The 102,630-nt window shown below is 41.2% G+C and overlaps 1 protein-coding gene across 7 annotated transcripts; it reads right to left on the reverse strand.

The window, feature by feature from the left end:
* Positions 1-1,290: 1,290 nt before the first annotated feature.
* Positions 1,291-91,803, reverse strand: SPAST (spastin). 7 transcript variants are annotated; one of them, XM_074012022.1, is made up of 17 exons: positions 91,131-91,803; positions 67,424-67,507; positions 65,398-65,481; positions 56,292-56,382; positions 41,745-41,932; positions 40,750-40,883; positions 40,380-40,473; positions 29,128-29,202; positions 27,339-27,410; positions 18,729-18,804; positions 18,402-18,493; positions 18,178-18,257; positions 13,438-13,480; positions 11,977-12,056; positions 10,350-10,420; positions 8,138-8,178; positions 1,291-4,541 (listed from the first exon to the last, which is right to left on the reverse strand). In XM_074012022.1, exons 4-17 carry the CDS (start codon positions 56,380-56,382, stop codon positions 4,419-4,421), a joined length of 1,260 nt encoding a protein of 419 aa, XP_073868123.1. In that variant the 5' UTR covers positions 65,398-65,481; positions 67,424-67,507; positions 91,131-91,803; the 3' UTR covers positions 1,291-4,418. The 7 variants fall into 7 exon arrangements, with proteins under 7 accessions (XP_073868123.1, XP_015289311.1, XP_073868122.1 ...); XM_015433825.3 differs by having other exon boundaries at positions 56,292-56,387; XM_074012021.1 differs by having other exon boundaries at positions 67,424-67,510.
* Positions 91,804-102,630: the final 10,827 nt, after the last annotated feature.

The raw sequence follows: 102,630 nt of genomic DNA on the forward strand, positions 1-102,630 counted from the left end.
GCTTCATTACAGTGAGTTTCTTTCCATTTTGGCCTTAGTGCTAAAGCACAGCCTTTAGTTCTGGGATGCTGTCATTCTTCCTTAAGGCATGGCATTTTGGGGGTTCAATGGGAAATACCAAGTATTTACTCAGTCCTTCTTAGTGGAATTTGAATTTCAAACTCTCTGTCCTTGGGCAGCTGCAATTCTGCTGAGTTCTTTAGACTTTAACATGCTTTCTGCTGGGTTCCTTTAAATGATCACACTGCACAAGCACAATTTTGGAATCCACCAAGGATTTGAAAGGAATATGTAGGCAGATTTCAGGGCTTACTTTCTGAGGCACTCTCCTTCCCAAAATTTGTCTTCTAATTTTCAGGTGTTCTAGAAGTCCCAAATGACTCCTCAGCCCATCAAGACTGCCACATTCTACTTGAATTCTATACCCGTGAACTGCACAAACTGGAAATTGCCCTATGGGTAAAAGCTGGTTAAGGTGAATCTCTTGTTTACTTTTTTTGAGACAGGGTCTCTGTAACCTGGGCTGGAGTGCAGTGGTGTGATCTTGGCTCACTGCAACCTCCTGCCAGGCTCAAGCAATCTTCTAACCTCAGCCTCTTGAGTAACTGGGACTACAAGTGTGGGCCACCAAACCTGGCTAATTTTTAGTTTGTTTTTTATTTTATTTTTATTTTTTTTTTGCAGAAACGGCGTCTCCCTATATTCCCCAGGCGGGTCTTGAATTCCTGGGCATAAGCGATTCTCTCATATTGGCCTCCCAAACAGGCATGAGCCACTGCACCCAGCCTGAATCTTCCAATATAGGACTTTGCAGTTTCTACCTTGTTTTGATTGCTCTGCAGAGCCGCCCAATCATTGTTTTTTTTTTTTTTTTTTTTTTGAGACGGAGTCTCGCTGTGTCGCCCAGTCTGGAATGCAGTGGCCGGATCTCAGCTCACTGCAAGCTCCGCCTCCCGGGTTTACGCCATTCTCCTGCCTCAGCCTCCCAAGTAGCTGGGACTACAGGCGCCCGCCACCTCGCCCGGCTAATTTTTTTGTATTTTTTAGTAGAGACGGGGTTTCACTGTGTTAGCCAGGATCGTCTCGATCTCCTGACCTCGTGATCTGCCCGTCTCTGCCTCCCAAAGTGCTGGGATTACAGGCTTGAGCCACCGCGCCCGGCCTGCTTTCTAAATTTTGTTAAGAATTTATAATTGTTACTAACAGAATCCAATACACACAACTCCTTCATTATCAGACTGCAACCCCTAAAATATCAAAAAGTTTTAAAGTAAAAAAGTAAAGGCAAAATAAAGTTTATCATTTATTTCCAATACATTAGGATAAAAACCCACTTTATGCAACTGTACCCTTTAATTCATTTCTTCTGAAGAAAAGTACAAAAGACCAGACTAAAATTGAGACAAGCATTTAAAGGAAAATCCTTTGACTCAGAGTCCAAAACCGAACTGTAAATGGTTCATTTTTACCAAAAGAATTAGTTTTTGTACAAAATATAAAGAATTCTACACTATAAACAAAGACCGCTGTGTATGTACTTAAATTAGAATTCTAGTATCTGCTTTTCCTCTAATTCTTCTGGAGTACAAACATATTTGCAAGTCAGAAATCTAATATTCTCAATGGACAGACTATCTTAGAATAAGCTTTTACCCTTAAGATACCTGGAAAGATAGTACTCATTCTTCCCTTGGCTCAAAGTCCAATATATCAGTAAGTTTTAATTTAGTTTACAAAACTCTGCCATATTAACATGAAGAGCACACCAATGCTTAATGTTTAAGCATTATCTTTTAGGAAGTAATATAACACAGAGCTCAACACCCAATCTAAAAGGTCACAATCTAAGTCATTATTAATTCAGAAAACTTCAACAACTTCTATCTTTATTGAAAAAAGACCACACCAATCCCTTATCTCCTACTATATCATTACTCTATTTTCATGGCCCTTCTATCAAAGAAATAGCTTAAAATAAAACTTGGTTAGAGTTAAGTCATAGAAAATAATTCTCTAGCACTAGCTGAAGTTCAGACTTGATCAGGAAAGCAATTTCTGTACAGCAATGATTTTCTGACTCAATGTTTAAGACTTTTATCTCTTTTAACATTTGAAATCTTTGTTACCTAAAAGTCTTTCCCAATAGAATTATAATCATGATAATTTTAAAGGAGATAATATATTAAAAGTTGAGCTGGAACCACATAGTCCTTTAATATGATTTGCCAGTTATCCAAGTATCAATAACGTTAATCCCCTTTTAAATGAAAACAATGAAATTTTATGAGCTTAACTGAAATGTCTTAATTTAGAACTTCTCAATTCTTTTAATCACATATATTTCATTACTACCTTTCATTATCAATATTTTGTAATTGATGTTGTAATGTTTGAGACCTTAAGAGGATACTATGCATCACCTAAAATACGCATAGCTCTGGCTTAAAACAAATTTTTTGCCCCTATTTATCTCAGCTCTCATTTTTATTATTCAGGGAGTTCCAAAATCATGATTAGAAGAGACATGATTTACTTTATGGCTACGAGCAGCATATGATCCTAAAAAATCATGCCTCTTCTGGCCGGGCATGGTGGCTCATGCCTGTAATCCCAGCACTTTGGGAGGCCAAGGTGGGCGGATCACCTGAGGTCAGGAGTGCAAGACCAGCCTGACCAACATGGAGAAACCCCGTCTCTACTAAAAATACAAAATTAGCTGGGGTGGTGGCACATGCCTGTAATTCCAGCTACTTGGGAGGCTGAGGCAGGAGAATTGCTTGAACCCGGGAGGCGGAGGTTGCTGTTAGTTGAGATTGCGCCATTACACTCCAGCCTGGGCAACAAGAGCAAAACTCCGTCTCAAAAAAGAAAAACCAGATTCATGCATCTTCTATATTCAAACAAATCTTTAACAAGAGCAAGAGTAAATTTAAGAAGAATATGTCTTCATTATAAAGTTCTTACCTAGTAGGGGCAAGTTTTTTATCTTAACGTATTATTTCAAAAGCTAAGAAATCTTTCCTAAATGAAAAATTTTTGTTACTATTACAAATATTCTTTCCACCCATGACATTTTACATAGCATCATTTAAGCACCAGAGAAAAGTTCTGTAAACAAACTTTTAACCAGTAAACTAAGGGCAAATATCTATTTGCCTTTATTACAATATTTAAAAGGCCATGATATGAGTCTCTACTCCCTACAATGACATTTTTATAATGAAAATCCAGGCATATTTATACAAACAAGAAACAGAATTACTGTACATTTTGGGAGAACAAAAGGCAGATCAACAGACTAGAACTAGAACTTTTCAGTTAATAAAGCAAGCAGAAGGAACCTAGAAAAATGTATGCCATGTATAAAAATTCAGTTTTTTTAAAGTTTCATTGAAGGGATTTTTATTATTAAGAATAAAAGATGGTAGTTCCACTTGCTTATAATTATCCTGTAAACATTAAGAAAGTAATAAGCAATAAATTAGAAATGTCTTATAAGTTCCTAGTATTTCCCTTCTCTTGCACTGGAAACATTTTCACAGCAGTTAAAATTGGCTCTCTTAAATATCAGAATAATTCTTGCAGAAAATAAATTCCATTAGGAAGAAGTTAACAGTCTACAATAGATTTCTGACAAATACATTAGGAAAAAAAAATACTGCAGGTCACATGAGGACTGATCTACATGTTATATGACAGAGTAACTCAAACCTTCAAACCTTCTCTGTTCTACCAGATTTGCTTTGTTGCTATTATATTGCTATCTAAACTGTTTGGTAGCAAGGTAATAGAAAAATAAAAGGTAAAAAGAACACAACAATTGTTTAACGTCTGTAGATTTATGAAGAAGAAACTCTCAAAATAAACTTTTTGCTATTACAGTTACTTAAGAAAAAGGTTTAATTTGGCACACTGAATTTATAAAAAGAAAAAAGAAAAAAAAGAGTGTTTGGCATTCCAATCACCCGTAGTTAAGACAACAGTAGGAAAGAAAAGTAAGAGAAATTACTATTTTAAGAAAAAACATCAGAAGACAACCAACCACATGTTCTTGTGTCTTCTACCATTCACTGTCTCTGGAATACTTTCATCTGCAACACAATATACAAATTATTATTTACATGATGATTATATTGGTAAAGAAGACCAGAATCAGTTTTTGTTGTGCTCTTACAGTGTCCATTGGGATAACTGTGACCATCAAGGCAAGGCCTTAAACAACAAAAAATTCTATTTGCATTGTATATTTTGTTTAAGTTTGTTTTCTGGTTCATCTTCAAGTTTGGTGCACAAATATGTAAGACTCTAAAAAGTCCTGTAAACTTAGGCTGTTTCTGTAGCTGATGACTGTTCATTGAAGATCTTGTGTTTCCTCTTTTGTTAAGTACAATGTTCTGCAGGTTTACAAAGGTATTTCCTTAAACGGTGGTATCTCCGAAGTCCTTGTTCCAACGAATGTACGCTTCTAAAGTTTGAGGGCTGACACTGCGTTTTATTTTTTTCAAGGATTCAGTGAAGTCAGATAATCGAATATTTCTCATCTAGATTTTTAAAAAGCACATGACAATACATATGATGAACAGGTATATAGTGGTAAACGAAATGATGGATTAAAGTAATGATGCTGCTGTTTATTAATGTTATAAAAAATAAAAGTATGTATTCTTAGAAAATCATGTCAGCCATTTAAATATATTTTCTATGTACAAGAAACCTTAATAAATGCTATACTAATATATTTATTACTTGTGTTTAGTTTCATAGGATTAACATTTGAAAGCATAATATTTTTCCAATATAAAAACACTCATTATAGAAAAGTTCACAAAATATAGACAAAGATAAAAAAAGAATCACAATTTCACCACTCAGATGTGCAACCTCTGCCTCCCACGTTCCAGCAATTCTTCTGTCTCAGCCTCCCGAATAGCTGGGATTACAGGTGCATGCCACCATGCCCAGCTAATTTTTGTATTTACTAGTAGAGACAGGGTTTTGCCATGGTGGCCAGGTTGGTCCTGAACTCCTAACCTCAGGTGAGCTGCCCGCCTTGGCCTCCAAAAGTGCTGGGATTACAGATGTGAGCCACTGTGCCCAGCCTAAAGTATGCATTTTTATATGAATTTGGTCTTATTTTCTGATCTTTTAAATTGCCTTTGGAAATACAGATTAAAACAATGAGTTAATGAATATCTATATTTACACCTAAGTATTTTTAAAAGGCAAAATGGATAGGTTCACAGAGTCCAGGTAATAGAAAAATAAATAAAAATTTCGGCCAAGCATGGTGGCTCACACCTGTAATCCCAGCACTTTGGGAGGCCGAGGCGGGTGGATCATTTGAGGTCAGGAGTTCGAGACCAGCCTGGCCAACATGGTGAAACCCTGTCTCCATTAAACATACAAAAATTAGCCAGGCGGGTGCCTGTAATCCCAGCTGCTTGGCTGAGCAGGAGGATTGCTTGAGCCCAGAAGCTGGAAGGTGCAGTGAGCCATGATTGCACCACTGCACTCCAGCCTGGGCAACCAAGCAAGACACTGTCCCAAAAAATAAAATGAAAATAAAAATAAAAATAAATGAAATAAAATAAAATAAGTTAGAAAGCCAAAAGCTTTCAGCTGGGCGTGGTGGCTCATGCCTGTAATCCCTAGCACTTTGGGAGGCTGAGGTGGGTGGATCCCGAGGTCAAGAGATTGAGACCATCCTGGCCAACATGGTGAAACTCCATCTCTACTAAAAATACAAAAAAAAAAAAAAAAATTAGGTGGGCGTGGTGGCACACACCTGTAGTCCCAGCTACTCGGGAGGCTGAGGCAGGAGAGTCACTTGAACCCAGTAGGCAGAGGTTGCAGTGAGCCAAGATCCCACCACTGCCTTCCACTCCAGCCTGGCGACAGAGCAAGACTCCGTCTCACCAAAAAAAAAAAAAAAAACCAAAAAAAAACTAAAAGCTTTCTTAAAAAAAAAAAAAAAATCCAGTATGATGCCTCATCTGACAGGTGACTAAAAGCCTGAAAAAAAAAAAAAACCTCCAAAATGTACTCCCGAATACACTCATTATCTATGTTAAGTTCACTGTCCCCTCAACAGTTGCTAAAATCAGGGAAATAAAAAAATAAGTTACAAATATACAGCTGTCCCTTGGTATCTCTGGGAAATTGGTTCCCCCATAGACAGCAAAATCTGCAAACACTTAAAGTCCCTTATATAAAATGGTGCAGTATTTGCATACAACCTACGCAATCCTCCTGTATACTTTAAATCATCTCTAGATTACTTGTAACATTTAATACAATGTAAATGCAATATAAATAGCTTTTGTACTATATTGTTAAGGGAATAATAACAAGAATAAAAGTGTACATGTTCAACACAGATGCTTTTTTTCCCCCAAATATTTTTGATCTGCAGTTGGTTGAATCCATGAATGCAGAATCCATGGATAGAAAAGGCTGACTGTAATTAAAGCCTGATTTCAAAAGTCTGCTCACATAGTTATGACCATTCTGTATACCCAGTTTTATATTTTACATGCAACTTTTTTCAAATGAAATGCTTCAGTGTCTCATAAGGGGGTCTTCCATATTAAGAAACGGTAATAAACTGGCCAGGCACGGTGGCTCACGTCTGTATCACCTGAGGTCAGGAGTTCAAGACCCACCTGGCCAACATGGTGAAACCCCATCTCTACTAAAAATACCAAAAAAAAAAAAAAAAAAAAAAAAAATTAGCCGAGCGTGGTGGCCCATGCCTGTAATCCCAGCTGTGCAGGAAGGAGGCTGAGGCAGGAAAATCGCTTGAACCTGGGAGGTGGAGGCTGCAGTGAGCCAAGATCGTGCCACTGCGCTCCAGCCTGGGCGACAGAGCAAGAGTCCTTCTCAAAAAAAAAGAAATTAATTAAAAAAAAAAAGACTGAAAAACAAAATAGAACGTTATTAAAGGATTAACCTATAGTTACAGGTTATTTTTATAATGTATAAAACCCCACAAGCTTCATATAATTTGTTTTTTCCTTTTTTTTTTTTTTTTTTGAGACAGGGTCTCACTCTGTCACCCAGGCTAGAGTGCAATGGTGCAATCTTGGCTCACTGCAACCTCTGCCTCCCAAGTTCAAGTGATTCTCCTGCCTCAGCCTCCCAAGTAGCCAGGACCATAGGCACGTGCCACCATGCCCAGCTAATTTTTTTCTGTTTTTGATAGAGACAGGGTTTTGCCACGTTGGCCAGGCTGGTCTTGAACTCCTGACCTCAAGTGATCTGCCCACCTCAGCCTCCCAAAGTGATGGGATTACAGGCATGAGCCACCACACTTGTCCCATTGTTTTCTTCTGTTTGGTCTTTACATAATATGATTTGATAGAAAATGACTTAATGACTATGTATATATGTTTTGTCCATTACCAAAAAAAATTTGACTGAGACTATTTCATAGGTTCCATATTTTGAAATGAAGCAAAGTTCATTTTTTCTAGCTTCTAATCAACTAGAAAAATCCATTAAAAAAAATTAGTCCCAAGCACTCTGAGAGGCTGAGGCAGGAGGATTACTTGAGGCCAAGAGTCTGAGGCCACCCTGGGCAACAGGGAAAGACCCCATCTCTACAGGAAATTTAAAAATTAGTGGGGTGTTGTGGCACTTGCCTGTAGTCCCAGCTACCAACAAGTTTGAGACAAGAGGACTGCTTGAGATCAAGAGGTGAAGGCTACAGTCAGCCATGATTGCACCACCGCACTCCAGCCTGGGAACAGAGCAAGACCCTGTGTCTCAAAAAACAAAAAAAACAAAAACAGCCAGATGCAGCGGCTCAAGCCTGTAATCCTAGCACTTTGGGAGGCCGAGTTGGCTGGATCACTTGAGGTCAGGAGTTTGAGACCAGACTGGCCAACATGGTGAAATGCCCTCTCTACTAAAAACACAAAAATTAGATGGGCTTGGTGGTACATGCCTGTAGCTACTTGGGAGGCTGAGGCAGGAGAATCGCTTGAATCCAGGAGGTGGAGGTTGCAGTGAGCCGATACTGTGCCAGACAGTCTCAAAAAAAAAAAAAGAAAAAAAAAAATACACACCCACACACTCATATGTATATGTCCTACAATACAGAGGACCAAAACAAAGAAAATATTGTAAAATACTATACCTCACTGGCAGACATATTCTTCACCTGTTCTGGTTTTAGTTCTGTAAAATATAAAAGTCAGGCACTTAAAAATATATAGATTTTGCAGTTTAAATTGTTGAAGGGCAAAACCAGGTACAATGATCTAAATGTATCTATTCAGTACAAATCATTATATTAAAAGAAAGAGACACATGTTAACTTTGAGAGCACATACAATTTATAAATGCTTAGAGAATATTCCTTCTTAGGAATAACTGGAAAGTGTTCAATTTCTTGCATATTGCCAAAAACAATAGTTTACAAATCTGAAAGGGAACTTAAAAGAATGCAACTTGTTCTTTACAAAATGCATTAGTCTTTTTTGTTTTTACTCTATACTTTATGTACTTTTCTTTTCTTTTTTTTTTTTTTTGAGACAGAGTCTTGCCTTGTTGCCCAGGCTGCAGTGCTCGGCTTAATGCAACCTTGCCTCCCAGATTCAAGAGATTCTCCTGCCTCAGCCTCCTGAGTAGCTGGGATTACAGGCACGCACAACCACACCTGGCTAATTTTTGTACTTTCAGTAGAGATGTGGTTTCACCATATTGGCCAAGCCTGATCTCGAACTCCTGACCTCATGATCCACCCATCTTGGCCTCCCAAAGTGCTGGGATTACAGGTGTGAGCCACCGTGCCTGGACTATTTATTTACTGTTTAAGACAGCACCTCACTCTGCTACCCACCCAGGCTGGAGTGCAGCGGCATGACCATGATTTACTGCTGCCTGGACCTTCCAGGCTCAAGTGGTCCTCCTACTTCAGCCTTCCGAGTAGCTGGGATTACAGGCACATGCCAACAGGCCTGGTTAACTTACTATATTTTTTTGTAGAGACAGGATCTCCCTATGTTGCCCAGTCTAGTCTCAAACTATTAGGCCCATGCAATCCTCCCACCTTGGCCTCCCAAAGTGCTGGGATTATAGGCGTGAGCCACTGCACTCGGCCATTTTCTGTACTTTAATGGATGCGAATCTTTTGTAAACCCAAATTTTGTCTACCTTAGAATAGCCAAAATGTTCTAAGAAAATACAACTGATTTATGCATTAGCTACTGTTTCTGAATCCACTATTTGAACAAGATTTAAGCTCCGGCAGCAAGAAAATTTGTTTATCCAGAGTTTCAAAATACTCTCAAGGCTACATTTTTTATTTTGCAAAGTAGCAGTTCTTAATCAGTACCCTATTTCACTACGGGAGGTGTTACTGGTAATTTTTAACCAGTAAAACAAAAAGGTTTTGTATAATGTAGGCTTTTAATGCAAATTACAGTGGACACTATGATAACATCTTTCTCATACAACTACATTCAATTGTACTTTCTTGAATGAGAGAAAAGGGATGGAGCTATTATGATTATTTTATCATCACAGCTAATAATCTGAGAGCATCAACCATTCACTACCCATGCTGGCTGTGGAAATGTAGCTGAAAATATCTATGTGAGTTTATCCTAACCTAACCTAAAAAGAATCAGTCGTGGTATTTTGGCATCAACCAAGAAAGTTGAATAAAAACACAGCAATAAATATTTTGCTGTAATTCCTCAAAAGACATAAACTTCTCTTATATAATTTCTTTTAGACACATTAATTTCAAATGATGTCACAATATGAAAAGAGCCAGAAAACAGGTAACAACATTTTCCTTACATTATTCTTTTTTGTTTAAAGTTTTCTTTTTGAGTTTTCTGCTGCTTACTTACTATCAAGAAGTGAAACCTCTTGCCTAGAACAGGGGTCATAGTCCACTAGCTCACAGACTGTTTTTGAATGATCTGTGAGCTAAGAATGGTTTTAATTTTAAGGCAGGGCATGGTGGCTCACGCCTGTAATCCCAGCACTTTGGGAGGCCAAGGCAGGCTGCTCACTTGAGCCCAGGAGTTCAAGACCAGCTTGGGCAAGTGAAACCCTGTCTCTACAAAGAAAAAAAAATAAAATAATGATCCAGGCATGATGGTGCATGCCTGCAGTCCCAGCTACTGGGAAGGCTGGGTGGGAGAATCACCTGAGCCTGGGGGGTTCAAGGCTGCAGTGAACCACGATTGTGTCACTGCACTACCGCCTGGGCAACAGAGTGAGACCCTTTCTCCAAAAGAAAAAAAAAAAACTCTTGGCAGAGTTTTTTGGACTTCTTAAACTTCTAAGGTGGTGTAATAAATAGTTCTAAATGTTTCAAGCTCTTGTATACCTACCTCGGATAGGACCCAGTGCTGCATCTTTTGCCAAAGCTGTTAGGTCACTTCCTGAGTATCCATCAGTCATTCTGAGGAAGGGAAGGAAGAAACAGCAAATTATTTCCCTTTTTTTTTTTTGAGACGGAGTTTTGCTCTTGTTGCCCAGGCTGGAGTGCAATGGCATGATCTTGGCTCACCGCAACCTCCACCTCCTGGGTTCAAGTGATTCTCCTGCCTCAACCTCCCAGGTAGCTGGGATTATAGGCATGCGCCACCACACCTGGCTAATTTTTTTTTTTTTGGTATTTAGTATAGATGGCGTTTCACCATGTTGGTCAGGCTGGTCTCGAACTCCTGACCTCAGGTGATCCACCCGCCACAGCCTCCCCAAGTACTGGGATTACAGGCGTGAGCCACCTCACCTGGCCAAACAGCAAATTATGTTCATCTCTGCAGATTTAAATCTCCATATAATAAGAAGGTAAAAAACTAGTTTCCCTTTGTCAGCAGACCCATAGTTAGGAGGTTTGATTTTAAGGGAACAGAAAGGCCCATTTGCTGAAAATAAACAAAATAGTATACTGCTGTTTCCCTGTAATGCCTCAAATTTTAATCATTAGAACCATTCCTTTAGATTAAGGCATACTATCTCCAGAGGCTTCATTAAATTGTAAACATGTCACCTGGAAAGGTAACATCTATAAACTACTGTGGCCAACTGACACATAAACACAATTACTTCTCTAATTAGTGTTTATCTTGGCAAAGAATACTCTCTTGATGGGGTAAGGGACAATCAATGTACATTTCTTTAAATATGGGGATAGACAGAAAGGTCTGGAGTAGAAGGTATTTCCAAGTAATTTGTTCTTTGGTTATAGGTATCTGGGAACTCAGAGTTCTTGTTAAAATCATTCAATACTCACATACTCGTTGAATACTTTAAATTACTTTATGACATTTTTCAGGGAATAAAATTCATGAGCGCATCTCCTATACTCAGTTTCTACTTCACACTGTTCATAAAGTTTAAGATTATTCAAATAGCTGAAATTAAAATTATTAAAATTATCAAATAATTAAAATTATTGAAATAGCTGAAAACTATTCAGCATAATGCAAAGAACAAGTTTATATAAAAAATCCGTGTTAGTGTGAGCAATATGAAATGTTAAAAGTTTTTTTTGAACAGGGTCTCACTCTGTCACTCAACCTCCACCGCCTGGGCTGAAGCGATCCTCCCACCTCAACCTCCCAAGTAGCTGGGACTACAGGTGTGTACCACCATTCCTGACTCATTTTATTTTTTATAGAGATGGGGTTTCACCATGTTGCCCAGGGTGTAAATGTTTAAATTACTTTAATACCACTTACAGGTTTAAATAAATTTATAAAAAGAATATACTATCATCATTAGATATTTAGGTCATATCTTGCAGAGGACACAGTAAGTGAAATTTAGATTCCACATATATATAAGAATAAGACGTAAGAAAAAGGCAAAGGAGGTAGAGGATGAGACAAAAAGTCTTCTGTAAATGAATTACTCATTTCATACTTAAGATTACTTTAAATAACTAAAAAAATAATTATTTACAAAAAAATAAATAAAAGCTGTGAGATAAACCAAATCCAAATTACTCACCTAGCAAGTTGTGCTAGTTCTTTTTGGGTCAATGGACTTCCTTGTTTACATAACAGATTTTTAAGCAAAAGTAGTCTTGTCTGCAAAATATTAAAAAATGATCATTCAGTCTAATTTAATATCAGAATTAATGATTCTTTTTTTATTTTGAGATAGGGTCTTGTTCTGTTACCCAGGCTGCAATGCAGGGCACAATCATAGCTCACTATAGCCTCAACATCCTGGGTTTGAGCAATCCTCCCATCTCAGTCTCCCGAGTAAGTGGGATCAAAGGCACGTGCCACCATGCCCGGTTAATTTCTAAAAAAGTATTTGTAGAGACAGGGTCTCCCTATGCCACCCAGGCTGGTCTTGAATTCCTGGCTCAAGCGATCCTCTCACCTCAACCTCCCAAAATGCTGGCATTATGGGCGTGAGCCACCACACCTGGATAAAAACATAGCAATAAATATTCTGCTGCAAAAAAAAAACCAGTTTTACAGAGGTATGAATTCATCTACTATGAATTTCACCCATTTTAAGTGTATAATTCAATTAGTTTTAATACATTTATATAATTGTTTAATCATCACCACAATCCAGTTTTAGAACACTTTTTAGTTCACTCATACCTGTTTGCAGTTAATCCTCATTCCCAACTCTCACCCTGACAACCCACTGATCTGCTTTATGTTTCTAGAAATTTGCACTTTCTGGCCGGGCGCGGTGACTCACGCCTGTAATCCCAGCACTTTGGGAGGCTGAGGCAGGCGGATCACAAGGTCAGGAGATCAAGACCATCCTGGCTAACACAGTGAAACCCATCTCTACTAAAAATACAAAAAATTAGCCAGGCACATGCCTGTAGTCCCAGCTACTCAGGAGGCTGAGGCAGGAGAATCACTTGAACCCGGGAGGTGAAGGCTGCAGTGAGCCAAGATCACGCCACTGCACTCCAGCCTAAACAACAGAGCAAGACTCTGTCTCAAAAAAAATAAATAAATAAAAATAAATAAATAAATTTACCTTTTCTGCATATAAACAGAATCATATGATATGCGACATATATCATCTTGCTTCTTTCATTTACAATGTTTTGGAGTTTCATTCATAAAACTTAATATATGAAGTGAGTATGCAGCATGTATGATGGATAACAGTATCCATTAAATGAATATACCACATTTGTTTATTCACCAAAAGGAACATTTTAGATCATTTGTAGTGCTGGCTATTATTGATACTGCTGCTATAAAAATTCTTGTACAAGTCTTTGTGTAGACATACATTTTTGTTTCTCTTGGGTAAATTCCTAGGAGTGAAATTGCTGGGTCTGACAGTAAGCTTATGTATATCTTTTTAAGAAACCACTAAACTGTTTTCCAAACTAGCTGTACCATGGATTGGAAGACTTAATATTGTCAAGATGGCAGTTCTTGTTTCTGCTTTAAAACAAAAAAAAATTCAAACACAGATACATACCTCCTCATTTGGTAAAGACACATATACCCGTTTGATGAAACGCCTAAAAAAAAAAACCCAGCACTTTTAGAAATATAATTTTGAATTTAAAGCTGAAGCAGCAAATGACAGGAAAAAGCTTTTAAAATATAATATTCAAGGCATTGGAATGCATTTTGGTAGTTATCAATGCAAAAATATTTTTGTTACTCTTTTAAAACTCTAGTTAATGTTTAAAAATCCTTAATTTGGTATTGTTAGAATTAATCATTTATGTATGTATATGTTTTTAATAGCAGTAATGCTTTAAAACAAACAAAATATCTGATATAAGTAGATCTCCTATCTTCTTGAATCTGAAAAAAACTAAAATCAGCAAGGATAATAGAAACAGAAACGTACACTTCATCAACAAACTAGGTAATATTTGCGGAACTAAAATACATAAAGGTGAACTGCCTAGGGCAGTGAAAATTACACTGACAAAGGAAGACACACAAAGGATCTGCTGCTGAAGATCATGGACATGACTGTCAGAATACAGTTTTCCTCCCCAAAAGAGATAGCACACCCTAAAGGGTTATAATAAAGCCAATCCCTCCACATTTAAACAAGCATATAGGCCTGGCTCTGCAGACCATGTAAACCCTAACTGATAGCATAGGAATGGCAAGGAAGGTGAGACTGAACAAAGAAACTCTAAGACGAATTATCTTTATAAGAAGGCATCTAACAGTCTGGTGGGAAGGCAATGTCTTGCAGTGACCAATATTTTTTAGTAGAAGAATAAATCAACCCTATCTCTTATTTACACACACATATACTTCATTATTAGGTAGGGCTTCACTGTAAGTGAGGGAGGCTGCATGTTAGTTTAGAGTATACATGGACTACTCAAGATACCTATCCCTTCCCCTACAATATCCTTCCAAAACTAGGTTTTCCAAGAAAACTCTTTTATTCAAAGAAAAATAATAAGCAAAAAGAAAAAACCAGGACAGAGCTCATTAAACAAACAAAAAAAAAACCTGCCCCCAAAAAGAGCAAACAAAACACAACAAACATAAACTAGATAAAATGAAGAACATGCATGAGAAGATTTTGCCATAGAGCAAATTAAAATTATGACCAAATATCTTTCCATGAAATAAAATAATTTTAAAAGAATTTTTATTTTTTTATCCTTAAGTTTTTTTTATAGATATGGAGTTTTGCCATGTTGGTGAGGCTGGTCTGGAATTCCTGGCCTCAAGTGATCTGGCCTCCCGAAGTGCTGGGATTCCAGGTGTGACCCACCATGATGCCCAACCAAAGAACCGTTTTCTTTTTTTTTTTTTTTTTTTTGAGACAGAGCCTTGCTCTGTCCCCCAGGCTGGAGTAAAGTGCCCCAGTCTTGGCTCACTGCAACCTCTGCCTCCCGGGTTCAAGCGATTCTTAGCCTCCTGAGTAGCTGAGATTACAGGTGTGTGTAACCACACCCAGCTAATGTTTTATATTTTTAGCAGAGACAGTGTTGTGCTATGTTGGCCAGGCTGGTCTCGAACTCCTGGCCTCAAGTGATCCACCCTCCCCAAAAAATTGTTTTCTATGAAACAAGAGCCCAGTGAAATGTAAGAGCTTACGGAAATAACGTATAGATGCTCAAAGAAATAAAACAGAAGATGAAAAGTAGAATAACAGAGGTCAGGAAAGTAATGAATAAAAAACCACCAAGGAAAGAAGAGTTAGAAAAGATACAGCACAAAGGAGATTAGATACTAACCCAGTAAGAAATAAAGGCAACAGGCTTGGGAAAACAGAACAAAACAAAAAGACCTAAGAGTTTAAAAGGATTAACAAGAAAATTGCAAAAAGACCTAAGAGTTTAAAAGGATTAAGAAGAAAATTACAGATAGGGAAAACAAAAGGATGCAACATAACACATAATTTATGTGCAAAAGAAAACAGAAAAATGAACTAGGAAAAAAAATTAAGATACCATTTAAAATAAATTTCCCATTTTAACGATATTTATTCTTCCAATCCATGAGCATGGAGTGTTTTTCCATTTATTTGTGTCATCTCTGATTTATTTTAGCAGTGCTTTACAGTTCTCCTTGTACACGTTCTTTCACCTCTGTCATCAGCTGTATTCCTAGGTATTTCATTCTTTTTTTATTATTATTATTTTTTTAATTTTGGAAATGGATTCTTGCTCTGTCGCATCCAGGCTGCAGTGCAGTGGCATGATCTCGGCTCACTGCAACCTGTGCCTCCTGGTTTCAAGCGATTCTCCTTCCTCAGCCTCCTGAGTAGCTGGGATTACAGGCACCCACCACCATGCCTGGCTAATTTTTTGTATTTTTAGTAGAGACAGGGTTTCACCATGTTGGTCAGGCTGGTCTTGAACTCCCGACCTCAGGAGATCCACCTGCCTCAGCCTCCCAAAGTACTGGGATTACAGGCGTGAGCCACCGTGCCCGGCCGGTATTTCATTTTCTTTGTGGCTATTGTAAATGGGATTGTGTTCTTGATTTGATTCTTAGCCTGGACATTATTACCGTATAGAAATGGTACTAACTTTTTGTACACCAATTTTGTATCCTGAACCTTGGGGTAAAATCATTTATCAGTTCTAGTAGCCTTTTGATGGAATTTTTAGGGTTTTCAAAGTATAGAATCATATTGCCAGTGAAGAGAGAATGATGACTTCTTTTCCTATTTGGATGCCTTTTGTTTCCTTTTCTTGCCTGATTTCTCTGGTCGTAAAACGACCATACTGCCCAAAGCAATTTACAGATTCAATGCTATTTCTATCAAACTATCAATGTTATTTTTCACAAAATTAGAAAAAAATTATTCTAAAATTCATATAGAACCACAAGTCCAAATAGACAAAGAAATCCTAAGCAAAAAGAACAAAGCTGTAAGTATCACATTACCTGACTTTAAACTAAACTATACAGCAGCCCAAACAGCATAATTCTGGTATAAGACCCACAGGCCAAAGGAACAGGATAGAAAATTGAGAAATAAAGCCACACACCTGTAACCATCTGATCTTTGATAAAGCTGACAAAAACAAGCAATGGGGAAAGGACCCCCTACTCAATAAATGGTGTGGGGATTACTGGCTAGCCATATGTAGAAAAATGAAACTGGACCCTTACTTTTCACCATATACAAAAATTAACTCAAGGTGGATTGAAGATTTAAATGTAAGATCTCAAAGTATAAAAATGCTAGAATAAAACTGGCTAAGTCCCCAAATGCAATTGCAACAAAAATAAAAATTGACAAGTGGGGCCTAATTAAACTAAAGAGCTTCTGCACAGCAAAAAGAACCATCAACAGAGTAAACAGACAACCTACAGAATTGCATCCAACAATGGTCTGATATCCAGAATCTATAAGGAATTCAAACAATTGAACAAGCTAAAAACAGACAACCCTGTTAAAAAATGGGTACAAAGGAAATGAACAGACACTTCTCAAAAGACATATGAGGGGACAACAAACATGAAAAAATGCTCATCATCACTAACCATCAGAAAAATGCAAATCAAAACCACAATGAGATATCTCACACCAGTCAGAATAGCTATTAATAAAACGGCAAAAAACATCCCATATTGTCTAGAGATTGCGGGAAAAAGTAAAAAAATAACAGATGTTGGTAAGACTGTGGAGCATATGTACTGTTGGTGGGAATGTACAGTTCAGTCATTGTAGAAAGTAGTTTGAAGATTTCTCAAAAAACATAAAACAGATCTACCTTTGACCCTGCAATCCCATTACTGGGTATGTACTCAAAGGAAAATAGATCATTATACCAGAAAGACATGCATTTCATGTTTATTGCTGCACTATTCACGACAGCAGACATAGAATCAATCTAAATGTCCATCAATGGTGGACTGGATAAAGAAAATGTGGTACATACACACCATGGAATACTATGCAGCCATAAAAAAGAATGAAATAATGTCCTTTGCAACAACATGGATGGAGCTGGAGGCCTTAATACTAAGCCAATTAACGCAGGAACAGTAAACCAAATAGCTCATGTTCTCGTAAGTGGGAGCCAAAAATTGAGTACACATGGACATAAACATGGGAACAATACACACTGTGGACTACTACATGGGGGAAGAAAGGAGTGAGGTGTGAGTTGAAAAACTACCTACTGTACACTATGCTCACTACCTGGGTGCAATATAATCACGTAATCCATCCAGTAAAGAGAGAAAAAAATCAAGTTAATTTACAAATTTGAAAAAATCAATTTGGATTCAGACTTTTATACTACTACAGCCAATCCTAGAAACAATGGGGCAATATTGTAAATTCCTTGGGAAAGGATGCCCAAGAATTTTATGCTGAGCCAAACCGTCCTTCCAGTACGAAGGGAATAAACTGGCTCAAACACACAAGAACAGAAAACACATTTTCCATGAACCCTGCTTTGATCATCTTCTCATGAAGCCCAATAAAAGAGGGTAAGAATCAATTCTGAAGTCTAAAGATAATTTAATGCAACCCAGAAGAACTGATCAATTTACCTAAAACCATAACTAAACCTTTACTAGACTAATTCTCCTGATATCAAGCAGTTGACCTCAAAATCCTTATGTAGTTGGTAACAAGAGGCTAGAGGATAGTACTGGAGGAAAATAGTGAATTTAGTCTTAAAACTGAGAGTAAGGAAATAATATGTAAGATGGACACATGAGTATATACTGTCTGTAATAAATGCATGTATTTCCATATAAATCTCCCTACCTGAGAACAGCCTCGTCAAGCTCTTGTGGCCTATTAGTTGCACCCATTACAAGTACTCTGTCATCTCCAGCAGACTGTACCTACAAGCAAAAAATCTTTTTTCAATTCATTTAGAAAAGTAATAACAAATATAAAGATATTTGTAATTTTAACATTGGCCATTCAATAGGAAAATATATATATGAAAATGCTGCCACATTAAAAATATCATAATCAACACTTACACCATCAAATTCTATTAGAAATTCAGTTTTTAGGCGTCTACTAGCATCGTGCTCCCCTTCTCTTCTTTCACACAAAAGGCTATCAACTTCATCTAGAGGAAATACAAGTATGAGACTTTAATTAAAGACCAAGCTATGTGAATCATCTGAGATTAATCTAGTTTACTACTTAATAATATAGTGGGTCCTATTAAATTCATTAGACAGTCTTTAAGCTTGCCCTTCTTTAAAACTTCTTCCTTCTGAATAATGTTTCCAATCATATCTTTCCTATTTGGAAAGGGAAATTTCACAAATAGTCAACTTAGTTGGAAAATATGTTCTTACCTATAAAAATTATAGAAGGCTGAAGTTCTCGAGCCACAGCAAAAAGAGCCCTCACCAATTTCTCTCCTTCTCCCACCTAAAACAAGGCATTATATTGTTATACACATAAAATGCAACATTATTCCAGTTTTTTAAATTTTATGTTGAAAATCTAGCACACAGGAATTTAATTTCCCTTCCTTAAAACAACCAAAGATTTGTTTTGAGAAAGGGGACAGTATTACTGAACCATTCCTTACAATTTTAGACAATAGACCGTGATTTCATACAGCCTTTAAAGTGCTTTAAAAATTCATCTGTTTTGCTTCACCCTGCATTCCTAAGACTTGAGAATGAAATAGCTATTCGATCAAGGATATAACTAGTGAGAAAAGGGGAAGACGAGGGAAGAGAAAAGAGACACTGTACATATTCTTTAATCCCTAGATTACAGGGTATATTTACAGAAGCAAGTAAGTTGGAATGTGCTCTCCTAAACAAAACTTTCTCTATTAAGAACATCATGAAAAGTCATTCACACATAAATATCAACATTTCTTTCTTTTTTTTTTTTTTTGAGACAGAGTTTTGCTCTATAGCCCAGTAAGGAGTGCAGTGGTGCAATCTTGGTTCACTGTAAATTTTGCCTCCTGGGTTCAAGTGATTCTCATCCCTCAGCATCTCAGGTAGCTGGGATTACAGGTGCCCACCACCATGTCTCGCCAATTTTTGTATTTTTAGTAGAGATGGGGTTTTACCATATTGGCCAGGCTGATCTCAAATGCCTGACCTCAAGTGATCCACCTAAACTTGGCCTCACAAAGTGCTGGAATTACAGGCATGAGCCACGGCGCCCAGCCAGTAAATATCGAAATATTTCCAGATAGTCCAGAAGGTCAGTGAACACCCCTTGAGACACTCCCAGGTGCTGACACCATACAAAGGCCATTTTATGCACCAAAGTAATGAAAGAGTCATGAGGTCTGTGATAATCTACAGTAAAAATTTTTCTGTCCTCTAGGTGGCATTTATTATTTTTACTGAAGATTTAACTAAAAACAAAAGAAATGTCACCAGATTTAGAATAATCAAAACAAATATTCTAGGCTGGGCGTGGTGGCTCACACCTGTAATCTCAGCACTTTGGGAGGCCAATGCAGGCAGATCACAAGGTCAGGAGATGGAGACCATCCTGGCTAACACAATGAAACCCTGTCTCTACTAAAAATACAAAAAATCAGCCAGGCGAGGTGGCGGGCGTCTGTAGTCCCAGCTACTTGGAAGGCTGAGGCAGGAGAATGGTGTGAACCCAGGAGGCGGAGTTTGCAGCGAGCCGAGATCGCACCACTGCACTACAGCCTGGGCGACAGAGCAAGACTGTCTCACATAAAAAAAATAAAAATTCTCAGAGCTGAAAGAAATCTCAAAAGATCATCTCTTATGACATTAACATTTTACAGATGAAACAGGCCTAAAGTGATACTTTCTTAAGGCCAGTTCAGGATATAAAAGTTATGCTAGAGGCCGGGCACGGTGGCTCACGCCTGTAATCCCAGCACTTTGGGAGGCCAAGGTGGGTGGATCACCTGAGGTCAGCAGTTCGAGATCAGCCTGGCCAACATGGTGAAACCCTGTGTCTACTAAAAATACAAAAATTAGCTGGGCGTGGTGGTGCATGCCTGTAATCCCAGCTACTCGGGAGGCTGAAGTGGAAGAATTGCTTGAACCCAAGACACGGAGGTTGTAGTGAGCCGAGATCGCACCACTGCACTTCAGCCTGCGGCGTAAAAGTGAGACCTTGTCTCAAAAAAAGAAAAAGCTAGCCTAGAATCCCTATCTCCTAACTTCCACAACAATACTTTCCATTATACCATGTGCATAATGTGGGTAAACATGCTTTAATAACAACTTGAAGACCAGGCACAGTGACTCATGCCTGTAATCTACTAGCACTTTGGGAGGCTGAAATGGGAGGATCATTTGAGCCCACAAGTTTGAGACCAGCCCTGGCAACACAGTGACACCTTGTCGCCCAAAAAAAAAATTTTTTTTTTTTTTTTTTTTGAGATGGAGTCTCGGCTCACTGCAATCTCTGCCTCCCAGGTTCAAGCAACTCTCCTGCCTCAGCCTCCTGAGTAACTGGGACTACAGGCACCTGCCACCACACCCCGCTAATTTTTTGTACTTTTAGTAGAGACAGGGTTTAACCATGTTAGCCAGGATGGTCTCGAACTCCTGACCTTGTGATTCGCCCGCCTCGGCCTCCCAAAGTGCTGGGATTACAGGCGTGAGCCACCGCATCTGGGCCTCCAAAATTTTTAAAAATTAGCTGGGCATGGTGGCACATGCCTGTAGTCCCAGCTACTTGGGATGCTAAGGTGGGAGGATCACTTGAGCCCAGGTGGTTGAGGCTGCAGCGAGCCATGGTCATGCCACTGTACTCCAGCCTCGGTGACAGAACAAGACCCTGTCTCAAAAAATAAGTAAGTAAGTAAATAAATAAATAGAATAATGGCTTGTAAAATTTCACATAGGAAGTAAAATGTGATCAGGAAAATAGGTGCCATTTTATAGTTACTTTTAACTACTTTAGAAAATTGAGAACTTTTTTTTTTTTTTTTTTGAGACGGAGTCTCGCTCTGTCGCCCAGACAGGAGTGCAGTGGCCAGATCTCAGCTCACTGCAAGCTCCGCCTCCCGGGTTTACGCCATTCTCCTGCCTCAGCCTCCTGAGTAGCTGGGACTACAGGCACCCGCCACCTCGCCCGGCTAGATTTTTGTATTTTTTAGTAGAGACGGGGTTTCACCGTGTTAGCCAGGATGGTCTTGATCTCCTGACCTCGTGATCCGCCCGTCTCGGCCTCCCAAAGTGCTGGGATTACAGGCTTGAGCCACCGTGCCCGGATGAGAACATTTTAAGTACTATGGTTTATTAAAATATTTAAAGAAACTTACAAAAGATTTTACTTAGCAGAGATAATACAAGATAAATATTACTGCCCACATGGAGACCATCTTCTAGTGGAGGTGACAGTTAATATTACTAACTTCTCCGATTTTTTTTTCCTAGTTTTTAAATCTAGCAGCATACTGATGCACTGAAGACCAAACTTTACATTTTGAAGACTGTGTGGAAAAACACTGTAAACTGGCTAGAACTATGTGAATGTTTTTTTTTTTTTTAAATAATAGACAAGCAGATTAATTAACAGTTCGAACATATAAGAAAAATGTAAAAACTAAATCTATTTGTGTAAAAAAGCACAACTACAACTACATGCAACAATCCGGATAAATCTCATAAATATAATTCTGATGAAAGAAGCCAAATACACATACACACAAAATCCTACATCATTAGATTTATATAAAGCTCAAAAGCATGTTAGCTTTGTCTATGATGTTAGCATAGTGGTTTTGAGAGGAGTGGATAAAGATGGTGGAGTGCCTGGAGGGATTTCAGGGCCACAGGTAACAAACAATTTATTTCTTGACCTGGGTGGCGATTTTGAAAGTATATTTGCTTTGTGGTAATCCACTGAGCTGTATACTTATGCTATAAATACTTTTCTACACATAAGTTATTCAATAAACAAGGTTAAACAACAATACATGTTAAGATACATATGTAACTGATTTTTTGTGGAAAATAATCTAGATATTTTAATAACACAAATGTTGTCCATGACTATGATGCAGTTCCTCCCAAAAGCTTTCTCAGGATGTATCATGAGACGGAACATCTATATAACATTAGACAATGCTTTTTTTTTTTTTTTTGAGACGGCGTTTCACTCTTGTTTCCCAGGCTGGAATCGAATGGTGCAATCTCGGCTCACTGCAACCTCCGCCTCCTGGGTTCAAGCGATTCTCCTGCCTCAGCCTCCCGAGTAGCTGGGATTACAGGCATGTGCCACAATGCCTGGCTCATCTTTTGTATTTTTAGTAGAGATAGGGTTTCTCCATGTTGATAAGGCTGGTCTCAAACTCCTGACCTCAGGTGACCCGCCCACCTCAGCCTCCCAAAGTGCTGGGATTACAGGTATGAGCCACTGCGTCCGGCACAATGCTTCCTTTTTAAGTCTTCAAAATCAGGTCACATCTGAGGTAAAATATTCAGTTCTTATCTAGGCATACTGACAAACTGGCATGAGACCACAGAAAGACAACTAAAATAATGACTATTCTGGGGGCTGCGGGGAAGCGGATATAATATTAAGTTCCTATATATTTGAAAGGCTGTCTCATAAAAAAAAAACACTAGAGTTTTGTTAAATCAAGTATGTAAAAATTAGAAAAAGCAGATTTCAGTTAGACATAAGGAAAAAATTATATTAGCTAGTACTGCCAAAATGATAGACTAGACATTTCAATTTTCTTTTTCTTTACTTTTTTTTTTTTTTTTGAGATGGGATCTCACTCTGTCACCCAGGCTGGAGTGCAGTGGCATGATCTTTCGCCTCATAGCAAACTACCTCCCAGGCTCAAGAAATCCTCCCACTTCAGTCTCCCAAGTAGCTGGGACCACAGGTACACACCACCACGCCTGACTAATTTCTTGTATTTCTGGTAGAGACAGGGTTTCGCCATGTTGCCCAGCCTGGTCTTGAACTCCTGAGCTCAAGTGATCCACCTGCCTTGGCCTCCCAAGGTGCTGGGATTACAGGCATGAGCCACTACACCCAGCCTCAACTTTCTTTTTTTTTTTTTGAGACGGAGTCTCGCTCTGTCGCCCAGGCTGGAGTACAGTGGCCGGATCTCAGCTCACTGCAAGCTCCCCGTCCCGGGTTCATGCCATTCTCCTGCTTCAGCCTCCCGAGTAGCTGGGACTACAGGCGCCCGCCACCTCGCCCAGCTAGTTTTTTGTGTTTTTTTTAGTAGAGACAGGGTTTCACCGTGTTAGCCAGGATGGTCTAGATCTCCTGACCTCGTGATCCGCCCGTCTCAGCCTCCCAAAGTGCTGGGATTACAGGCTTGAGCCACCACGCCCGGCCCAACTTTCTTAAAAGTAAACTTGCTTCAAGATATTCAGGCAGTATCAGAATTGGGGGTTAAGGTCATGAATGCTATGTTGTTTCCGGAAACATGAAGATGAAACAGTACTCTTGAAACAAGTATGGATAAAAGAGAATGGTTGCTGTAGGCCGGGTGTGGTGGCTCATGCCTATAATCCAGCACTTTGAGAGGTACATGCGGGTGGATCACGAGGTCAGGAGATAGAGACCATCCTGGCTGACATGGTGAAACCCCATCTCTACTAAAATACAAAAATTAGCCAGGTGTGGTGGCTGTAGTCCCAGTTACTCGGCAGGCTAAGGCAGAGGAATTGCTTGAACCCAGGCGGCGGAGGCTGCAGTGAGCCAAGATTACGCCACTGCACTCCAGCCTGGTGACGAGCAAGACTCCATCTCAAAGAAAAAAAAAAAAAGAGAGAGAGAATGGTTGCTGTAATATTTTTGATGAAAGACCACACTCACTGGAGCTCAAATCCTAGTTTCCCACTTCCTGGTTATGAGATCCTGGACAGATCACTGAACTACTCTGTAATTCCCTACTTAATAAAATAGAGGTATGAGAATAGTATCTATACCTCATATGATTATTCCACAAATATTTATTTGTACCTACTCACTGCCAACTGAAAATGGAAGTGAAGAACACGTGGTGATAGTCTCTGCCTGCATGGAGACCATCTTCTAGTGGAGGTGACAGTGATATCAGATACAATTAAAATAATCCTATCAATGAATATGAATTTCAACTCCAATGAGTATGACAAATGAGGTGCAAGTGGTGCTAGGAGAATAATAAGGGGGAATAGTTTGGAGGGTCAGGGAAGGTTGTAACATTTCCGCTGGTATCTGAAGAATAAGTACAAATTAACCACAAGATAGTGTTACTGAGAAAGGAAACTCCATGAAGAGGAATCCCACCACAGGAAAAAGCATAACAATATTTGAAGAACTGTCTAAAGAAGAGGGAGTCTTAGCAAATAGACTTCAAAAACTATGGGTCTAACACCAAGGCTATCTCTATCATAGTGATGGAGGGAGGCTACTTTAGTCCAATGCCATAACAACTATGGTCAACATGTCAAGTTTGCCTTTAACTCACAGCTCATTATACAACCTTAAAAATAAGTTTCCCATACATGTCTATAGTTACAGGCAGAGAGCATGCTGTTCATAGCAGCTAGACAATTCGGATCTCATGTCTGTTCCAAAGACATAGATCTGCTCTTGGTGTACTGATAAAATCAAGTTGCTTTCTCTGCAAAACTATAGATAGCAAAGTTATCCTTTGAGACTCTCATGGAAAGAGGCTATCTGGATATCATGTAGTGATGACCTCTGGATTCACCTCTGGATCTTTTTTTTTTTTTTTTTTTTTTTTTTTTGAGATAGAGTCCCACTCAGTTGCCCAGGCTGGAGTGCAGTGGTGCCATCTTGGCTCACTGCAACCTCCGCCTCCTGGGTTCAAGTGATTCTCGTGTCTCAGCCTCCCGAATAGCTGGGATTACAGGCGCATGCCACCAAGCCTGGCTAATTTTTGTATTTTTAGTAGAGATGGGGTTTTGCGATGTTGGCTGAGCTGGTTTTGAACTCCTGACCTCAGGTATCTGCCCACCTTGGCCTCCCAAAGTGCTGGTATTACAGGCGTGAGCCACTGCGCCTGGCCTCACCTCTGGATTTTGGTGCAACAAATGCCAACACTTCAAACTTTTACAGGTAACATGTTCTTTCATCAGAGATTCACATTTCAGTTTAAGTATTTTTGCCAAAACACTTCCAACCATAAAAGTTCGTTTTGTTTTGTTTTTGAGACGTGATCTTGCTCTGACGCCCAGGTTGGAATGCACTGGCATGATCGTGGCTCACTGCAGCCTCAACTTCCTCGACCCAAGTGATCCTCCCACCTCAGCCTCCTGAGTCACTGAGACCACAGGTATTCACTGGCACGTCCAGCTAAATTTTTTATTTTTTGTAGAGATGGGGGTCTCACTATGTTGCCCAAGGTGGTATCAAACTCCTGGCCTGAAGTAATCCTCCTGCCTCAGTCTCCCAAAGAACTGGGATTACAGGAGTGAGCCACCATGCCCCCCTTGTTTTGTTTCTTTGAGACAGGGTCTCATACTGTCACTCAGGCTGGAGTGCAGTGGCATGATCACAGTTCACTGCAGCCTCAAACTCTCAGGCTCAAGAGATCCTCTCACCTCAGCTTCCCGAGTAGTGGGACTACAGGTGCATGCCACCACGCCTGGCTAAACTTTTTATTTTTTGTAGAGATGGGGTTTCACCATGTTGCCCAGGCTGGTCTCAAACTTCTGGGCTCAGGTGATCTTCCTGCCTTGGCCTCCCAAAATGCTAGGATTATAGGCATGGGCCATTGTGCCCGGCCAATCATAAAGGTTTTGATAAAGGCAAACAGAGACTAAGGTATCTTTGGGAGGAGGAGGGGGCAACCAAGAGAAAGGGAGAGACGGAGAAAGACAAAGCAGTGTAAGGTTTGACAGAAACTACTTCATAGTTTTGCAGTGCATCAGTTATATTTACACACCAGTTCTGCACACCAGACAAATTACTCTCTTTAAGCACTGTAATTATGCTTGCCCTACCCCAAAACTAGACTGAGCACTTGTTTGAATAATACTATAGGGTCAGCGGAGGGTGAATGGAAAAAGAAAACTAAATTATAAACAATCAAAACAAAACAGGGAAAATCTACTGGCCAGGTGTGGTGGCTCACATGTGTAATTCCAGCACTTTGGGAGTTCAAGGCAGGAGGATTGCTTAAGCCCAGGAATTCGAAAGTAGCCTGGCAACATAGCGAGACCCTGTCTCTATTAAAACAAAAAAGTTAAAAAATTAAAACAGGGAAAATCTTGTGTCATATTTTAGATCAGAATCAGAAGGTCAGAAATACTCAGTTTATGCCATCAGATCTGTGTTCGTATCTGGTGGCTCCTTGAGATAAAATCCACTTTACTTGAAGCTTAAGTGGAAAGTGACAGTATTTGTTAATGGGTTGAACTGTGTTCTCCAAAAACGTGTTGAAGTCCTATCCCTAGTACCTATGAATGTGACCTTATTTGGACATAGAATTGCTGCTGATGACAAACTTAAACTGAGATCATTAGGATGGGCCCTAATCCACAGAGGAAATTTGGATACAGAGACAGATACAGGGAGAATGCCTCATGAAGATAAAGACAGAGATGAGAGGGATGCATCTACAAGCCAAGGAATGCAAAAGATTGCCAGAAAGCCACCAGAAGCTAGGAGGGAGGCACGCAACATACACTTTCCCTCATAGCCCTCAGGAGGAAGCAACCCTGCCAACATTTTGACTGATCTTGGACTTCTACCTTCCACAACTGTGAGACAATAAATGGCTGATGTTTAAGCCAGCCAGTTTACGGTATTTTATTACAAGGCCCCAGTAAACTAATATAGTATTTGACAACACAAATGTACATAACTTTCTACTCTGAAGATTGATATTCATCATATGCAAATAATAGATATAAAACTCCTAGGAAAATATTTTCATGAAATATTATTACCATCTATAGTTAACAGTAACATTTAGACAGTAACTTAAAATATGACAATATTGGAAACAGAGCACTCACATATTTTGAAGTTAAACTTGCAGCACTTATATTAAAGAAGGTTGCATTCGATTCTGCAGCTACTGCTTTAGCCTTTAAAAATCACAAGAGCAAATATGAAATTAGTTCAATATATTACATTTAAAAGATAACCACATTTACTGATTTAAGTACTAGAAAAGATTCTCTAAAACTGTAAGCTATGAGGCCGGGTGTGGTGGCTCATGCTCGTAATCCCAGCACTTTGGGAGGCCGAGGCAGGCGCATCACTTGAGGCCAAGAGTTTGAGACCAGCCTGGCCAACATGGTGAAAACCCGTCTCTAATAAAAATACAAATATTAGTCAGGTGTGGTGGCACATGCCTGTAATCCCAGCTACTCGGGAGGCTGACATAGCAGAATTGCTTGAACCCAGGAGGAAGAGATGGTAGTGAGCCGAGATCACATCACTGCACTCCAGCTTGGGTGATACAGCAAGACTCTTGTCTAAAAAAAAATTAGTAAAAAATAAAAATAAAACTGTAAGGTATAATACAATCCCCAATACATAGCAATCAATGTGTTCCTTTCTCAGTAATATGGACAGGTTACAGGAAGAGCTGTGCTTCTTTCTGTTCTCCTCCTGAGAGAGAATGAGTAGAGAGATTTAAAAAAAAAAAAAAAGAGACACTGTTATTCTCTTCTCTTCTTAGATATACAAAGATAACTGCTTTGAGAAAGACAAACATCTAAGGAAAAGTTACTCTTTCCCTGTTTGTTTTTTCCATCCAGGAGGGCTATGCAGAGGAAAGAGGTATCCAGAGCCTGACAAAAACTTCTGGCAAAAGAATACTTAAAAAAAAAAAAAAAAAAAAGCTATAACATACTGATTATTTAAATAAAGTTGTTATGATAGTAGAAGCAAGTATCAGAGGTTAGAAAGATACTCAATAGGCCAGGCACGGTGGCTCAAGCCTGTAATCACAGCACTTTGGGAGGCCAAGACAGGCGGATCACGAGGTCAGGAGATTGAGACCATCCTGGCTAACATGGTGACACCCCGTCTCTACTAAAAAAATACAAAAAACTAGCCGGGCGTGGTGGCAGGCGCCTGTAGTCCCAGCTAGGGAGGCTGAGGTAGGAGAATGGCGTGAACCCAGGAGGTGGAGCTTGCAGTGAGCTGAGATCCAGCCACTGCACTCCAGCCTGGGCGACAGAGCAAGACTCCGTCTCAAAAAAAAAAAGGAAAAGAAAGAAAAATACTCAATATAGTAAGGTAAGCTCTTCCAAAGTAAAAATTGTATTTAATTTACAAAAAACAATGACAATCACACTGTCAAATTTAACCAACCAAAAACACACTACTGAAGATAACATACATGGTTCTCCATCTACTTCTACATTGAAAAGTAGCTGAAAAACTTAAATGTGTATCAGCCATAGGCAATGGCTCACCCCTGTAATCCCATCACTTTGGGAGGCCCAGGTGGGAGGATTGCTTGAGGCCAGGAGTTCGAGACCAGCCTGGCCAACATGGCGAAATCCCGTCTCTGCCAAAAATACAAAACTTAGACAGGTGTAGTGGCATGTGCCTGTAATCCCAGCTACTTGGGAGGCTGAGGCAGGAAAATCACTTGAACCCAGGAGGCGGAGGTTGCAGTGAGCTGAGATCACTCAAAAAAAACAAAACCAATAAATAAAAAAACCCCAAAAGTGTACAATAGCAAAAAGCAAGTCATAAATAATAGGATCAGGGACAAGATAAAGTTTCTTTTTTTCATATTATCCCAGATATCTCAACAGAAAACTCGAATTTGAAGAGAACTCTTACCAGCATTGTCTTCCCATTCCCAGGTGGACCAAAGAGTAACAGTCCTCTGGCAGGAGCTCTAAGCCCTGTGAACAACTTAAAAAGACATACTTCAGTTTACAACTGTGATTCTAGAGACACTTTAAGTACTCTTTGTCATCTAAAAAGCATCCTTTTTTCAGTAGCATCCTCCCAAACAGAGCTGCCCACAGCTTTAAAGGAAACACATAATCATAAATTAATGTAATAATTAAAAACAGCTTGGTGTGGTGGCTCACACCTGTAATCCCAGCACTTTAGGGGGCCAAGATGGGAGGATTACATGAGCCCAAGAGTTCAAGACCAACCTGGGCGACATAGGGAAACTCTGCTTCTACAAAAAAAAAAATTAGCTGGGTGTGCTGGATCGATCGCCTGTCCTCCCAGCTATTCAGGAGGCTGAGGTGGGAGGATCACTTGAGCTTGGGAGGCCAAGGGTGCAGTGAGCTTTGATCACGTCACTGTACTCCAGGCTGGCTGACAAAGTGAGACCCTGTCTCAAAAAAATAAAACAAAATGAAATAAAACCAGTGGTAAAAATGAAAGCAGACTTTCATACTCCTCAGTGGTAAAAATGAAAACAGACTGCTTAAACAAGAGAAATTGAACACAGGCATGTTTCTCTACTTAGAAATCCCCCCAAATAATACTAAATGAATAAAAAAGATATGAATCTTCCAAACAAAAACAGAAAAGGAGATTAACACAATGAATTCCCACAAAATGGAGAACTGATAAAGTGTGGTAAATCATTTAGCAGAGCTTAAAACCTAAATGCCTACTTGTGAAGGGATACCTAGATACAAGAAGCACGCTGACGTGAACAAAAATCCTGGGAAGGTTCAGTAACTGGATGTATCAGGCACCACAGCAAGCAGTAGTAAGGCAGGCAGTCAAAAATAGGAAATGGCTCACGCCTGTAATCCCAGCACTTTGGGAGGCCAAGATGGGCGGATCACGAGGTCAGGAGATCAAGACCATCCTGGCTAACAAGGTGAGTGAAACCCCGTCTCTACTAAAAATACAAACAAATTAGCCGGGTGCGGTGGTGGGCACCTGTGGTTAAAGCTACTCGGGAGGCTGAGGCAGGAGAATGGCATGAACCCGTGAGGCGGAGGTTTCAGTGAGCCAAGATTGCGCCACTGCACTCCAGCCTGGGTGACAGAGCGAGACTCCATCTCAAAAAAAAAAAAAGGAAGAAAAAAAGGAAGAAAACACAAACAGGAATTGACTCCCCACTAAAGGCAGTCAAGCAGGTACCAACCCCCACCAAAGCAGGAGGCAGGAGTTTCATTCCCTAAAGAAGTAAGTCACGAGTCTCCAGACTCAGGGACACTAGGCATGGCAGGAGTCAAGGGTGGAGCCCCAGACTGAAAAGATCTCACCTACACTTACTAACAATAGCGAAGGTATATGTACTTTTAGGTTGAATCATATGAAATGGCTAATATCCAACTTCAAAAAAAAAACTTCTGCTAGGCGTGGTGGCTCACGCCTGTAATCCCAGCACTTTGGGAGGCTGAGGCGGGTGGATCCCCTGAGATCAGGAGTTCAAGACCAGTCTGACCAACATGGAGAAATGCTGTCTCTACTAAAAATACAAAATTAGCTGGGCGTGGTGGCACAGGCCTGTAATCTCAGCTACTCGAGAGGCTGAGGCTTGAGAATTGCTTGAACCCATGAGGCGGAGGTTTCAGTGAGCCGAGATCGTGCCATCGCACTCCAGCCTGGGCAACAAGAGTGAAACTCCATCTCAAAAAATTTAAAAAAATAAAATAAAATAAACTTTTTTTTAGTGATTTTAGGTTTATAGAAAATTGAGCAGAAAGTACAGAGTTCCCATATAACCTCTCATTCCTTTCCAATTTCCTCTACTCTGAATATCTTGTATTAGTGTAGTATATTTGTTAGAACTAATGAAAAAATATTCATGTATTATTATTAAATGAAGTCCACAGTTTACATTAGGGGTCAGTCTTATGTTTTACATTCTATGGGTTTTGACAAAGGTATAATGACATGTATCCACCATTGGATTATCATAAAGAACAGTTTCACTGCCTTAAAAATCCACTGTGCTCCACCTATTCATCTCTCCCTGCCTTCCCTGGCAACCAATGATCTACTTATTGTTTCCATAGTTTTTCCTTTTCCAAAACATTATATAGTCAGAATCCTATAATTTAGCCTCTTCAGATTGGCTTCTTTCATTTAGCAATATGCATTTATGGTTCCTCCATATATTTCTGTGGCTTGATATATCATTTCTTTTTATTGCTGAATACTACTCCATTACATGATGTTCCACAGTCTGTTTATCCATTCACCTTCTTATGGATGCCTTGGCTGCTTCCAAGTTTTGGCAACTATGAATAATGCTGCTAGAAATATTCATGTGCAGGTTTTTGATTGGATGTACATTTTAAACTTATTTGAGTAAATACTAAGGTGTAAGACTGCTGAACCATATGGTAAGAGTTTTGTAAGAAACCATCAAACTGTCTTTGGTTTTGTAAAAAACTGTCCAACTATCTTCCAATAGGTTCTACCATTTTAGATTTCCATCAGCAATGAATTAAAATTTCTGCTGCTCCACATCCGTGCCAGAATTTGGTGTTGTCAGTGTTTTAGATTTTAGCCATTCTAATAGGGGTGGCAGGGTGTCTTGTTGTTGTTTTAATGTGCAATTTCCCTAATGACATGATGTTGAGCAGATACTCATATGCTTGTCGTCATCTAGCTTCCTTTGTGGGTGTCTGTTCAGATATTTTGCTCATTTATCAACTGGGTTGTATATTTTCTTATTGTTGAGTTTTAAAAGTTCTTTGTATATTTTGGATACTGGTCCTTCATCAGGTAATGAATTTTATAAAGTCTCCCAGTCTGCTGTGTGTCTTTTCATTCTCCTAACAGCGTCTTACACAGAGCAGAAGTTTTAAATTTAAACAAAGTTCAACATACTGATTTTTTTTTTCAAGGATCATGTTTTGGTATTGTACCTACGAAGTCACTGTCAAACCAAAAATTTTTCTCAGATGTTATCCTAGATTTTTCTCCTATGTTATCCTCTAGAAGTTTCAGTTCGCAAGTTACATTTAAGTCTATGATCCATTTAAGTTTATTTTTGTGAAAGTTGTCAGGTCTGTCTAGATTAACTTTTTTGCATGTGGATGTCCAGTTGTCCTATACCATTTGTTGAAAAGGCTATCTTTTCTCCACTGAATTGTCTTTGTCCCTTTGCCAAAGATCAGTTGACTTTATCTGTGTGGGTTGATTTCTAGGCTCTCTGTCCAGTTCTACTGATCTATTTGTCTATTCTTTTGCCAATGACATGCTGTCTTGATTAATGTAGCTTTACAGTAAGTCTTGAAATTGGGTAGTTTCAGTCCTCTGACTTTTTTCTTCTTCAATACTGTGTTGGCTGTTCTAGGTCTTTTGCCTTTTCATATAAACTTTAGTTTGTCAGTATCCACAAAATAACTGGCTGGATTTTGATTGGGACTGCACTGAATCAATATATGAACTTGGGAAGAACTGACATTGCAATAATAATTTAGTCTCCCTGTCCATTTACATGGAATATCTCTCAATTTACTTAGATCTTTGATTTCTTTTATGAGTGCTATAATTCTTCTCATATAGACCTTCTACAACAAACTTTGTTAGAATTACACGTAAGTATTTCATTTTATTAGTGTTAATATGAATGGTATTGTGTTTTAATTTCAAATTCCAGTTGTAGCCAGGCGCGGTGGCTCACGCCTGTAATCCCAGCACTCTGGGAGGCTGAGGTGGGTGGATCACGAGGTCAGGAGATCGAGACCATCCTGGCTAACACGGTGAAACCCCATCTCTACTAAAAAAATACAAAAAATTAGCCGGGCATGGTGGCGGACGCCTGTAGTCCCATCTACTTGGGTGGCTGAGGCAGGAGAATGGCGCGAACCTGGGAGGCGGAGCTTGCAATAAGTCGATATTGCGCCACTGCACTCCAGCCTGGGCAACAGAGCCAGACTCCATCTCAAAAAACAAACAAATAAAAAATTCCAGTTGTTCACTGCTGGTATATAAAAAAGCAACTGACTTTGTATATTAATTTTGTATTCTATACCCTGTCATAATCACTTATTAGTTCTAGGAGCTCTTTTTGTTGGTTCTTTGGGATTTTCTACATATGCAAACACATTATCTTCAAACAAAGATATTCATCCATTTTTTTAAAAAAATATATAGGCCGGGCGCGGTGGCTCAAGCCTGTAATCCCAGCACTTTGGGAGGCCGAGACGGGCGGATCACGAGGTCAGGAGATCAAGAGCATCCTGGCTAACACGGTGAAACCCCGTCTCTACTAGAAAAATACAAAAAACTAGCCAGGCGAGGTGGCGGGCACCTGTAGTCCCAGCTACTCGGGAGGCTGAGGCAGGAGAGTGGCATAAACCCGGGAGGCAGAGCTTGCAGTGAGCTGAGATTCGGCCACTGCACTCCAGCCTGGGTGACAGAGCGAGACTCCATCCCAAAAAAAAAAAAAAAAAATATATATATATATATATATATATGGGGTCTCACTACATTGCCCAGGCTGGTCTTGAACTCCTGGGCTCAAGCAATCTTCCTGCCTTGGCCTCTGAAAGTGCTGGGATTATAGGTGTGTGCCACCATGCCTATCCCTTAACTGTTTTTGACCTATAAAAACAGTAATTTCAGGCTGGGTGCGGTGGCTCATACCTGTAATCCCAGCACTTTGGGAGGCCAAGGCAGGTGGATCACCTGAGGTCAGGAGTTCGAGATCAGACTGGTCAACATGGCAAAACCCTGTCTCTACCAAAATTACAAAAATTAGCCAGGCATGGTGGCGCATGCCTACAATCCCAGCTACTTGGGAGGCTGAGGCATGAGAATTGCTTGAACCTGGGAGGCAGAGGTTGCAGTGAGTCAAGATCATGCCAAGGTACTCCAGCCTGGGCAACAGAGTGGGGCTCTGTCTCAAAACGAAACAAAAAACAAAACAAAACCTAGTAATTTCACATGGCTCAACCTAACAGAAAACAAAGTCCTCTCCTCCCACCCATTTTCTGGGACACCAATAGTCAAGCTTGTATTCTCCAAACAAGAGACCAGAAAATTCTTTTCTAGAGAAGCGAAATAACCCCAGAAAAAAAGGACTGACAGCTATAGCCATTTGGAGAAACCTAAATAAACAGTAGGCTTGCTGCTTGATCATCCTGTGATTAATGGGCTCTCACTATCAACAATTTACTTACAGCACAGAGTCCTAATCAACTTTTTTATTGTTCCACGTAATATAAGTGGACAACCAGAATAACCAGACATTTGAGAGAAGCTTCCAATATGAAAGAGCTTAAGGCAAAAATAAAAGAGGAGGCCGGGCGCGGTGGCTCAAGCCTGTAATCCCAGCACTTTGGGAGGCCGAGACGGGCGGATCACGAGGTCAGGAGATCGAGGTGATCCTGGCTAACACGGTGAAACCCCATCTCTACTAAAAAATACAAAAAACTAGCCGGGCGAGGTGGCAGGCGCCTGTAGTCCCAGCTACTTGGGAGGCTGAGGCAGGAGAATGGCGTAAACCCGGGAGGCGGAACTTGCAGTGAGCTGAGATCCGGCCACTGCACTCCAGCCTGGGCGACAGGGCGAGGAAGAAACAGATAATAAAGTAAACAAAAGAAAACTTCACAAAAGCTCTCAGAGACAGAAAAGAAGACATCGCATCTATGAAATAAGAATAGGGCTGGGCACGGTGGCTCATGCCTGTAATCCCAGCACTTTGGGAGGCCAAAGTGGGTGGATCACCTGAGGTCAGGAGTTTGAAACCAGCCTGGCCAACATGGTGAAACTCCGTCTCTACTAAAAATACAAAAATTAGCCGGGCATGGTGGTGGTGGGCACCTGTAATCCCAGCTACTTGGGAGGCTGAGGCAGGAGAATCACTCGAACCCAGGAGGCGAAGGGTGCAGTGAGTGGAGATTGCACCACTGCATTCCAGCCTGGGTGAGAAGAGTGAGACTTCTTCTCCCCTGTCCCCCAGAAAAAAAGAAAGAAATGTACAAGAGGGAAAAAGATAATATAAAGAAAATGCATCAAGCACATCATTATAAAATGTCAGAAGAGAAGAATAAAGAGAAAATCCAAAAAGCTTTGGGAAATAGAAATAAGAAGTCCAATGCTATCCTGATTCCTGATCTTCTGTCTCTAATACAAAGCAACACCGGAAGCTAGAAGACAATAGATAATGCCTTCGAAATACTCAGGGAAAATAGTTTCCAACTTAAATCTTGACATCCAGTCAAATTATTAATAAAAGAAGATAGCAGAACAAAGATATTTTCAAAACTACAGCATCTCAAAAAATTCCCTCACACAAACCTTTTCTCAGTTACTGAAAGATATAGCCATCAAAATGAGAAAATAAATTATGAATGTGGAAAATATGGAATTTAAAAGACAGGAGATACATAAGAAAGAAAGAGGAGGCCGGGCGCGGTGGCTCAAGCCTGTAATCCCAGCACTTTGGGAGGCCGAGGCGGGCGGATCACAAGGTCAGGAGATCGAGACCACAGTGAAACCCCGTCTCTACTAAAAATACAAAAAATTAGCCGGGCGCGGTGGCGGGCGCCTGTAGTCCCAGCTACTCAGGAGGCTGAGGCAGGAGAATGGCGGGAACCCGGGAGGCGGAGCTTGCAGTGAGCCGAGATCGCGCCACTGCACTCCAGCCTGGGCAAGAGCGTGAGACTCCGTCTCAAAAAAAAAAAAAAAAAAAAAAAAAAGAAAGAAAGAGGAAAAAAAGGAAAAGGAAATCATGACGGTAGTGAAGACAGATTAGAGAACAACCACTTTGAAAGAGGCATGGAAAGCATTTGGTCTTGAATGAAAAGGTAGTGGTTCCAGGAAAAAGTATTCTGGGGAAAAAAAAAAAGATCTGAGTTAACAGGTTTTTAGATTGGTTTGGCCATGTGGAAATTAGACTGAAATGGAAAAGAAGAATTATCAATCAATAAGATGAAAATTAAGCAAATGAAAAAATAACACAATTATTTAGGGGGGAAAAAGGCTGTACAAGGAAAAAACAGTACACTACTTGGTTTGGTAATGAATAATATTTAAAAGCACTAAATATTCACTGTACTCCAGCCTGGGAGAGAAAAAGTAGGAGGACAGGAGTAGAAGGTATGTGGTATGATGGAACTAAGGGTTCATTCACTATGATATACAAGTTAGTAGATTAGAAAAGGAAACAAAAATTAAGAAATGGCTTCATAAGATTATTTAAAGAGGTAAGTTCTAACATTTTTGAAAGAAGAAAGGCTGATGTTTAAGCTGGTATATGAAAGATAACATCATATTTAGAAATTCATGGAAATTTTTGTAATCTCAGCTACTTGGGAGGCTGAGACAGGAGGATCACTTAAGCCTAGGAGTTTGAGGCCAGCCTGGAGAACACAGTGAGACTCTGTCTCAATTTAAAAAAAAAAAAAAAAAAGAAAGAAAGAAAGAAATTCATGGAAATTTTAGTAGACAGAGGAAAGCTTTTTAAAACTGGAGAACAATCACATTTTCTATAAATCTCAAAGAATCACATTTAAGCAAGAGAACAAAATAAGAAATATAAAAAGCTCAAAATGATAGACAAGCTGCACAGGATATGGAAGAGATCTATGTAGATCTATTTAAAGTATTTAGACAGATTACTGTGATATACTTTAAAATGCAGTCTTGCTTTTAGGTGAGAGGGCATGTTCTATTTTCTGCTATACAGTTTGAGGTTTTTTTCAAAGATTAGTATTTGCAACTTTTAAAAATTATGTTTAATGTTAAAATATAATTAAAAACATGGTCCTATGTGATTGAAGGAAGATGGAGAAGTTTTTCAATATCCCCTCCAGGGCTATGGCTTCATGAATGAGCAAGATTTAAAGCACTTGTTTTAAGTAATTCTGAGAGCAATCTATCTCAAGTGAGTATCTTTTGTATTATCTCCTTAAAACCAGTTTTAGATGACGAATTATGATTCTGTGTTTCTACAATGAAATAAAAATTCCAGTATACTCAAGAATGCCTGCCACTCACCTTCTTGATGTAACCTAACAATGTCTCTATTGTGGTCTATGCAAGCTTCCTACTATGGGGAATTAGGAATAAAGCTGATTTTTTGCACAATGGAGGCATGTTATGGGATAAGTCTTACCCATTCATAGGCTTAACATGATTCATTTTGTGAGTCTATTGTGAAAAGCTGAGCTAGGACAATAATATTCCCTTTCTTGGAAATCTGAACTAGAAGAAAAAAAGTTCCATTTGGCAGGTGTGGTGACGTATAGACAAGTTTGTACCAAGATATAAACCTTGAGACCTGGCTCTACCACAGATCTTGCTCTTCCTTAGGTCTCAATTTACTAAGTTTCCTAAGGTTTCTGCCCCTCCTGAGGTCAGGTTATTCAACTTTATTTGAAATAACCTGCAACTGGCATTTTTATATTATAGCTTCTTAATTGCACATTATGTCACTACCATGAAAATATGCCTAAATTCAAATTCACATGTTACTTACTATTTTAGATATGTTCCCTATAGGCCTGGGTAAAGCAAAAGCTGAATGACTTCTTGCATAGCCTAAATATTTCCTTGGTATTACCTTCACAATTTTAGATATATTTTTCTACCCTTAAATACTAAAACCCCACATGTAAGAATTAGGTAGCAGCTATAGCACTAAAGAGGCAGTTCTAATCTTAGAAATGTATTTCTCAGGTCTACCACTTAACAAAAATCTTGAGCAAGTCATTTTAGCTCTTAGGACTAGTTTATTTATCAACGAATGGATCAGAAGACTGCTAAGATCCTTTTCAGGTCTATAATTACATAAATCCTCTTTGAGTGGGCTTTTTTTTTTTCTCAATATTTAGTCTACAGCATTTACTAATCTTACATAACTCCAGCAAAATACTAGCTCAATATGTAAGCTACGTTTCCCAAAGTGTGACCTGAGGTGGTACATGATATAAACCCAGTTCACACAATGACAAATGCTTTCTATTTTAATAATTATCTAATTATTGTACTGGGTATTAGCAAAAATCTAACTAGCATATCAAACCACTGATTTTATGTATGTAGAATGAGTAATAAGTAAAACAGACTTGAAAAATATTCAGGAAGTTCTAGTACAGTTGGTACTCACTCACAAGTAATAAACAGCATGAAGGCAGTATGTGAATGACTCAGACTATGGAAAAATTGAGACAGCCATAAAACCTTTGCACATTCATTTAATAATGCACCCAGCACAATGTGCCACACAGCTTATTTCCACTAGATGTTATAGATAGGCCCGTAGATTTTAATGTTAATAGTGAAATAACTGTGACCCAGAAGTGAGTCTTCAGATTTATTTTTTTGCAATATTATTGGAACAGCACTAAATATACCATCTGTGAAATGGAAAAATTCAAAACAGTGCTAAGTATGGAAAGCCGAATATTTATCATCAACTGCAAGATTACCTATCTTCCTTAATGAGTCACAAAGTATGGGATGCAAGATTCGGTTCCTACCCATCATTTAATGGCTCTATCTACTTTGAGGACTTAATATCCTTAAGAGTAATTCTTTTAAAAATTGTTCTTCAGGCCAGGCGCAGTGGCTCCTGCCTATAATCCCAGCATTTTGGGAGGCCAAGGTGGGCAGATCACCTGAGGCCAGGAGTTTGAGAACAGCCTGGCCAACATGGTAAAACCCTGTCTCTACTAAAAATACAAAAATTAGTCAGGTGTGGTGGTGCACGCCTGTAGTCCCAGCTACTTGGGAGGATGAGGCATGAGAATCACTTGAAGTCCAAAGGCAGAGGTTGCAGTGAGCCGAGATCACGCCACTGCACTCCAGCCTGGGTAACGAGCAAAACTCCGTCTCGAAAAAAAAAGAATTATTCTATCTTAATTTCTTTTTCTCCAGTATAGTTACTCTCTTTTTTAAAAAAATTTTTAAAAGCTTTCCCATAAAGTACTTGTTTATTATCAGTCTCATGCTGGTATTTAGCCTTAGATGGAGTTTACCACATTCTTCAGGCTGTGTTCCCAAGCAATCCAATTCTGGGAAAATTCATTGTGTCAGGGGCCACTACCTGCCTGATTTTCTTCTCTTAATTTTATTTATTTTTATTTATTTATCTTTTAAAATTTTTATTTATTCATTTTTTGAGATAGAGTCTTGCTCTGTCTCCAGGCTAGAGTGCAGTGGCACAATCTCGGCTCACTGCAAGCTCTGCCTCCCGGGTTCGAGTGATTCTCCTGCCTCAGCCTCCCGAGTAGCTGGGGTTACAGGCACACACCATCAAGCCCAGCTAATTTTTGTAATTTTAGTAAAGACAGGGTTTCACCATATTGGCCAGGATGGTCTCGATCTCTTGACCTCGTGATCCACCCGCCCCAGCCTCCTGAAGGGCTGGGATTACAGACATGAATCACCGCACCCAGCCTATTTTATTTTTGAGACGGCATCTTGCTCTATCTCCCAGGTTGGAGTGCAGTGGTGCCATCTCAGCTCACTGCAACCTCTGCCTCCTGGTTCAAACAATTCTCCTGCCTCAGCCTCCCCAGCAGTTGGGACTACAAGTGTGCGCCACCACGCTAGGCTGATTTTTATACCTTCTCTTAATTTTAAATCTCTCTCACCTTGATATCAAAATTTGGCCAGATGTAGTGGCTCACACTTGTGAGGCCGAAGTGGGTGGGTAACTTGACATCAGGTGTGAAAGATCAGCCTGGCCAACAGCAAAACCCCATCTCTACTAAAAATACAAAAATTAGCTGGGCATAGTGGAACATGCCTGTAATCCCAGCTACTTGGGAGGCTGAGGCAGGAGACTCACTTGAATCCCAGGAGGCAGAGGTTGCAATAAGCCAAGATCATGCCACTGCACTCCAGCCTGGACAACACAGTGAGTGAGACTCCATCTCCAAAACAAAACAAAATTATACCATACTACCCACTTTCCCTAAAAATATAAAAGGATTGGAAATTAGGAACTCATATCCATTTTCCTATTCTGTAATAACTTCTCAACATCAATTGTTAATGTTTCGTCTTTTTTAAAACATTAAATCTACTGTTATCTTATATGAATGAATTATTCTAGTATAGCTCAAATATTTCTTTACTACTACTGCTACAGTGGATTTGGTAACAGATGGTATTATAGAAAAATAATAATATAAAGTTCTTACCTCAGGCCTCAGAGAAGGAAGAATAACAATTTCTTGCAATGCCTGTTTTGCCAAGTCTTGACCAGCTATATCATCAAATTTAACAGCTGTTCCACTAAGAAACAAGACCTCAGTTAGTTCTACAATACAAACAGGACCCAGTTATTACAAGATGAATCCTAAGCCCTATGACATATAGTTATTTTTATGTTAACTGTTAAACTACAGTTAAATCAGTAAAGCAATGGTTTCTACATTGATAATTGAAAACTATCATAAAAATTAAGTATGTAAACCAGACAAGGTATTTATTATCTATTTCACTCCTGACATGTTTTCTAAGTAAAATTAAAACATAAAAACTATAAAACATTTAGATGGCAAAACTTACTTGTCCACAATTTCATTCATTATAAGGTTAGCAAGGTTGCTGTCCACATTCCTAAAATTCTTCAAGTCTTTTTTCTTACGAGCAGCAGTTGTAGGGGTAGAAGGTTTATTTGTCCTATTTGTTTTTGGAGTGCCCTTAAAGGATACAAAATTTTAATGTGAAAATACAACGTAACATTTACACTTTTCATAAATAACCTTAAAGTTCACAGAATTCAAGCTTTAAAAATAGGAGAAAGAGTATAAAAATCCAGAAATTGCATATTTACCTGAAGGTAAAACTCTATTCACCAGAGAACTATATTTGGTATTAAGTCAGTTATAGAGGATTTTATCCAGAGATTTAGTTTTTACAAAATAAAAACAAATTTTAACCCTTGTTAGAGTCATGACAAAACTCTAGGTATGTTACTGCTATAAAACATTTACATAGACTGAAATAATTTTAAAAATAAATTTAAAATGAAATATATAGCATTATATAAAACAGACTGGGTAAGCAAAACTTGGTATTAAATGTCTAATGAGGTCCAAAAAAAGTTTTAGAGCAAGTTGCTCTGTAGATTTTAAAAAATATTAACTTTGATTGGGTGCGGTGGCTCATGCCTGTAATCCCAGCACTTTGGGAGGCTGAGGTGGGTGGATCACCTGAGGTCGGGAGTTCGAGACCAGCCTGACCAACATGGAGAAACCCCATCTCTACTAAAAATACAAAATTGGCCAGACGTGGTGGTGCATGCCTATAATTCCAGCTACTTGGGAGGCTGAGAATCGCCTGAACCTGGGAGGCAGAGGTTGCAATGAGCCGAGATCGCACCATTGCACTCCAGCCTGGGCAACAAGAGTTTCAAAAAAAAAAAAAAAATTAACTTTATGGAAGCTTATCTATTCTCTAAAGTATTACAAAGTACTTATAATCAACTTAAGCAAGCATAGTATCTTAAAAATTTTTACATTTGCAAAAACACAGCAATTAAAGTTACTGTCCCAGAATACCTTATGAGTGGTAGGAGCAGGACCAGGTCCCTGCTTCACTCCAGAAACCATGGATAAACCACTGTAACTAGGTGCTCTATGATGGCCTGAAAGGCCTGCAGATCCAGTTTTCATAATTGTTTTTGAACGAGGCAGTGAATTACTAGTGTGTGTTAAGGGGTCTTTTCTTTTTGGAACAGCTCCACTTTCTGACAAGGAAAAAGTAAAACCATTGTGATTAGAAAATTGTAGCTGAACATAAAGACAAGCAAACATTTGTAAAACCAAGGTAATATTTTTTAAATTCAAAAATATTTCAAAATAAGATTTCAATGAGAACATGTACCAGGGTCTTCATAGGGGTGGTCACTAGGTAGATAGGAATATGGTTATTTAGTTTTTTTCTCCCTAATGTATATTCTAATTTTCTCTCTTTTTGAAACCTGTGGCCCAGGCTGGAGTGCAGTGGCATGATCACAGCTCACTGCGGCCTTAATCTTCCTGGGCTCAAGAGATCCATCCTCCCACCTTGAACTCCCAAGTACCTGGGACAACAGTTGTGCACCACCAGACTGGGCTAATTAAAAAATTTTTTTTGTAGAAACAGGGTCTCACTATGTTGCCTAGGCTGGTCTCAAACTCCTGGGCTCAGGCAATCCTCCCACCTTAGCCTCCCAAAGTGCTGGGATTACAAGAGTGAGCCACTGTGCCTGTCCCTATTCTACTTTTCTTATTAAAAACAGTATTTGTGCCTGTAATCCCAGCTACTTGGGAGGCTGAGGCAGGAGAATCACTTGAACCAGGGGCCAGAGGCTGCAGTGAGCCGAAATCATACCACTGCACTCCAGCCTGGCAACAGAGACTCTGCCTAAAAAAAAAAAAAAAAAAAAAAAAAAAAAAAAAAAAACCCAAAACACAAAGAAAACAAAAAACAGTATTTGTAAGAAGAAGAAACTACTTCATTCTGGGGAACAGGAAGGTGATATAAAAAGGTTACAAAGCGCCAGGCACGGTGGCTCATGCCTGTAATCCCAGCACTTCGGGAGACCAAGGTGGGTGGATCACCTGAGGTCTGTAATTCAAGACCAGGCTGGCCAACATGGTGAAACCCCGTCTCTACTAAAAATACAAAAATTTAGCCAGACGTGGTAGCAGATGCCTGTAATCCCAGCTACTCAGGAGGCTGACGCAGGAGAATCACTTGAACTCGGGAGGCGGAGGTTGCAGTAAGCCAAGATTGCATCACTGCACTCCAGCCTGGGTGACAGAGTGAAACTTCGTCTCAAAAAAAAAAAAAAAAAGTTATGAAGCAAATAAAGCTCTCAAGTAAGAAACAAAAGATAATAAAGGCATTAGGGATAGGATGTACAGAGAGAAAAAAGTAGCACTCGACTACTTTGATTCCAAACTATTATAACTATAAATACCATGAAAGTCTGTTCCCACCAAGAGGGTCTTAAAAAGTAATTAATTTTAGACCAGGTGCGGTGACTCACGCCTGTAATCTCAGCAGTTTGGGAGGCTGAGGCGGGCAGCTCACCTGAGGTTAGGAGTTTGAGACCAGCCTGGCCAACATGGTGAAACCCCTCTTCACTAAAAATACAAAAATTAGGTGGGCATGGTGGCACATCCCTGTAGTTCAGCTACCCAGGAGGCTGAGGCAGAAAAACTGGTTGCAGTGAGCCCTGATCGTACCACTAGCACACCAGCTGGGTGATTGAGAGGGATTCTGTCTCAAAAGAAAATAATAATAATAATCAATTTTAATTGAAAGAGCATAAAGATGTGCTTTTACATATGCCAAGTATTGTATGTGCTGTATATATGTAAATGAACATTTATAGAACATCTCCGATTAAGCTGAAAAGGTTATTTGTCCAGTGTTGCTCTACTATATATATTACAGGTTTGTAAAAGTTTAAATCTCACCACTCCTAAATAATATTTTTATATACTACACAACAAACATCGGTGTTTATTTACAATGTTTACTGTGAAGACAAATGTTAAGTCAGTCAGCAAATTACAGTGGCCAAAAAAAAAGACAAAAGCCTCAATTTTACTTTTGTAATTAAATCTCTTTAATACGGTTTAAGAAAACAAAGACTCTAAACTAGTATAGGAAATCAGCTTATTTATTTAGACAACCAGTTTACTTTTACTGCAAGTTAACTATTATAAAATCAGAAAGCATAAATAAAATTCAAGTAAAAAAAAAAACCCCACATTGGGCTGGGCATGGTGGCTCACGCCTATAATCTCAGAACTTTCAGAGGCCAAGGCGGGCGGATCACGAGGTCAGGAGTTTGAGACAAGCCTGACCAACATGGTGAAACCCCGTCTTTACTAAAAATACAAAAATTAGCCAGGCGTGGTGGCATGCACCTGTAATCCCAGCTACTCAGGAGGCTGAGGCAGGAGAATCGCTTAAACCCAGGAGGCAGAGGTTGCAGTGAGCCAAGATCGCGCCACTGCACTCCAGCCTGGGCAACAGAGTGAGACTCTGTCTCAGAAAAAAAACAAACAAAAAAAGCCACATTCAGGATACCTTAAAACGAGGTTCTAGAATAAATAAGGCCTACTAGTTGATAGTGCAACAGGGTGACAATAGTCAATAATAACAAGGCCAGGAGTGGTGGCTCATGCCTGTAATCCTAGCGCTTTGGGAGGCCGAGGCAGGTGGATCACCTGAGGTCAGGAGTTGGAGACCACCCTGGCCAACATGGTGAAACCATGTCTCCACTAAAAATACAAAAATCAGCCAGACATGGTGGTGCACGCCTATAATCCCAGCTACTCAGGAGGCTGAGACAGGAGAATCACTTGAACCTGGGAGGTGGTGGCTCCTTCAAAAAAAAAAAAAAAAAAAAACTACTACTACTACTAATAACTTAATTATACATTTTAAAATAAATATATGTGTATATGTTAAAAATACATAGTTCTGAGATTTTATATATAGACATTTCCACAAGGAACAATTATGAGAATGACAGCAGACTCTAACGGAAGTAACAAATGTCTGTTGGAAATGAGGTATGTCCAAAATGTTAAGGGGAGAAAAGTGACCTGTCACATAAAAAATGAGGATATTTCAGACACTGGAAAGACTAAGAGTTTAACCACAGATATTCATTAAAAGAACTACTAACGGACGTCTTCTAGTTAAAAAGAAAATTAAACAGAGAAAGGAGTATATAGCTATAATAGAAAGTTAGAGAACAAAAAAAAGATCAGAAAACCTGTGGGGAAGAAAACTCAAAAAGGAAAAAATATCATTAATACATAACACTTGGCTTTGGGGTAAACAGTATTTTGCTAAATCATAATGTTAGCTATGGTTTTTTGATATTACTAAAAATAATTATACGTACATAGTTATATATACATATTTTGATAAAACTAAAAATAACTATATGTATATATAACTAAATAAGTATAGGTGCCGGGTGCAGTGGCTCATGCCTATAATCCCAACAGTTTGGGAGGCTGAGGCGGGTGGATCACCTGAAGTTAGGAGTTGGACACCAGCAGGGCCAACATGGTGAAAACCCCATCTCTACTAAAAATACAAAAACAACCTGATCATGGTGGCACACGCCTGTAATTCCAGCTACTGGGGAGGCTGAGACAAGAAAATCGCTTTAACCCAGGAGGCAGAGGTTGCAGTGAGCCGAAATTGTGCCACTGCACTCCAGTCTGGGCAACAGAGCAACTCAGTCTCAAAAAACTAAATAAAAATTTATTGAGGTATAATCTGCAATGAATTACATCCATTTAAAGTATACCAGCGGCTGGGCATGGTGGCTCAGGCCTGTAATGCCAGCACTGTGGGAGGCCGAGGCGGGTGGATTGAGGTCAGGAGATCGAGACAATCTCGAGCCAACATGGTGAAACTCCATCTCTACTAAGAATACAAAATTTAGCTGGGTATGATGGCGTGCACCTGTAATCCCAGCTACTCAGGAGGCTGAGGCAGGAGAATGGGTTGAACCCAGGAGACGGAGGTTTCAGTAAGCCAAGATCGCGCCACTGCACTCCACTCTGGGCAATAGAGCGAGACTCCGTCTCAAAAAAAACAAAAAAACAAAAACAAAAAACAAGCTATACCAGCCAGGCATAGTGGCTCACACCTATAATCCCAGCACTTTGGGAGTCTGAGGTGGGAGAAATGCTTGAGCCCAGGAGTTTGAGACCAGACTGGCCAACATGGTGAAACCCCATCTCTACAAAAAATACAAAAATTAGCTGGGCACACTCGTGCCCACCTGTAGTCCCAGCTAATTTCAGCTGTACTCCAGCCTGGGAGATACAGTGAGACCCTATCTCAAAAAATAAATATATAAATAAAGTATACAATTTGATGAGTTTGTAAAGATGTATATAACTGTGATATAGCCATTAAAATCAAAGCACAAAATGTTTCCATCATAGAAAGTAAAGAGAAAAAATAGCAAAAAGAGTTAAAACATTGTATATAAAACCAAACTAGAGGTGAAGGATGCTACGTGAGAGTCATCAGTTTAGTAATTTCTACAGAGCTGGGTTCAAAGTCACTGAATCTTTCTTTTGCTATCTCTAATCTGCTGTTGAGGCTGTCTTTAAATTTTTAATTTCAGTAACTACACTTTTCAACTTTAGAATATTATTCTTATATCATCTGCTTAGATTTTCCATTTGATAACTGATGGCATATTTTCTTTCAATTCTTTAAACATATTATAATAGCTGCTTTGAAGTCTTTGTCTGCTAAATCCAACATCTGGGCCCACTCATAGTTTCTACTGATTGCTTTTTTTCTTGAGTAAGGGTTATACTTTTACTTTTTCTTTGCCTGTCTAGTAATTTTGAGTTGAAAATTGGACAATGTATAATAGATAACACATTGTAGTAATAAGCAGACTTTGGTATGACTATTTCCCAAGAGAGGTAAAAGAACTCATCCAAGTAAAACATCACAGAATGTTCCAGAAGTGAGCGACACTAATAAACTATTAATAGGTCTGAGTGAGATCTAGTTGGACTCACTGTGTATTAAACACCAATGCTGTGTAAATTAGCTATAAAGCCAATATGCCTTTCCAACCAGAAAACAGAAAAGAACAGATTATGGGTTGAGTATCCCTTATCCGAAATGGTTGAGACCAGAACTGTTTATGGTTTTTAAATTTTTTTGGATTTTGCAATGTTTGCATTTTACCTACTGGTTCAGCATCCTTAACCCAAAAATCCAAAATGCAGAATACTCCAATGAGTATTTCCTTTAAGCATCACGTCAGTGCTCAAAAAGTTTTGGATTTTTGGCTAGGCGCAATGGCTCATGATTGTAATCCCAACATTTTGGGAGGCCAAGACGGGTGGATCACTTGAGGTCAGGAGTTTGAGACCAGCCTGACCAACGTGGTGAAACCTCATCTCTACTAAAATACAAAAAATTACTTGGGTGTGGTGGCAGGTGCCTGTAGTCCCAGCTACTTGGTAGGCTGAGGTGGGAGAATCGCTCGAACCCATGGTGACAGGGTTGGGGGAGGGTGCGGAGACTGCTGTGAGCTGAGACTATGCCACTGCACTCCAGCCTGAGTGACAGAGGAAGACTTTGTCTCAAAAAAAAAAAAAGTTTTGAATTTTAGAGCATTTCGGATTTCAGGTTTCATATTAGGGATATTCAACTTTGTACTAGGGATATGAAACAAGACAAAGTTCAATGTTTTTCAAACAGGTCCCAGGAAGAGAATGTTCTTTGGAGGGTGGGGCGGGGCACATAGTGGGAAAACATGATGGGGTCTAGCATGTGAAATGAAGTAAAAGAGAATCAAGATAACAAGGAAAGGAAAGACCAACACTTCACGGCTGGAGAATTTTTGCTATTTATCCTAGTAGAACTACTGGGATTGCAAATACATATTTTAGAAACTTAACTATATATACGTGATGGATTCTTCCATTTCTTTGTTTTTTGCAGTAAATGCCTTCTGAAAATGTCAGCCCTTCACAGCCGTGCTAAAAGAAAGAGGCAAAATACTTATATCGATACTTGAAACGGCATTCTAAATCAGACATAGGAAGGAATGGGAAGAGGAAAACTGCCACTGACTATACTGTAAGACCAAACCAACATGAGAGGTCCTTAGGGGAGACGTGAAGCCACAAGGGAAAGAGTTGATGAACAACTGTTTCTTCTGTCCATAGAAATCCTTTTACTCTAGCTCTTCTCCATTAAAACCTTAGAAGTTTTGACGGGGCGCGGTGGCTCATGCCTGTAATCCCAGCACTTTGGGAGGCCGAGGCGGGCGGATCACAAGGTCAGGAGATCGAGACCATTCTGGCTAACACGGTGAAACCCCATCTCTACTAAAAATACAAACAAATTAGCCGGGCATGGTGGCGGGCACCTGTAGTCCCAGCTACTCAAGAGGCTGAGGCAGGAGAATGGCGTGAACCCGGGAGGCGGAGTTTGCAGTGAGCTGAGATCACGCCACTGCACTACAGCCTGGGCGAACGAGCGAGACTCTATCTCAAAAACCACAAAACAAAACAAAAAAACCTTAGAAGTTTTGTATTACATATGAATAAAGAAGGCAGAGTTCCAAGAAGTAAGAATAGGAACAGCTGCAGTCTATAGCTCCCAGCGTGAGCAACGCAGAAGACAGGTGATTTCCGCATTTCCAACTGATGTACCGGGTTCACCTCACTGGGGCTTGTTGGACAGTGGGTACAGCCCACGGACCATGAGCGGAAGCAGGGCGAGGCATCGCCTCACCCAGGAAGCACAAGGGGTTGGGGAATTCCCTTTCCTAGCCAAGGAAAGCCGTGACAGATGGTACCTGGAAAATCAGGACACTCCCACCCTAATACTGTGCTTTTCCAGTGGTTTTAGCAAATGGCACATGAGGATATTATATCCTGCAACTGGCTCGGAGGGTACCACGCCCACAGAGCCTCGCTCACTGCTAGCACAGCAGTCTGAGATCGAACTGCAAGGCGGCACTGAGGCTGGCGGAGGGGCGTCCGCCATTGCTGAGACTTGAGTGGGTAAACAAAGCAGCCGGGAAGCTCGAACTGAGTGGAGTCCACCGCAGCTCAAGAAGGCCTGCCTGCCTCTGTAGACTCCACTTCTGGGGACAGGGCATAGCTGAACAAAAGGCAGCAGAAACTTCTGCAGACTTAAAGGTCACTGTCTGACAGCTCTGAAGAGAGTAGTGAGTTCTCCCAGCACAGAGTCTGAGATCTGAGAATGGACAGACTGCCTCTTCAAGTGGGTCCCTAACCCCGAGTAGCCTAACTGGGAGACACCTCCCCATAGGCGCTGATTGACACTTCATACAGCCAGGTGCCCCTCTGAAACAAAGCTTCAGAGGAAGCATCAGGCAGCATTTGCCGTTCTGCAATATTTGCTGTTCTGCAGCCTCCGCTGGTGATACCCAGGCAAACAAGGTCTGGAGTGGACCTCCAGCAAACTCCAACACATCTGCAGCTGAGGGTCCTGACTATTAGAAGGAAAACTAACAAACAGAAAGGACATCCATACCAATATCCCACCTGTAGGTCACCATCATCAAACACCAAAGGTAAATAAAACCACAAAGATGGGGAGAAACCAGAGCAGAAAAGCTGAAAATTCTAAAACTCAGAGCACCTCTTCTCCAAAGGAACACAACTCCTCACCAGCAACCAAAAAAGCTGGACAGAGAATGACTTTGAGGCGCTGACAGAAGTAGGCCTCAGACGATTGGTAATAATAAACTTCTCCGAGCTAAAGGAGGATGCTCGAACCCATCACAAAGAAGCTAAAAATTTTGAAAAACAGATTAGACGAATGGCTAACTAGAATAAACAGCATAGAGAAGACCTTAAATGGCCTGATGGAGCTGAAAACCATGGCACGAGAACTACGAGATGCATGTACAAGCTTCAGTAGCCAATTTGATCAAGTGGAAGAAAGGTTATCAAGGTTATTTGAAGATCAAATGAATAAAATCAAGCCAGAAGAAAAGTTTAGAGAAAAAAAGAGTAAAAAGAAATGAACAGAGCCTCCAAGAAATATAGGACTACGTGAAAAGAACAAATCTACGTCTGATTGGTGTACCTGAAAGTGACGGGGAGAATGGAACCAAGTTGGAAAACACTCTTCAGGATATTATCCAGAAGAACTTCCCTAATCTAGCAAGGCAGGCCAACATTCAAATTTAGGAAATACAGAGAACACCACAAAGATACTCCTCGAGAAGAGCAACTCCAAGACACATAATTGTCAGATTCACCAAGGCTGAAATGAAGGAAACAATGTTAAGGGCAGCCAGAGAGAAAGGTTGGGTTACCCACAAAGGGAAGCCCATCAGACTAACAATGGATCTCTCAGCAGAAACTCTACAAGCCAGAAGAGAGTGGGGGAGCCAGAAGAGAGTGGGGGCCAATATTCAACATTCTTAAAGAAAAGAATTTTCAACCCAGAATTTCATATCCAGCCAAACTAAGCTTCGAAAGTGAAGGAGAAATAAAATCCTTTACAGACAAGCAAGTGTTGAGAGATTCTGTCACCACCAGGCCTACCTTACAAAAGCTGCTGAAGGAAGCACTAAACATGGAAAGGAACAACTGGTACCAGCCACCGCAAAAACATGCCAAATTGTAAAGACCATTGATGCTAGGAAAAAACTGCATCAACTAATGAACAAAATAACCAGCTAACATCAAAATGACAGGATCAAATTCACACATAACAATATTAACCTTAAATATAAATGGGCTAAATGCCCCAATTAACAGACACAGACTGGCAAATTGGATAAAGAGTCAAGACCCATCAACGTGCTGTATTCAGGAGACCCATCTCACGTGCAGAGACACACATAGGCTCAAAATAAAGGTATAGAGGAAGATCTACCAAGCAAATGGAAAACAAAATAAAGCAGGAGTTGCAATCCTAGTCTCTAATAAAACAGACTTTAAACCAACAAAGATCAAAAGAGACAAAGAAGGCCATTACATAATGGTAAAGGGATCAATTCAACAAGAAGAGCTAACTATCCTAAATATATATGCACCCAATACAGGAGCACCCAGATTCATAAAACAAGTCCTTAGAGACCCACAAAGAGACTCAGACTCCCACACAATAATACTGGGAGACTTCAACACCCCACTGTCAACATTAGACAGATCAATGAGACAGAAAGTTAACAAGGATATCCAGGAATTGAACTCAGCTCTGCACCAAGCAGACCTACTAGACATCTACAGAACTCTCCAGCCCAAATCAACAGAATATACATTCTTCTCAGCACCACATCGCACTTACTCCAAAACTGACCACATACTTGGAAGTAAAGCACTCCTCAGCAATTGTAAAAGAACAGAAATCACAACTAACTGTCTCTCAGACCACAGTGCAATCAAATTAGAACTCAGGATTAAGATACTCACTCAAAACCGCTCAACTACATGGAAACTGAACAACCTGCTCCTGAATGACTACCGGGTATACAACGAAATGAAGGCAGAAATAAAGATGTTCTTTGAAACCAATGAGAACAAAGACACAACATACCAGAATCTCTGGGACACATTTAAAGCAGTGTGTAGAGGGAAATTTATAGCACTAAATGCCCACAAGAGAAAGCTGGAAAGATCTAAAATTGACACCCTAACATCACAATTAAAAGAACTAGAGAAGCAAGAGCAAACACATTCAAAAGCTAGCAGAAGGCAAGAAATAACTAATATCAGAGCAGAACTGAAGGAGACAGAGACACAAAAAAAATCCTTCAAAAAAATCAATGAATCCAGGAGGTGGTTTTTTGAAAAGATCAACAAAATTGATAAACCACTAGCAAAACAAATAAAGAAGAAAAGAGAGAAGAATAAAATAGATGCAATAAAAAACAATACAGGGGATATCACCACAGATCCCAGAGAAATACAAACTATAATCAGAGAATACTATAAACACCTCTACACAAATAAACTAGAAAACCTAGAAGAAATGGATAAATTCCTGGACACAAACATCCTTCCAAGACTAAATCAGGAAGAAGCTGAATCCCGGAATAGACCAATAATAGGCTCTGAAATTGAGGCAATAATTAATAGCCTACCAACAAAAAAAAGTCCAGGACCAGATGGATTCACAGCCGCATTCTAGCAGAGGTACAAAGAGGAGCTGGTACCATTCCTTCTGAAACTATTCCAATCAATAGAAAAAGAGGGAATCCTCCCTAACTCATTTTATGAAGCCAGCATCATCTTGATACCAAAGCCTGGCAGAGACACAACAAAAAAAGAGAATTTTAGACCAATACCCCTGATGAACATTGATGCGAAAATCCTCAATAAAATACTGGCAAACCAAATCCAGCAGCACATCAAAAAGTTTATCCACGACGATCAAGTTGGCTTCATCCCTGGGATGCAAGGCTGGTTCAACATATGCAAATCAATAAATGTAATCCATCATACAAATAGAACCAAAGACAAAAACCACATGATTATCTCAATAGATGCAGAAAAGGTCTTCGATGAAGTTCAACAGCCCTTCACGCTAAAAACTCTCAATAAACTAGGTATTGATGGGACGTATCTCAAAATAATAAGAGCTATTTATGACAAACCCACAGCCAATATCATACTGAATGGGTAAAAACTGGAAGCATTCCCTTTGAACACTGGCACAAGACAGGGATGCCCTCTCTCACCACTCCTATTCAACATAGTGTTGCAAGTTCTGGCTAGGGCAATCAGGCAGGAGAAAGAAATAAAGGATATTCAATTAGGAAAAGAGGAAGTCAAATTGCCCCTGTTCGCAGATGACATGATTGTATATTTAGAAAATCCCATCATCTCGGCCCAATATCTCCTTAAGCTGATAAGCAACGTCAGCAAAGTCTCAGGATACAAAATCAATGTGCAAAAATCACAAGCATTCCTATACACCAATAATAGAGAGCCAAATCATGAGTGAACTCCCATTCACAACTTCTTCAAAGAGAATAAAATACCTAGGAATCCAACTTACAAGGGATGTGAAGGACCTCTTCAAGGAGAACTACAAACCACTGCTTAACAAAATAAAAGAGGACACAAACAAATGGAAGAACATTCCATGCTCATGGATAGGAGGAATCAATATCATGAAAATGGCCATACTGCCCAAGGTAATTTATAGATTCAATGCCATCCCCATCAAGCTACCAATGACTTTCTTCACAGAATTGGAAAAAGCTACCTTAAAGTTCATATGGAACCAAAAAAGAGCCCGCATTGCCAAGACAATCCTAAGCCAAAAGAACAAAGCTGGAGGCATCATGCTACCTGACTTCAAACTACACGACAAGGCTACAGTAACCAAAACAGCATGGTACTGGTACCAAAACAGAGATATAGACCAATGGAACAGAACAGAGCCCTCAGAAATAATACCACACATCTACAACCATCTGATCTTTGACAAACCTGACAAAAACAAGAAATGGGGAAAGGATTTCCTATTTAATAAATGGTGCTGGGAAAACTGACTAGCCATATGTAAAAAGCTGAAACTGAATCCCTTCCTTACGTCTTATACAAAAATTAATTCAAGATGGATTAAAAACTTACATGTTAGACCCAAAACTATAAAAACCCTAGAAGAAAACCTAGGCAATACCATTCAGGACATAGGCATGGGCAAGGACTTCACGACTAAAACACCAAAAGCAATGGCAACAAAAGCCAAAATTGACAAAAGGGATCTAATTAAACTAAAGAGCTTCTGCATAGCAAAAGAAACTATCATCAGAGTGAACAGGCAACCTACAGAATGGGAGAAATTTTTTGCAATCTACCCATCTGACAAAGGGCTAATATCCAGAATCTACAAAGAACTTAAACAAATTTACAAGAAAAAATCAAACAACCCCATCAAAAAGTGGGCAAAGGATATGAACAGACACTTCTCAAAAGAAGACATTTATGCAGCCAACAGACACATGAAAAAATGCTCATCATCAGTGGCTATCAGAGAAATGCAAACCAAAACCACAATGAGATACCATCTCACACCAGTTAGAATGGCAATCATTAAAAAGTCAGGAAACAACAGATGCTGGAGAGGATGTGGAGAAATAGGAACACTTTTACACTGTTGGTGGGACTGTAAACTAGTTCAACCATTGTGGAAGACAGTGTGGCGATTCCTCAAGGATCTAGAACTAGAAATACCATTTGACCCAGTCATGCCATTACTGGGTATATACCCAAAGGATTATAAATCAGGCTGCTATAAAGACATCATGTATGTTTACTGCGGCACTATTCACAATAGCAAAGACTTGGAAACAATGCAAATATCCATCAATGATAGACTGGATTTAAAAAACGTGGCACATATACACCATGGAATACTATGCAGCCATAAAAAAGGATGAGTTCATGTCCTTTGTAGGGACATGGATGAAGCTGGAAACCATTATTCTGAGCAAACTATTGCAAGGACAGAAAACCAAACACCGCATGTTCTCACTCATAGGTGGGAATTGAACAATGAGAACACTTGGACACAGGGTGGGGAACATCACACACTGGGGCCTGTCGTGGGGTGGGATGAGTGGGGGAGGGATAGCATTAGGAGATATACCTAATGTAAATGACAAGTTAATGGGTGCAGCACACCAACATGGCACATATATACGTATGTAACAAACCTGCACGTTGTGCACACGTACCCTAGAACTTAAAGTATAATTAAAAATTTATACATTATAATAATAATACCAAAAAAAAAAAAAGAAGGCAGTTTTTTGAGACAGTGTCTCGCTCTGTCGCCTAGGCTGGAGTGCAATGGTATGATCTCAGCTCACAGCAACCTCTGCCTCCTAGGTTCAAGCGATTCTTCTGCCTCAGCCTCCCACGCAGCTAGGACTATAGGCGCCCACCACCACGCCCAGCTAGTTTTTATATTTTTAATAGAGACGGGGTTTCACCATGTTGGCCAGGATAGTGTCGATCTCTTGATTTCATAATCCGCCCGCCTTGGCCTCCCAAAGTGCTGGGATTACAGGCGTGAGCCACTGCGCCCAGCCAGAAGGCAGTTGTTTCACAGCCTAACCTAAAGTTGTTCTGCTATAATCTGAACAAAGTAATATTTAATATAATTTAAGCCCTGCACATGAAACTACTGCTAAAAAAAAAAAAAAAAAAATCCACCAATAAAACTGTCAAAAACAAATATATGAAAAAATGCTCAACACCATTAATTATGAGGGAAATGTAAATCAAAACCACAATGAGGTATCTTACCCCAGTTAGGATGGCTATTATCAAAAAGACAAAAAAAGTGCCAAATGCTGGTAAGAATGTGGAGAAAGTGAACTCTTAGACACTATTTTTGGGAATCTAAACTAGTACAGCTACTATGGAAAAGAGTATGGAGGTTCCTCAAAAAACTTCAAATAGAACTACCATATGACCCAGCAATCCTACTATTGGGAATTTATCCAAAGGAAAGAAAATCATTATATCGAACAGACATCTACACCCCATGTTTACTATAGCACTATTCACAACAGCCAAGATACAGAATCAACCTAGGTGTCCAAGAACAGATGAATGAATAAAGAAAATGTGGTATATATACACACAGAATATTATTTTTAAAAAGTTAATCTCATAGAAATAAAAAGCAGAACAGAGGATACTACAGGCTGAGAAAGGTAGGGAAAGGATACAAAATTATAGCTAGATAGAAAGAGTAAGTTCCAGTGTTCTACACCACTGCAGGATGACTATAGGTAACAATATAATACATCATTTAAAATAGAAGGAAGATACTGAATGTTTCCAGCAGAAAGAATGATAAATGGGATGATATAAATGATAATTACCTTGATCTAATCACTATGTATTATATGTATCAAAACATCACTGTGTAGCCCATGAACATGTACATTATCTAAGTAAAAAAAACTTTTTAACTAAATAAAAAACTAGCTCAGATGTCAGAGAACCTAAGAAATGGAGAGTTCCAAAGAAAACAAAATAGAAAGACATTTAATCTTCTGTAGAAGTTGATATCCAAAAGTTTATCAAGGACAGAGTTAATCTATAGTAAATAAGACTGTAATGCTTCTCCTATGTGAAGCTTCAAATTTCTTCTATCAAGTACTATAAAACATTCACATATAGTATATATGAAAATTGATATGCAATAAAAATGGATACATAAAAAATTAAAATGTGTTTTAGAAAACACTATTTCATGAAAAAAATCAGTATAGCTATCATTATAAAAAACACAAAAGCCACAACAGAAAAAAAGATTATTTTAATCACTTCCGGGAATGCACACCTTCATATTTTATAATCTGAAATATCAGAGGTTGCAAAATATGCAAATGAAGCATGTTTAGAATGACTATACCTTGTTGCATGTTTATATACTATGAATGATAGAGGTACTATATTTTCAACATAGCCCTGTGAAAACATGAACAATTAAACCTACCATTATAAAATAAAATCAACATTATCAGGTTAAGTGAGACTCTTACTTTGCATTCAAGCTTTATTATTTTATGTTAGTTAACCTTAACCCACCTGACTGGAGATGTCCATTGCGGCATGCCACGTTAGTACTGTCATTATAGACGTCCGTTTGTGACTTGGAAAATGGCAAAACTGGTTGCATCTTCTCTATGCAACAGAGAAGGTAAAAAAAAACAAAGAAAAAATAAAAAGAAAAAAGATAATGAACAAATAAAATGTGCATGTGAAATGAAAAATTACTCAAGTTGTTACCAGATTGTTACATGATAAAAAGTTTTTGCATTTATATAAAATTATCTTTTAAAATATAATTAGTAAAAACTAAGTCACGAAAATAACAGAAATTAACAAGTGAATGGCTATGTTCAAAATATGCCTCATTCAGGTCAGGTAACCCGAGGCAGTTAGATATCACTATCATCACCAGAAAATAGTTACTGAATATTTAATATGTCCAAAACAAATACCATGGAGATTACTATTGGTCATAGTCTTGCTCTGTCACCCAGGCTGGAGTACAGTGGCACCATCATGGCTCACTGTGGCCTCAACTCCCTGGGCTCAAGTTATCCTCCTTCCTCAGCCCCCTGAGTAGTTGACACTACATACACACACCACTATGTCCAGCTAATTTATTTTTGTAGAGACAGGGTCTCAATATGTTCCACAGACTGGCCTCAAGCTCCTGGCCTTAAGCGATCCTCCCACCTTAACCTCCCAAAGTGCAGGGATTACAGGCATGAGCCACAGTTCCTGGCTCCATGGAGATTAAAAAATGAATCACAGTTTCTACCATTTAGATATGTATTAAATGTAATTGGCAACTTATAATAAAACTGTGTATTTTTAAAAAGACTGCATAGTACAAAAGAAAGATCATTGAAAAAGCTTTACAGAGCAAGTGGGTTATGAACTGGCTAGAATTTGAAAAGATAAAAAGAAAGGAGAGCTGGGCGCAGTGGCTCACGCCTGTAATCCCAGCACTTTGAGAGGCTGAGGGAGGCAGATCACGAGGTCAGGAGATGGAGGCCATCCTGGCTAACACGGTGAAACCCCGTCTCTACTAAAACAAACAAACAAACAAACAAACAATTAGCTGGGCGTGGTGGCACGCACCTGTAGTCCCAGCTACTCGGGAGGCTGAGGCAGGGGAATGACTTGAACCCGGGAGGTGGGTGGAGGTTGCAGTGAGCCGAGATCGCGCCACTGCACTCCAACCTTGGTGACAGAGCGTGACTCTGTATAAAAAAAAAACAAAAAAAACCCACAAAACCAAAAAAAGGACATTTAAGGAAAGGAGAACAGCATTTAAAATAGCACAGAACGAAACTATAAGGGGTGTCTAGGAAATGCCGTATTTGGCCACATTAATACATGTCAGGCAAAAAATAAAAGCAATAAAGCAAAGTCAAATAAGCATACTGTAGTAACTGTATGTACATACAGTACCCTACTGTTTGTTTAAACACACATGTGCACAGTTGTATACAAAAAGATTACCTCTAAAAAGGACCCAGGGAAATTCATAATAACAGCTGCCTCTACGGAGGGGAAATGGGTAGCTGGGGCATAAAATGGGATGGAACTTTTCATACTCAAACTTTTTCAAATTTTGTGACATATGTCTATATTACCTATTTTTTATATTAATCAATTAAAAAGGATTATTTCAACCCTACCACCACATCAGATAACGACAAAAAACCCTCCCAAGATCTGGGTCTCTTTTTTTTTTTTTTCTTTTGAGACGGAGTCTCGCTCTGTCGCCCAGGCTGGAGTGCAGTGGCCGGATCTCAGCTCACTGCAAACTCCGCCTCCGGGTTTACGCCATTCTCCTGCCTCAGCCTCCCGAGTAGCTGGGACTACAGGTGCCCGCCACCTGTCCCGGCTGGTTTTTTGTATTCTTTTAGTAGAGACGGGGTTTCACTATGTTAGCCAGGATGGTCTCCATCTCCTGACCTCGTGATCCGCCTGTCTCGGCCTCCCAAAGTGCTGGGATTACAGGCTTGAGCCACCGCGCCCGGCCAAGATCTGGGTCTCTTAAGTCTAGCAACTGAAGCCCAAGAAGGTAGCAGTTTGATCCCTGCCACTCTACACCACTGCTGCACTCTCTTCAAGTGGAGTACTGTGCTGAATCATAAATGATTCTTTTCTTCAAGTCAATGAATACATGAAAAAATGCAGCACATATATATTAACTCTCTTAAATTTTCACTTCTAAGGTTTGACAAACAGGTACCATGCTTGGTTTATGGTACAACCACACATGCCTTTGGGACAGGTCAAATAGTAGCTACCCTTTCTGCACAAAACACAAAGTACTGCATGGCTTTTGTATCTTAGAACTGGCTGATACAATATACCTTGGAAGTTTTTTTTTTTTTTTTGAACTAGCAGGTTGGTCATCTGATTTTTCTCAATGATAAACTCTTTAAATGACCATGCTGAGACAGAAACCCTTTGTCTTAGCAAAAGCATAAATCAGAAAATACGCTGATTTGTAAATGTAGACATCTGTACATAAACGGTATCAATTAATACTCTCCTCAATGAAATTTAACAAAATGTTCACAGAACCATTCATTATGTAATAAAAAGAAACAAATTATATTCTTAGTTTTTATAGCTAGGAATAAAAAGCTACAGGATTTTTTTTTCATGTACATGGAGTTTAGATTTATATGTGTAGAAACAGACACATACAGTATAACAGTACACTGCTTCTGTGAATCTGCTCCCATTCATTTTTTCTTTTTTTTTTTTCTTGGAGACAGAGTCACAGACACATACAGTATAACAGTACACTGCTTCTGTGAATCTGCTTCAATATTTTTTCTTTTTTTTTTTTTTGGAGACAGAGTCTCACTCTGTCGCCCAGGCTGGAGTGCAGTGGCGCGATCTTGGCTCATTGCAACCCCTGCCTCCCGGGTTCAAGTGATGCTCCTGCCTCAGCCTCCCGAGTAGCTGGGATTACAGGTGCACACCCCCACGCCCAGCTAATTTTTGTATTTTTAGTAGATACGAGGTTTTGCCATGTTGGCCAGACTGGCCTCAAACTCCTGACCTCAAATGATCCGCCCGCCTCGGCCTCCCAAAGTACTGGGATTACAAGCGTGAGCCACCGCGCCCAGCCCCAATTCATTTCTGTTAAAGGACTAATGCTTCTTTTTGGAATGACTAGGGTTGTACAGATTAATCAATGATTTAAATCAAAGCAGTAACCTTGCTTCTTTACCTCCTCACATCCAACCCCCACACAGTCATCTGAGTGATCCACCAGAGAGGAAAATCTTACCACATAACACTCTTCTACTTAAAACCATTTAGTGGCTTCCCATTGCCCACAGATAGAGCTCAAGCTCCTTCCTATGACAAACCAGGCCATCCATGATCTGCCTATATATCTCTTATGCCTCGGCAATCCCAACTTCATGTCTCAACCTGCACCCTCCCCTATTCACCATGCTTTTCTTGCCTTTGAGTATTTGTTCATGCCATCACATCTTCCTGAGATATCTTTTCTCAAATTCTTTTTCTTTTCTTTTTATTTTCTTTGAGACAGGGTCTCACTCTGTCACCCAGACTAGAGTGCAGTGGTGCACTCATGGCTCACTGCTGCCTCAATTTCCTGAGCTCAAGCAATCCTCCTGCCTCAGCCTCCCAAGTAAGTAGCTGGGACTACAGGTGCATACCACCACTCCTGGCTAATTTGTTTTTTCTTTTTTAAATTTAGAGATGGGGTCTCAATACGTTGTCCAGGCTGGTTTCAAACTCCTGGGCTCAAGCAATACACTTGACTCAACCTCCTGAAGTGCTAGGATTACAGGCATGAGCCACTGTGCCCAGCCCTCACATTCTTTCATAATTTTTATTCATTTATCTAAGTGTACACTTTAGGTTTCACTTCTAGGAAGCTTTCTTTTCTTTCTTTAACCAGCTTTGTTACACAAGGAAGCTTTCTTGGCACCTTTTTCACCCTTACAAAATATTTGTAATCCCTATCCTGCAGTGATGACTATTTATGTGTCGTTTCTCCTACTGTATTATGAGGTCCTTAAAGAGAGGACCATTTTATCCAATCTATCAGCAAATCTAGTTGTTCAACCTTCAAGTATAATCATAATCCAACCACTTGTTACCATTTCTCCTGATACTACCCTGGTGCAAGCCTCTATCACTGTTCTCCTAGATGACTGTAACAGTATCTTAATTGCTCTCCCTGGTTCTACCTTTAGAGTCTATAATGCAACACAGCAACCAGAGTGGTCCCTCTAAAATTTAAGTCAGAGTACTTCATTCCTTCCCCAAAAATCTTTTTTTTTTTTGGTTTTGTTTGAGATGGAGTCTTGCTCTGTTGCCCAGGCTGGAGGGCAATGGCACAATCTCAGCTCACCGCAACCTCCGCCACCCGGGTTCAAGTGATTCTCCTGCCTCAGCCGAGTATTTGGGATTACAAGCATGCCCACCACATGCAGCTAATTTTTCTATATTTAGTAAAGACGAGGTTTCACCATGTTGCCCAGGCTGGTCTCGAACTCCTGACCTCAGGTGATCCACCCACCTTGGCCTCCCAAAGAGCTGGGATTACAGGCATGAGCCACCGCACTGCGCTGCTTTCTTAAAAATCTTTATAACTGCTCCCCATTTCACAGGCGGTAAAAGCTTAAGTCCTCATGGTGGCCTTTATAGCCCTGCGTGTTGTGACAATCCCTCCCCCCATGAGTTCTCTGACTTCATCTCTACTATAATCTCCTTGCTGGGACACACTGGCCTCTTTGCTGCTTCACAGACAAATCAGGTACCTTCTCTTAAGGCTTTGTATTGGCTCTTACTTCTCTGTGGACCATCATTGTCCCAGGTATCATCATGGCTAACTCATGGCAACTTCTCACAGAGAAGACCATCCTGTTTAAAACCAAAAACCCAAACCAGGGCCACCTGTAATCCCAGCTACTCAGGAGGATGAGGCAGGATAATCATTTGAACCCAGGAGGCAGAGGTTGCAGTGAGCCAAGATCGTGCCATTGCACTCCAGCCTGGGTGACAGGGTGAGATTCTGTCTCAAAAAAAAAAAAAAAAAAAAAAAAAGGTGACATCAACATATTCCTGTCTTTCAATAACTCAAAAGGTCTGGGAGTGGATATACCTAAGACAGTAAAAATGATCTGTGTACAAATGTGTATTAACAGTAACACATATTTATTATGTGCTGGTTAAAAATTGGAGTTTTTCAGAGATGTGGTGCCACATAGGTATCTAATTAGGATGGAGAATGGGGAGAATGATCCTGGGAATTCCTAATACAGACTGGTTTGAGAGGATGTAGCCTCTCTGTTAAAAATGAGAAAAGAGGCCAAGACGAGCGGATCACGAGGTCAGGAGATCGAGACGATCCTGGCTAACACGGTGAAACCCCGTCTCTACTAAAAAATACAAAAAACTAGCCGGGTAAGGTGGCGGGCACCTGTAGTCCCAGCTACTCGGGAGGCTGAGGCAGGAGAATGGCGTAAACCTGGGAGGCGGAGCTTGCAGTGAGCTGAGATTCGGCCACTGCACTCCAGCCTGGGCGACAGAGTGAGACTCCGTCTCAAAAAAACAAAAAAAAAACAAAAAAAAAAAATAAGAAAAGATCATATATATCATTTATTTTTGGTTTAATGATAGTGAACCTTAGAGCAAAGCTTAACTGTAAAACCTACAATAGATTAAAAGTTAATTTTGATGTCAGCAAATTGGTATAACTGGCTGTTATTTATATATATATACACATATATATATATTTTTAACATAGCTTCATTTAACATTCATTTATTAAGGCCCTACTCTGTTTCAGGTACAATGCCAAGGGTTATACACAACTTATTAACTCAGTAAATATTTATTTGGTAACTAGCATGTGCTAGACACTGTTGTAGGCACCTGGGATATAGATAAAGATCCCTCCTCCATAAAGTTTACATTCTAACAGGGAGAAGATAGATAGTAGATAACAAACATAAAAAATAAGTTACACAGTTTATTAGAAGGTGATAAATACATGGGAAAAAAATAAGTGAAACACAGTAAGGAGGATTAGGAGTGGACAAGAGGTGGTTTGGTTTTTTTTGTTTGTTTTGAGATGAAGTCTCACTCTGCCACCCAGGCTGGAGTGCAGTGGCATGGTCTCTGCTTATTGCAACCTCTGCCTCCCAGGCTCAAGCAATTCTCCTGCCTCAACCTCCCGAGTAGGCAAGATTACAGGCACCTGCCACCATGCCTGGCTATTTTTTGTATTTTTAGTAGAGGCGAGTTTTCACCATGTTGCCCAGGCGCCCAGGATTGTCTTGAACTCCTGACCTCAAGTGATCTGCTCGCCTCAGTCTCCCAAAGTGTTGGGATTACAGGTATGAGTGACAGTGCCTGGCCTTTTTGAATTTTTTTTGAGATGCAGTCTCTCTATGTCACCCAGTCTAGAGTGCAGTGGTGCCATCTTGGCTCACTGCAACCTCCACCTCCTGAGTTCAAGCCATTGTCCTGACTCAGCCTCCTGAGTAGCTGGGATTACAGATGCACACCACCAGCCTGGCTAATTTTTTGTATTTTTAGTAGAGACGAGGTTTCACCACGTTACCAGACTGGTCTTGAAAGCCTGACCTCAGATGACCTGTCCGCCTTGGCCTCCCAAAGTGCTGGGATTACAGGTGTGAGCCACCACGCCCAGCCGATGTCACCTTTCCCATCTACCACTCCTCGCTTTTAAAGTAAGATATTTCATAAATAGGCACATAGCATTTTTGAGGGTGAAAACAGATACCAACTTTAAAATATCCAAAATATTAAACCTTTAAATGCCTAGTTTCATATTACATATCTTCTTTTTGTTCTCTACTAACACAAATAAGAAAGTACAAAGTCACACTCAAAGATGAGTCTCTAATTGATAAGATATTAATACTTCTAATGTCCTATATCACAACATCAAACAAAACATAAAAACCAACTCTTATTCACTTTGAAAGATAGTACAAAATGCTCCAAAATCAAATTTATTCTGTATGATATACATAATACTTTATATATACACTGAAGAGCTTTAAAGATAAAACATGTAGAAAGTACCAATAAGAACCATCAATTATTTTACTGCAAGAAACTTTAATACACTATTTAATTATATTTGACACAGTAATAACCTCCATTTAGAAAGGAAGAAGGCAAGTCCTGTCAGCCACAGAAGCCAGGGAACACTACCTTGTTATTCATTTGAAAGCAGTAACGGCTGCTTTTTTAACTATGTGGGGCAAAAACCCCACAAACACAATGACCATATAGCAGTAAATGAATGAAAGAATGAATAAAATGTGTATGTATGTGTGTATGAATATATCTTTCTACCTAAGCAAAGGAAGTGATTACTGTCAGGTAAACAGATGAATAGAAACCAACATTTTTAAAGCACTTACTACTATGGTTTAGGTTCCTTTAATAATTCAATGGTCAGAAATATGAAATATTATTATTAGCTAATAATATTAGCTTCAGCTGGGCATGGTGGCTCATGCCTATAATCCCAGCACTTTAGGAGGCTGAGGTGGACGGATCACTTGAAGTCAGATGTTCGACACCAGCCTTGCCAACATGGTGAAACAAACCCTGTCCCTACTAAAAATACAAAAATTAGGCATGGTGGTGGGCGCCTATAATCCCAGCTGCTCGGGAAACTGAGTCATGAGAATAGCTTGAATCCGGGAGGTGGAGGGTGCATTGAGCCAGGATTGCATCACTACACTTCAGCCTGGGCAACAGAGCAAGACTCCATCTCAAATAATAATAATAATAGTAGTTTCATATTACAAATTAGATAAAAAAGACTCAAACATGCATAATAACTTACCCCAAGTCACAGGGCTACAAATAAATAAGATTTACCTGCTTACCAAGTATCTACTGTTTCTATCCACCAATGTATGGTAGAGCTACTCATATGTAGTGGGTTTTGTTCTACTTTTTTTTGAGTGGTAGATTTAACTTATTAATATATTTTTAAAACCTACACCATCAAACAGAAGACAAGTGAAAGTTTCTATTACAGTTGATGAATGCTGAAAGAATGACAGAATTAAAACATCACTGGGCATCAGTCATAGTTAACTGTTGCTAACCTCCCAAGATGGAACAACTAATGATGAATACACACAAACACAACCACCTAGTAAGTAGTCTTATCATTAAAAAATAAAAATTAACTTTCAATGTGATCAAGGCTCTATACCCAACTATCAGTTAACAGGGGGAGGAAAGAAGAACATGTTAAAAGATACCACAAAGATGCATGCAGCAAAAGTCAGACTGTAGGAAATACTACGTGACAAAGACCTGGTTACATCAACAAATAAATTGGAAGAAAATGAAAAACAGATGCACGTGAACACTAAAACAGACATAAGGATCTTTTTAAGATCCTGATTCAAACAAATTATTAAAAAGAGTAAAAATTATTAAATTTTGAGAAAATGAGAAATTTGGAAATAGCATTTTTGGGGGGGGCAGTTTTGTGGATAATGTTAAAAGAAACGTGGAATTACCTTTTAGGTGCGATAATGGTATTTCAGTGATTTTATTTTGAAGTCCTTATCTTTTACAGGTATAACATGAAATATTTATAAATGGAAAAAAGTCAAGAATTTGTTTCAAAATAATATGTAGTGGGGGGACAGTGAGCTGGGAAGTCAAGTGAAGATGGCAGACTTTTTCTGTAAAGGGCCAGACAGTAAATATTTTAGGTTTTGAGGGCAGTGTCAGCTCTGTATCAACTACTCAATTCTGTCACCATAGCATGAAAGCCATAGACAATACCTAAAGAAAAGGAATGGCTGTGTGCCAATAAAACCTTACGTATAATAATAGGCAGTGAGCTGGGTTGGCCCATCAGCTGCAGTTTGCTAGCCCTTGGTATGAATAAATCAAGACTGACAGTGAGGTGATAATTATCAAAGCTGAGAGAATAATAATTAGAAATTCATTATGCTCTTCTGTTTTTGTATATGTTACACATTTTCTTTACGTTAAAAAGCCTGGACCACATTTTCAATCACTGATTTCTTTCTTTCTATAATTAAAGTTTCATTGAACACACATTTCCAATACATCTCACATCAAATTATACATTAATTGATACCTAGAAGTTGTAAGCGGTCCTTGGCCATAACCAAATTAGTCATCATTTTAGCTTGAAGGCGTCTAGCTCTTTCACACTGTTCACCTGAAAGAAAAAAATTAATTAAAATATCTACATTTCCTAACTAATATTGTTTCAAGACAAATCATCACCCAAACTATTTTCATGGGGAGTCACAGTCTTTACACAGAAATTTTTTTTTTTTTTTTTTAAAAACAAGAAAATATATACTGAAAAGAAAGAGAACAGAAGAAATTTTGAAAATACTATCTTCAGGCCAGGTGTCGTGGCTCACTTCTGTAATCCCAGCACTCTGGGCAGTCAAAGCAGGAGAATCACTTGAGCCCAGGAGTTCAAGACCAGCCTGGGCAACATAATGAGACCTGATCTCTACTTAAAAACAAAAACAATTAGCCGAGCATGGGAGGGTGAGGTGGCAGGATCACTTCAGCTCTAGGAGGTGGATGGTGCAGTGACAGGTGACCACATCACAACATTCCAGCCTGGGCAACAGACTGAGACCCCGTCTCAAAAAATATATATAATAGCTACAAAAAAAAAAAAAAAAAGTTACAGTTTCTCATGATGGCTTCCAACCTACTGTAATATTTCATACATTTCAGGTCTATTTCATGGAGTCTGAAACATTTTTTCCCTATATTTCAAATTCTTTGAAATTGGGATCCGTTTTACAACCAATGCTAACTTACTAATGCTATCCACCAGGTTGCAGTCATAACACAGTTTTTTCATTGCCCATGTCTGCACCAATTTGGTCACAGATATTAACACTGTTGTTATATCTATGTCTAAATAAAACGAAAACAGCCACTTCAACAAGATTAAAATTCAAATTCTAAGCGATGAAAAGAGCATATATCATACGTTGTTTTTTACTCTTACTGGTATAATACAAAGCATTTTTAATTCAACGAAATACTGTTTTTCTTTTCTTTCTTTTTGAGACAAGAGTTGCACTCTTGTTGCCCAGGCTGGAGGGCAAAGGCAATATCGGCTCACTGCAACCTCTGCCTCCCCGTTCCAAGCGATTCTCTTGCTTCAGCCTCCCGAGTAGCTGGGATTACAGGCGTGCGACACCACGCCCGCCTAATTTTGTATTTTTAGTAGACACAGGGTTTCTCCATGTTGATCAGGTTGGTCTCGAACTCCCGACTCCAGGTGATTCACCCGCCTTGGCCTCCCAGAGTGCTGGGATTACAGGTGTGAGGGCACTGCGCCCGGCCCAAATACTTTTATTAAGATAAACACAATCTGGCTGGGTGCAGTGGTTCATGCCTCTAATCCCAGCACTTTGCAAAGCTGAGGCAGGAGGATCACTTGAGGCCAGAAGTTTGAGACCAGCCATGGAAACACAGTGAGACCCGTCTCTACAAAAAAAAAATTTTTTTAATTAGCTAAGTGTGGCCGGGCACAGTGGCTCACGCCTGTAATCCCAGCACTTTGGGAGGCTGAGGTGGGCAGATCACTTGAGATCAGGAGTTTGAGATCAGCCTGGCCAACATGGCAAAACCCCATCTCCACTAAAAATACAAAAGTTAGCTGGGCACGGTGGCACGCACCTACAATCCCAGCTACTCGGGAGGCTCAGGCAGGAAAATCACCTGAATCCGGGAGGTGGAGGCTGCAGTGAGCCGAGACTGCACCATTGCACTCCAGCCTGGGCAACAGAGTGAGACTCCGTCTCAAAATAATAATAATAATAATAATAATAATAATAATGATGAGCTAAGTGTGGTAGTATGTGCCTGTGGTCCCAGCTACATGGGAAGCAGAGGCAGGAGGATCACTGGATCACTTGAGCCCAGAAGTTTGAGGTTGCAGTGAGATATGATCACATCACTGCACTCTGGCCTGGGTAACGGAGGCAAGACCCTGTCTCAAAAAAAAAAAAGAAAGAAAGAAAGAAAAGAAAGAAAAATAAATACATAAATAAATAGGTCTGAAATCTGGACGATCATGTGAATATATTATAATTTGGAATGGCTATAAACAAATATAATCTTACCTTGTCCTGTAACTATAACAGCTATTCCTTTTTCCAGTTCTTCAATACCTTTCTTATACCATCCCACAGCTTGCTCCTTCTGTCCTGCTTTAAAATAAAAAATTATTTGCATAGATTGTATGAAGAGTACACTAAATATTGCAAAGCATACTGTTGAGAGATAATACATAAAAAATAGGGTTGTAGACAAGTAAGTCTAAGAAACATTACTATATAACTTCTTAGTATTTTTATCATTGTAATGTGTACATGTAACTCCAATATGGGGAATATGGTCATGATGTTTATCAACATTTTAGGGCCGTGAGTCCTTTTTTGCTTATCACCTCATGGTATTGATCCTTATAATCACTAAAATGCTGTATTAGAGAAAGACATTTTATTTAGGAATTTTTAAGTATATATACTTTTGAAAAATACAAGTATGATTTCAATAACAATGAAACAAAAAGCATTGTTCAATCATATTCAAGTCTGATATAATGTGTTCATTGTTGGGTGCCTCTTCTCTAGAGTAAGTTTTTATTTAACAATTGATTGCATCATGAAAACTGGTATATGAGATTACAAGTGTGGCATTTAGTAACACATTTCTATTTTCTTTGAACCCAACAACTAGTTTAAAACATTAATTCCTGACACAAGTTTTAAAAGGACCTAAAAACTCAGCATAATCAAAAAGTATATAGAATAACTTCTGTAAAGTGATCGTTATACTCAAATCACATTATATTTGAAAATTAACTTTAATTTTTGTTTTATTTCTATTATTTTTGACCATTTGTCTGAATGAAAATTGGTTTCTTAGTCTTTCTTTTCTTTTCTTTTTTTGAGACAGTCTCGCTCTGCCGCCCAGGCTGGAGTGCAGTGGCGCAATCCTGACTCATTGCAACCTCCACCTCCCAGGTTCAAGCGATTCTGCTGTCTCAGCCTCCGGAGTAGCTGGGGTTACAGGTGTGTGCCACCACACCCGGCTAATTTTTGTAATTTTAATATAGAGGCGGGGTTTTCACCATGTTGGCCAGGCTGATCTTGAACTGACATCAGGTGATCCACCCGCCTTGGCCTCTCAAAATGCTCGGATTACAGAGGTGAGCCACTACACCTGGCCTCATTTTTTTAAAAACAGTCTTGCTGTCACCCACAATGGAGTGCAGGGGCATGATCCTAGCTCACTGCACCCTCCAACTCCGGGACTCAAGTGATCGATCCTCTTCCCTTGACCTTCCGAGTAGCTAAGACTACAGGCATGTGCCACCACACTTAGCTAATTTTTGTGTATTTCTTTTGTAGAGATAGGGTCCTGCCATGTTGCCCAGGCTGGTCTTGAGCCTACCTAGGCTCAAGTAATCCTCCTGCCCTGGTCTCCCAAAGTGCTAGGATTACATGCTTGAGTGACCACACCTGGCCTCATGTCCCCATTTAATCAAACAAAAATTTCCATACTATTCCTTATTATTATTTGAAATTTCAAAATCAATATATTACAATGACTCTTGATAAAACAGATGAAGTCTATTTGTTTGTTTGTGTGTTTGAGATGGAGTCTCGCTCTGTAGCCCAGGCTGGAGTGCAGTGGTGCGATCTTTGCTCACTGCAACCTCTGACTCCCTGGTTCAAGCAATTCTCCTGCCTCAGCCTCCCGAGGAGCTGGGGTTACAGGCACATGCCACCACGCCTAGCTAATTTTTGTATTTTTAGTAGAGATGGGGTTTCACCATGTTGGCCAGAATGGTCTCGATCTCCTAACCTTGTGATCTGCCCGCCTCAGTCTTCCAAAGTGCTGGGATTACAGGCATGCGCCACCGCGCCTGGCCAGATGAAATCTTATAAACACCACACAAAGTGCCTAAGAAATGCTGTCTCCTTATGAATATGTACTACCTCCCCCATTCTTCTGTTTCCTCATCCTGAAAATAAATAACCAGATGCACCCCCTTAAACAGGTCAATTTCATACCGTGCCTGGCTGACAGTAGGTGCTCAATAAGTACTTGATTAAGGACATGTAAAGAAAAGTTTATGAAGACCGGCACACTTGGCTCACACCTGTAATTCCAGCACTTTGGGAGGCCAAGGCAGGAGGATTGCTTGAGCCCAGGAGCTCAAGTCCAGCCTGGGCAACAAGGTGAGACTTTATCTCTACCAAAAAATTTAAAAATTAAGCAGGATTGGGGTACACATCTGTGGTCCCGTCTACTTGAGAGACTGAGGAGACAGATCACTTGAGCTGGAGAGGTAGAGGTTGCAGTGAGATGTGATTGCACCATTGCACTCTAACCTGAGCAACAGAGCAAGACCCTGTGTCAAAAAAAAAAAAAAAAAAAGAAAAGAAAAAATAAATTATTAAGAATTTGTTATAATTAACTAAAATTACTTGGATGCTCTCCTTCCTGTTTTCCATAAAGAAAATGCCTGTTTACATGTTTACATGTATTTTTGCTTTTTTTAATTTGAAAAAGGGAAAATTACAGAAAATAGTGCAATAGCATTTGTATTCTGAGTGGCAACAAAAGTGGTAACAATGCCATATTTGGTTTAAAATTTTAAAAACAAAGTGAGTACAATGTAACAGATTGAAAGAAGTTCCTTTTTTAGTGCCTCTTCCCATTTCCCATGCTCCTTTTTTTTTTTTTTTTTTTTTTTTTTTTTTTGAGACAGAGTCTCACTCTGTCGCCAGGCTGGAGTGCAGTGGCGCGATCTCAGCTTACTGCAACCTCCAACTCTCTGGTTCAAGCAATTCTCCTGCCTCAGCCTCCCAAGTAGCTGGGATTACAGGCATGCACACCCAGCTAATTTTTGTATTTTTTTTTAGTAGAGACGGGGTTTCACCATGTTGGCCAGAATGGTCTCGATCTCCTGACCTCATGATCTGCCCGCCTCAGCCTCCCAAAGTGCTGGGATTACAGGCGTAAGCCACCGTGCCGGGCTACTCCTCTTCTAAGAAACCTCTATCAAGAATTCAGTGCATATCTTTCTAGTATATGTTATTTATTGTCCCTATCTAAATTAGTGTAATTTTTTAAATTTATGTTTCTTTTGAGATCTAGCTATGTTGCTACATAGAGATCTGGTTCATTCATTTTGACTTCTGTACACCAACCTGTATCATCCTGTAACTTATAATTTATTCAACTATTTTTCCTTTTCTTTTTTTTTTTTGGAGATAGTCTCACTCTATCGCCCAGGCTGGAGTACAGTGGCATGATCTCGGCTCACTACAACCTCCATTTCCTAGGCTCAAGTGATGCTTGTGCCTCAGCCTCCCAAGTAGCTGGGATTACAGGTGTGCGCCACCACACCTGCCTAATTTTTTGTATTTTTAAGTAGAGATGGGGTTTCGCCATGTTTGGCAGGCTGGACTCAAACTCCCGACCTCAGGTGATCCACTCGCCCCAGCCTCCCAAAGTGCCAGGATTACAGGCATAAGCCACCACACCCAGCCTCAACCATTTTTTCTATTATTAAGATATTGAGGTTGTTTCAAGTTTTTTAATGTTTCATACAATGCTGTAACATTCTTCTACCTGTCCCCTAATGTATACCTGCTTCCCCTAATGGACCAGTTTAAGATACATACTTAAGAAATAAAAAAGCCGGGCGCGGTGGCTCAAGCCTGTAATCCCAGCACTTTGGGAGGCCGAGGCGGGCGGATCACAAGGTCAGGAGATCGAGACCACAGTGAAACCCCGTCTCTACTAAAAATACAAAAAATTAGCCGGGCGCGGTGGCAGGCGCCTGTAGTCCTAGCTACTCAGGAGGCTGAGGCAGGAGAATGGCGTGAACCCAGGAGGCGGAGCTTGCAGTGAGCCGAGATCGCGCCACTGCACTCTAGCCTGGGCAACAGCGTGAGACTCCGTCTCAAAAAAAAAAAAAAAAAAAAAAAAAAAAAAAAGAAATAAAAGTAGGCCGGGCACGGTGGCTCACGCCTGTAATCCCAGCACTTTAGGAGGCTGAGGCAGGCGGATCATGAGGTCAGGAGATAGAGACCATCCTGGCTAACAAGGTAAAACCCTGTCTCTGCTAAAAATACAAAAACCAAATTAGCCAGGCATGGTGGCGGGTGCCTGTAGCCCCAGCTACTAAGGAGGCTGAGGCAGGAGAATGGTGTGAACCCGGGAGGTGGAGCTTACAGTGAGCCAAGACTGTGCCACTATACTCCAGCCTGGGCAACAGAGCGAGACTCTGTCTCAAAAAAAAAAAAAAAAAGGAAATAAAAGTAATGAGTCATAGTTTGTCATATTTTCTCTATTCACCAGAAATCCACAAACTGCTTTTTAAGATTACTTATTCCAGCTAGGCACAGTGGGTCATGCCTGTAATTCTAGCACTTTTGGAAGGCCCAGGCGGGTGGATCACCTGTGGTCAGGAGATGAAGACCAGCCTGGAAAACATGGTGAAGCTCTACCTCTACTAAAAATACAAAAATTAGCCAGGCATGGGGGCATGAGTCTACAGTGCCAGCTACTTGGGAGGCTGAGGCAGAAGAATCACTTGAACCCGAGAGGCAGAGGTTTCAGTGAGCCAAGATCATGCCACTGCATCCAGCCTGGTCAACAGAGCATGACTTCATCTCAAAACAATTAATAAATAAATAATTAAAATATATATATATATATATATAGTAGGTAGAGTCAAATATAAGTTTTGCCAAATAATTGAGAGATAATTGACAAATAGGAGTATAAAAAGATGCTCAACATCATTAGTTGTTAGGGAAGCACAAATTAAAACCACAAGATACAACAATGCACCCAATTTTGAATGACAAAAAAAAGAAAAGAACATAAAAATACCAAAATACTACAAGATAAAGGATAATGGACCTTTCATATGTTTGCTGGTAGGAAAAAAATGGCACCCAGTTGGAAAAAGAGTTTGGTAGTTTCTTATTATATTAAACATATATTTACCATATGAGTCAACAATCCCTTCTTCTACATATTTACCCGGAAAAATACAAACTTCCAAGACCTGTACATGAATTTATAGTACCTTTATTTATAAGAGTTAAAAACAGGAGGATGGGCATGGTGGCTCACACCTGTAATCCCAGCACTTCGGGAGGCCAAGGAGGGCGGATCACTTGAGATCAGGAGTTCAAGACCAGCCTGGCCAATATGGTGAAACCCTATCTCTACTAAAAAAATACAAAAATTAGCTGGGCGTGGTGGCGGGCTGGAGTGCAATGGCGCAATTGCAGCTCACCACAACCTCCGCCTCATGGGTTCAAGCAATTCTCCTGCCTCAGCCTCCCAAGTAGCTGGGATTAAAGGCACGTGCCACCATGCCTGGCTAATTTTGTATTTTTAGTAGAGACAGGTTTCTCCATGTTGATCAGGCTGGTCTAGAACTCCCGATCTCAGGTGATGCACCCGCCTCGGCCTCCCAAAGTGCTGGGGATTACAGGCGTGAGCCGCCGTGCCCTGCAGATCTGATTTTTAAAAAGCATGATATTCCAACATTTAATGTATAAGAATATCCATCTGGGCTTGGATTATAACATCAGAACTAAAATTCTGATCACCACAGTAAGATTAGAAGAGAGCTAGAGCCAGGCGCGGTGGCTCACGCCTGTAATCCCAGCACTCTGGGAGGTTGAGGCAGGGGGATCACCTGCGGTCAGGAGTTCAAGACCAGCCTGGCCAACATGGTGAAACGTAATCTCTACTAAAAATACAAAAATTAGCTGGGCTTGGTGGTAGGCGCCTGTAATCCCAGCTATTTGGGAGGCTGAGGCAGGAGACTTGCTTAACCCAGGAGGCACAGGTTGCAGTGAGTGGAGATCGTGCCATTGCACTCCAGCCTAGGTGACAGAGGGAGACTCTGCCTCAAAAAAAAAAAAAAAAGGCTGGGCGCAGTGGCTCACGCCTGTAATCTCAGCACTTTGCAAGGCCGAGGTGGGTGGATCACCCAAGGTTGGGAGTTCAAGACCAGCCTGACCAACATGAAGAAACCCCGTCTCTACTAAAAATACAAAAATTAGCTGGGTATGGTGGCACATGCCTGTAACCCCAGCTACTCGGGAGGCTGAGGCAGGAGAATCACTTGAACCCAGGAGGCAGAGGTTTCGGTGAGCCGAGATCAAGCCATTGCACTGCAGCCTGGGCAATAAGAGCAAAACTCCATCTCAAAAAAAAAAAAAAAAGAGAAAAGTAGGAAAAAAAAGTTTTAAAAACATCTGTTTGAAGGGATTAGTGAGTTTCCAACACAATGAAAATTACTAAAATTTAGAAAGGAGGGACCATATCAAGCCCATTAAGATGGTTATTATTATTATTTTTTAAATTATCAAAATAAAAAAAGGAGAGAAGCCAGCAGAGATGAGCCCAGCATTTGGAGCACTTTTCTTTTCTTTTTTATTTATTTTCTTTTAGACAGAGTCTCACTCTGTCACCCAGGCCAGAGTGCAATGGTATGATCTCAGCTCACTGCAACCTCTGACTCCCAGGTTCAAGCGATTCTCCTGCCTCAGCCTCCTGAGTAGCTGGGAGTACAGGCACACGCCACCACGCCCAGCTAATTTTTGTATTTTTAGTAGAGACGGGGTTTCACCATGTTAGCCAGGATGGTCTCAATCTCCTGACCTCGTCTACTTGAAGTGATTACGAACTCTCAAAGTGGTAGAGAAACTAAGCAGAGCTTTTAGCAGACTCATGGAACAAAACAGAAAAAACGTGAATTTCAGAGCATGCCCAGGAGGAGAAGCTGTGGCAAAAAATTTTGGCTGGGACCCTGAATGAATGAACAGTTAAGAACTGAGCCACGGCCGGGTGCAGTGGCTCACGCCTGGAATCCCAGCACTTTGGGAGGCCGAGGCACGCGGATCACAAGGTCAGAAGATCGAGACCATCCTGGCTAACACCATGAAACCCCATCTCTACTAAAAACACACAAAAAAATTAGCCAGGTGTGGTGGCATGTGCCTGTAGTCCTAGCTACTCTGGAGGCTGAGGCAGGAGAATCGCTTGAACCCAGGAGGCAGAGGTTGCAATGAGCTGGGATCGTGCCACTGCACTGCAGCTTGGGCAACACAGAGAGACTCCATCTCAAAAAAAAAATAATTAATTAATTAAAAAAAAGAACTGAGCCAGACGGTAAAGAACTGAAACACATATTCAAATTATTTCAATCTCTTAATGTAGGGGTTGGCAAACTACAGCCCATAACTTACACTGATTACCCTTTAGATACATTTATAGCAGAAAATCAAATCTTCCTGTGGTCTCCAGTGCAAAAAAGGCCTCCAAAATCCTTTAACATTAGCTCCCAACAGTTCCTAGTTTCTCCCACACATTTCTCTTTTAACTCTACGACCCCGAGTAATACTCAAATTCAACCGAGACTACATCAAATCAAGGAAGAATTTGGGTGGCAGAAACAACCACTTGTAGTTTAAATTATTAGCCAACAGTGTAACTACATTATCTAAGGCATGCCTTAGCAAATTACGGACCAAGATTAAATCTAGTAAGTGGCATATTTTTGTACATAAAGTTTTACTAGGTCAAACTCACCATATGACAGGGTTGAGCAGTTATGATGCAGAGCTTAAAATGTTTACAAAATTGATAAACATAAAAACAACCCAATTTAAAAAATGGGAAGGCCGGGCGCGGTGGCTCAAGTCTGTAATCCCAGCACTTTGGGAGGCCGAGACGGGCGGATCACGAGGTCAGGAGATCGAGACCATCCTGGCTAACACAATGAAACCCCGTCTCCACTAAAAATACACAAAAATTAGCCGGGCGTGGTGGCGGCGCCTGTAGTCCCAGCTACTCGGGAGGCTGAGGCAGGAGAATGGCGGGAACCCGGGAGGCGGAGCTTGCAGTGAGCCGAGATCGCGCCACTGCACTCCAGCCTGGGCGACAGAGCGAGACTCCGCCTCAAAAAAAAAAAAAAAAAATGGGAAAAGAACATTAATAGACATTTTTCCAAAGAAGATACACAAATGGTACATAAGTACATGACAAAATGCTCAACATCATAAGTCATTAGAAAAATGCAAATCAAAATCATAACGAGATACCACTTCGTACCCTTTAGGATGACTATTATTTTAAAAAATGAAAAATAACAAATGTGGAGAAATTGGAACCATTTTACACTGCTGGTGGGAATGCGAAATGGTGCAGCCCCTATGGAAAACAGTTTGGCAGTTCTTCAAAAATGTAAAAACAAAGTTACCGTACAATCCAGTAATTCTACTCCTAGGTATATATTCAAAAGTACTGAAACCCAGGACTCAAACAGATATTTACACCAATGTTCACAGCCACATTATTCACAATAGATGGAAACAGTCCAAACACCCATTAATAAAAAACGTGGGCCGCACACAGTGGCTCACGCCAAGTTGAGTGGACTGACCGCGCCCAGGAGTTAGAGATGGTGAACCACAGGGTGAAACCCCATCTCTACAAAAAATATAAAAATTAGCCGGGCATGGTGGTGCACGCCTGTGGTCCCAGCTACTTGGGAGGCTGAGGTGGGAGGACTGCTTGAGTCCAGGAAGAGGAGGCTGCAGCGAGTAGAGATTGTACTACTGCACTCTAGCCTGGGTGACAGAGCAAGACCCAACGTCAGAAAAAAAAAGGCGGGCGTGGGGTAGTGGGTATACGTGAGTTGGAAAAAAACAAAAAAAACACTTTTTTTTTTTTTTTAGAATGGGTCTCGCTCTGTCACCCATGCTAGAGAGCAGTGGTATGATCTCACTGCAACCTCTGCCTCCCAGGCTTAAGCGATTCTCCCACTTCAGCCTCTTGAATAGCTGGGACCACAGGTGAGCACTATCACACCTGGCTAATTCCTTTTTTAAAGACTGGGTCTCACTATATTGCCCAGGCTGGTCCTGAATTCCCGGGCTGAAGTGATACTCCCACTTCAGCCTCCCAAAATGTTGGGATTACAGGCATGAGCCACCACACCCAGTCTAAAAAACACAGTTCTAATCAGTGATATCCCCCTTTGCTTTACTATATTCCTCTATTAGCCACTTATGAGGTTTTGCAGATTGTAGAGAGGTGGAGCATGGTGGTTCACACCTGTAATCTCAACACTTCAGGAGGCTGAGGTGGGCGGGCCACTTGAGCCCAGGAGTTCAAGATCAGCCTGCGCAACATGGTGAAACCCCATCTATACCAAAATAAAAACTAGCCAGGTGTGGTGACATGCACCTGTAGTCCCAGCTACTTGAGGGGCTGAATGGGAGCAGGAGATTGAGGCTGCAATGAGCCATGTTCTTACCACTTCACTCCAACCTGGGTGACAAAAACAAACAAACTGAAAAAATACAAGGAAGATCAAATATATTGAAATGAAAAAAATTCCAAAATATGGTAAGTGAAAAAGATTGCAAATTGTTTTGCATATTTTTTCTCTGATGAATATTTATGTTTATATAACTACAAAAAGTTAAGAAACTTATTAGTAACCATTTCCCTTACGGCAAGGTTAAGGAAGATTTTCACCTTCTATACTTGTGCACTATTTTACTTTATTTTTTAGAGACAGGGTCTCACTGTCACCCAACCTGGAGTGCAGTGCCATCATCATAGCTCACTGAAACCTTGAAATTCTGGGCTCAAGCAATCCTTTCACTTCAGCGTTCTGAGTAGCTGGGACTAGAGACATGCACCACTACACTGGGCTAATATTTTTTAATTGTTTGCAGAAATGGGGCCAGGCACGGTGGTCCACACCTGTAATTGTAGCACTTTGGGAGGCTGAGACGGGTATATCACTTGAGACTAGGCGTTCGAGACCAGCCTGGCCACCTTGGTGAAATCCCATCTCTACCAAAAAATATAAAAATTAGCCAGATATGGTGGCACATGCCTGTAATCCCAAGCTACTCAGAAGGCTGAGGCACGAGAATCGCTTGAACCTGGGAGGTGAAGGTTGCAGTGAAAAAAGAAATGGGGTCTTGCATACCCAGGCTAGTCTCGAACTCCCAGCCTCAAGTGATCCTCCCGCCTCAACTTCCGAAAGTGCTGGGATTACAAGTGTGACCCACTGCACCTGGACTGCGTTATTTTTAGTATGTGTTACTGTAGAAACAACAGAAATGCTAATATTCATCTTTAAATAGAGAGAAGAGAGAAGCATAACAGATTAACTTGCAAATTATCTACTGTATATTTTCTTTCACATATTAGTGAGACCCAGATTGCCACAAGAAGGGTCAAAACATGGGTAGCTTGGGGTAGAGTGAGAGGACATGTGTTTGCAAGTATGTGAGTTAGAAGGCAATGATTTAAGTCTTTGTTCCATCATTTAATAGCAATACGACTTTGGAAAAGTCAGTTAACCTGTCTGGGCTTCAGACTCCTTACCTGAAAAGAAAATATTTCTTTTACCTAACTCTGAGTTGTGGCAAAAATCAAACAAAATAGGGTATATGATGATACTTTAAGTAATAAAGTAGTATGGAAACACTATTTTTAGTATCTTTATTATACTTAGTAAATTTGTTAATTTAAATCATCCTTCCCCCGAACTGTGTGCACAGTTGTATATTCCTGATATTTGCTCATTTATGTTACATAAAGTCCACTAGCTTTACTTACCTATTTAATCCTTAAGTATTCTCACACAAACCATTCCAAGGAACAAATATAGCCGTTTTCCTACAACAATTTTCTGATGGCAACTTGCAAGTGACAAAATTAGCAGAGTAACAGATATCTAAAAATCTCAATTAAGGCTGGGTGCAGTGGCTCATGCCTGGTAATCCCAGCACTTTGGGAAACTGAGGTGGGTGGATCATGAGGTCAGGAGTTTAAGACCAGCCTGGCCAAGATGGTGAAACCCCGTCTCTACTAAAAATACAAAAATTAGCAGGGCACGGTGGCAGGCGCCTGTAATCCCAGCTACTCAGGAGGCTGAGGCAGGAGAATCACTTGAACCTGGGAGGCGGAGGTTGCAGTGAGCCAAGATTGTGCCACTGCACTCTAGCCTGGGCGACAGAGCAAGACTCCATCTCAAAAAAAAAAAAAAAAAAAAAAATCTCAATTAAGTCAGGTATGGTGGCACACACCTATAGTCCCAGCTGTTTGAGAGTCTGAAGTGGGAAGATCACTTAAGCCCAGGAGTTCAAGTCCAGCCTAGGCAATATATATTGAAATGAGAATGGTCCATTTCATTAAGGACTACTGATTATGGACCCTGTTCTCAAAGAAAAAAAAAAAAAATATCATGGTAGACTTTCATGGTGTGCTAATCCCCAGCAAACTACATGGACCACAAAGCATTATAATCACCGATTAATTCAGGGATGAATTACTAACAGCCCCTGATTAATTCTCTCCTAGTTCACTATTACAGAAAGAGTGCTTTCTACTATAATTTGGTTAAAAAGACCCTGTGTGATGGCTCCTGTCTGTAGTCCCAGCACTTTGAAAGACTGAGGTGGGAGGATTGCTTGAGGACAGGCATTTAAGACCAGTCTGGGTAATATAGTAGGGTCCTGTGTCTACAAGAAAAAAAATTTAATAAAACATTTAGTAAAAAGATCATATTTGCTTTCACTATCAAACTTAAACATTTATTTCCAAGGTAAAGATTTTCCCTGTTAATTTGGAAAGTTTTAAACCCTATGTAAAGACATCATTCTAGTTTTTGACATTTTCTTTGAACCTTAAGAATGTCATCTTATTTATCTTCTTCAAAAAATTTTTGTGGCCAGGTGCAGCAACTCATGCCTATAATCCTAGCACTTTGGGAGGCCGAGGCAGGCAGATCACACGAGGATCTGTGTTCTCATTTACTGAGGACCTATTATGTGCAAGCACTAAGCATTTAAAAAACATCTCAGCATATGTAGTTAAGTAACTTGCCCAAGATCCTACATGGTCAGGACTTAAATGTCAATTTTGATAAGAAGTCCCACAATTCAAAAAGGGTAAAATTTGACCCTCAAAGCTGAGAAAGACGCCAGGAGGAATGGCTCATGCCTGTAATCCCAGCACTATGGGAGGCTGAGGCGGGTGGATTGCTTGAGGTCCGGAGTTCGAGACCAGCCTGTCCAACATGGCGAAACTCCGTCTCTACTAAAAATACAAAAATTAGCCGAGTGTGGTGACGTGCGCCTGTAATTCCAGCTAGTTGGGAGACTGAGGCAGGAGAGTCACCTGAATCCGGGAGGCAGAGGTTGCAGTGAGCCGAGATTGCCCCACTGCACTCTAGCCTGAGTGACAGAGGCAGACTCTATTTCCAAAAAAACAAAAAAAAAAAGCTGAGAAAGAGAAAAGCAGCTTATTACATCCAGGAGCTGGCCTACTACTATCAGCTAAACCTTGGTATTTGACCTGGCACTTAAAGAATATCAGCATGAAATAAGGTCACTCTGTGACCACGGTGCAACAAGACCACTCTACGATTATGTCTAAACACAGACAAAACATGAACACTGAACACTGTCTGAAATACCAAACATTTCCCTCTTCCAGCTAATGAGTGACCTCTGCTTTTTAACCACTACAGCTTTAGACCTCACTCTGTCTTCTTCTAGATAGGTTTTATGATATTTATTCATAGAATTATTCCCAGCTCCTGGTAGCATCCAATTCAGAGAAAAACCCTGCTTCCTTAAACCCTCCTTAAAATCACCAAATAAATGAGCCCAAATCCTGTAAGATCTTTCTAACACCCTTTTACTATGATGTACCATGGTTATTATATATGTGTGTTCTCCCTGGCTACAGTGAGTAATAAACCCCACTTGCTCAACCATAGATAGGTTTGTTCCTGGAGATCGTTGATGAGGGCATTGACAAAGCCCACTTACGAAGTTAATTCTCTCCCTCTGCAGAAGGGCAGAAAAGTTATGTAAGTGAGTACAGCATGTCTACAGATTATCTATACAGTTGTAAGACATTTAATAACCTCTAAGAAAATCACAGATTTTGACATTTTTCTTTCCTCATTAACTAGAATGAGCTGCTGAGATATGACTGCGTTCAAAGACATTTTATTGTATAGGATGTCTAAGATCAGCAATTGTTAATAATTCACAAACAAAAGAAAAAAAAGGCTACATAAGCATATTAACAGCTTCACTGGCTTGGCAGGACTATTATAGGTCAAGACTGAAGAAAACTGGCCAGGCACGGGGGCTCATGCTTGCAATCCCAGCACTTTGGGGGGTGAGGTGGGAGGATTGCTTGAGCTCAGGAGTTCAAGACCAGCCTGGGCAGTACAGCAAGACCCTTTCTCTATTTTGCTTTAAAAAAATTAAAAAAAAAAAAAAGAGTGAAGAAAACTAATATAGAAGAGCAGACAATCTATACTTTCCCAGATGTCAAAAACCTGACAACTACTGGGTGGAAAAGAGACAGTAAGATATCAGAAAAGAGGCAGGAAGGGTTAGGGAACATCCTTCTTCAATAATTCAATATCCAGCCTGGTGCAGAGGCTCACATCTGTAATCCTAACACTTTGAGAGACCAAGGCAGGCAGATCACTCGAGGCCAGGAGTTTGAGACCAACCTGGCCAACATAGCGAAACCCCATCACTACTAAAAAAATAAAATGAGGCCGGGCGCGGTGGCTCAAGCCTGTAATCCCAGCATTTTGGGAGGCCGAGACGGGCGGATCATGAGGTCAGGAGATCGAGACCATCCTGGCTAACATGGTGAAACCCCGTCTCTACAAAAATACAAAAAACTAGCCGGGCGAGGTGGCGGCACTTGTAGTCCCAGCTACTTGGGAGGCTGAGGCAGGAGAATGGCGTAAACCCGGGAGGTGGAGCTTGCAGTGAGCTGAGATCGCGCCACTGCACTCCAGCCTGGGTGACAGAGCGAGACTCCGTCTCAAAAAATAAATAAATAAATAAAATGATTCAATATCCATTTACTAACTATCCTTAATAGTCATCAGGACAACTAACAATTATATTGGGAATCCAGTTTAACAGGATTTAACTGTATTCAACATTAGGAAAAATACAACAACAACAACAACACACCAGCTAAAAACAGAACAAGGGATAAAGTCCTTAACAGTGGCTGCTTTTCTGTGTGTTTTTTTTTTTTTTTGAGACGGAGTCTTGCTTTGTCGCCCAGGCTGGAGTGCAGTGGCGTGATCTCGGCTCACCGCAAGCTCTGCCTCCCGGGTTCACGCCATTCTCCTACCTCAGTCTCCGAGTAGCTGGGACTACAGGCACGCACCACCATGCCCGGCTAATTTTTTGTATTTTTAGTAGAGACGGGGTTTCACCGCGTTAGCCAGGATAGTCTCGATCTCCTGACCTCGTGATCCGCCCGCCTCAGCCTCCCAAAGTGTTGGGATTACAGGCGTGAGTCACCACGCCCGGCACTTTTTTGTGTCTTTAGTGCAGATGCCAGTAAATATTCTTGAGAAAAAAATGTGAAATGTGTATTGCATATTTAATCAAAAGCAATGTTACCTTTTGGAAAAGTATGATATAATCTCAATGTCCATTTATCAGACTTATTCCTTAATCAGAGAAACTTTAAAGTAGAATCATTAGGCCCAAAGAAAGTCAGTCTGAAATTAATCCTTTCAAAGTGGTAGGTATGGAGGTTTTCAGCAGTATAAGAAAATTACCAAATCTGACACTTCTGATTTCTACCCTCCATCCTCATCCTCTGAAAACAGATATGGACAGCTATTTTATATGTGAGTTTTAAATAAAGCACAATATTGAAATATATAGAACTATGAAATACGACAATTTTCATTAATTTTCTACAAACCTATAAGCCAAAAATAAAATTCTAAGACCCCCAACCGACTGACAGACCCTCCCCTTGCCCAGGGCATTCCAAAGTTAACCTAAAAAACTAGTTCAGGCTATGATGAGAAGTGGGGGTTGGACATGACTCATTGTACCCTCTTCTCTTTGGAATTCAGGGACAACTGATCAGCATTAACATTCAAACAGAGATATTAAGATGTTTTGGAGCAGTAAGACGCCAAATTCCCAGCCTAACTCTAGTACAGTATCACATGTCAGATAGTACGCCATAAAAGAAATTGAAGTATTTTAGCCTAAATCATATTTCTTTGACATATTCTGAAATGGCCCTGCAAAGCTGTCTCTTGTGGGGAAAATTTATGAAGAGAATCCTTTCCCTTTCCAAGTCTTTTCTCTGAACCAGGAGAAGATTAAGAGTCTGCCACCTTTTAAAGTCTCATAAGAAATATTTACAATGTATTCTCTCTGAAGCCTGCTACCTGGAGGCTTCATCTGTATAATAAGAACCTCGGTATCCACAACCCATTATTTTAACCCGGACACTCCCCTCTATGGATTCCAGGACTTTAGATAAGCTCTTTTGACCAACTGCTCATCAGAAAATCTTTGAATCTGCCTATGACGTGGAAGCCTCCCCAAATTCCAGTTTTCCTGCCTTTCCAGATGGAACCAATGTACACCTTACATGCTTAATTGACATCTTACGTCTCCCTAAAGTGTATAAAATCGAGCTATAGCCTGACCACCTTGGACGGATGTTCTTAGTATCTACTGGGGCTGGGTCATAGGCCACTGGTCACTCATATTTGGCTCAAAATAAATCTCTTCAAATATTTTACAGAGTTTGACTCTCTTCATTGACAAAGTTATTTTAAATACACACATGTGCATATACACAGCTTAAAACTATGAATAGAAAAATATTTTACTTAGACAATTTCTGTCTTTAATGCCTGACCCTTTAGCCCTTTAAAACTATGAATAGAAAAATATTTTATTTAGACAATTTCTGTCTTTGGTGCCTGATCCTTTAGCCCTACAATATCCTGAGAAACTTCAGCTCTCATTCATATAACATACTAGGCCTTTTCTGTTTAGTCCTACATACTTGAGAAATCGAACCACACCTAGAGAACCTCCACCATTGTATTACCCAGGAGATCTCAGGCTTGTCTATCCACAGGAGACATGCAGAACATGTTAGGTCATGTTCCAGTTAATCCAAAGAACTATTATCACAACCTTCTCTTTTCCTCCAAGTATTCCAAGGAGCCCATTACCAGCATTACAACATAAAAACTTGTAGTATAAAGTAAAAAGTACAATATTTTCAGTCTATTCACTTAAATTCTATTTTTGGTTCTGCTGTGAGTCTACTCTTTAAATTTCAGCTTCTCCTTATACAAAATTGCTATCATAGGTCGGGCACGGTGGCTCAAGCCTGTAATCCCAGCACTTTGGGAGGCCGAGACGGGCGGATCACGAGGTCAGGAGTTTGAGACCATCCTGGCTAACACGGTGAAACCCCGTCTCTACTAAAAAATACAAAAAACTAGCCGGGCGAGGTGGCGGGCGCCTGTAGTCCCGGCTACTCGGGAGGCTGAGGCAGGACAATGGCGTAAAAACCCGGGAGGCAGAGCTTGCAGTGAGCTGAGATCCGGCCACTGCACTCCAGCCTGGGCGACACAGCGAGACTCCGTCTCAAAAAAAAAAAAAAACAAAACAAAAACAAAAACAAAATTGCTATCACAGGTTTTCAGTCTTCCAAGGAAGTTCGACAATTAAAGAAAATATTTACCAACTTAGTCAACATGGTAAGATCCCCATCTCTAAAAAAAATTTTTTAATTAGCTAAGCATGGTGGTATGTATCTGTAGACCCAGCTACCAGGGAGGCTGAGGTGGGTGGATCGATTGAGCCTGGAAGGCTGAAGCTGCAGTGAACTAAGATTGTGTCATTGCACTCCAGTCTGAACAACAGAGTGAGGCCCTGTCTCAAAATGTGTATGTACATATATACATATGTACACATATTTGTTAATCACATAACAAATGTTTTAATACATCTCACTGGAGAGGAAGTAAATATTTCTCAAATATCATCTCAAATGCAGAGCTGTACAAATTAACTGGCATCCAATAAATATTTGCTTTAATAAATACACCTCACATATCCTTCTATTAAGTCAATAGAATTTGCTGTGCTATTTCTCTCTCTTGAAATAGTTTGGTTTCAGACAAATTAAGGCCTTTATGAAAATTTACTGTCAAATTTGAGTATGGGCTGGGTGCAGTGGGTCATACCTATAATCCCAGCACTTTGGGAGGCTGAGGCAGAAGGATCACTTCAGGTCAGGAGTTCGAGATCAGCCTGACCAACATGGTGAAACTCTGTCTCTCCCAAAAATACAAAAATATTAGCCAGGCGTGGTGGTGCACGCCTGTAGTACCAGCTATTCAGAAGACTGAGGCAGGAGAATCACTTGAACCCGGGTGGTGGAGGTTACAGTGAGCCAAGATTGCACCACTGCACTCCAGCCTGGGTGACAGAACGAGACTTCATTTAAAAAAAAAAAAAAAATTTGAGTATGCCGTAAGAATTCAGAATAAACATAGTCACCATATAAACCACATTTATACACTATTTCATTAAAATGATATTTAATTTGGCATTTATCGTTTCAAGGTACCAAATGTTTCAATTAACACTACTACAGTTTGAAATACGCCATTTCATCAATCAAATAAATTGGCTTTCAGTTAAATTAGATAAGTCGGCTGGGCACAGTTGCTCACGCCTGTAATCCCAACACTTTGAGAGACCGAGGCAGGTGGATCATGAGGTCAGGAAGTCAAGACTGTCCTGGCTAACATGGTGAAACCCTGTCTCCACTAAAAAATACAAAGAAAATTAGCCAGGCGTGATGGCGGGCACCCGTAGTCCCAGCTACTCGGGAGGCTGAGGCAGGAGAATGGCATGAACCTAGGAGGAGGAGCCTGCAGTGACACGAGATCACGCCACTGCACTCCAGCCTGGGTGACATAGCGAGACTCCGTCTCACTTGATCTTAGCCAAAAGGCCAAGAAGTGATAGAGACTCCGTATCAAAAAAAAAAGGTAAGTCATGTTGCCAAGGGAATGGCAGTGCATGATATTACCAGCTCCTTAATAGTTAACCACAGAGTTAGGAAACTTTTGAAGAGACTGCCTACTCAACTCATTTCTATTTGATCATATATATTTTGAAGCAGTGAGAAAGACGAAGAATTAAATTCTCTTGGAACTAAGGTTTGAGTTGTCAAGGACAGCCAAGAGGCAGGCTTCAAATGCGCACTCTCTTTCAACCACTGGATTAAGACTAAAGTACAAAAATGTTCAATCTCCTAAAGAAAAGATTTAAGATAGAAAAGAACCATAATAATTATAAACTCATTTTTCTTTTTTTTTTTTTTTTGAGAGATGGAGGCTTGCTCTGTCGCCCAGACTGCAGTGCAGTGGCATGATCTTGGCCCACTGCAACCTCCGCCTCCTGGGTTCAAGCAATTGTCCTGCCTCAGCATCCCAAGTACCTGGGACTACAGGCGTGCACCACTATGCCCAGATAATTTTTGTATTTTTAGTAGAGATGGGGTTTCACTAATATGTTGGCCCGGCTGGTCGCAAACTCCTGACCTCAAGTGATCCGCCCACCTTGGCCTCCCAAAGTGCTGGGATTACAGGCATGGGCCACTGCACCCAGCTTGAGCCACAACGCTCAGCCTTTTATTTTTGATGGAGTCTCACTCTTCTCACCCAGGCAGGAGTGCAATGGTGAGATCTCAGCTCACTGCAACCTCCACCTCCTGGGTTCAAGTGATTCGCCTGCCTCACCCTCCCAAGTAGCTGGGATTATGCACACCCACCACCACACCTGGCTAAAGTTTTACTTCATTGTTAAAGGAAAATGAATCTGTAACTAATCTGCTTCAGTCTGAACTAATTTAATTTGGCATATTATATCATCAGTTGTTGAACTAAAATCAAACTAAAGACCTGTCAGGCTGGGCGCGGTGGCTCACACCTGTAATTCTAGCAGTTGGGGAGGCCGAGGCGGGCAGATCACTTGAGGCCAGGAGTTCGAGAACAGCCTGGCCAACAAGGTGAAATGCCGTCTCTACTAAAAATACAAAAATTGGCTGGCTGTGGGGTGGCACATGCCTGTAATCCCAGTTACTGGGGAGGCTGAGGCAGGAGAATCGCTTGAACCTGGGAGGTGGAGGTTGCAGTGAGCTGAGATCGCGCCACTGCACTCCAGCCTGGGTGAAGAAGCGAGACTGTCTCAAAAAAGCTATCAACAGCCCATTCTGACGTCCACATCAGAAATCAAAATACAAAGAAAAAGTTGTGAACAGAAACATTATCAGTAGAAAGAGTATGAAATATGCATTACACAGATCACCGAAAACATTGTTGAAATTTCTCCAGCTTGGCCAACATAACAAGATCCTACCTCTAGCAAAAAAAGAAAAAAAAAAAGGAGGATCACTTGAGCCTAGGAGTGAGCCTTGAGGCTGCAGTGAGCTATAATCACATTCCACTCCAGCTTGGGTAAGAGAGTGAAACGTTGTCTCTAAAACAAATTAAATATTTTTAAATATTTAATATAGCCAACTGAAAAATAAAAACGTTCACGAGAATTTAAGTATAATAGATATATTCATACATGTGATACTCAAAGATTTAAGTCACCAGCCTGAAACCTGAGGTCTGAATTCTATTTCTTCCACTTATTCCTCACATGGAACTGCTATTTCTTCAAATCTAAGACCTCAGGGTCTTTTATTTTTCATGCCTAGGTTTTCCTTAATTTCTCCTTTTATCCTACCTCCCAACTCCCATCAACCAACAGTGTTAACTAAAATATCCTTGTAGCCGGGCACAGCAGCTCACGCCTGTAATCCCAGCACTTTGGCAGGCCAGGGAGGGAGGTTCACTTGAGGTCAGGAGTTCAAAACCAGCCTGGCCAACATGGTGGAACTCTGTCTCTCTTAAAAATACAAAAATTGGCAGGGCACGGTGGCTCATGCCTGTAATCCCAGCACTTTGGGAGTCCGAGGTGGGTGGATCACGAGGTCGGGAGATCAAGACCATCCTGGCTAACACCGTGAAACCCCGTCTCTATAAAAAAAATACAAAAAATTAGCCAGGCGTGGTGGCAAGCGCCTATAGTCCCAGCTACTCAGGAGGCTGAGGCAGGAGAATGGTGTGAACCCAGGAGGTGGAGTTTGCAGTGAGCCGAGATAGCGCCACTGCACTCCAGCCTGAGTGACACAGCGAGATTCCATCTCAAAAAAAAAAAAAAAAAAAAAAAAAATTAGCTGGGTGTGGTGGCGTACACCTGTAATCCCAGCTGCTCCAGAGGCTGAGGCAGGAGAATTGCCTGAATCCAGGAGGCAGAGGTTGCAGTGAGCCAAGATCATACCATTGCACTCCAGCCTGGGCAACAGAGCGAGGCTCCGTCTCAAAAATAAACAAACAAACAAACAAATAAAATTTCCTTGCATGTTCTGACATTCTCTTCCTAAATACAACAATGGCTGAGCATGGTGGCTCACGCCTGTAATCCCAGCACTTTGGGAGGCCGAGGCGGGCAGATCACGAGGTCTGGAGATCAAGACCATCCTGGCTAACACGGTGAAACCCCATATTTACTAAAAAAATACAAAAAATTAGCTGGGCCTGGTGGCAGGCACCTGTAGTCCCAGCGACTCGGGAGGCCGAGGCAGGAGAATGGCGTGAACTCGGGAGGCGGAGCTTGCAGTGAGCCGAGATCACGCCACTGCACTCCAGCCTAGGCAACAGAGTGAGACTCCGTCTCAATTAAAACACACACACACACACACACACACACACACGAACAAAAAAACCAAATAACAAGTTTTTTTTTTTTTTGGAGACAGAGTCTCACTCTGTCAACCCAGTTCGGAGTGCAGTTGCACAATCTCAGCTCATTGCACCCTGAACAACCTGAGCTCAAGTGATCCTCCTACCTCAGCCCCCCAAGTAGCTGGGACTACACGCATGTGCCACTGTGCCCAGCTAGTTTTTGTATTTTTCATAGAGACAGGGTTTCACTATGTTGCCCAGGCTGGTCTCTAACACCTGGGCTCAAGTGATCCACCCACTTCGGCCTCCCAAAGTGCTGGAATTACAGGCATGAGCCACCGTGCCCAGCAAAAAATGATGTACTCTTGTTTTTCAAGACGGAGTCTTGCTCTGCCACCCAGGCTGGAGTGTAGTGGCACGATCTCGGCTCACTGCAACCTCTGCCTTCCAGGTTCAAGCAATTCTCCCACCTCAGCCTCCCGAGTAGCTGGGACTACAGGCATGTGTCACCACGCCCGGCTAATTTTTGTATTGTTAGTAGAGATGGGATTTCACCATGTTGGTCAGGATGGTCTCGAACTCTTGACCTCGTGATCCACCCGCCTTGGCCTCCCAAAGTGTTGGGATTACAGGCGGGAGCCACCGCGCCCAGCCCAAAATATGATCTACTCTTAAACATGCTCCTCTATTCTAAAACTTTGCAACTGTTTTCATTCTCCCCAAGGGATCCTGGATGTTCTTAAGAGGTGATAAAGAATGGAGCTTGCTGGGCAGGCACAGTGGCTGACACTTGTAATCCAAGCACTTGGGAGGTTGAGGCAGGCAGATCACCTGAGGTCAGGAGTTCGTTACCAGTCTGGCCAACATGGTGAAATACCATCTCCACTAAAAATACAAAAAATTAGCCAGCCGTGGTAGGGTGCACCTGTGGTTCCAGCTACTCGGGAGACTGAGGCAGGAGAATCGCTTGCATCTGGGAGGCAGAGGTTGCAGTAAGCCGAGATCACGCCACTGCACTCCAGTCTGGGTGACACAGCGAGACTCTGTCTCAAAAAAAAAAAAAAAAAGAATGGAGCAGTTAACAAAAAATTTCCTTCCACAAACACATAGTATTCTTAAATGTTAACTCCCTCCTTGACCTCTCTTAACCATCACTTTCATTACTGTCCAAAACAATGAATACCTGCCTCTTTCCCTATATCCTACTTCCCACTCCGAGGCCCCACAAAGGAAATAGGTTTCAACAAGATTGAAATTCTAGAACAGTTTTTGGAGTTGGTAGTAGAGAGAGACACTATGAATGAAGTGCAGATTGCTCCTGTTTTCATTAATGGACAATGCAAGTGAGTATCTAATTGAGGTGTGGTAGAAAAGTGGGTTTTTTGGCAGAAGGAGAAGCAAGATCTCAGCATACTGGAAGTAAGGATAAAAGGGGAGAATTGTAAAAGTTAGACTTCTCCTAATTTCACTTATTTTCCATAAAAAAAATTTCATTAACTATTAGCATAGGTTTCGGCTGGGCGCGGTGGCTCAAGCCTGTAATCCCAGCACTTTGGGAGGCCGAGACGGGTGGATCACGAGGTCAGGAGATCGAGACCATCCTGGCTAACATGGTGAAACCCCGTCTCTACTAAAAAATACAAAAAACTAGCCGGGCGAGGTGGCGGGCGCCTGTAGTCCCAGTTACTCGGGAGGCTGAGGCGGGAGAATGGCGTGAACCCGGGAGGCGGAGCTTGCAGTGAGCTGAGATCCGGCCACTGCACTCCAGCCTGGGCGACAGAGCGAGACTCCGTCTCAAAAAAAAAAAAAAAAAAAAAAAAAAAAAAAAAAAAAAAAACTATTAGCATAGGTTTGGAATGATCTGCTTTATCTTTTGAGCCTCATTTTCTTCGTCTCTAAAATGCTGATACCAATAATACCTTCATCTCACAGGGTTATTGTGAGGATTAAATAACACCTTTCATGGTCTGGGATGGTTGTTTTTTAAAAAAGGAGAAAAGATAACACATGCAAAGCTAACGGCACAATGCCTGGCCCATATACAAAAAAAGGTAGCTTAACGCCAGGTGCGGTGGCTCATGCCTGTAATATCAGTACTTTGGGAGGCCGAGGCGAGCGGATCACGAGGTCAAGAGATGGAGACCATCCTAGCCAACATGGTGAAATCCCGACTCTACTAAAAATACAAAAATTAGCCGGGCGTGGTGGTGCGTGCCTGTAATCCCAGCTACTCGGGAGGCTGAGGCAGGAGAATCCCTTGAACCAGGGAGTCGGAGGTTGCAGTGAGCCGAGACTGCACCATTGGACTACAGCCTGGGCGACAGGGAAAGACTCCGTCTCAAAAAAAAAAAAAAAAAAAAAAGGTTAGCTTAAAAGAAAACCGAAAGATGTAGTATCCTTACTTTCATTCAGATACATATTTGTTTTAGGTTTTATTGTAAAGTGGTATGTTTAAGTTTATGCAATTCATTCTTCAAACATTTCAACTTGGAAATTAAAGGCTACTTTGGAATACTGCTCTAATTAAAATCAAAGCAACCAGGGGGAAAGTTTTATGCTAAATATAACTTCATTGAAAAAGTATTGAGGAATCGTTGTACTGATAAAATGATTATCTTGATTAAAATGATGCAAATTCAACCGCAGTTATACGCAGCTATTTCTTTCAAAATTGTCACCATTTGTTCTTTTTTTCTGACACTACAGTACTCTGCTTTCATTAAAAGCCAGTAACAAGGCACTGCTTCTTCAATATCAAAACCTTTTGGAAACCTTGGCTCAGAGGAAGCCGCACACTGTTCACAGTGCTAGAAAGGATCGGTGTGGTCACTCTAGGACAACTGTCACTGTCATCTGCACGTCCGGGTGTCTCACAGTGACTTGGGTCATGTACAAGTGTGGGGGAAGGCTGGTGTCTGAAACAAAGTCGACAGCCAGGGTGCCCTGAAAGGGGAGAGGTTTTGAGAATACTAGAAGATAGACGGGAACGCAGTCTCCCAGGGCATATCAATTCCGGGGGTGCACCGTCCCCTCCCGCTGGAAAGGGACGCAGGTGTTGCCCTCCCCCGGCGACCCCACCGCCTTCTTCCCGGCGTCGCCGCCCCCTCCCCCAGCCCCCTAGTTACCTTTCTCATCCTCATCGATGCGCAGGGCAATGGAGATGTACTCGAAGGCCTGTTTGTGGAAGACTCGGACGCGCTCGGCCTCGCCGCCCGGCACCGGCGCCGGGGCCGAGGCCGGTGCTGGCGCGGCCCCGGAGCTCCTCTTGGCTGCCATGAGGGCGCGGGAGAAGCGCTGGCAGAGCCACACGAAGAGGAGCCCCAGGTGGAAGGCGACCAAACGCAGCAGCGCGAAGCCTACAAACAGCGGGTAGGAGAAATAGTACAGGTTCCGCTTATGCGGCGACTCCGGCGGAGGGGCCGGCCCGGCGGCGGGAGGGGCGGAGGCCAGGCAAGGGGGCGGAGGCCTGGGAGGCACCGGGTTGCTGGCGCCGCCGGAGCCTTTCTTCTTCCCTCGTCCACCCGGAGAATTCATTCACAGCTCTCACTGCCGCCGCCGCCATAACCCGCCTCCCGCAGACCGATGGGAACCAAGCGACGGCGGCGGCCACTGCGACGGCGAGGGCCACAGACCCCCGTGTGCCCGCCGGTCTCAGGGGCTCCGCACCGCCGCGCGCTGCCCGCCGGCCCCGCCCCTTTCTCCTTCCTCGGCCAGGAGCACAACCCCTTCTCCTCCTGCAGTCGGTGGCTCGGGCCCCTCCCTTCCTGCCACTGTCCTCTCCGCCGCCTGGTGGCTCCCAGCGGCGGCCGCGCACGCGCACGTCTTCCCGTGTTTTTCTCCGAGGCGCGCGCGCACGGCGCGTCTTTGTTGACCGGGGCTCCTGTACGCGTGTGCGGCGCCCTCCTCTCGGCCTTCCCCGCTCAACTACAGTTCCCAATGTGCAGTTCGGCTCACGTCGGCAGCCCTGGAGAGCGCCTGCCAGGAAGCCTTGGTAATCGATCCACCGAAGGGGGAATTGCGGATTGGGGTCGCTTTGCTGGTTCGCGAGTCTCCTCTCTCAGTGTCATAATTTTCCTAGTTTCTTTCATCTTTTTCTGCCAGGCGACCTTAGTCTTCTCCAAAGGATACATCTCAGAAGCAAAGGGTATCAATCTGGGAAATAAATTAGCCGGGCGTGGGGGCGCGCGCCTATAGTCCCAGCTAGTTGGAAGGCTGAGGCCGGAGAATCGCTTGAACTCGGGAGGCAGAGGCGCAAGTGAGCTGAGATCGCGCCACTGCGCTCCAGCCTGGGCGACAGAGCGAGACTCCGTCTCCAGAAAAAAATAAAATAAAAATTTAAAATCTGGGAATTATTTGAGAGGAAAGCAGTTGTGAAGATAGAAACTTCAAGTCACTGTAAACAACAGCAACAAGAATGTTAGCTCAGTGTGATGAGATCAACGAACCCAAGGGTTTAACTAAATTAGTGCATATTTAGATGTCTAATATGAAAGATAATTTATTTGAATAAGGGAAATCTTAGGTTTTGCATAGTAACCGTTGCATAGTTTACTGAAGAATCCATACTTAAAAAACAATTAAAAATCTACTCAGCATCCCTTCCTTTGGGAAACTACCTGCTTGTCTCTGCTCCCTGTATTCTAATGAGCTGCAAGCACAGAACCCAGGCCACAAAGGTGGAAACAAACACTAGGTCAGTCAGACTCTCCTGGGACCTGGAATCTTGGCTGGAGACCCACCGAATAGAAGGTAGCAGGAATCGAGTGCTCTTAAGAGCGTGTTTGTCAATGCATCACATTGAGCTCCCCAGAGCTGCTGGGTTCCTGACTGGTCACTTGGTTATGTAACCTATCCAATACACTAATCAGTCTGTTTCTCTCTTTCTCTCTCCTCTCTCCTTTCCCCCTTCCTTCCTTTCGTCTTTTCCTCTCTCTCCCTCTCTATCTCCACATCTTTTTTTCTCTTCTCTTTCTCTTTTTACTTGAGTTAGCCATAATTATTTCTTGTTTCCTAAAACTAAGGAAGCCTAACTGACACAAAGACTCCGTTATTTACAACGTGAGGTTTACAAATACCACTTGAGAGCTTCCAGCTTCCAAGAATCTCCACATTCTGCCACAGCTTTATTTTTTTATTGTTTGAGACAGGGTCTCACTCTGTTGCCCAGGCTGGAGTGCAGTGGCACAAACCACATGACTCACTGCAACCTCCACCTCCCTGGCTCAGGTGACCCTTCCACCTTAGCCTCCTGAGTAGCTGGGACCACAGGCACATGCCACTGTGCCCGACTAATTTTTGTATTCTTTGTAGAGCCAGGGTTTCACCATGTTGCCCAGGCTGGTCTCCACTCCTGGGCTCAAGCAATCCACCTGACTCGGCCTTCCAAAGTGCTGGGATTACAGGCATGAGCCCCCACATCGCGCCCCCAGCTAATTTTTTAACCTTTTTGTTGAGACAGAGTCTTGCTATGTTGCCCAGGTTGGTCTTGAATTCCTGGCAGGCCTCCCAAAGTGCTGGGATTACAGGCATGAGCCACAGCACCAGCCAATTTTACTTAATTATTCCCCACCAATACTGCCCTACAAATATCACAGGCTATTGCAAAAATGACCTACTCCCTGTTTCCCTCTTATTGCTCCCCCTTCTCTGTGCTTATGCTAGATCCTCATTCTGAAATGCCCTCTTTCAGCCGGGTGCGGTGGCTCACGCCCGTAATCCCAGCACTTTGGGAGCCCAGGCAGGCGGATCACCTGAGGTCGGGAGTTCAAGACTAGCCTGGCCAACATGGCAAAACCCCCTCTATACTAAAAATATGAAAGTTCGGTGCATTCCTGTGGTGGCAGTGCATTCCTGTAATCCCAACTACTGAGAGGCTGAGGGAGGAGAGTCACTTGAACCTGGGAGGCTGCAGTGAACGGAGATCATGCCAGTACACTGCAGCCTGGGCGACAGAGCAAGACTCTGTCTCAAAAGCAAACAACAAAAAAAAATTTTTTAATGAAATGCCCTCTTTTAAATCTGATTCAGGGCCTGGCGCGGTGGCTCACACCTGTAATCCCAACACTTTGGGAGGCCGAGGCAGGCGGATCACCTGAGGTCAGGAGTTCGAGACCAGCCTGACCAACATGGAGAAACCCCGTCTCTGTTAAAAATACAAAATTAACCGGGCATGATGGCGCATGCCTGTAATCCCAGCTACTTGGGAGGCTGAGGCAGGAGAACCACTTGAACCCGGGAAGCGGAGGTTGCGGTGAACTGAGATTGCGCCATTGCACTCCAGCCTGGGCAACAAGAGCGAAACTCCGTCTCAAAAAAAGAAAAAAAAAATTACATTTATACATATATCATGTAAACAAGAAGTGTATTATTTAAATGTACAGTTTAAAGAAAAATAATAAGCAGCATTCCGTTTAAGAAAAATGAATGTAACCAACTCCTAGAAGCACTCTGTGAGCTCCTTCTCTAATCTTAATGTCTTGTCTCTCCCTCTAGAGGAAGCCACTATCCTGAATTTTATATTAATCATTCTCGTGCCTCATTTTAGTTTGCAGTGTATTTATGTATTTCTAAATAATGTGTTGTATGATTTTGCCTCACTTTGACTTTATGGAAATGTAATAATATTTCAAGTATCCCTTGTTTGCTTTCCCTCCTCAAAATTTTTAAAATTTCATTTATTTTATTTTAAGAAAATAGAGATGGAGTCTCACTATGTTGCCCAAGTTGGTCTCAAACCCCTGGGCTCAAGCAGTCCTCCTGTCTTGGTCTCCCAAAGTGCTGGGATTACAGGCAAGAGCCACTGTGCCTGGCTACCTGCTCAGTAATTAAGTGTTGAAATTCCTCCCTGTTGATTTCTGTAACTGTGGTACATTTCCACTGCTATATAGTATTCCATTATATGAATTTACCACAACCTATTTTACTGTTCAACTATTGATGGATATTTAGTTTGGTGCCAGTTTTTCTTCTTAAGTAACTATCTTTCCTGTTATCCCTACAGTCTTTATCACTAAAGAAAGTAACTAACTTTTTAACTTAGCCAAGATAGGGCCCAATAGTAGAACGGTTAAATGGTCCTGGCGTCAGACTGGTTGCATTTACATCTGTGTTCCCTAAGCAGTGCCTGGAATCAAGTTGATACTTGCTCGTTTTTTATTTTTTGTTTTCTTTAAATATATTTTTAAATTATTTCTTTTTTATTTTAAAGCTTCTTTTGTAGAGACAAGGTCTCTCTCACCATGTTGCCCAAGCCAGTTTTGAACTCCAGCCCTCAAGCAATCCTCCCACTTCAGCCTTCTAATTTGCTAGGATTAAAGGCATGAACCACCATGTTCAGTTTATTTCTATTTTTATGTTATTTTATTTTTTACTCACCATAATACTAACAAGGAGATTTGTTGCTTTTTTGTTTTTGTTTTTGAGACAGGGTCTTACTCTGTCACCCAAGCTGGAGTACAGTGGCGCCATCATTGCTCACTGCGGCCTTGGTCTCCTTGCTCAAACCACCCTCCTGCCTCAGCCTCCTGAGTAACTGGGACTACAGGCATGCACCACCATGCTGGGCTACTTTTTTAAAAATTTATTGGCCGGGCGCGGTGGCTCAAGCCTGTAATCCCAGCACTTTGGGAGGCCGAGACGGGCGGATCACGAGGTCAGGAGATCGAGACCAGCCTGGCTAACACGGTGAAACCCCGTCTCTACTAAAAAATACAAAAAACTAGCCGGGCGCGGTGGTGGGCGCCTGTAGTCCCAACTACTCGGGAGGCTGAGGCAGGAGAATGGTGTGAACCCGGGAGGCGGAGCTTGCAGTGAGCTGAGATCCGGCCACTGCACTCCAGCCTGGGCGGCAGAGCGAGACTCCGTCTCAAAAAAAAAAAAAAAAAAAAAAAAATTTATTTGTTTTTTGAGATGGAGTCTCGCTCTGTCGCCAGACTGGAGTACAGTGGCGCCATCTCGGCTCACTGCGACCTCTGACTCGCTGGATCAAGCGATTCTCCTGCCTCAGCCTCCTGAGTAGCTGGGATTACAGGCATGTGCCACCATGCCCAGCTAATTTTTTATTTTTAATAGAGATGGGGCTTCTCCATGTTGTCCAGGAAGGGCTTGATCTCCTGACCTCATGATCTGCCCGCCTCGGCCTTACAAAGTGCTGGGATTACAGGCGTGAGCCATGGCACCCATCCAAATTTTTTTTTTTTTTTTTTTTTTTAGTTGAGATGAGGTCTCACTATGTTACCCCAGATGGTCTTGAATTCCTGAGCTCAAGTGATCCACTCACCTTGACCTCCCAAAATGCTGGGATTACAGGCATGAGCCACTATGCTTGGCCATGAGGAAGACAGTTTTTGAATAAAGAATGGTTCTCCAACATTTCCTCTACATTTTCACTATAATCTGGCTAATATAGACTATTGGTCTGTACCAACTTTGCTCTTTTCCAGGACTACAATTACTTTCCTGTCATTTTTCATTCACTTAGAATGGCCTCTCCTGCTACTTCCACTGTTGAAGTCCTTCAAGACTTACCTCTAATGTTATATTCCTTTTTTTTTTTTTCTGAGACAGTCTCACTCTGTCACCCAGGCTGGAGTGCCTTGGCGCGATCTTGGCTCACTGCAACCTCCGCCTCCCGGGTTCATGCCATTCTCTTGCCTCAGCCTCCTGAGTAGCTGGGACTACAGGCACATGCCACCACACCTGGCTAATTTCTTGTATTTTTAGTAGAGATGAGTTTCACCATGTTAACCAGGATGGTCTCGAACTCCTGACCTCGTGATCCACCTGTCTCGGCCTCCCAAAGTGCTGGGATTACAGGCGTGAGCCACCGCGTCCAACTCTAATGTTACATTCTTGGTAAATTATTCCATTATCACCTCCAGCAGAAATGATCTTGTTTTTCAGTTGTTATGACAATATGGTTGTGTTACTCTATGGCTCTTATACTATATTGCCCTGAGTGATGCTTATTTAAACACTTCATCACCTCTTGATATAGATTATAAACTTACGGAAGGCAGTGGTCACATTTTATACATTTTGCCTCACTTTTTGCATCTAGCCTGACACCTTGCTTATGGTACTCATTTAATAAATATGAGTAATTTGAAAAACAATTCAAACATAATGATTGTGTTAGATTTCTGATGCTATATAATATACCACTCCAAAACTCACTGGCTTAAGATAGCAGACATTTATTTACTCACAACTTTGTGGCTCAGCAATTTGGGGTAAGTTCAGCTGGATGGTTCTTCTGATGGCCTTGCTGTGGACCATTCATGTGGATGCAGTCATCTGATGGCTTGACTGAATGGCTGTATGACCTAGCTAGCCTCATTTGTATGTTCAGAGATTGGTTGTGGCTATCAGCTGGGACATATGTCTCTAGCAGGACAGCCCTGACTTCTTTACATTGCATCTGGTTTCCAAGAGAGTGTGAGTGGAAGCTGTAAGATCTCTCAAAACCTAAAATCCAGAGTTGCACAGTGTCATTTGTACTACATTCTATTGTCAAAGCAAGTCACAAGGCCAACTCCAGTGCAAAATATAGGAAAACAAACTCCACATCTTGATAGAGAAGTAGCAAACTCAGATTGCAAAGGGGCATATATATAAGGATAGGAAGAATTGTTATGGCCATCTTTGCAAGCAATTTATCACAGTGATTACGTGTAGAATTTCCTTTTACCTCATGTTCAGATGGCAGCTTAAGCATCTCATTTAAGATAGCATTTTCCGGCCGGGTGCGGTGGCTCAAGCCTGTAATCCCAGCACTTTGGGAGGCCCAGGCGGGCGGATCACGAGGTCAGGAGATTGAGACCATCCTGGCTAACACGGTGAAACCCCGTCTCTACTAAAAAATACAAAAAAACTAGCCGGCGATGTAGCGGGCGCCTGTAGTCCCAGCTACTTGGGAGGCTGAGGCAGGAGAATGGCGTAAACCCGGGAGGCAGAGCTTGCAGTGAGCCGAGATCCGGCCACTGCACTCCAGCCTGGGTGACAGAGTGATACTTCGTCTCAAAAAAAAAAAAAAAAAAAAAAAAAGCATTTCCCAACCATTTGATGAATTATAAAAACCTTAATTAACACGCTTAAGGCTGGATGCTGTGGCTCACACCTGTAATCCCAGCACTTTGGGAAGACAAGACAGGTGGATCATTTGAGGTCAGGAGTTCAAGACCAGCCTGGCCGACATGGTGAAACCCCACCTCTACCAAAAATACAAAAAATTATCTGGGCATGGTTGTGGCACGTATCTGTGGTCCCAGCTACATGGGAGGCTGAGGCAGGAGAATCAGTTGAACCTGGGAAGCAGAGGTTGGAGTGAGCCAAGATCACGCCACTGTATTTCAGCCTGGGCAACAGAGCAAGACTGAGTCTCAAAAAAACAAAAAACATGCTTAAGTTTAAGGAGAGAACAGCAGTGACAGTGATGATGGTTACTACTACTACTTGCTAACATTTATTGAACCTGTATTCTGAACTAAGCAGAAGAACTTTTAGTGCCTTGTTAAAATATTGCTACTTGAGTTAAGCATTATCATCTCTTTCCCCACCCCACTCCGAGACAGTCTCGCTCTGTCACCCAGACCAGAGTATACAGTGCAATGGCAAGATCACGGCTCACTGCAGCCTCAACCTCTCAGACTCAAGTTATCCTTCCACCTCAGCCTCCTGAGTAGCTAGGAACACAGGTGTACACCACCATGTCTGGCTAATTTTTGTATTTTGTTTAGAGATGAGGTCTCACCATGTTGCCCATTCTGGTCTCAAACTCCTAAGCTCAAGCTCAATCTGCCTACTTTGGCCTCTCACAGTGCTGGGGTTACATGTGTGAGCCACCTCGTTTGGCCTCAGTTTTTTTAAATAAAGAATTTGGGGCTCTACAAGTCTGTTATTTGCCCAACATCACATATTAGTTAATTACACATACTACTTCAGTAATTTAAGGTAAAAATCTAGGATCTCAAGAATAATATTTTTATATAGTCTGTTTCTATTTTAATTAAGAAATAAATATATCTTTAGCCCCTGAAGCACAAGTGATCTTTCATTCATGTGCATCATGTTGGGTTTTAGGCCTCCAGCCTCCCATTTACTGAGTCTCTGCTATCTGGTTGTACTTAATGTTGACTGTGCTTTTCTGCACTTTTGCTCTTTTTTTGTACGGTAAAAATATGGGATTTTAGAGTTAGTAGGACTGGGGTTGCTATTCTAGTTAATTCCTCTGTAAAAATTACGAAATGAGGCCAGGCGCAGTGGCTCACGCCGGTAATCCCAGCACTTTGGGAGGCCAAGGCGGGCAGATCATGAGGTCAGGAGATCAAGACCATCCTGGCTAACACGGTGTAAATCCATCTCTACCAAAAATGCAAAAAAAATCAGCCAGGCATGGTGGCAGGCACCTGTAGTCCCAGCTACTCGGGAGGCTGAGGCAGGAGAATGGCATGAACCCGGGAGGCGGAGCTTGCAGTGAGCCGAGATCGCACCACTACACTCCAGCCTGGGCGACAGAGCGAGACTCCGTCTCAAAAAAAAAAAAAAAACAAAACAGTACAAAATGAAAGAGTACATCTAAAGCCTCCAGCATGATGCCTGCAACATGACAGAGCTCAATAAATTTTGTTTTTCTCTCTTACACCTGTAATGCCAGTTCAGATTTCTGACTCTACTGGAATCTCATGTTTTAGTGCTCTAAACTCACATCTTCTGCCCCTTGGAATTATATCTCAGTCTGAAGACTGTTGTGAATTAACATCTTCCTAAATTTGTGTCAAAAAAGAAAAAACAGTGCCTTCAGACACAGTGGTGCACACCTGATGTCCCAGCTACTCAGGAGGATTACTTGAGCTCAGGAATTGGAATCCAGCCTGGGTAACATAATGAGACCCTGTCTCTTAAAAAAAAAAGAAGAAAAGTAAAGAAAGAAAAAAATATATAGTGCCTTGGTATTACCCTGGCCTTATAATGTGCCTAGATGAGATCCCAACCCGGCTAGCCATTCCACCTAGCGTGAGAGTCTCCCAGTTTTCAGATTGTAAGAACTTTCAGAACACTTAATCTTGAATGGAATCTGAGCCAGTTTCACCAGGACAAAAAGAAGGAGCTGGGTACTGTGCTAACTAATCCAGGACATTCAGTCACTTTGTCACTTTAACCCATATTTATGTACCACATTGCCTACCATCAAATAGTTTTTTTTGGATATTTCGGCCCCACTTGCCTTCTAAGGAACTCTTCAAACCTTCAATTTGAGAGATTCTAGGTTTGAAGTATGGACCAATGACAGATATTAAGGACCTCTTTTCAACTAAAAAAATCAGTAAAAAAAAAAAAAAAATTGGCACATGTAGAGTCCAGTGAGGAAATGGCTAATTTTGAAAAAGGCAGAAAACCTAAAATAAGAAAAGCAAATTGAAAGATATGGTTGGAGGGGAGGGATGAGACAAGTAACAATTGTTATCCAATCTCTGTATTAATAAGGAAAAACATAATTCTGAACTATTAAATCATCTCCCTGAATTGAGTCCACAATGTGGCACATATTATTCATTTGTTCAATGAATAGATATTAAGAAACAGACAATGTATCAAGCAATGAATGGGGTGTCAGGATTATAATGGGGAATAAGATGGAGTTTATAGTTTAATGCAGTGGCCAAAACTTCCAATAGCAACAGTGGTCAGGCATATAACATATATGGGTTCCATGCATGGGTTGCATGGCATGCAAAAATGCATGTGTGATGTGAATGATGGAAACTATGAGAAGCTAAAGAGTTGCATCCTGCAATTGAACAGGACAGCTGTCACTCAGCTCCCACTGAGCTGATTTTATTTTCTTTTTGAGACAAGGTCTCCCTGTCGTCCAGGCTGGAGTACAGTGGCACAATCATGGCTCACTGCACCCTCAACCTCCAGGGCTCAAGTGGCCCTCCTGCCTCCGCCTCCTGAGTAGTTGGGACCACAAGTGCACACCACCATAGCCCAGCTAATTTTTGTATTTTTTGTAAAGATGGGGTTTTACTGCGTTGGCCAGGCTGATCTCAAACTCCTGGGCTCAACCAATCCACTTACCCTAGCCTCCCAAAGCACTGGGATTACAGGCATGAGCCACAGCACCCAGCTAGCTCCCACTAATTTTTGCCTTTCAGGAATGTGAAGCTTAACATTGCCAGATTTTTTAAGTTTTTCAAGAGAAACCAGAAACCAGAATTCTAAATTTTTATGTGAAATCTATTGTGTAAGAGTTATTGGCTTAAAAATCATTGTTATTTCATTCTTTTTAGATACAGTCTCGCTCTGTCAGCCAGGCTGAAGTGTGGTATCAGAATTATAGCTCAATGGGGTCTCAAACTCCTAGGCTCAAGGGATCCTCCTGCCTCAGCTTCCATGCCCAGCTCAAAATTTTATTTATTTATTTATTTATTTATTTTTGAGAAGGAGTCTTGCTCTGTCACCCAGGCTGGAGCGCAGTGGCACAATCTTGGCTCACTACAACCTCCGCCTCCTGGGTTCAAGCAATTCTCCTGCCTCAGCCTCCTAAGTAGCTGGGACTACAGGTGCCTGCCACAAAGCCTGGCTACTTTTTGTATTTTTATTTATTTATTTATTTTTTGAGATGGGAGTCTCGCTCTTATTGCCCAGGCTGGAGGGCGATGGCAAGATCTCGGCTCACTGCAACCTCTGCCTCCCGGGTTCAAGTGATTCTCCTGCCTCAGCCTCCCCAGTAGCTGGGATTACAGGTGCCTGCCACCACATCCAGCTAATTTTTGTATTTTTAATAGAGACGGGGTTTCGCCATGTTGGCCAGACTGGTCTCAAACTCCTGACCTCAGGTGATCCACTCGCCTTGGCCTCCCAAAGTGCTGGGATTATAGACGTGAGCCACCGTGCCTGGCCTAATTTTTGTGTTTTTAGTAGCGACGTGGTTTTACCAGGTTGGCCTGGCTGGTCTTGAACTCCTGACCTCAAGTAATCGGCCTGCCTTGGTCTCCCAAAGTGCTGGAATCACAGATATGGGCCACCGCACCTGGCCTCAAAATTTAAAAACAAACAAACCAGGCCAGGCGCAGCGGCTCATGCCTGTAGTCCCAGTTACTTGGAAGATTGAGGCAGGAGGATCACTTAAACCTGAAAGGTGGAGGTTGCAGTGAGCCGAGATCACGCCATTGCACTCCAGCCTGGGCAAGACAGCAAGACTCCATCTGGAAAATAAACAAAATAAAAAACAAAAACAAAACTCCGAGTCACCAGTTTGAGATTTCCAAGTTTATGGAGGATTTGTTACTTCAGTGAAAATGTGAATGAGCTCGTGGTTTTGAAATAGTAGGTGTAAGTATAAATTGTTACCTGACCTGCTCAACTTGATTAGCTATAATGCCAAGGAAACACAGCAGAGTCAGTTAATATGAAACTTTAAATGAATGCCCTAGAATGGCAATCTAGATTACCAGAGGGTGTATTCAGTCGGCCTTCTAAATAAAATATTTAGGTATATAAATATAATCTTACATATCTGTATTTATAGTGGACTCCAGCACGCATGAAAATCTGTAGTGGGCCGGGCGCAGTGGCTCACACCTGTAATCCCAGCACTTTGGGAGGCCGAGGTAGGCGGATCAC

This window comes from Macaca fascicularis, chromosome 13, assembly GCF_037993035.2.
Source record: "Macaca fascicularis isolate 582-1 chromosome 13, T2T-MFA8v1.1".
NCBI lineage: Eukaryota > Metazoa > Chordata > Mammalia > Primates > Cercopithecidae > Macaca > Macaca fascicularis.

Bases quoted from the DNA above. Each gene is read 5' to 3' on its own strand.
- SPAST (XM_005576169.4), bottom strand. From the start codon at position 91,539: ATGAATTCTCCGGGTGGACGAGGGAAGAAGAAAGGCTCCGGCGGCGCC. The intron at 29,203-40,379 runs GTAAGAACTTTA...TGTCTTTTTAAG, and splicing joins TTCCTTCTCTGAGGCCTGAG to TTGTTCACAGGGCTTAGAGC. The intron at 13,481-18,177 runs GTAGGGAGATTT...TTTTTTTTTTAG, and splicing joins CTTGACGAGGCTGTTCTCAG to GCGTTTCATCAAACGGGTAT.